Raw genomic sequence first — 144,179 nt, 5'->3', positions numbered from 1 at the left:
TCCAGGACAGCTAAGTTTTCTGGCTATTTGCAAGATGCAGGAAGAAGGAATGTGACTGTATCTGGGGACGGATGGGCTATGAAATTATTTAGTCACTTTGGTTGATGTTAATAGGCTTTACCCACTCTCTGTTTTTAGAAAGACTTCATTAAGATTTTACTAATTACACCACAGCTTCACTCTCCTTCATACCAAAGAGATTAGGATGCACTAGAGGGTATTGTTTTGACTGCAGATACTGAAGGAAGATGATAGCTCAGGGAGGTCCTTTCCTAATGGTACAAGCTGCTCCTCCAGTACTGCAATCCATGGCACAGGCTACTGTAGGCTGTAGGAGACTTTCACTCTCATCTTCCTCTGGTATCACATTTGCCTTTCCCCTTAGATGCAGTCGTCCCAGTTGTTTCTGGGTCTGATGTGGGCCAGCAATGCTCTAGCTAAAACTTAGTTCCAGGAACTGCTGCATATGCACTCAGGTACAATGCCAAGACCAAACACTTTTTGAGCTAGCAGAAAAAATATTATTATCAGAAAGGTCATGAGAATATCTGCAAGATGGAGGGAAAAAAAGACATATAGGAGGGGAAAATAAGCTATTTTTCTAATCTATCACCCAGTTTTGCAGACCTCACATTTGGGAAGTATCATCCCAATTATTACCTTAAACTGGAGAATGGTCCAGCCATACATAGTGAACTGGTCTGCTCTTGTTTACTTCTAGAAGGGCTTACACAGAATTGGTCCCACCATCTTTAATTTCAGGAACAAGAATGGACAATTTTACTATTTCCATTTCCTGTCTTTTATTAGAACCACAACGTGTTACTATCCTAAGGGCAAAAGGCAGGCAAGATAAGCCAGTATGCGACAAATGTGAATATTTCTCTTTATTGTAATGCAATACAAAGGAAGAACCCTCTTGTGACAAAGAGGTACTCAGGAAGCCTGTGTACAATTTCTTACTCCACCTGCTGACCACATGAACTGGATGATGTTACAAAGCACCATGGAGTTAAGATAACTATTTCCTTCCTTACTCAATTTCAGAAGGGATCTATTCACAAGAGGCTGTGGTTTCAGCTACTATGATAATGAAGCACACGTGGAAAGAAGTGACAATACAGCAATAATAATGATTTCAATAAAAAAGTGACAATGTACATTAGTAGCAGTTAGCTGGTGTGATGTTGAGAAAGACTCATCATTGTTACTTTTATGCTTCCACAGATTGCAATGGCAGTCTTCTCACTGGCTATGAAAAGGGAATAATTAGGGCAATGCTGAGCATTTCAGAAAACCACACCTATTATATTTTGAGATTGTAAAGATTTTTTTCAGCTTTGCTTTAAGACACAAAACAATCAGAAGCCCATTTCCCAAGCAGTTTTTATTTTGAGGGGAGCAATGAAGTATATGACTGAGATGTTTCCCAAGTATACCAATATCACATCAAACTGACCTGCTAAATACAAGGAATGACAAATCACTTAATATTACACAGCGTTGGTATGATCAGCATTATAGAACAGTCTTCCTTATACTTCATTTCCAAGAAAACTGTCTTGTCTTTTTTGAATTCCCTCAAGTGCACAAACATATGGTGAAAAAGAGGTTAAGAGTCAGATGCTTCTTCGAGGGTCAATACACTTTCAAATTTTAGGTTGTATTGATTTAACTGTCAGAAAGATATTACTTACAGTTCTTAAAGTTAAGTGAAGCATGCTAGAATTCATGGAAGTCATTATTGGAGTTTTACATTTTCTATATGAGTCTACTGTATAAGTCTTTTCTATAGCCTGAAAGGCCTAACCCATTTATAAAGTAGTTTAAATAATTATTACTTCCTAATCTCTTAAATTAGTTACTTTACATTAGATGAAATAAGTTTTTTCTATATTGTGAATTTTACATGGTTTCTTTCTGTTTTATATCAAATCATTTCATCTCTTTGTAAGAAAGGCTTATCAACTTTAGAAAATAACATTCTGGTACTTTAGAAATAATTTAGTTTTCTTCATTTTTTGTATGCAACAGGTTCAAAGAAAATTCAACTGCACTTTATTATCACTGCCAAGAAGTTGAAATTAGTAGGTGATTAAGCACTTAAAATATTTTGAGGATTTTCTATTGCCAGCAGTAGAAAATTTAACTATAAAAGATTAAAATTAAGATGGCACAATAATATAAGTAACCTAAGTTACTGAAGTTAGGTACACCACTGTYTTCAAGGCAAATGTAATTCTTACGCTTAATATAAATCTTATGTCCTATTTCAAAGGTAAAGCTGTTGTGCCTGTTGCCATCAGCATTAAGTAAAATTACATGAAATTTCTATCCTGGACCTGAGCAATCTTTCATATTCAAACTGAATCCTGTGAGAAGTTTCAGTTTGCCTGAATAAGTATTTTCCAACAAAAAAAGTTGTCTGAAAATTCCTAACCATTTTCATATAAGCACAGAATAAGGTGAAATTGTACATCTGGTATAGCCTCCCACATTGCACAGGACTTTTCTCTTGACCTACAGTCTTTTTTGATTTTGCTCATGCCTAAAGACAATCAGAAATAAGTCCAGAGCCATTGCCTGTGTTTGATCTTTCACTTCTATAACAAGCCTAACTTTTAAGAAATTGTTTTGCATGTCATCTGAAGCTACCATCTCATTTTCTCAGCAGTTTCAAATAAGTTTTCCTTTTCCTTTTCCCTATTAGAGTAGGGTACTTCATTTACAAATGTTATAGACAAATGTTATACATCTTGTATGTTAAGATATAAATGATAAATTGCAAACCCTAATCTGGATTTTGAGATCCCCCATTTCAAAGTTCAGAATGTTGCATCTTGGTCCAGCATACTGTTAAGGTAATCAGACAGTTACAAAAGGGGTATCCTTGGAGTTTAATAATCAAATCCTTTCTCTTTGTATCTTCACCACCATGCCTGAATTAAAGCACTAGCAATTTAAACCATAAACTTCAGTATGGTCAGAATGATGGACCTGTACTACACGAAATGAAGAGAAACTCAGTTGTAGTCTGTAACTTTCCACTAGTGGAGAAATGTTGTGAATGGTACTAAGAATGAGAGGCATTTAATCTGTGTTCAGAAAAAAACTGTTTAGAAATGCAAAAAATGATTAAATCTATTTTGCTTAAGTAATGGAAACCCAGGAGTCAAATTTTCATGTGATTTAATATTACCATCCAGCAGAGCTACATACACTGACACCAGTGAAGACCTTGCCCACTCACTTTTGAGAATTATAAAGAATTCTTTAGAATTCTTTAGAATTATAAAGAATAAGAATTATATGTACTACTTACATATAATCACAGACTGATCATCCATTCCATTGTTTGCAGAAACTTGAAAATAAAATGCCTCTAGTTATCGATTTGCTACTTCTTTTTCATTTAATGACTATTGATTGCTATTTATGTGTGTGTGTTTCTTGTAGAGTAGAAATTAACACTGAAAACTTCTTGGAATTCACAGTGTTCACACCTACTTGACATTCCTGAAGAATGCTTGCTACCACATTCATTGTAACTGGTTTTCAAAAATCTGTTTTGTTTTCTCCTCCAACTTCTTGTTAGRGGAAAAAGATTTATATATATATTATATATATAGGCAGTGGTTATCATGCCTACAGTACCAACATTGACCTCTTAGGGATGCAGGGCATTTTTTTCATGACTATCTGGAAGAGAAACTCTTGTGATTACTACTAAAATTGCTTGCTGTTGTGTGCATGGGAAGCCAACTCTGAAACACATACCAATCTGTAATTTGAGAAGAATATGGATTGATTAGTCCAACGAAGCCTTGGGTAGGGGCTGAATGAATGGAAATATGTGAGATAGAAATGAGCCATTTTTGACTGTAGCTATTACATCTGTACCATCTGTAAAACAGTCCTCTCAATGGTCTTATTATATCAGGATCCTCTAGTTTTCCTAGTTTTGGTGCTATCAGCTCCAAACACTGTAAAATTGCAGGCCAAATGAACATTTTTCATGAGACTGGATTATATTCCTAGGCCTTCAAATAATAATGCAAACAGATTCTTTTTATTTGCCTTCTAATTTTTCATTCTCCAGAACTCCTCTTTTCTATATATCCTCCATTAAACATTAGTGACAGACTTAAAAAAAAATCAAAATGAAAAGCAACATTTAATTCTCATGGAATTACATGATTTCAGGAACTGGATAAAAACCCCAAACACCTAACATTTCAGAATTTATGTTAATTATTACTACAGTCAGTAGCATTGTTATTACAATTAGCATTTAGATAGAGATAAGGCTTTCTCTATGACTTCTACCACAGAAGGTAAAAGGGAAGCAAATAACAGGGCAGCTTCTGAATGAGGAGTAGACTTCAGACCAACAGAAGACCTGCAGTTTACACTTACCTAGGTCTCTCTGCTTCCCTAGATCTGTTTAAAATCCAACTGAAGATGACAAACCATTGTTCTAGTAGGGCAGCTTAAAGAGGAAACTGTCTAAGAGTCCCTCTATCAGCTCTGCAGCAGGAGATAGATCTACAGACTTTAATCCTAATCTCTATGCCTTTACTTTTATATGCTTGCTTTTTAAACACTTTTGGAATTTTGGTAATAGGATTTTTTTTTCTCCTATATAGCATAATATCATGGTATTTTGTCCTTTGTTCAACATTAATATATGCTTTATTGTTCTGCTCTAATTACAGTCTCATTATTACATGGGCAATACGTTTTCTTCTGACAGATACTGCATCTCATTAGTGGATCTTGGTTATTCTGTGCCATTGTTCTTAAAAATTTGTAGCAATTGGATTGGTATCAGAATATTACTTTGCTAAATCACTTTTGCTGCTAATTAAATCACTATATGTGATATTGTTTAGCTCCAAACAGCTCCTGCTTTTCAACTTGCTACAATTACCTGAAAGTTACTCATTTCTTCTTACATAAGTCAGGTCTTTTAATCAAAACCCCTGTGAGCATTGCCGTGGTGTGAGCTACCATCAGTAGGAATGAAAGGTTCTAATGGAAAAGATGTTTATACAATGGCAAATGCACCTTTCATTTCAGACCTGGAAGTTCTCAGAAACAGAGTAATTGTACTTTATGGTTCCAAACCGTGCACATAAGAAGAAAGAGGGTTTTGAAGGAAAAGTGAAAGATTATTGAAGTAATCCAGAAGATACTATTCTACATATCAGCAAGGAAAGTCACCACATCTCTAAACTGTTGTCTTTCCCTCACAATACCCTTGTCTGTCATATTAGCATCCCAGAACTACTCAGACTGTGTTCTTGGGATAATATTTTCTCTGAATAGGAAACAACACTGCATTACTTGCCTTTCTGAGGATATTATTCATTTTTGCTCCCAAACAGAACATACACAAAGGTTATTCTTATTTCATTAGTGAAAAGTTACAGTAAACTCACAGAGGGACTTACTGATGCATAAGTCTAAAATAAGCCTGATTTCCTTTTAGTGATAGGATGTAAACATGTTACAAACAGTCTAAACTGAAGTCCTATCTCATCTACTGGAAATCCCACCCTAAGCACCTTTGTCTTCATGCCAATGCCTGCTCAAAGAGAGTGCTGATCAAGAGGCACAGACCTCCTCAAACTATCCAGGAGGAAAGAGAAAAGAGCATTCAAAAGCAATGGATTGCTCAGAAATTATATTCTGTAGCAACTTTACCTTTCTTTTATCGAAATCATGTGAATACATTTGTGGGAGATGTTCTCTTCCCTTTCCTTTCCCAGCTTTAGCAGCAGCAGCACATCTTATGGAGAAAGGCCCTCTGAGATAGGCAGATGCTAAGGCACTTGTGCATCATCAGAAAGCTTTGTTGGTTGGCAGGTTATTTTTTATGCATTGCTCTCATGTGTATGGGTATATTGTTTGCAATTGGGTTTCCTTAAAAACAGATGCAAAGCTTATTACTGTTTGGGAAAATCACCTAGGAAAATGGGAGCATGTTATAAAATCAGAAAACAAACACTGTCCATTGGAATCGGCTTCCCCTTTGTTGAATTGCTATATGATCTTGGACAGATTTTTGTTTATATTGCTTGATTGCCCCAACAGACATCCAAGCTGACATTCCTTCCAAACCGCAGCATATTCTGCATCTAATAGAATTTGCCCTGACTCACCCTGGAAAATAGCTTTGTAGTTTAGGAGGAAAATCTACGCAAACTTTGACTCATGCGGTTCAATGGGCTTCTCATCAACACAAGAATGATCTATGGAACACAATTTCTTCATCCTCTAATAATGTCACACTTCATACACTTATACCAACAGTTTTCAATGATTAATTATTTTTGTACACCTTATAAAAAATGTATACCAATAGGGACAACATAAAACAAAACTGCAAGGGTTAATCTCTGATGAAGTCTTCTCTTGTTCTGCATTGATCAGATTCTTATTTCATTCATGTTAGTGTAAACCTACTGAAATCACTGATGATATAATGCACCCTAAATCACAGCGTAACACTACACCTCCAACTACTATTGCTAATTAGATTTATTCTGCTTTACACAGTAAGTACTAGAAATAAAAGAGGAGTTTTATCTGTGTCTTTCTTGTAAACATTTGTGGTTTTGCAAAGCAAAAATAGTTTGCTTCAGGCCAGAGAATATGTAATCATTCATGCTACATTTTCTAGATATATGCTAGGTATTAAAATCCATGTTTACCTGACAAATGACCTTATCATCTATGACTTGTCATCTTCCAATTAGTGTACTTTTTCCCCACTAATTAACCCTTTCCTGAAGATAAGTTGACAGTATAGCAAATTGTATGTGATGTTGCAATTAAAATGGTGGTACCTATCTATTCTACGAATTTGCATTCAAATAAAGGTATGTCTCCTTAATATCGCATCAATCTGATTGCATATTGGAATAGATTTTATTCCCAATGTCGCCAAGGCCTACTGACCAGTCACAACACTATCTTGTCTTCAGACAATCTAAGAATAATTATGTAACATTTAAATTGTACTGTGAGATCTAGGGATGAGGAATACTTCCTTATTATTCAAAAACATTTCAAAGTACAAAAGGCAAACAACAAACCAGCTTTTTATCATTTCTCTTGGATGCTTCCTTTTATAAAAGTCCAAAATAATTTACCATAAAATCTGAATCCACATGAAGTTTATCTGGATTCCAAGTTCATTTTTGTTTTCATATATATTTTCAAGATCTACTATGACATAATGTCTAAATTCCCAAATATTGAAGGATTTATCCTCACAAAATCTCTAAGTTTGTTTTGCAGTAATATTTACCTTTTCCAAGAGCTTCCTCAATGAAAAAGCAGTAAAGAGTCATTGGCCAAAGTATGTAAAAAGCAGAGGATGAAATCCAGATCTTCCCCACCTACTCAACAGCATGAGTGTTAAAAAGACATACTTGTCATCTCTTCCCTGTTCTCTGGCAAAATGAATTTTTTCAGAAACTTTCAGACATCAGCTTCTCAGAAGGGTAGAATATTTAGGGGAGAATGGAGCTCTCATTTTCCGTATGACAAAGCAGCACTCCAACCACTGAGCTACTTCCAATTACTCATGAAGGGTAAGTTCCATGTCTCACCTGGAGCTAGTCTTGTGTTCATGTTTTGAGACTGGCATAGCTTCTCTAGGCAGGCAGAGGAAGAAATGTCTACTGGACAAATCCCAAGAGGTCTAAGCATGAATTAGAGTGCTGAGCTGGGTCACTGCTGTCAAAATTGATAATTTCTAGAGAGGTACAGAAGTACAACTTTAGGTGCTTGGTGAGCTTTCGTATAAATAACCCACATGACTAAAGCTTTTAAATACCTTCAGGACAGAGAGCAGCAGACTGAAAATTCTGAAGATTTGAAGTTTAATTCCTTCCCAAGTTAAATGCCCAAGTTTCAAACTATATAGTGTATATAACTCTTAGTACAGTGGAAGGTCAGTTGTCCCATAGGGTAAATTGATTTCTACCAGCCAAGCATTTGGTCCATAATCCTTAGCAGGAATAACAAGTGAATGCACAACCAATTGATCATTTCACTGTATGTAGATATTTACAGTGAAGGAACACTGAGACCAAAGTTTATCTACTTTTTCCATCTCAAACAGCTCATTTAAATTTTGTTTCCTTTAACCCCTAGACTGTGGTGCCTAAACACTCTTACTACAGTTGATGCATTATACAGGAGAGAGGTTTTGAGATATATGCAAAATGCCGCACTGTGGATATTATTTAACTAATTTATAAGAAAAAAAAATTCTTCTCTCAATTTTTCATCAGCCCTAAGTGGGATGTTTACTGTAGCCCTAAATAATAAAGCAATGATATTTTATAATGTACTGACATTTTAGTAAAATGTCCATGCAGTTTTAGAGACAACAGACACATGTGAAAATACAAACATGGAGAAAATAAATATATTACAACAAGATGTGTTGTAAATTCAGTTGGATGCAAATACTGAGGAAGGTAGACAGATGTAATGCTTTGGTTTATTTTCTTTAAAACTGTGCACTCTAAACCTAGCTAAATTAGAGAAGTATCTATCATTGATTATGTCATTCCACAGAAATATGTCCTTCAGACAGTTTGTCATAACTCTGGTGGTGATACTATACAGTAGACATATTAAGTATCAGTCAAGATGATACAATTTTCCAACTACTACAAGTCAAGCAATATGTTCTCAGTCTTTTGGGACAAACTTTCCTGTAGATGGATGACACCAGCCTATGATATATGGACTGAAACAAAGGAACACTTCACAGACCTTTGTGTTGCCTTTCTACTGATATTGATCAAGGCCCCAACCGTCATAGGAATGACAGGTATTTAAATGCCAAAACCCCATTGAAATCAGTGGATCAAGAGCCTGAATTCAAGTGCAACCCAGCGTTTGTGCATTGGCTTTGCATCTTGAAATTTACCATCAGCTCTAGCTCTTTCAATGGTTTTTGATAATATCATTTTTATGTTATTTAATGTTTTTGGTTTTTTGTGTTTGTAGATGAGTACATTTTATTGCTCACATTATCTCCATAATTCTAATACGATCCCATTCACCCCCCCCCAAGTTTCTCATGATGAGAAGTAGCCCTCACATTGAGTATGCTTCTTCCTTTGACACATTACAGAATGGAGCTTTTCTTTTTTAAAAATCTGCTTCAGTTTGAATTTCACCACTGGCATAGATGAGATGACTAATCCAATTTCCCTCGATGCAGAGAGTCCTCTTGCAGTTCTACTTTTCCCTGAATAGTTGTCATTTAATGCCCCGTTATCTCAGACGGCACTCATTTAGTGGTTTATTAAGCAGTAATTTAGCAGCCTGTTATCAGTTCTTACAGTAGCTAGGAAAAATATGCATTCCAAGTATGCAAGATTTCTGCTGAATTACAGCATTTTTGTGATTTTTGGATTAGAGAAAAATTACAGAAAGGTAATACATTTGAAATGTTTTCACTGCATTTCATTATGGTCCCTGTGCTAAGCACCCATCAGGCTATTCTGAATGTAGATTGCCCAATCTCTATTTCTGTTTCCAGCCCAAGCAGTGAACTTGCACAAAATTGCACAGGACTCAATGGACTAAGATAAGCATAAGGAGGACCTAAGTTTGGACTCAGTTCTTCTTCCTGTACTCTTACTATCCCTCCTGTGAAGTTTCCAGGTGGGGAGAAGGTATGTGACATAGATTAGCTTTTGTGGGCTTCTTGAAAAAACAGAGATGAGGAGAAATTTAAATGAAAGCATGGGGAAGCGTAGAACACTGAAGTGTACCCTAAGCATTAAATATAATAGCATGGAGGGATCAGAGTAAATCCCAGCTGGAAAAACTTGGTTTTGAAAAATAATATTGACAATCAAGAAAGGGCAAAGACTTGACCTGAAATTACAGCTTTCCATATAAGGATGAAAACAGAAATATTTTCATTAAAAAATTATTTTTGTTTCTTAAAATTGCCAGATCACCACAAGTAATGAAAATATAGATGAAAGGAAGCAACAATGAAGATAACAGGATGCCAGACAGCTAAACTGGCAACAATGGTGGAACAGGTACCAGAAAAGATGTGGCAGGTACCAGAAAAGATGTGGGATTTTTCATATCTGCTTATGGAAGACATTTCTGATTAGTCATTTCCCTCTAGAAACATATGCACATGAGACACAAAAGGACAAATCATACAAAGTTTCCTCAGGTGACAAATCATCCCATCCTCTACACGCTCTTTTCTGGAGTGAAAGCAAAGTTCTCTATGCTCTATGCTTTCCACTTATTTTCCTCTTCTATATGAATTACCAAAGTAACAAAGAATATTCATAGAACTATACTCTCCCTTAGTCACCTTATAAAATGAGTCTGCAGAGAAAGAATTACCTAGTCAGTTTTTCTATAATAGAATTTGCCATTCAACTGTATAACCATTTAGTTAAAGTGTTAATTTTAGCTGGAGAATAACTGTTATTGTAAAACCTTTCATGAGAAGTTTTAAAATGAGAAGTTTTTGATTTTCATCCCTTTGTTTTAAGAATGTGAGAATCAAAAGGGATGGCTGAAGTGGAACGTTCCACAGAAAGTCAGCCTCTTCTCGCTGCCATGGCACGACAGGGAAGCAGCGGACGAGCAGACGAAGGAGACAGGTTCTGATGTGAATGCCTGTGCGGACAGCTGGTGCCTCAAGAAGAATAAATAGGGACCCCTAGGAAAAACTGTATTTTAAACCACAGCTTTTTTTAACAGTATCATATTGAAATGAAGAGCATACCTATCATTTACATCAGAAGAGGAAAAGGACTGCTTTAATGATATAATGAAAGGCCTCTCCACCTTACCAATTCACCCCAGGCTGTTCAGCCTGCTGACATCACCAGTGACATTCACGCTCAAATAACTCTGGCTCACAAACTCTATAGAGGTCACATATGCCCTGTCTATTGAGTTCTTCCCTTTTGATCTCTGCTCCAAAAGAGTTCCAGTACAGCCACAATCACTTCCCTATCAGCCTGCATTTGTTTTCTCCACTCTTTTGGGGTTCTTTTTGCTATTTAGATTGTTACTCTTTTGAAAACAGATCAGAAAAAATACGATTTTTTACTTCAATGAAACAGAACAGTAATAATAATTAACAGTGAGACATTCCGAACTAGCCATATATTGGAAATGTTGATATTAGTCCCTCTAAAACAGAGAAAGAAATTGTCTGAGTAACTCAAATGCTATAACAAGTACTTTCCCAACATGGGCATATACAAAGTTATGTTTGTTGCTTCTGCTAAATTTTAGGATACCATTAGTGAAACTGCTTTAACTTCATTTGTGTTTGCTCAGAGAAAGAACATCATGAAGATATTAAATAGTCGCAAAAGATGATGGCTTCAAATAGTGTTTTTTGGCTGATCTATAATCATTTGCTTTGGAAATTTTATTCAAGAACATTAGCACTGATCGCTTATGCTGTGTTCCTAATTATTTTTGAAATATTGTGCTGCTGCTCATGCTGAAATGCATAACGAGCAAAGCGGTAGGTTAGTTCGAAATGCAATGTTCTAACTGGTTTTTAATCAATGAGTGATAATGATAGCTTGTGTTTTGACTTTTACTGTTTAATTGCCAGTAATAAAGCAGATCTTAGTTGATGATATTTAACAGAGTTCAGTTTCATTTATCTATGTTTATTCTATTTATTTTAAAAGTGCCTGGGAGCTTTCAGTGCTTGACACAATAACAAAATACATGATGCTAATTATATTTAGGTTGCCTAATATTTTCCGCAGTAAAGGATTATGATGCCCTTTCATGGGGAGCTATTGCACCTCATTGTTTTCAGCAGGCTTCTGAAATGCGATAGGTGTCTAATGGTGGGGCTATGTTCCATGAAATCCCAACCAGATTTTCTTGACATACAGACATTTTAAATTACTATTTCCCTTCTGTTACTTGTGACAGTCAGGAATTTTTTGCTAGAATGCCAAAATAATAATTAAACATAAATATTCTAAGTCTGAGCCAGATCTGCAGATGATGCTACACAAGAAAGTACATAACAGCAAAACAGCCATATTGGCTGAGATTAAAGGTTCATCGAACCTACTGCATGGCAGTCAGCCAAAAGCAGACACCTAAAGAACAGTGCAAGAGCAGAGGTGGCATATAGCTTGGGTAGTATGTTCCACATTCCTCTACTTTTATGCCATGTGCAAAACCTAACCCAGAGCTGAACTGGAATGATTTTTTGTTCAGGATAGGGGACAAGATCAAGCCAAATCCCTTTGGAGCAGAAAAGTGTTCCACACACCACATACCACGAAGCAATTCTCTATTTCCATAGTAATACAAAGGACTAAGAGAGAAAGCAAGGAGACATTTCTGTTTGTCCCTTGAGTTTCCTGACTGGCCAACAAATAATTTTGCAATCGACAGTACCTAATTTCTTGGTCAGGAAGGACCATTTTTTGGTTTAATTTTAAGTTCCAAATTTAATGTTAACATACTAAACGAGTCCGGATACTACGACGACAAGCATATGTAAATCAGTCAGTCAATACAATACATATTCCAAGAATATCCTGTTTGACTAACCTAATTTAAATCAGGACCTTCCTTGGGTTTAAAAATGTTATAAATATCTCTTGCTTTCCTCTGCAACTATATATGAGAAAATATAGACCCTTTTAATCTTGTCTGATTTGACGTTGGCTTAATTGTTTGAGATGATTTATTTTCTAAGATTTTATTCCCAAGTTATCAATTATCCACAAGCAAGAAGTGGGTGGCAGCATGAAATTTATCAGATCTTCCCAAGTCCTAAAGATTTTTGTCTTGATGTCAGTTTGGGCTACAGAAATAAATTCTCTTCACACTGTTTCCTCTTATGAGCTTCACAATCTCTATTACTTTTAGGTATTATTCCAGAATTTAAATCTTTCTATCAACATACAAAATCATTTCTGATTTCAAGTTCTTACGACCAGTTCATGACTAGTTTCATTCATGCCTGTTATTTAAGCCTCAGTTGGAAAAGCAAACATCTATGAAGCAGCCATTTTGTCCCATTTATTCAAAGTAAATAAGCAAAATTTAAATAATACGTACACAGAGCTTAAAAACCCACCTGCAATTGAAGTCCCCTATAATGGTGATCGTATCTAGCTTTCTACAAGGTCTGGGACTCATAATATTGTGAAAACCAAAATGCTACTGCGCATTACCATGTTTTCTACTGAACATGAATGGGAATTACAAATCGTGCCCTCTGGAAACAAAAGAGGAATTGTTGTTTGCTTTAGTATATTCAAACTATTTGCAAACTAGCCTTTTTCATCATCTCATTTTCATTCCAATCTGGCTGGATTTTTTCTGCTAAATATCTGCCTGAAAACAATGCAGTTGCCATCGATGTTCAATAGCTATTGTACATAGAATTGGTGTATTTTTCAAGCACCGAAGTATTTAGTAAGCCAATTATCATTTATTACACAGTATAGAGATAATATGAATAGAAGACCAAAGAGACATTCCTAGCAAATCTCCTTCCCTCTTGGACTAAACTCTGTGTGTGTATGTGTGTGTCTGTGTGTGTGTGTGTTTGCTTGTATGTTATATATTCTAAACATACATACACACACGCAAGTATAGAATAAATATATGTTATATAGCACAGTGTTTGCACATGCAGAGAAGACTAAGAAAAAATGGAGTATCAATTGCTTATATTTTTTCAGTAGGAGTTTGATCCAATGCTCACTGAAGCATTGGTTGGGGGTTGACCTGCTGGAAAGCAGCTCTGCCGAGAAGGACCTGGGAGTGCTGGTGGACACCAAGTTAAGCATGAGGCAGCAAGGTGCCCTTGTGGCCAAGAAGGCCAATGGTATCCTGGGCTGCATCAGGAAGAGTGCTGCCAGCAGGTCGAGGGAGGTGATCCTCCCCCTCTATTCAGCCCTGCTGAGGCCACATCTGCAGTACTGCATCCAGTTCTGGGCTCCCCAGTACAAGAGGGATGTGGCACTACTGGAGCAAGTCCAGCGAAGGGCCACAAAGATGATTAAGGGACTGGAGCATCTCTCTTATGAGGAAAGGCTGAGAGAGCTGGGCCTGTTTAGCTTGGAGAAGAGAAGGCTGAGAGGAGATCTTATCAACGTGTACAAGTATCTGAAGGGAGGGTGTCGAGAGGATGGGACCAGACTCTTTTTAGTGGTGCCGAGCGACAGGACGCGAGGCAATGGGCACAAACTGAAACACAGACACTTCCATCTGAACATGAGGAAAAACTTTTTCACTGTGAGGGTGACAGAGCACTGGAACAGGTTGCCCAGAGAGGTGGTGGAGTCTCCTTCTCTGGAGATATTCAAAACGCGCCTGGATGCAATCCTGTGCAATGTGCTCTAGGTGACCCTGCTTGAGCAGGGGGGTTGGACTAGATGATCTCCAGAGGTCCCTTCCAACCTCAGTGATTCTGTGATTCTGTGATTCTGTGAAGTATATGAAAGGCTTTCGCTGACTTCAAAGCACTTTGGCTCATACTCTCTACATAGGAAAAGAAAAAAATTGATGAGGCATAAAACTGTATCTAGTGCCAGCTATAAAAATGTTAGCCAAACTTAACATTCATCAGGTTTCTGAATATTTTCTATACTGAAATTATAGTCATGCTGAAAAAGAAAAAAAGAACATCCTTATGAATTCAGTTGTATTTGATTGTTACTTTTCCAACAGATTCCACAAGTCTTTCTGTTAGGGGGGCAAGAAGAGGGGTGACATGAAAGATAGTAATGATTTGTGCAAATGATTTTAGAGATTAAAAGGCTTGGTTGTCCCAAATACTTCAGGCTGGCCAAGAAAGTGGAGGGGAAGAAGGCATTTCAGTCTAACTCCTTCTTAGCACTAGTCATGTGGTTTATCCTAACACAAAAAAAGGGGGGAAAGAGAGAGACAGGGAGCTAAGGGAAGGAGGCAGTGGAGCAATTCCTCTTTGTCTCCTTCCACCTCCAGAGCCACTGGATGGAACTCTAGGCTTGCAAAGCAAGATGCTTAATTAAAAGATGATGCTGAAATGGTGCTTAAAGGTTGGAAGAATTTTTCACAAATCAATTTTTTTTCTCTTTGGGTATAAACTGAATTCTATAGCTTGCTAAGTTGTTATATAATCACTCAAGTAAAAGTTTCCCCTCTCTCTCCCTTTCTACTGAGCATCTATCGATAGTTGCAATGGAGTTCTGGAGTCATCACACAAATATCCAGAGCCGACCAACACTAGCAGCTGTAAAAATTATCTGAGCTTAATTAATCATGATCCTTTTAGGATGGCAAAGCACAGTTACATTTTACACAAAAAAAGTTATACAGGAACCAAGTGATGGATTTATTTAACTGGCAGGATATTAAATGATATAGCTGTTATCTTTTCCTGTATTGTAAATTATTGAATTAAGCCTTCAGTCAGTCTGGCAACGGTTCCAAATGAATATTACAACAGTACAATGCAGCAAACAGAATCTGTCATCGAATCTAGGTCTCACTTATAACTGAAATTACAGTGAACAAAATGGTTGTGCAGTAGATTGGAAAAGGTTCATTATTATTTATTCGTCTTGCCTAGTAACACAAAAACTAATGAAATTTCATTGAGAAGTGTGCACGTCAGGATTACTATACATCATAAAGACACATCCCTCTAACTTCATTGTGGTATTTGTCTCCATAATTAGATGTCTGTTCCACAATAGTTCTGTATCTGAAGGACACGGCCAAGTTCATGACATAAAACAAATCACCTGCACAAAGGAAAAGGCTTCCTTTATCTTGTCTACATCTCGCACAACAGCACAAAAGCCTTCAGAAAATCCTTCCATAAAACCAATTAAGTCATGCACAGTTAGTAATTCTAGCACAGGAGTAACTAGCCATTGCTACTCACAACTTTTTTATTCTTTAATAAAATATTACATTATTGTTAACGTTCACACATTGGTGTATTTGTAGCCCCTATACCTATTCAGGGTATAGTATCTTTATACATATCTCCATAATGAATTGTCCATAAATCTCTGTTCATCTGCAGCCAGAGGTATAAATTACTGAAGCTTCTTTGAATAGCATCAAGAGAACATCAATTATTAGCAATTTTCCTACTCTGTAGCTTGAACTTCTGGAAACTGGATTCTTTAGGGAATATTAGGTTTTTGTATTGAATACAGTCAATATCATGTAAATCAGAAGTTAGAGTTTGGATGTGAAATTCAGTATGATCTTATGAGCAAATATTTCATCACATTTTGAAATTTAGAGATTTACCATTACTTATTTTGAAATTAGAACATGTGTATCTGTTAGACCAAAACACAGATGGATAATATATTCACTGATATTCAATTATATTCACAGAAAGCTAGCTCAAAGTGATGAAGCAATACTGGTTATCATAATAGCACTGGCAAGAAATGTTTTAAGTGTCAGATTTTGACAATATCTTTCATTGATATGTATATTTAATTGAAAAATGCTCATAATTCAAGAATATGATGATTTTTGCATAATAGTTACTTAATTATTTCCTGTGACATATTACACCCTGATTTTATATGCTAGATTTTGGCTATCTTGACAGATGGTTATGTTAGTAACTAAAGTAACATTTTACATATTGTTTGTTTTCACAACAAAGTACTTCAGGAGAAGTTGCAGGTAGGTAGTATATAACTTGGGTGTGTTACTCAAGACACATCAGCCTCTGATCACCCTAAAAAATAAATCTAAATTTAGTGATCTACTAAAAACATCACATTTTGTTTAAATATTAGGAAAAATATTGGAGTAGTTGGATAGTTTTTCAAGGAATAAAGTTTAGGGAATACAGAATTGTTCGTGTCGAAGACATTTACATTCCTATAGCCTTTTCCCAGGCTGAAGGAGCTCTACCTATCCCAGTCTTATAAGAGATGGACTATAAAATCAAAACCAGACTGCGACTCTCAGATCCAGCCAAACCCAACCTTGGAGCACCACGGAAAGGCAGGGGAAGGATGGAGTGATGTAGGTGCTTGGGCAGATTGCTCCAAGCATGCTGCCAGTAAATCACAGGTTCATAGCTATGCCTCCTTTTATCTGGTTACACCCACTATTTTTCAAGTCTCCGAGAAAGGGGTATCGCTAGCCTACTGAGAATATATGCTGGATTAAAGGGATGCCTTGCTCTGTTGAGTGTCATTTTACAGATAGCTTTGTATATAAAATATGGGCTACAGCTCCAAGCTTCAATTCACTATGGAGAGTTTCTATGACTTCAGTAGGGCCAGTACTTCACCCTACATGTCTCCTAGATGCCTACTTTTCACACTACATCAGAGATAGCTAAGTGTCTTTCTGGTTTTGGTGTCTGATAATAGAGACAACGCAGAATTTCACCACTACTCCCAATTTGACTCTTTCAGCAGAAACTGAAACGTTAAAGGAGCCCAGTGTCTCTAAAGCTCTGTACATCAATGTCTGAAGGGAGAAAACAAATGAAAGTTGAAGACCCGCTGGGGAAATCCTACAGGTTTTAGGCTGCTTCTGCTGTTTAAACCTGTAAAATCTCTTTTTATTTCCTTTTTTCTAAATAAATCTTCTGGTTCACACTCTGATTGCAAACAGAACGTCTTTGAGATGGAGGGGAGAGAAGGCCTGTCTCCTATTGCCTATACTACTGACAAGTTTTGTCCTTTTTCTAGAATGCTTTCATGCCCCTTTTCTCCGTCTCACTTCTTCTCCCATCGTCTCTTTCAGTGACGTGTGTTAAGTTTATGCTTCCCTGCTAGCAAACCAACACTGTCTCATCCATTACCTCTCTTCTTGCCTCAATCATACTCCTTTATGTTCTTTAGCTACCTGATCCAGTTTCTGGTTGAAGAAAATAATCATTTTGTTCTGGTCCTGACAAGATTAAATCAAAAACCCTAATGTTTTTGCAGAAAAAGCCTCACTTGCATTTAAAAATCTATGGGCTGTAAAATTCCCTTTCTTCCAATTAAAACTTACTGATGTCCTACGTTGCAAAGAAAATTAAACAGATTTTAAAGTTATTTGTATTTTTCGTATTTTTTCTACTCATGATATCATCACAAGGCGGAAGTCTCTAAGTCACTTGTCTCCTACTTTTTGCCAGTAATGACAGGTGTTTTACTATCATGCTGATTTAAAAGAGGCCTCTTAATCAGGTGTCATCTTTGGCCCATAAAGTCATATTAATGTTTAGGATCGGATACAAGGCTCTAGCTCAAGCACATTAAGAAAGATTCATTAGAAACTCACTACCACCGGAATTTACAGCCTTCCTGGAACTCAATAGCCTGGATAAATTTTTCCTTATCTGGTTTACTTATGTGAATTTTAGCAGCTTTGCATTTAGAAGCTTTTTAGAATACAAGTTTTACTGTTATTCTGGTCTCTTTATTCTTATGATCTTTCAGTAAGGATATACTAATATGCTACATATTTATCTGCCTAGGCAGTAACATGACCCCTCCACGCCTTTTTCGTAATTCCGTGTGAGTAAAGAACAGCTGTAGCACATCACTTATTTGAATTCTTCACAGCAAGCTAAGCATTCTAGCTATTTGTTTGTACAGCACAAAGGACTCCTCATCTCTATTACGGCCTCAAAATATTATGGCAATACAAATAATAAATTCAGGAGTTGCCAGCAATATGCACTTTGAATCTCTCAGAACAACAGAACTCTACATTTCTAAGCCCTGAGCAATGAATCCTCTTGAGTTTGTCTATTTGGAGCTAATTCACACACACAAACTAAAAGCATAATATGGTCTTTCTCCACAAATGCAGCATGATGCTTCCTAGGCCAGTTTCAGTTTCACCCAACTGAATCTATCCAATATGGGTAATAGTAATTGCAACTCCACTTTGCAAAGAAATCATAAAAGAAAGCAGAATCTGTGATGGGAAAGGGATAAAAACAAAAGACAGCTGGTTTGCAATACTGGCCTACGAAGATATCTATACATACCTACAGATTGGGACTTTGCCACCCTAAATTCTACCCAAGTTTGTACTGCCTAGTATTTCCAGTTGAGCTAAATTCAAAGCCAGGCAAAATGAGACAAGAGGAAAGAACAGGGAATAGGATTGGGGTGGAAACTAGGTTGACTAAGTGGGGGTTACAGATTTTATTTCATTAAACTGATTCTCCCTGCTTGGATGAGGCAGCACATAAGCATTTAAATATTTACTGCGACTAACCAAGAATTCTTTGACTACATTTGACCCAACTACCATACCCCTACATAACTAACTGTTGTCTATAAAGCAATGAGAGGAAAGCACAATGAAACCCTCTGTTGATACATAATTATAAAAAAATAGGCTTCCTTTTCTTCCACTGGCATTGTGTTAATCTCCATATTGGCTGAAGACAATATCATATAATGAATAAAGGAATGTTGTTTCCTTTTGTACTTCAGATTTGAATTCAGACTACCATAATTACAGTCTTTATAGAGATCAAACTGATTGGATATCACAAAGAAATATATTTTAATTTCATATAGAACATTTCATAATGAGGGTTTATATTTACTTTCAAGCACCATGCTGAGGACTCACATCTAAGTTTTATGAATAAAAAGCAAACATTTAATCAAATATTCATATTCCAATAGATTAAAAAATTCTGAATTCTTTAAATCTTAACAAACGCAAACATCATTGGACATACGTATCTCTGGAGAAATCATGGTGAGTTGTAGTGAATCTGGAGAAGGGGGGGAAATGTATCACCATTCTCTATCAGAAATGCAAAAAGAAGCATCAAGAAGTTAGAAGTGACCGGTCTGACCTTTTGTATAAATAACAGGTGGACTCACAGTACAACACTGGCTCTAAAAGTACACACCATTTCTCACAAATTTGGTAGTATTCTCTGATACAGATCCTGCAGCAAGAAAAAGGTATTAAAGATGACAAAATGACAGCATAAATCCACCTTTACTAAAAGTCAGGGACAGTATCTTTGTGATGGGGCTGCAACATGTCTCCAATAAAGGAGACATTAGAGTACATGTAAATTCCTGTGTCCACATTTGACACAGTGCAGCATTAAGGACGCTGAAAGAGTATAAAAAGACAAGTCATAGGATCATTTGTAGCAACGGTGGAAAGAGAAGTCTCAAAATCTGGCAAGACAGTAGAAATAAATAGAAGAGCAATATGAAAAGAGATAAAAATTATTCATCTATGTTCAGCTGCAGTCTCTGACAGCGGTTTTGCCTTGCCCCATATGGTTAGCTGAACAAATTTTATTCTCCCCACCTCCACACAATGTGAAAGACTTCCATTAGAAAGAGAAAAAGGTTTGTTTTACTTTACAACCATTTGACCCATTCCAGTGGTATCTGCTTTCCTAGCTGTGCCAGGTCTGATTCCCTACCCAAAGTCACAGAAGAGGGAATATTACTGCATCCTGAAAATTTGGTTCTGCAATCTGGAAAATGTGTGTTATTTTAGCGTGAATAAAATAGAAGGCATGAAAAACAGGAAAAATAATTTTGTGTCTTGAGTCAATATTGGGAGATGTGCAATCTTTCTGATCAGACTGTTGGCACTGTAAGATATGAGCTATTTATTTTTCCTACAGCATCTTGCTCTATGACTAAAGACCCCCCAATATAAAAAAAGAAAAAAAAGAAAATGAATTTAAGCTCTAGAAAGAGCTAACAGCTGAAACACATGCTTTTTTTTAGGTATCTGAGTAACCCCACCAAAGGCAAACAGCAAGGCAATATTATGTCTTGAATATATTTGAGTTACTGCTTCTTTCATTGTTTGCTTCATATTTTCCGAGATTTTCACCTAGGTCCACTAGTTATGGATAAGTAAAGAAATATTTGAAGCCTGCTTTAAGTTTACATATAGCCTGCAAAGTTCAGTGGAATGAAAAACTTACAGAAATTGATATTTTTAATGTGATTTACTGCATTTTATTGTCCATTATGTCACTTACCACATATAATGTTCAGACAAGTTTAATATTACCTTCAAACCACTAGCTCATCTCTGCTGTTTTACTAGCCTGACTTACTTTATAACACACTAGCTTTATATCCTAAAGTGAGTGGATGCATTTTTTCATTCTAGTATAACCAATGTATATATGTCCGTTCCATTTCCCTTATAAAAGAGATAGTCTTAAAAATAAGATGTGTCTACCCAAACAGCTATTATGTTACAAAACAAATTAATCTTTTTTGACTGCTACTTTGAATTTTACTCCAATTCTCTCAAAGGCTATTTCTCACAGATACTGCTCATGAAAATATACTCACAGCTGCGCAGATTTTGTGGGTTTATGAAAGTCATGCAGCATAAAGTGTCCTAACAGATACATATTGTTCATGAGTTGATATCTCAATTAGATATGTGGAAAACATTTTTACCATTAAGTGCCATTGGTCTTGGGTCAATAAAGCTTAAGTACAAAACATTTTTATTTGATCATAACTTTTCAAATTTTGCCAACTGYTCTTTGTTTTAGACCTAAAGTAGAAAAGTGTGACTGCATTCATGAATAGAAAAAAAATCATAATCCTAGGAAGAGAGAGTTTTTAACTTTTGTGGTTTATTTGAAAATGTTCAGGGATGAAATGAAGATAAAAAATCAATTATATTTCTGAAAAATTAAGTATTATACTCATGAATTAAAATGAGTCAAATTATTCGTACAATTCCAGTTAAAACCTTCTTTCAGAAACTCTCAGAAAAACAGAAAGTCTCACAAAATCATGAGAGCTGACAACAATGCTGATCTGGCCTTTTTAAAATTTAGAGGAAATAGACTGAAGTGGTTGCAAAGTATAAAAGGACGTGTACACAATATGTACACAGCTGATATCAGATTCAGATGATCTGATTTTTCACATGCATTTTGTGTAGTTGCTTATGCCCTCTACAGGAGGAGTTTGGCTAAATGAGGTTCCAATGATTAGCACTGGAATGAGACGCGGGGAATTGTGTGGAGACAGAAGCTGAGTTAATGCGTAAGGATAGCTGACCATCTTCAGGGATACATGAAGCACTTCCAGAGTCAGTAGAGCAGGACCTGCTTGCAGCAACTGAGGAGTTATATCATCTAGGACAACATCTAGGAGCTACAAAGTTAAAGAACAAGAGGGCACTGCCTGGGGCTGATATGATGACACAAGATGCAGTGAAGCATTGGCCCTGGTATGTTCCTTCTTTCATTACTGAAGAGCAGATAAAACAGGTGAATAAAATCAGACACAATTACTGCCCACATTTACGTTATTTGCAGAATGAAGCTGTAGAGCTACTAGGTTTTTACTTTTATATCTGTTCTTTCCAGCTACCTATGTAAATGTACTCCAAACTTTCTGGGTCTGATTCATGCAAAATACCTGAAAACTGAAGGATGGTCCAGTAGCTAAGCTTTATTCAAAGATCTGGGCTCATTTCTCTGTTCTGTTGCTAATTTTAGGTTATAGCTGTGAGCAAATCACTTCATCTCCACAAAAGTTTTCATGGAGGAACCTCTAACACTCTGAGGGAATAAAAGGATCTCAGTTCACTCCACAGTTCTGTTTGTTTTTTGTGTTTACATGTTGTAATTAGACTCTCTAAATCACCAGGCATGAAAAGGTTCCAGTGATGTTGCTAAAATATATTTGATGAATAATTATTGTTAACATTTATATAATTCTACCACTGTTTTCAAAGGGACCAAATGTAAAAAAAATATTGTAAGACTGAAACCAGAGCAGAGCCAGCTAAAGTATACAATAATAGTATTAAATGAAAGGATCTAAACGATATGAGGATAAGGAAATGACTGATTCCCTTACATTGTGATGTGATTTTCCAGAATCCAGTACAAGAAACAAAGGCCATCTAAAACAGAAACAGACAGTAAAGGAGCAAAACCACACCATTATGTACCACATTGTTCAGAAGCTATTTGCTGATCTATTCTCTCACACAGTATAGTCTAACACACTACAGAGAAAGCTGAGCTGATGTCTGAATTGCCCAGAGTTGGGCCTCACTCAGTGAGCCGCCTGTCTTTCAGTGTGATATGAAGACTGACACATTAACTTTACCAGGCTAGTAAGAACCACATAAGTTCTGAACACAAAACGTCACAATTCTGTCCTTTTCTGCTTCCAGTCACAATCTAAAGCACAAGTATGGGGGGGGGGGAGGGGAGGAATTTAATAGATGGCCATATAATTTCCATGGGAGACATGCGAAGAAACTAGTCTTCATTGTCACTTGCTAAATAAATCACGAACACCTGCGGTATGTGATTTTATTATCAATCAGTCCTGAAATATTTCCTCCTTAATAATAAAATGTCTGGAGGTGGATTCTCTGCAGAACATAATAGCAGACCTTAACTTTTGACCGAAAGTAAAGGACACCAAAGGACATTTTTATATGTAAGGATACACTGTAGATGTCTAATCTTAAATTATTGTTTTTCTTTCACAGGGGAAGACACCCTACATGGTCCTATTTTTATCCAAGAGCCATATGATACCACTTATTCTATGGGCTCAGCGAATCCAGAAATACTACTGAATTGTACAGCTAAAGGATATCCTCTCCCATACTACAGGTGAAGTCAACTTTAGGAAAGTGCTGTCTCACTATAAATCTTTTAACTATGTTTTAATCAGTAGTACACAGTAAGCTACCTTAATGTGGTGAGCACACATGGCTAGAATGTTAGTAGCTATGCAATTGTGGTCCCAAAGCCAGGCTTTGTAGCCAAATTTGTTGCTTTTCCATATTACTTGTCTGTAGCAGTGCTCACATGGCCACCTCCAAACGYCTCCAGCTAATAGTCTCGGGGAGAAAAAACTCACACATCTTTAGTGCTTTGGAGCATTTATGCTAGTCAGGCCTCCATATCCTGGGGTGTCCCTAGCTGTTCTTGAGATGGCAGGCCGGCCTTTTTTTTAAGATACTAAGCTTAGCATTTCCTCAAAGTCTTTTTTTTAATGTATTGTATTATGTTCTTAAAGATCCGCTGGCTATACCAGTAACTTTTTGCAACTTCATTTCAAAATCCTGTATAACAGTCACACTAAAAATAATATAGGATTGAAATAGGCATGGGGACTAAGTAATAGAAAAGAGAGACACTAAATTCCTCTGTTGGAAGTAACAGAGAATGCAGATCTGCTTACAGGGGAAAAAAAATAAAAATAGAAATACCTATAAAATCAGTGCATGTGTTAGGAAATCTAAATAAATATCCTATTAAATGTCAATCTAATAATCTGCTACGCCTTTTTGTGTAGTCAAAACTGCGTAGAATATCAGGCCTATTATTTTAACTGTTTATGTGATATTGGTGGTAAATAAGCACGACCTTCCAAGTTATGTTTCTAATTCTTTTCACTTAAGCATTGTTGTTGCAGTTGATTGAGTGATTACCATCAACTAACTTAAGTCATGAATTCTGCTTCTTTTTCTACTTACAGGCTATCCATGAACATATCACAGTTCCACAGTTTCCTTTCATTAAATCATTCAGTTTAACACAGCTGCCCTTCCTCCATGCTGAAAAAAAAAAAGTCGTCACCTATAGCTTGCCAACCAAGTGCTTTCTGCAGTATTTAGACATTTCCTGTTTGGTCTAAGGTGCTCAGTTCTAACTTATCACTCATCACATTTCTACTTCTGCTCTTATATTACATGATTACTCCAAATTCTGAATTTAACATTTTCATGTGAGTTTGAAATTGAGGKTTTTTTTCTAATAATCTATACAAAGAACAGTCAATTGAACAAATAAGTAAGAATTCCAAGGGCAGCATAAGCATTATTCATTGTAGAATAATAATATTTTAGTATTTCAGCATAACTTAGAATGATACAGTAAAATAAGATATTCAAATTCAGCCCAAATCAAAGTAACACAGAAAATAACTGTAACAGACAAATGAAAGCGAAGGGAACAGAAGGATAAAGTCTAGGATGATTGCCAATGGCATGAAACGTTCATAATCATTGCACACTAATGACTTGAAATGGAATAAGACAGGGCAACAAGAAGAAAAGTATAGGTCAAGAATGAGGAGCAAACAAAAGGAAAGAAAGGAAGAGGAAAGGGCACTGGGTATCTGATCTCTGCACTCTATAACATCTGTTGGTAAAAGCTGACATTTCAGTGGTGTGTGTAAACTGGGGCAGCCTTCAGCTCATCTTGATTAAGATGAAAGTTGGTTGTATTAGCACCTCACCAACTCTCACAGGGGAAGATTGTGATTCCAAGTAACTCCAAAAATATATTTGTCTTATTCATAGTCTTGAAAAACCAATGACAAAACTTGTATAGTGTACTTACTAAAATGCTGTCCCTTGACTCACTGCAGATTCTACTTCAAAAGGGAAGTAGAATTAAAATGTCATTCAGCCTTTGTTGTCTTGTTAATAATCACTGATTTTGAAGAATTAATTAAGACTTAAAACATATATATTCTATTTTAGCTACAATCCCTGAAAGAATAAGTCACAGGATCATATGTGAACACATCCATGTTGTACATCTGGGGTTTTTTTACATGATTTTATGCAAACTAAGATTTACTTTTAAATGTCAAGACTTAACTGATTATACAAGTTCTCTAAGGTACACAACTAAGAAATGCACATAAAATCCAGTGGGTAATGAGTTGTGCACTATCAGGGAGAGGCACAATTCCAAGAGAATTCTTCCAAAAGAATTCTAAGAGAACTCTTCCAAGAGGGATAAGGGAGAAGTCCTAAATACCTTTTTGACTCTTGGGGAAGATGCTGCTAAGGTCTATGGATAAGCAAAGATTAAAGTAGATGGAGTAGGACAGAAGATAAGGAAAGGGAGCTCGCAACCTTACCCAAAGCTCATTGAAATAAAGTACTACAATTCTAGAATTCAGATATTTTGGTATTCTGTAAGAAAACAGGGAGGTTTAAGTGGGACATTCAGCCTGGAGATTGGCTTCTGTCTCATTTCACATATTCCTTTCTAGGACAGGAGACTGGTACTACTGGAACCCTAGATGTGCTTGTTTATTCTAGAAATTCCCTCAGTTAGAAAATGAAGGAAAACAGAGTTTTTAAGCCCACACAGAGGAATTTTTCCTTATTAAATACTACTCTCAGTGATCTTTCTTGACTTCCAAAAGCCCCTGCTGTGCTTGTCTCTCCCTTATTTTTACCAGAGAGAATTCTGCTCGAAAGGATCAGGTTGGAAATGATTTTTTCACTGTTCATAGGAAGAGAATAAGTTGTGCCTCTCAAGTGTCAATCAGCCATAGGTAAACATTTCTTCTACCAAGCAGAGCTCCACTAGGCATTAAAATAATAATTTGAGTGATCAGACTTAACAATGCCCATGGAGATTACTCTATCAAAGGAAGATTTTCCCCTCAATGTATGTCTGATTTAGATGCCTGCTGTTATGGATCTGTACAAAGCAACCATGCAGATTTAACAGTCAGAAGAAACTGATGGAGTGGTACAAACTGATCACACATTTTTCTTTTTAGATGAAAACTCAACATCTCTTGCTTCCAATGATTACATTTGTTGGGAGAAAGTGAGAAAGCGAAAACTCCTTTCATCTGTATCATACAGAAAGTAGTTCACATTAGGGAAAGATATATAAAAGAAGTTTTACCTAAAACGACTTTGTAACAAAACCATGACACAGACATGTGTGTTTTGTAATACTTTCAGGATTTTACATGTAGAGGTGGAAAACAAATGAAAGAGCATGTCTGTTTCTTCAGGAAATTCTAATACTCCTAAATGTGTCTTTTTTAAGACAAGTAAAACAGATTAATAAAATATTATGTCTGACTTTATCAAAATATTTGCACATTATCTAAGTGGTTTCTTTTACTAGTTCCTTAATTCTTTTAACTTTCTTATGTTACTAGTTTCACCAAAATTGATAAACTCTGACATTTAATTTCCACCAAAAGCACATCTTCTGAAAGAAAATTCTTTCTTTTTCTAAACAGTTTCTATGGGACACTACTGTATTCCAGATTCACTAATCATAGGAATGGGACTGATTTAATTATTACTATTTAACTGCTATATAGTATTGTCCTTAGAGATGTGATCAGAAATCTGCTGGCGAACTATCTATTTATCAGAAAACACAACTTTGTATCAAAAGTTAAAATTTCCCCTACTGAAAGTTTATAGGTGACCAAACAGCTGTTTTAGCGCATCAAAACAAGTTTCTGATTCTGAATTTCTCTATAATGTGGTGTTCCAGGCTAAAGGCTCTGTCTCCTCAGCTGTGATACATTTACTTTAACATGGATATGGGTGTAGGAGGGATCACTGGTATCAGCAAATACATGGTCTAGAAGAAAGTCTACTCAGGCTGGACAATGGAAGTTTAAGTATCAGAGAAGCTTATAAGTACAGTTTAGCACTGGACACAAGTAAAATGAAACATATTTACATTTCTCAAACAAGTCCTAAGATTATCTGTATTCTGCAAAGATGTCTAATATTTCCATATTTCTATTAGTTTTATGTGCTTCTGTTTTACTTTTAACATTTTGAGCTAGATCAGTATTTTTTCAATGTGGAAAGATGACAGAAGTTCATTATATTTTTCCACAATTGTTTCATAAGATATTACCCAAAACACAGATTCTGTACTTGCACTGGGATTGTAAATACACATTACTCACATATTTTTATTCATTAATAAATCCTACTCCTCCTCTTTTTTAGCTGCTTGGAGAACAGTATTTTATTTTAACATTAATTGAATGAATTATTTGAACACTAAATCACAAGTATTGATTAAGTAATACAAATATGAAGAAATCATCATCTATTATAAGTTTATCCTTCTAATAAATGGAGCTGAAATGATTTAATTGCAGTCTACGTAAAAAGGAAGTGCCCAGTAAGTCCAACATCAAAGACTTAACACGATTCAGTGACTTGAAAGAAAACTGGTAAATTTGAATGCAAGTACAGATGGGCAATAAAACCATTTCAGAAGAAATAACAAGAGATGGAATATACTACCTATCACCTGAGATCTTTACATCAAGATGGGGGGCACTAAAATATGCTCTCAAAGTCCTTAACCTAATAAAGAATTTACAGGGGAAATGTTATAACCAGTGTTCTATAAAAAGTTGGATTTTAAAGCAAAAGGAACATGAAACTGTCTATGAATTCATAAAACACATAGTTGCTTAAAGTCTGGACACATCAGTATTATTTGAGAAGTCTTACTTTTTTAGAGAACTACAGAATTCAGCATCAGAATACAGGCTTTTTTAAAGTTTAGATTATGAAATGATCAATCCAGGATGTATTTTCTATAATTGATGAAAACTATCTTCCAATGGTTGTATGAAAAATTTCAAGAAAATACATAGGCTATCCCTGCCTTAAATTTTGTTAAAATAATCCTTCCAAGATTCTTGTGTATTAGATGGTAGAACACTGCAGAACACAGGAAGTCATTAAATCATTGTCTATCACATGAATTCATTAATTCTCTTTCTTCACTGATGTAAACGTATTAATTAGGAAAAAGCCCACACCAGGAGATGAACCCCTGATCTATATGCACAGTTTAATAATCACTGTACCATGGTGATTAGAATGATTATGGGGATACTGTGAAGAATTCATTTGCGGCAACTAAGCCAACAACTTTGCATTTGTTTTGAAAAACAATTATAGAGCTTAATTGGGAGCCATGTAATGATGACAGCAGTTATTTCAGTGATTGATTCTGAAATTAAAGAGAACTGGCAAACTAAATACCAGAATATCGTATATTAAAAAACTGAAAGGTACAGAGAGCATGCACTGTATGTAAATTATGAAGTATGGCAAAATCCTGACTCTGTTACAGACCACTGCTTCATAAAAAAGGCTCATGGATGGGCAGCAGCTAAAATGCTGCTTGTCTTGGCAAAAAACAACAGCGAAACAAAACAAAACAAAACAAAACCCAAAAACTTTGACCAACCAAAGGAAAATATAAAAAATGAACAGTGCAGAGGTACTCAAAGGTAAAAAATCAGCTGCAATTGGTAGCAAGAAAATACTGGTAGTCCATAGTTGCCTCTAAATTTCTTAATGTAAATTTCTTAATGTAAAGGAGGCAATGATTGGCAGACCCAGATAAATCATTTAATGCTACTAGAGTTTGTTTACAGAATTCAACTGATTTCATATTTTAATCAATCGTTCCTTATCTTTAAAAACAAGCGCCCACTTAAAAGGTCAGGATCTTATCTTCCTTTGTACATATTTGTCAAGATTCCCCTTGGAACACAGAATTGTATTTCACATCAGTTTGAAAAACCTCCTCCAAAAGAACAGCTATCTGTACAGTCTGACTGTATAGAGAAAGGTCTCTCAGGTGTTAGGAGTAAAGCACTGCTACACATAGCAAGGTCAGATCCTCAGATCCTCCTATGGAAATTAGTCTGGTTACATAGGCTACAGTAAAATTGTGATACCTGATATCAACTGGCAATTTAGCTTCCACCAAGTTTACATCAGTTTACACTGATGTAAATTAAAGAGCAACATTTTATAGGATTATAGTTATAGTGCAAGTTTGCTTCAAGGTGTTAACTCTGGAAAGTAGTCTGCTACACTGCTGCCACTGTCAGTAAGTTCATCTCTGCAAACAACAAGAAATTTTATTTTATATTATGATCCTTCAGATAATTACAAGGAGAAAAACTCTTCTTGTTTAGAGGACTCCCATAAACCCTTCTGCAAAGCCAAAGCGAGGCACGAGTAATTCTTTTGTGGTCTTTGCGCTCTGTGGATGGGGTCTACCATCACGCTCATGTAGGTCACCACAGATGACACAGGCTGAAGAGATCATCGTGGTATAATATTAGTAGAAGAAAATACTTGGTCATGTACTGCTAGGATTATTAACAGCCTGAAGTATGGCATCAACAAGCCCAATGACAGCAGACTTCAGTGACTGAGGACCTTTATGCTTTCTTTGGGTTTCATGTGGGCAATGTAAATTCAACCCTTATGAGACTAACGTTAAAGCCACAAGAATCTGCCTTCTTAAAAGAGATAATATTTATTTTCTTTGAAATATAGATTTTATTTTGACATTTATAAATAGCTGTGAAATGTTGCAGACACAATCCATTTTCTACTTAATGGACTAACAGAGACAAATAATGCTTTAAAATAGCAGCATTCTCATCATTACATTATCAATCTCAAACTTGCTATATAAAAACTTCTCTCTCTGATTTCTTCTGTCCTTTGAAGTGTAATCCTTCCTGGCTTATATCTTCAAATCATTTCTGTAACCAAATTTATGACATCATTTGCAAGGACTGTAAAACACATTCAGGTACTATTTGTATTATAAAAAACAGGGTAGCTAAAGTCAAGACATATACCATACTCCCAACTGGACGGATAACTCAGTTTGTATGAATAAGTTATAATTACTTTTTGTAGACATTTGGATGAACAGTGGTGACTAGCATAAAAGCAGTAAAGATTTTTCAAAGAACAGAATTAYTGATATCATTAAGATTGACATAAGAAGCAGTCTTGTGTGAAGAATGGTATGATTTAGTGATATTTAACTACACTTTCATTGTTACAGGTATGCTACAGTACGCTATTTAAGATAAATATGAATAGGATCTGTAAATTATAAGCATAATTTGATTTTTTTCCCCTCAAAGGTGGAAGCAAAATGGCACAGATATTGATCTTACCATGAGTTATCACTACAGGTTGGTTGGAGGCAGCTTGGCAATCAATAACCCACATAAAAACCAGGATATTGGAACATACCAGTGTTTGGCCACAAATTCATTTGGAACAATTCTGAGCAGGAAGGCAAAGCTTCAATTTGCATGTAAGTTGGGAAGATCATATTTATTGCAGCATTATTTTCTGATTAATTCTGCACATGAACTATAATATATCAGATAATTAATATATCATTGATGATTCTGTTCAAAAGGTTTGTCTTACTTCAGCAGTACTTATTCTTAAAAAATCTTTCCTAGTAAATATTAGTAATAAAAACAGACATCTGATACTTGCTAGCCCTCAGGAACAAGAATAACTTTCAGAAAACTGAAAGGTCAAAGAAGATGAATGCAATTATTTTCATTTAATAAAGGTGTTTCCACTTTTTAAGACAGTGCTTTCTTTGCTATATTGCACATAGTTATGAGTGCGGGTGGGGACTGTTGCAAAAAGTTAGGCTTTCCATTTTCTATAGCATAATGAGGTCCAGAGGAGTCATAGAAATATTGTAACTCTAATTACCACACTGACATTTTGTTACAGTAGCAGAGTAAGAAACACACTCCTTCCTTACCTAGCAAAATATCTGTAGAACGTTTCATATTTCAGCTAGATTGGATAGATTGGATGTATGTTGTTTTGAACCAGTTTAAAACTTAATTTAGCCTTCCCATTTTTCTCCTCTTTCTAAAAAAAATCTTCCTCACATCATTTATATGTGGTTACTGAGCTCTGTTAATGTCCTGGGGGAAAAAAAAACACAAAAAAAACAAAAGAGAAAAGAGAAAAAAAAAGCTCCCACAACATTTTACCTCCACTTCTTTTTTCACAGTACAAAGGTCTGAGCTGTCTGTTGCTTGGAGAAAGCAATTGTTTTCAAACCTCATTAATAAAACATGTGTCTTAAGCCAACCTTGTGTCGCTATTTCAGACACCAGCAAATGTATTAATTATTAATCTTGTTCCATTTCTCATAGCAAATCTCATGTCACTGGGGTTATACAAAGGAGACATTAGAGGTCATGGTGGTTCACAGACTCTCTTTTAGTAAAACTGATCAAACTGTGTATCGCTAGTATCACATTTAATAACTTTTTACCCTGAATTTCTGAGATATTTTGATTCCCAAGAGCCGGTCAAATGGAAGCTAAAATTTTGATTCATTATTTTTCCACTTTTTCTGAAACAACCTTGCAAGCCACCTTTTATACATGGGAAATCATTACAAGACCCAGAGATGAAAACTGTTCCGTTTCAGAACAAATCTCATTTCAGACAGAAGCAGCAGGAATAGATGGCCTTCTCAAAATTATCCATGGAATCTATAATCCACAAGAAAACAGCACAGGCTAGGAAGGGAGATCAGACAAGACTTAAAAAGAATTTCCTCAAATGAAGGCATGAAGAAGGTGTAAAAAAGAACAAGGAATATCTGGGAAATACACATAAAAGATGGAAAGGCTCCAGTGATTGTTCAGCATATGCAAATTTCACAATTATTTCCTATTTTTCTTGAAAAGTCTGTTGCTGATTTAAATTACAGAATATGCTGGAAGCAGATTTGGTTAATGTTTGCTTGCTGTCCCAGCCAAGAGGGAATCATATTGGCTTGATACACTGGCTTCAGGTGCGATAAACAACTGTTCTACCCACTGGTCCTTTGAATAATATCTAATTACACTTCCTTCCTGTGGTTTTCAATGTTTTCTTTTGCCTCTAGCCAGTTTGTAGCCATAGGGAGGTTGGAGACAGAAAGATAGCTCTGGAAAATCTTCTTAACTCTTTGTAAGGAGAAGGGTTTGGAGAAAGTTAAAAGAGTGAAAGGGAAGGAAAACTTACAGAGGAAGGTCTCACTGGTAAGGAAGAGAGAAAAGAAATGTCTTTGTGAAGTCAGTCCATGTTTTGCCTATACAACTGTCAATGAATCACCAATAGTCATCAATAGAATAAAAGAAGTTCACTGGGACAGAGGCATCCTGTCTTCAAGCTCTTGTGGGAAGTATGATTCATCAGAAGCTTTCCCTGGTACCGAAAAGAAATTTAAATTGACAGGAAAAGCCAACACTTGGCCTAAGAGCTTAAAATCTCAACTTAAAACAGAGAGGCACATGCTCAAGCAGAATTTTTTGCGTGCATTTGGTTGGGCTAAAACAACTGCCCTTAACAGCTTATACTTCAACACACAATTTTCTTTGCAAGGCAGTTTATTAAGGATCTAAACATAGGGTTTATTTATATTTATATATTTTTATTTTATTTTTATTTTTATTTTTATTTATTTTATTTATATTTTGAACACCTTTCAACAGAAGGCAAGGATGCTCTACTGTATCCTCTTGCAATTACTCCTTTCTTTGTCTGGCTGCTGGGCAGAGACAAATGCAAGCCTGAAGGGAAATATCACATATAATTTCTGGAAAATCTGAGGAGGAAGCATATTCCAGTATTATTCAGTTGGCGCCACTTAGCAAGTAGAGGACCTCTGTGGATGGTATTAAGTATTTTCAGCTGTTAAACATTAGTTCTTTGATACTCCGTGTTTGTGAAGCATGCCATCTGAAGCACGTAACTCACTAACTGCTGAAAGTCACATGCCAATATACTGTAAGCTAAATGGGCTAAATATCAAGTAGATCATTTACTCAGGCTTCAAACTCCCACCAAGATACTTCCCAAAGTTACTTCAGGGTGCAATTCAGAACAAAGTAAAATTTCATTTGTCCACAGCAGCAGACAAACCTATAGTTACCATCCCACACTAATTCTCTAGTTCTTAAAAACAACCATAGAAGCCATTTTCAAGAAGTGGGCTACTTTTTGATTGGCAGTGACAGAAATGTACATCCTTTCCCATACAAAAGAGAAAGGACAGGTAAATTGAAGCTTGTCATCTACACATGCAAATGAAAACACCCAGAAAAACGCTTATATTCAGAGATATCACTGTGAAACTATGAGTCTTAATTTGTCTTACTAGAGAAAAAAGTCACAGTACATGGAAAATACTCTAATGACCTGATGAGAATAGTGGAACAAATTACCTTGAAACAGTTATTTCACAGTTAACATTTTCTTATTTCATATTTTCATGTTGCTCTCCAATTTATTTATTTCACCCAATAGCTCAAACTATATCTTAAAATCTAGGCAGGCAGGTACGTTGATATTGTAACACTCATTCAACACCTAACAAAATGGGACTCTTCCCTGAATGGCATTGCCTGGCATGTAATTGCAATCACCACGATAAAAAATTGAACATGGCCTACTATCCAAGTAGCAGAGTTTATGCATATTTGTCTTTTTACTACAAGGTAAATAATTTGAGCTTGAATTTGAACTAATGATACTCATGGAAACTTGGGATCTTCTTCCCCTCACACTTATGGGGCATGGATTTATTATACATCTCAACTTAATTTGCAAAATATGTTTCTTCCTCAGTTCAAAATAGTAAGCTCTTTGAGTAACAAAACAAATGTTGCATGAGATGAGAAATATGTCTTCAGATTCAGCCAGAGTATCATGCTTATCCTCTATTAAAAACAGAGCTGTCAAATGAAAGCTGCAGGAGGAATATGGTACAGAAGGAAATGGCATAGATTATTAAAGCTACAAGCTGAAAATATGAGTATCAGAGAGAGTGAGCAGAAAAAGAGCACAAAAATGCATTAGCAGGATACATAGGATGGCAGTCCTACGTTATTCGTACTTCCTGGTGATCGATTGTTTTGTCCTAAGTAGAATTTGAAGTTCCCTATAAATCCTATGGGAATCCTATGCTTCTTTGCCTCCCCAGCAAGCAATGCGCTTTCAAAAGCTAATGCACGTTTTGCAAGAACTGGAGCTGTTGATCTGGATCTTTCAGCCTGGTTAAAGATTGTTGGTTTCAGATCCAGCTTGTGTAGCCAGAGCATGTCACAAAAAAGGGATCCTCACCCAGATTTGAGTTTTGAGCTCTGCTCTCAAGTCATAACGCACTTATTACTTCTTTTTTTTCTCCCACATCAGTAAATTAAGTATTGATGTCCAACAACAGAACACCACTAATGATGAAATTCTAAGTAAAGGGAACCTCAAAGAGAACTCTCTCTATTATCTTTGTAAACTATGCAAGAGAGAAGGCTGGAAGAAAGGGATGGGGACATACAAGGTTTTACTTCAGGTTTTACATAGTTTAGTTTCTAAATTGAAATGTAGTTGCTTGGGCACAAGCTTCCCAGACGTCAGTTTTTGTTTGTCCTGCATGAAGGTAGGACTAGAAATGAAAGCATTTGCCTTGAGCCCTGCTACACTAGGAGAAATGCCTTAGTACTGCTGCCACCAGAAAGCCATGCTCCTGAAACTGCTACAGAGTCCATTTGGGCAGAAATGCAGCATCTATAATTTCTGTGCCGGAGATAGAGATAGCAAAACAACAACCATGTCCGAAACTCACAAAAGGGAAAAGCATCTAGGTTTAAAGAAGTATTTTGATAAGTAAAACTGGAGTTTCTCTTATTCTGTGGATCCAAGATGCATTTGCATGCATATTAATGAGGTGTTTTGCATAAAACTATTTTTATTAATGAAGACCATCTAAACTGCATTTCATGCCTTAAAAGAAAATCAAAGCAAAAAGCCTGTTGCAGAAAACTGCTTTAATACTGCTTCAACTAGGTCTCTATCCATGGCACACAGGGGATTTGTTTTAATTATTTCATCAGTTTTAAGTAAAAGTAACTGCATGTAAACAACTGGTCTTGAGGGAAATACCCATAACTAGCTGCAGCAAAACAGTCTACCCAGGACTGTTACTAATTCTTTTAGTTGTCATGCATGCCTATAATAGAGACACTAACAGATACACAACAGAAATAAATTCAATAAAGCAAACAAAAAAAAATTACTCCACTATGAAAAAAACCTATATATAAACCTAATTCATAACTATTCAGGGCATAAACCCAGAAAATTAATTTAAAACTTCTGGTTGGCTTAGGATCTCAAATGAGATTCTCAGTCAAATTGTTCTGTGATCACTGATAGACAGTCATGATGATTGCCGCTTTTTCAGACCTCAGGCCTTACAAAGATTTTAATCATCATTTCTGAGAAACAATGACGATAATTTAAATTCACAAATAGGATTAGTCAGTTTGTACTGAAACACACACTAGGGCACAGTGGAGGTATTAGACCATCTATTTAAAAGTTTTTCCCAGTGCTACAGACTAAACATATTAAAAAAAAACTTGGCATCTTTGGACCACTACTTTGGATCTCATGGATTTTAAAGGGGTGGTCAGGGGTTTTGCTTGGAAATGGGTCCTTATTCTCAGTAGCATTTTTCTGAATATGTATATCTGCCCTCTTGTTGGCTAGTGATAAGGTGCACTGCTGGCTGAGCTGCTCAGAGAAGCCTGGATGAGCATGCTAGCACTAGAGCCCCTGGAAGAAACCTAGAGCTCACAAGTGCTCTCACATGTGGTTTGTCTGTTAACTGCAGGATAGAAGACAGTTTTGCTGAAATAAATTAAGAGGCAACAATTCCTCCTGGACAGTTTTTCCATTAGGCAATAGGAAAACAGTAATACAATAATTATTCACATTTAACCATTTTAGGGGAAAGACATTAAAAACATTCTAGTCCATTTAGTCTTTGCTAGATCATGACAGTCTGAGGTATTCACAAAGCCCTATTAGAGTGACTGTGAGATGCTCAGCTAGCATGAAAAACCCACTTTTCATCTGATTACTTCATCATGTTATTTACCTTTGACTGCACACAAATTACACAAACATCACAAAGCAATACAGCAAGCCTCAAAATGTCATAACCCTTTCTACTTGTAGCATATGCTTTGAAACAGAAAATAGAAAAATCAATACAGTTAAATCAGATCAGATAGTCTGAATTTATGAAGTCTGGACATGCATGAATTTTAGTCTAAATGTCACATCCACTTCTGGATTGGTGGTTACTGTGGTACTGTGTGTGTCCAGAAATCCCCATGTAACAATTGTATTCGATTAAAAGGTGTACTATATGTTGCAACTTCCACCTTGAGTAAAGCCTTCTCGGTCTTTAAATTGATTGCAAATTCATCACTGCATACAAGGGCTGGCATACTGATCAGCCCATCTATCAGCTACCAAAAGAATGAACATTGCAACTTCTTTATTTTTCGAAAGGGGGTATATGCTTGTTAATTTAGTTTTCAGAAGTAACTCAAGGATAGCCAATAACTGCTAAGTTAAGAGTGATCAAGAGAAAGAGCTGAGATTTCCACTGACAGAAGCAGGTCACCATCAGACACATATCCAAGAGTTTTCCCAATGTACTACATTCCCATAACCTCTATAGGGGCACTTCAGGTATAATCATAAACTTGACTACATTTCACATCATTTTATAACCTACAAATGCAAAGCAATATATTAAACCTACTTCCCTGGCTTGAAAGTTCTAGCTTATATACATAATATATAAAACTATATATATATATATAAATACAAAATATAAATATATATAAATATATATATATATATATATATATATATGTAGAAGCACATTTAAACTTGCAAATGTACTGAAAACCAGATAAAATAGACCAGGCTTCTCAGGCTCGGCACAAACCCTCCCAATGATCTTGACAGCATCTTACAATCCCCTGAGCAGGCAAGAATAAAATGGAAGTTGCAATAGCAACACTCATCATTCAAGCTGATTCTATTTGGAGGATGGAAATGCTATTTTCATCTCTCCTTATGTCACAAAATAGGCTTACAACCCAAAATTGTCTTTTGGACTCTTAACTATGACTGAACAGTCAAAATAGCTACAGCAGCAGTACGTACCTCTCCCTGCATACAACCAGGTGCAGCACAAGCTTCTGAATAGAAAGAATTATAACAAATATACCAAGAATTCACTCTATTACTTGGAAATCAAGCCCGTATTTTGGAATATCTCTGCCTGGACTGAACTGAAATAGAACTTCCATTTATCAGCTCCGATTACTATGGGCATTTTGTGCCAATGCTCCAACACTCTGCAGTGGTTCCCCATGATGCGAGTCTACATCAGGGTCTTTGCCTTAATGGATGTTCCCCATGGAGCAGACCAAGCAGCCTCAGGCATACTTTTTTCTTTTTCATAATTCTGCTGCACAAAGGTAGGGAAAAAACATTGTGAGAACCTGATACACATTTACTTTAAGGGGTCTGTACATTGTTCTAGCCACCTTTAAGTGCTGCATTGCATTTCCTTTAAGGCTGCTTTAAGAATATTCACAGGGAACTGACGCCATAAATGGTGCAGCTTACTTACACAAAGACCAAAAATGATGCAAGACCTCACTACCTTCAACTCATCTGTTTGTATTTATTTCTTCACACAAGTCTGTGTACACACAGACTGTCACAGGCTTAAAGAAAAGCAGAAACCATCAGCCAGCATTCAACAGTAACTAAAAAACCACTGGAACTGTTTCACCTGCTAGCTGACAGGAAGAGACAAAGTGCTAATAGTGTTTCTATTTTAAAGCTCAGATATTACAGAAATAGGATTATGTAAATATCCAGACATCATGGAGACAGAAAGAGCAGCCTGAAAATCTTAAAAATCAGAATATATGGATATGTCTACATAATACATGGGTTTTGCTCTCTCCACTGTTCCCTAAAGGTTTCCGTCTGATCTGGGTTCTCAGAGCCCATTTAATGCACATTAACACCACATGTAGTCATGGCCTCCACTTTCTTGTTAAACACAAGAACTGGAGCTGATGGCAGTGACATTCCCCTTTTATTTAATGTCATGCTAGACAGAGCACTATCAGAGATCCAAGTTGCATTTTTATTTCTCCTGAATGGATTTAATCTCATATCCCTCATAGTTTCTAACCACCATGTTCAAGGCTATTCTTTACCAGAACACTTTGTTAAAGTTATTTCATTCCATTAGGATGAATTGTTGTCTAATTTCTGGTTGCCAAAACCATTATTACATTGCCTCTCACTTCTTTTGTACACAAATTCTTTATCTATAAAATGGAGGTATACATTACAGAGGTGTTGTAAGGAGTGTTACAGGCAGTGAGATAGTCAGATAAAGCAGTAACAGGGAATGTAGAAGTATCTGAAGATTATCTTTCAGTTACGTATTACTTACTATTCTGTAATTCCTATAAAAGTGTTTATCCTAAATCAGCCCATTGCAAGTTGTATTGGAAAAGCAATATATATGACTGAGATATGGTAGGTAACAAAGCATCTACAGGTTCCAGAGATGTTAGATTCTGACTGATAAAATGTAATATTTTTGAAGGGTAAAACCAGTCTTTATTTGAAGTATGGGTGATTTTCTTTTTATCTGCCCTACTTTCATTGCAGACTATATGACTTAGATTCCAATAAACTACTGAATGCAGTATCTATAATGTCCACATGAGCTTCTTCATCCTTCAGTTTGACAAAAAATAAAAATTTATAGATGAAGGTTTGGAATAAAGAAAAACTGAATTAAATTCTTTGGAATAAAAGAGTGGCTTCTTTGAATAAGAAGTAATGAAATTAATGTACTACTTATTTTTGTAGCAAAGGCTGATCCTGTCTAATACAAAGGTTCTAAGATATAAGAGAAACCTCTTTATTCTACCTCTTATGTTCCAGGAGGAAGAACAGTCTTCAGCACTTTACATGATGTGAATGGGTAAGGCCACAGGCATAGCTTTTATCAATAGGCAAGCCAGATCTGGTATGGAGAATGCACAAAGCTGTAAATCTTCATTTCTAAACATTACTGAAAGAACAACTAATAACATATACCATAGCTGAAATCCCACATTGAAGATTTGCATTGAAAAATCCTTTACATCAGTCACTCAGGTGAATTTCAGAATTCCCATTAGAAGGAAATCTTTGATGGCATTGCAGCTGCAATGTGTGAGATAAAGCGGTAGTGTCTGGAGATATTTCAAAGTAATACTGCAAGAAATAATTCCGTACTGGACTGAGATCTCCCAAGGGCTGGACAAGAATTTGGAAAGGGCTGAAATTTGCATACGTTTGTTACATTCTTGCAACAATGCATGACATCCATCTCTTCCTTACCATTTTTCTTATTGCATTTATTAATGCATTATACCGCATTATAAAAAAAACCCTAATAGCCTGAACTCAATGTGCGGTACTTATCAGGAGGTATTCAGTGGCTTATGGGACCCCTAACTTGGAAGTAAATAGGGCTCTCTGCAGGACCTGGTATATGTCTGCTCAGTGCCAATGAGAAGGTCAGAGCCCAAGTGAAYGAGCCTGAGTTAATTAAACCTCTACACACAGACTGAGAAACCAGGTCTGCGTGGAAGGGTGTGCAAATATAAGTAAAAGAAGCTGATTTGGGATAAAAGTTAATACCTGGGCCAAGAGGCATTCTGACACAGGGAGCCAGGGCAATCTCCATCATAAGTCAGTCAAACGAGCACAGTTCTATTATGGATAAATTTGGCCCACGAGATTTAGATTGGGGAGAAAAATCTGTCTTTAAGAACACTCCAATCTGGAGAAAACACATGCAGAAGGCAAAGCGATTCTGTGATGACAGGTGACAAATGAACTCTGCCATGACAAGTGAGAAAACTGTTCAGGAATATAAAATATTAAAAATATATTTCTTACTTTCCCCTCCTTTTGAGCGGGTCAGATCCTCAGATATGCCTCTGGCCTGCAGATGGAGTTTAGAGTAAAAGCCCTAAGGCTCCATCAATACTTACTGCTCAGTACAATTCATGTGTTCAGTTCAAAAGAGAGCTTTAATATTTTATGCTGCTAACTCTGTAAAAGGAGAAAAATAACAAAAAGCAGATGTAGACCAGCACTACAGCTTTACAGCATATGTTTCTTTGCACTTGGTTTCTTGGTGCACAAACAAAAATAAAGTCAGCTAAGGACTTTTTTCCCCTCACTCTCCCTGTTTAATTTAATTGTGACCTTCCATTTTTTCCTCTAGAGGAGCTTGATATTACTTTGTAAAGGGCATTTTCACTCTTTAATTGAAAAAGACAATCAGGCTGTGGCAGAAATTATTGTTCCCCACCTTTAAAATTAGTGCCTGGATTGGCTATTCATATCATTTAACTTGAATTGAAGACAAGGGACCTGTGTGGATCCTAATGTGTAAATTACAATTCCACTCCCCTTAGAAGTTCCAAAGCCATTTAAATAAATATAGGAGCCCCGATAAAGTTCCTTGGTTGATTATGCAGCTTTGGAAAAGGACAAGACTTCATGATTGTGCTTTTCCCTCTTGGTTTGGCAAACTACTCTGATAGGGCAATCAGTGCTAGATGTGACAAGCAAGGCTTTAAACAACAAGAGAAATGGCACGTGATTGTTCTGGTGGCTTCCTTGAGGGGGGAATAAGAAGGGAAGTTTTTCTTTTAACTGAGATGTGATGCATCTGTGTTTATCTCAGACAGAAAACTAGAACAAAAGTAGGAATTACAGCCATTTTTCACCTGTCCTGGTCAAAGGAGACATTCAGGTGCTAAGCAGCTTTCAAACACCTTATTTAGAGATAACACTGCCCTTAATCTTAAATTGAATTCATAGAAAATCAATCAGAACATTTAAAAAATTAAGATTAGATGGTAAAGGGAAATAGATTGATACTATTGACACTATTATCAAGACAAAGGAACTGTTAGGGGATTTGTTTAGTAAGTTTACTACTCTTCTGAAAGCTGAAAAAGAGAGTTTACTTTCCAGTAAAAGCTGTAAGAAATGAAATTAGCCATGCCTTTGGGACATATCTGAAGAGAGTGAGTGAGTCTCCTTTTTTTTGCTTGATTTCTGAGTGCATGGCCTTCACAGAACCAACTCTAGGAGTAAGCTACCAACAATGACCAAATCAACTTGAGAGGTTTAGTGGTTAATTCCAAGATTCTATGAAAGTCACCATTTGCACCTCCTAGAAACTACCAGTTCTCAAAYGGTTTTTACAGACAGTAAGAGGTGCAGTTTGGCAGCGGAAACTTTAAGACAAAGTATATGATAAATGGTTTCTTTCATAACACTGTCTCTGGATCACATCACATGAATTTAAAAGGAAAGACTGATGTATTTAAATGCACGCTATGATTCTAACATTTTCCATTCTGAATCACCATATACATAACTGAGATGAGTTGCATCCTATTGTCTAACTATGACAGGACAGGAATCAGGTCCAACTTTACCTCAGGGTATTTAAACTCACAGATTTGAACAGGTCCTGAAACAGCACATTTATTATTTGCCTTTGAATTTGGCAACTCACAATGAACACAAATTAATGTTCAAAGTGTTTTATTTTTACAAGAGAAGTTGAGGGTTACCTTTATTGAAACTAAATTCATTAATTCTCATCCTGAGAGAGTTATCTTTGCTGTCAATTTTCTGTGGTGTTGAAAAGTCTCTTTTATAACAGAATGCTAAAGATTTTTATCCGAAAGCTTTTTAATAAGGAATTGGATTTCATTAGATTACTTCATGATGTCCTAAATTATATATTGGATTTACTTCCATTTTATTTCAAATGTTGAAACATGAAGTTACAAGTATTTTTACTAAACTGCAGAGTGTGGTATGCATTATTATATTATTGACTAGCTTCTGTCTAAACAAGTCATATTGAGGCAGTTAAGAGGGATTACTTAAACTGACAGTTATCCATTCCTTTCCATTATTAGTTCATTGAGGGCTTTGAATGCAGTCCTACTGTACTGTTTTAAGTAGTATTTTTCATGTGATTTAATATAGCAGCATTAGATATTATTCTGCACCAAATCCTGAAAACCTAAGCAAAAGGCCCTGCTGAGGTCAATTAAACCCACCCAGGATTAAGCTGAGCAGCATATAATATAATGTTTAACTTCCTACTTTAGAATATTTTTAAAACATTAAAAATTCTAGAGATGAAAAAATATTTCAGTAACACCCCTTATTAGTAACCAAACTGCAAGAGATTTTTACTGATCTGTCTGAAAGGTTATTCAATATAACAATACCAAGTAGAAACAAGAAGCAAGGCTATATATACTTGGAGGTCTTCTGGAGCAATCTGAAACAGATAATCATGACCTTTTGTCAATGTGCACAGTCTGAATCTAAAAGTGTTATAGCCCAATGAAAGTGCTTAAGACTTCACATATATCAAAGAGCAAAACAAACCCCAAATCTACCCATAGAGGAGACCTCCTAGAATTTGAGATACGATAGCCCAGTTTTTCAATTTGGGTCTCTAACAGACTTGACTCCTCTGAATCAATCATGGAATTTAAACCTACAGTTACCAGTGGACCACATAATTCATTACAGTCACAGAAAAATCAAGGTAAATAATAGTCAGCCCATAATCATAGATGCTAAAAACGCTTATAGCAAATCATAACAATGAGCTTCTCTTAAGAACTGCTGAGTTTATAATTTTTATCACCTTCCCCTGCAAGGTAAGTTGTATTGTGATTCGTCATATCCAGTAATACAAATCATATTGTAATATATCATACCCAATAAAATAAACAGAAGAAACTGGAACAGGTATGATTTATCACAAATAGACATATCTCAATGGAAACGTGAAAAAGTTTATTAATTTATCCTCAGGAACATTGCTAATTTGTAAACTGTTCTTACTTCTAATGTCTTCGCACTCATTGTCTATTTCAATAATAAGTAATTACAGCTATAATACTTGGGATTATGTAATGACAAAATATTTATGAAAAAATCAAAAGCTCATGAAAGCATGAAATTGCATTAATTCAGATGATCTATTAGTAATTATGCAGGGTGATAAATTGGACCTTTTCTAATTGTCTGTAACAATTTCATACAGTAAAATGCTCGTTTCCTTGTTTGCTACTTAGTAATACAGAAATGTCCTATGTTCATTCTTCAAATAGAATATGTTTTTCTATTTTTGTATCTACAGTATTTTTGCATTATAAAAAGAATATGTAACAATGAGCATTATTTGGTTAAAAGTCAAGCTACTGACCCTCATGCATGTCTTAATCATCACCATATAAATACTATCAGTGAAGCCTTGCATGGAACTGGAAACATTCTGTGCCATCAAATTCTACCTTGTTATTGCCCTGTACTGTCACCTAAAGACTGATAAAAGGCAAAAATTCTGACTTAAGAGAATCAAAAAGTTCTCCTGAAAATTGGTAGAGATTATAGTTAGTTCTGAGTTACCTCTGTAATCCAGAAGTATGGTCATTGCAAGAATGCAGTTTGGTCTTTTGAGGGAACTGGTTAAATTGGGCTATCTCAAGCATAGTGATGTTTCTCTGAAACAGTGTTCTGATTTGGCTTACTGTTCAAGGACCTACTGCTAAGTTGGTTTTATCTTTTTCTCTCATATCCAAACCACTGAACCTTCATTCTAACAAATATTTTCTTTTTGATGCAAATGGAAGACATTAAAAAAATCATCTGTGTCTATCTTTAAATTTAGAATGAACTGTGCTGTGTAAATCTGGGGCCTACCTTGTAAAAATGCAACGGTAACTCTACTTTACCCAGAATTTCAAAAATTCCATAACTGCTTCAATGATATATTCAAACAGTCTCCACATTTTAAAAAGTAATAGAAATCCCAAGGTCTATACCTTTCTCCCCTAGAAGTGTTATTATTTCTCAACCCTGCCACAGACAGCAGAAGAAATGCAGCCACAAGAAATGCAGAAATATGATGAAGACAACTTTTCTCATGTTTTCAGCTTCAGACGAGAGCAAAATGGATGGAAATATCTGAAAATATCATGAAATAGCCACTAGGGCATTTCCATTCCATAATTCAGAACACTGTGACATTTCTGATGGAGTTATTAGAAACAGGGCAGTTGAATACAGATGTTAAGACTTTTAGTGCTCATCCCTCACTACTTAAATCCTATCCTATCCTCCTATCACTGGACCACTCAGGCAGGCTTCTCTTTATTTCAGTGTCAGCTGTGTAACACTTCAGAGCCACGTAGCTCTTCTCTACTCCATACATTGTCAATGCCATAGTGACATGAGATACATATCTTTCAAGAAATAAATAGATTTTTTTACCTTCATTTGCAGTTAGCTACTTAAATGAATCTTTTTTTTTTTAGAATTTTAGTTATTAGTATTGTGATTGTGATACTAATACAGTTGGAAAGGCCCAAGAAAACAATCAGTGCAATTTGGTTGAGCAAAAAAAAAAATCAAATAAGTAGGCTTATAAGAACAGCACAAGTTAGAAAAGATTTTAATCTGACACAAAAAGAATCTCTTTTGTCCTATTTTCTTTTGACATTTTTTATTTCCTTGAATTAATTCTCTTATCTTGCCTGCTAAATTACATCTTGAAAAGGAAATATTTCTCTCAACCTACTTTAAACTACATATGAAGTGAGAACGACAAACATTCTGCAAGTTTTCAAAGGTGTCCTTGATCAGTATGTTGTTTGGAAGTGATATAACTACACCTGCACAGTTTAAGGAATTCGAAACACATGGTCAGGAGGTCAAAACAAATCAGTTGCTACTTGTGATGAGTTGCTGCTTAGATTTTTGCTCTTGCTGTATGTATTTAAAAAATAACTCCCTAATCGCAGGATAATCTATCAAGTTTTCAGACACAGTGTTGTACAAGTTAAACCTACCACTCTAACACTTATAAAGTAGTTTTATATTAAGAAAAAAGGTCTGATATGTAGGTAATGGAGGGAGGGGTGAAGGAAGTAGATGAGATATATATGCACAATGCAATCAGCAATTATGTCAGTGTTTGGCATTAAAACACTGAAGAATCATACTGCCATACTGTGTGACTGATCATCAAGCCTATTAATTCAGTAACACGAGTACTTTAGCAGGAAATATTTGTGTATATCAATTCCATTTGTACCTACCTCCATATATCATCATCCATCACTTCAACTAAACAACTCACTGATCACTGTGGGTTTGCTTGCCTTCTTTTAATTGCAGCTCAGTATTTAGTAAAGCTACCCTGATGCCCATTCTCATCTGAAAAAGCCATTCTATGACCTTTCGTTTTTATGATAACTGGATATCTAAATTGAAGACTTGCAGGCCATGCCCTCTGCTGGCATAAATCAGCATAATTTTGTTGACTTTCACGGAGTAATAATGACTTATACCAGCTAGAGATCTGTCCCATTATTCCATCCCCATTCTGGTATTTATACCTGGTGAGGAACTGAGCCTCCTTCATCTCAAATACTTCAACTTGTATCAGAAAAAGTCCTGTCATTCTCTAATTCAGTTTCCACAGAATAACACGTTTTGCTTGCTCTAAGCACATAACTTTCTTGCTTAGGTCTGCAAATGTTCCCAGCTGAAGATGATGACTTGCTGCCACACAACTGAGTCCACATATCTACACACTTCACTTTGAAGAATCACGTGTTCACCTGAGCATTTTGCTTATTCTACATGACCTCATTATCACATTTGACTGATTAATTGTGCTATACCGATAGTAATCTGCCAACGTGCACAGGGCTGAAAAAAGTTGTTTTTTTTCCTTAAAACTCACAGCTGATAGAGCAATGCAGTGTGAGGCAACTCATTGTTCACAAAGTGAGATAAATATGGGCAAAGAAGGGAAGGAATTATGTAGGAACTAGGTGATAATTTATTTATAGATCTCTGCAGAAACACTGAAGTTAGCAAATATACCATCTGTTAAATAGTCATACTATTCCTAAGTGCGTGTTAGCAATCTAAATGCATGCCAAACACCTGATCTTAGCTATCTTATTTGATACTCTTTTTGACAAGCAACATTATGCTTTATTAGGTTATGTCTTGTTATGTTACAAAGTTACACTAGGTAACACAATAACAGGGAAGATAGAGCGTTTGTGCTGCTGTTGGTGTAAATGCACACTGAGGGCTGCACATTCCAGCAACATTGGATTATAAGAAGTGGCCAGATTTTCAGAATAACAAGAGCCAAACATAATATCTACATTTATATTCATCTTCAGGTTATTTTTTTATATTTAAAACATTTTAGATTGCAATTAATCATTGAAAATCCACATACATACACACACACACACAAACAGGGAAAAGAAAAAAGATGCATAATGTTTCGGGCAGAAAGACTGCTTCCAGCAAAAAGAAACATTATTCCTGATGGTCCGCCTCATTCCTCTGTTATCACCCTGGGCCACATCTCAAAGACAGACAGTTTCATAATTCATCACTGTATCACATCTGAATGAGGTGTCATAGTACTTCTTGGGAGATAAGAGTCTGCCTGGAAAAAAAGTCCAACAAAGATAAAGAGGGAAATAAAACTACGACTCCCATAATGAGTTATTTTTATTCATTTTGCTTTGTTTTGCTCTTTCATTTTTTTAATATGTAATGATTCTTTATTGCAGAGAGAGACATTTAATAAATTGATTTTGTACAATAGCTATCAAAATCAGCTTCAGATAGAGAAAACATTGATCATTCCTGATTAGGTCTACCAAATTTCTGGGATTTTTTGGTAGAAGATGCAGTGTGACGAAGACCTTTGAAAGTCAAGCACTGGAATAGAATAAAGAAAATCTCTGTCCTTAGAGGTCTAAAAATGGTTTAGAAAAGTATCTGTTAGGAAGGACATACATACACTTGCATCTATCTTGGGCCAAAGGAATAGGTTAAATGATCATTTATGTGCCTCCATATTTACTTTCTATAGCTGTGGTAAGCATAATGGGATGAAAATTTCTCCAGCACTGAGAAGAACTGAGCTGCTTTGTAAAACTGACCTATAAACATGCTATGAGAGGTAGGATTCCTGCATATAGATTTTGATACTCAATTTAAGGTTGAATAGTGTAGATTAAAAAGGCAAGGCCAACTTTCTCCCCATACACTCTCCCCATAGAACACCTAGTACTACTGCTTTTTCAGTATTTAAATCGGGGAYACTTATCAATTTTTTAAAATGAAGAACCTGGACAGGTGATGTAGTTTCCTAAATGACAGTAAAATCATACCATGACATATTGTGTCATTGAACTAAGACACTAGCAACTTATTACTTTCCCAAATCTATTCCAATTTCAGAGTAAAGTATTACGCAGTTAATTCTGGATTGTCTTGAAAGCCTTCTGCTTAATTCTGCATTACTCTTACTTTCCTTGTTCTCTGATCTCTCATTACCAGTGAAATTTTGTGCTCTGCAAAAATTTACCACAAGGGAGAGCACTGGAAATCACTGGTTATACTACATGTATTTTCCATACTGCCCAAAAGGGTTTTTGTTGTTTTTTAATCCATTTTTTCTTTAGAAACTGCACAGTTTGTGTGTATTAACAATTAAAAGAATGCGCTAGCAAAGGGAAATGTGACTGTTTTTGCTGCTAAGGCCTGAATATATAGGCTGCAATCCAGAGATCTAGCAGGCAGGCAATTAAAAGAACATCACAGTTTAAAACACTTCCCCTGTGTATTGACAGATACCATCTATTGTGACTATGACAGTGTGAGGAGGTGCTACAGCTGCCTAATTCAATTCAGTCACCTCTGAGTAGACAATGTCTTCATAGGAGACCAATATACAGGAGATGAAGAGGAGGAAAAGAAAAATTAACTGTGTAAAGTTCAAGTAAGAGGGAGCAAATTGATATATCGACATAAATAGCTGAGCCTGTACAGGTAGTAATCATTATTGCTTTGACCAACTAGAATTCTTTCTCTCTGCTGAACGCTGGATCAGGTAGTTATTCAGCTGATGAAAAAAAGGAACAATTGTTTGAAACAAAAAGCTATAGCAAGGTAAATAAAACAAGCTTAAGGCAAATAGTATATAAGACTATGATATAAAGAGCTTTAAGGAGAAGTTGATATTATTTATTAAAACAGATTTTGAATGTAAGTATTTCAAGCAATCATTTCCCAAAATACTCTGCCAAAAGTAGTAAGTCTTCTCACTAGGATGAGAGCTGGATCAAAAAGTAAATAATCAATTTTGAAAGTAGATCAATTGTGTCATCTCTTGTAATTTAAGTTTTATTATTTAAAGGGAATGAGACTGAGAAAATTACTTCCAGATCTTAGTAAGATATGAAAAAGCAGAAAAGATAGAGATGTTGTGGTAGACTCAGTAAAAAAATAAGAAATAACTGACAGTTGACCGTGAAAATCAAGAATGGTAGATAAGACACAGACATGTTTATACAGGAGATTTCCCTAAACCATCACATTATTTCCTACTGAAAGTATCCTCACTCTCCCCTGTAAAGCCAAAGCTAAAGTTCATTCAGGTCAATTAAAACATGCCCAAATACTGTAGACAGCTTTAGGACAGAAGAGACTCTTAAAAATATGATGTACTTTTATAGTCATTTAAACACATACACTGTGGGAGTCCTAACGCTGTTTAGTTATCATCTGCATATATAAAAGGGCACACCTGCTTTTTATTGCTAAAATAAGGAAACAAACCAAAATGTCTTTTTCCTACTTATGAGGATTTTTAAGAGTCTAATAATAAGTTCCAAAAAATGATGCTAGAGAAAGTCATGAAATAATACAATAGCTTTGCAATTAGGAATTGTAATATAAACTCACTGGGTTAGGGAATAACTACTTTAGGAATAGGTATTTTATAAGTTCTGAAAGACTAGATTCTAGTTTGGACAAGCTATTTTTTCTTATGGTATATCAACTCTTATACTGATATTCTTGTACTATATTATGCTATTGAATATTTGAGTATGTTCCCCTGTTGATTTTAACTGTGTAAGCATTGCACAGCTTAGACTACAGTTAGGAATAAATCGGATAGATAATAACCGGGATTTTTTTCTCCCTCTCTCTAATAGACCTTGAAAATTTTGAAACCAAAACAAGAAGCACGGTGTCAGTCAGAGAAGGACAAGGAGTGGTTCTGCTTTGTGGTCCTCCACCTCATCATGGAGGTATGAGAATAGTTCTAAGTTGTAGGCAGTCTGAATAAAGATTAATTCCTATAGCTCAAGAGAAGTAGCCTATGCAGTTCACAAGCTGATTGGCCCTAGAATTTGTGCAGCCTATCTGAAGTTTTAAAGAAAAAGAAATTCATATTGTCCTAAAGCAGTATTTTCAAAGAAAGATCTGGACAACAGGTATATTTACCTGGTGTAAGTCATCATTCATTGGGCACACACCCCTGAAGTCTTCTTTACAATGTCAGTTATGGTGCACTGATTTTCAGCATCAAGTACTCTCATTAGACTATTCATGATAATAAATTTATATGTCTTTTTAACTATTGACTGAACTGGACCCCACATCTACCACAGAATTAGCCATTTTCACAGGGAAGCAATACCAAACTTCATTCAAGCCAAACTGAGCCTTAGCTTTAGGAAGTTGTTGGAAGAAACCAGAAATTTTTCTCAGCTATTATTCTGATGATTCTCTACATCTCAGTCTCAACCTCAGGTTAACCAGCTTCTAGATCTGGTGTAATCAACACAAGGTATTCAAGAACTGGAAAAATTGTTTGCTTAAAAGAACAAGACTTCTTTTTGATACCGGTGGAAGGAGGTGCTAACAAGACTAAATAATGTTAGGGAGCTGCTGGAGACAGTAATAGGTCAAAAAAGTGTAATTAAATGGTCTCAATGTATTTACAAATTGACTGAAGCAAAAATTAATGGAAGCTTGTTCAGCACAGCACTGAAGACTTAGGAAGTTGGTCATGAGTTTTTCATTTATACATTCTTCATGGTGTTTTTAAAGATAAAATCATAAAGTGCACAGTTTACAACAAATTTGGATTTCATTTCTTTAAAATATGTTGGGGTTTCCACTTCTTACAGGGCCCCTTTTATTGTTCTATGGTTACTTGAGGACTAAAACATTGCTCTTTGCATGTGATACACAAGCAAAGAAAGTATGAAGGTCTAAAAGAGTATTTCCTGTCTATGCCTGGTTATCTCAGCTCCTTACTCAAGTGGAATGGCAGAATAGCACCCACCAACAGCAATTCTTTCTACATTAAAATCTGAGTGAAGAGACTATTTTGCCTTTCAGCACTTGCTATTTCAATGTTACAGTTTGAATTCTGAATTCTATACATTAGATTTGTCATGAAAATTTGTTTGCTGTTCTTGATTTTCTCCTTTCTGATAATCATAAAATCACAGAATAATTTAGGTTGGAAGGGACCTCTAGAGGTCATCTAGTCCAATCTCCTGATCAAAGAAGGTCTAATTAGATCAGGCTGCTTGGTAATCCTGGACGTTGTGACTTTGGGTGACAGTAAAATGAGTTTTCCAGAGACTTGATTTGGGGTTGCCTTGCTTCTACTGTCATTGCCTACTACAGCTTCTTAACCATATGGCTGTTGAATTACATGTATTTGAGGACTTCCTTTCTGGATAAGGTAAAGTCCAGATAATGAACCAGTAGTGCAGTGCATTTAGCACAATATTTCAGACTCCTTTTTTCATCTACAGCATCCCTAAACATAGGGTACAATGTTCTTTTTTACCCTTTTTATAGCTGTATTACTGCTTCCAACATCAGTATTTATAGAGCAATATAAAGGTTTGAATATGTATGTGCACTGCTGGAGCAGTGTGTCTATTTTCTTAACCCCATTTGTGTACCTACTGGAAGTGAGCAGGTCTTGAGCAAGTGATCTTTTGTGATTTTTTTGCAATACCTACTCTTGAAAGTTGGGAGCAACAGACATTTCCAAGTCTACACTAGGGGTGTTAGAACCATATCAAAACTGCTTCAGCTCCTTTGAGGTCTGGAGTAAAAGTATGGTTTCCTAGCAAAACTAACTAAAGATGACTGAAATTTTTACTCTGGAAAAGAGATTATATATTAAAAAATGAAAATATCAACAGACTAATTAACAAATTGGCTTGTTCGAGACTGAAAGAATCAGCAGTTCTTGGATCACTCATACCCAGCTTCCCAGGGAAGTGATCATATATACATAGGAACTTCAGTTTACTATGTGCTAGTGCTGACGCCTTGCTCTCAGGAATGCTTCCTCAATTCTTCTTAAAGAAACTGTTATAAGACAAATTCTCATGAAAAGAAGGTAAACAGTGATCTATAAAGAGGATGCAGTATATTGGAGATATAGAGAAACCCATCAATCAATTTAAACCCAGCAAGTCTTGAACAGAAAAGAAATGTCAGTTCACTTAGTGTTTACAGCAGTATGAAAGAGGTATATAATCAAGAAAACGAAGCGTAACCCAGTCCTTAAGGGCAGAAAAAGCTTGAAAGAGTTCCTGAGATGTATCAATGGGACAGACAGAAAGACAACACATCCATCCTTGAGTCAGTAAGCTATATGTTTTACTCTTGCTGTAGGGTAAAATTATGATTTGACCAATAGGAGTGAGTAGAAAAAAACATTCAGAACAAATAAATAGTTTAAAATTGAGTTTAACCCAGATTAACTGAACCRACAAAATGGTATTCATGAACAAACTCTCTGCCACAGTGTTCCTTAAGCTGGAAATGTGAGTTGCTGACCAACAGGCATGAAAAACAACATTACCTGAAATAACAAGTCTCTAGAGAACAGAAACTTTGTCATCCATAAACACTGTATTTGTGATCCAAAATTATATGCCATAGGGATTAAGTACATGGCGTGAACTATGATAGGTTGTATACTATTTCAGGATGCTTAGGAAGTTGTTTCTATAGAAAAGGATTGTATTTTTTTTAAAGAAACCCTTTCTTCTGACTCATAATACCCAAAGGAGAAAGGACTGCTAGCTTTACACATAGATTCCATTGAATTAACTGAAAGTGTTCTTAAGACATTTTAAATAGGATGAAAATTAGTTAGATATTAAAGACTTTGGAAGATATACCATACCAACAGGAAAAGAGTTGTAAACATACTAAGACAATACAAGTCATATAATGTGTTCTACACAGTACCGAACAAGATTGCCCTTAGAATTACCCATCCAATTTAATAGATACAATCCATAACTAGTGTGGACCTTTGCTAGTACAAGTGTTTAGAGAGAAACTGAGGTTAGCTGTTCAGGTAGAAAATGCTGACTACACTATTAGAAGGAAATTATCCATGTAACTGAAAGCACAGATGCCAAGGAACAACAGCAGATGGGCGCAGCCCTTCACCCACACCTCCCTATGGACAGCCAATTCATTCCCCTTGAATGAGTCACTTGACAAACCTGGCCCTACACATACAGTTGCACAGAGGGAAGAGGAATATGATTCCAATGGTTACTGCAGTTTTTTTTTTTTCCTCCCCCTGATTTTAAACAAGACAGAAGAAACCTAATAGCTCTGTGCTATTAGATAAACTAGTAGTTAGTTGAAGCAACTATCATTACACTACTGATGTGGGACTAAGGGGCACTAGCTAAAGCCTCCTGCCTTCCTGATAACCTAGGAAGTCTATGCATGCTTCTTCTAGTGATAGAAGAAGAGACAGAAAGGGGAAGATGACCTAAGAAAACAAGGAGTTGTCATGACCTTAAATCCCTTCCCATTTTAAATCCAGAACTAGGAATAGGTAGATAGAAAGAGAATGAGAGCTCAAGAGATACTTCCATTATCAAGGGTATCTATACAAGAATGGTTCACCTTCCTTCCTTTCTTTCACTGCCAAGACTGACAGATTGTCAAATTTATGTAGCCCTCTTTCACAAACAGTCTAAAGTTAGACTTTCTGCTAGATTCACAGGGAGGTAAATTTGGTAGATGTCATTTAATCACTCAGGTGTGCCTGTGGTATGCTGTAAATGCTTTTTCACATTCACAACATTTAAAACATTCAAAGTTTACATTTTAACAAAACTGATTTTCAAATAAGTTTAGTTTTTTGATATATTGGACAAGAACATATTCACTTCTGCTTTTGTATGCATGTATATGCTTCTTTACTCAGGGTGTATGAAAAAACTATTTCTGTTTCTACAGGAGAAGCAACTGATTTCATTCTAATAGAAGAAAGATACAGTGTATTAGGCAATTAGGTGGTAAGAAGCAAGAACCTGTAGGTTTAGAACAGTTACGCCAAAAGCTTTCACAATAGCTTCAGACCTTAAACTGACTCTCAGAAAATAAAAGCCTCCCACAATTGCTATTATAGCCGTACTGAAGCTTCTAACTCTAAGAGTCAATCTACTCTAAATTTCTATTAAGAAATATTAGTAATGTTAGTAAAGCTAAATACAAGACTCAAAGAAAAATTTTACATTTTAAAGGCATACTCTACACCTTAGACCCAGTAAGATATCAGAAAAGTTGTTGCTACTGCTAATGAACAAAAAAAAAAATCAGCAACCTTCTTTTCAAAGAAAAGCCAAACCAACTGACCCACACTAGACCCTTTATTTCTTCACCCCCCCTGCCTATTTATGCACCAGCCTCTCTTCAGATTCAGCTGCTGTTATTTATGAGGCTCATTAACACACCTTATGAAGTTGAGCATCTAAATTTCTTCTGCTTGTTAGTAAAGCTCTAGAGTGCTGGGTGGGAAAGCTGTATTTCTTTCTCTGGGAAAAATCTTCTCTCTAGACTATGCTCTTCAGGTCAGTTGTTTTTCCATATGTGATTAAAACATAGTATTGTTTTATTCATAAAACAATATGAAGGTCTTATGTAGATGTAAGAGGTACAAAAAAGTACATAGGGAATGAAGGCAGTCTGAAGATACTTTGATTTCTATAGCTGTGTATGAGTTTGAACTGACCGTGTGATTAACAAGCTGCTGACTAAATGATAATACTTGAATATGGGCTGGGATATTATTTATTCTCTTAGCACTGAAGTCTGATATAAGGCCTGTTTTCTTCAAACTAGGCCCCCATGAAGCTTTAAGAATGTTAGTATATTAGGAGTAGCAGGATCACTCATACGCTTGCATTTAATCATGCATAAGAACTTCCAAGATCTGAAGCTTTACAGTATAGGCTTTTCTCTGTAGTACAATTGGTATAGCAGGGTTAGCTAAAAAACTTCTCAAAGTGAGAGACCTATAGACCTGCTTGGTGGAGGAATACGCCAAATTCTCAGCCAGAAGAGCAGGCGAAGGAGGAGTACATGAAACCAGTGAACAGAAAACCTGGATGTGCAGGAAGGAGTGTGGAGTATATGATGGGAAAAGCAGTAGGACTTCTAGGTAAAAAGGGTCTTGGAGTCCATGCCCCAGGTTGTTTCCATGTTTTATATTAAACAGTCATTTGATAAAATACATAATCTTAAAATGAGGTTGAAATGTATCTCCCTTTACAAAGCCGAGTGCCTTAATCATAAGTTTAGAGTCATTTTCTCTCTGCTTTTATTGCTCAATGCTTCTATGAATCTTTAATTCATTTCTGTCAGCTTCAACAGGAGGGGTAGAAAGTCTCCTCTGTAAGACTAGCCTTTAGCTGCTCTCCTGCAGAATGAGCAATATTGATTTGAATTTGCTCAGGCTGAGGAAAGCACTGAAACGTTTTATTCCCTAGACTAGTGTATCAAAAGTGATTATCAGCTGCTCTTCTCCCAGCTGTGCTCTGAAAGAAATAGTTCACAACTGACTGGGTTAGGCAATACTCTCCTCTTGCTTGACCAAGCTCACAACTTGCCTATCAGATAGTTCTTGTCCAGAAAGTAAGGTTAACCTACTTCTGAGAGGCTTCTGGGATAAGGAGGGAGATTGACACCACTTGGGCACATGGCTCCTAAGCAGGGACAGCTAACGAACATTCAGCACAACCATTGCAACGTCTAGTGACTTCAGATACACTATGCGATTCAGCAGCAGGTTTTATTTGGATTTAGTTGCCTTATCCTGCTCTAGGTTCTTTATTGGCTCTAAAAAAAAAACAACAGAAGAACCTAGGATTACATCTCTAATAAAATAGCCTATGCTCTGGCATATGCATAATTAACTCTATATTGCTGTAATTATCTCTCCCTTGACATGCAGCCCCTTTGAAGTAAATGCAGTTCTGTACACTCCAAGGCATCTCCTCACACAGTCAGTAACAGCATCAGGATCATTGTCTTTTGAGAGCAAATAACATTTTCCAGTGTTCAGTGCTCAAATATGTTGATTTGGGCTGAGACCATTCAGCAGTACATGCTAACAGGAGCTGTACACAGATATTTATTACGCAATAGCTGAACAGAATTAAAAAATTAATTAGCTGAAGGTGATTAATGTTTTCTAAGCCTGCCTGTGAGGCTGACACATAGACATTAAATTAAAATATTGAGGGCAAAAATTGTATGAATAACACTACTCCATTTCACTGTAGATGTTTCTGTAAACCAAATCCTGAAACTTTCACACTGCTCTGAATTTTATTTTCTGTCATTATTTGCATGTAGAGGTAGCAGGGGGATTCTCCCCAAATGTAAAATTGCCAAAAGGTTAGCAGATTTTTTCTGTAACCTAAGGGTAAATCACACTCTATTCTTTCTTTCTGTCTTTAGAATGAGTCCAACTTTATGAAATTTACTCCAAAAGTTTACAAAATAAAACCCAAAATCTAGGACCAAATTCTGCTTGCTTGCCACTTTTCTAAAACACCACTGAGCAGGGACTGACCCTATATCATCTCAGCTTGTATCTCACTGTACACAGTGGCACCCCTTGCTCAGTGAAAACTTTTACCAGTTTCAGTATAATTCTAGCACAGGGGCCAAAGCAGGAAGAATGATGTTTGTCAACTGTTAATAGCATAATTCTGTCATCTGACACATACTTTGGAGGATATGTATTCTTTTCAGGACAGCAAAAGATGTTTCCAAAGACACTTCAGTCAAGGATGAATGATGCTGTATTACCTAATTTTTAATCCTTGTAAATACAGTGGGCTAAAGGTGGGTATATTTATGTAGGCTTAACACTATGAGGAAAGAACTACACAGTTTTACTTCACACATTTATTTTTGTACATGATACTAACTATAATGAGAAGAACAATACAGAATTGGACTAATAGGTCTAATGTGGAAAATTCTCCATTCCCTTACTTCAAACACATTGTTTCATTTTCAGTATCATGTGAGAAGTGGTTACTCCTGAAGGGAATTTACAGATATATAGGGCTATAAAGAAAAAAAATGAAATAGAAAAAAAATATATAAAAATCCTTGGTGCTTGATGGCTAAGATTTGTATAAGACCTCTTATGCTGAAGTCCTTTCACAGCTGCATCTGAAGTTTAATAATTCTGAGACTATCACAGGTATGCTGAAGTGTGATCTCTACAACTCTGCTTTTCAGAAATCTTGTGATTAAATGGAAAAAAAAATAAATCAAGTAAAAGATAACTGTAACTTTTTCTTTTTCAGTAAAGCAGCTTGCAGTAACAATTTTCAAGTGTTCATTTTAGCTAGACTTCATTAGACAATTACTATTTTTTGTAATTTCCCCTCTATGCCTCTACTATTTTCTCTTCGGTATTATTTTTACAGACTCTGCTCAGCCACTGATTTACTCATGCAAATGAATGTAACCCTAAAAGTGATGGCATGGGCTTTTTACTCCTTTCTTTTGCTCATTTAATGGGTCTGCTAAAAATCTGATTTATTCCAACTGACCCAAAATTGAAATGGTTAAGTAATAGTAGCTTCTTTTATAATGCAACATTAGATTTTCTAATCAATTACATCTTTTAATATTTTAGCTTAATGTAACTTTCTAAGAAAATATACCTTATAAGGGAGTAGGCTGCTAGTGTTATGCCATAGAAGAGACCAAGGTTTGAGCTCCAAAGTTTGGTTTTTCCTCTCTCTCTCTCTCTCCCCCCCCCCCTCTGGATTTCATCTAATTCCCATTGAAGTCAATTAAAATTAGGGCTTCTACAGAATTTAGTGGATCTGAATTAGACTCTAGGCAAGTAAGGCCCAGGGGCTGGTGATGATGAATCTGCAGTTAGAAGAGTGGTAGTGTTTATATCCCTTATACTGGGAGAAAAGGATTTAAATATGAAAAGGAAGGGCTTGCACTTGTTCCCAGTTAATGGAAAAATTCATCAACAGGCCCTAAGGCAGTAGTGCAGTACGGACAGACGGAGAGAGTAATGGAAACGTTGGAAGCTAAAGTCAACTGGAAACTGCCAAGAACTGAAATCAGGAGAGACAAGAACTGGCTCTTTTGCTAATTCAGGAGCTCAGTTTGTAGACTGACCTCATGAAGAAGCTCTCTCTAGCATAAAGTTTTAACAGATTTTATTAGGATTCATGCAGTCTGTCCTGCACAGAGAATTTAGCTTCTTTTAATTCAAGCTTTATCACCAGTTCCTATAGCAGGAATATGTCTTTTGATTACAGAATCACAGAATAGTTGGACTTCAAAGGAAGCTTTGGAGATCATCTGGTCCAACCCCCCTTGCTCAAGCAGGGGCAGCTACAGAAGGTTGCCCAGGACTGTGTCCAGTTGGGTTCTGAGTATCTCCAAGGATGGAGACTCCACAACCTCTCTGGGCAACCTGCTCCAATGCCCATAAAGGACTTTTAAACCATCCTATGGAAYGTAATACATGCATAGTAGTACACTACTTCAGGAATTGTTGCATCCTCTGGGTTAACTGTACATCAAAAAAGCCTAGTACAATGGCTATAGTAAAAGCAGCCTACTGCAGAATTTAGCCAAGTACAGAAGGAGTCACTGACTGTTCCCTGGAAACACGTCATTTCTAATGATAGTCTTATAGTGTTAGAGGATGGCAACATAAAACTCCACAAAACTATCAGAGTTTGCAGACAGATTACCACACAGTAGCAATGTCATAACTGGGGGGGGGGGACATAAATAATTTTTTTCAAATGGGATTGTTGATGGGGGAAATGTGTAAAAATGAAGCTGTCGGCAGAACACTTAGCTTATGAATTATACATTCAGTTAAGAAAAACTAAACTTGAAACTGCTGATTTACTGTGTTTTATTAAAAAAAGAGTTTCAGTATTACTTGTGCCACTGCTGGAATATGACCAAATGCTGCAGTCAGCTGTCAAATGCCAGGCAACTAGAAGGAGCAGCAGCTGTGCTAGGGGCTGACAGAAAACTGAGGGTTTTCATTCTACATTGCAGTGCAAAGTTTTATAAGCCACAAATTAGTTTGCTAAGATACCAATAGCAGCATAGCAGGGGTTGTCCAAAAAGCGCTTCTGAGAACCAAGGTCCTCAGATGACTAACCCACTCAGAGTTCTGTCCTGCCAAGGTGGACTATTCAAAGGTATGTATTATGAAAGACGATATGAAAGAAGGTGGTAGAAAAGGGTTAAGAAAGGAATCCAAAACAGGACAGGAAACACAACACACAAATATGGAAAGTGATGAGAAAGCTAGAGATGATCAGAAGGGTCAAATGTGCAATAGGAGTGAATATTAAATAAACCTCTCTGAAACAGTTGTGTGAGACTGAGTTCTTCCTCTTCCTGAGAATCTGATGATAAAGCTCCAGGTCACCTGCTTCTTTTCTCCACAGTCTGAGTGAAGAGAGCCATAATGTTGTGCGACCAGCAATTGGACCTCTGATGTTCAAAGTGAAAGTGCTATAAATAGAAATTATTTACTAAAACAGCTTTCTCATGGCATTCCAGCACTGCCATTCCTACTTAAAAATACACTGATGTAGGAAAATGAAAAGTATCAGGGGACAAAAACTTTTGTGATCTTCTGAAGTAGCTTGAAATGAGTTTAAGACTAAAGCAATGCTTATCTTGCCTAAACTAATTTCTTCATCCCAAATGGTCTGCCTTGTAACTGACTGGTTCTTTCAACTGGCTATCTTGGACTTAGGCACTAATATGAAGTAGACTATAATGAAAAGGATACATGATAAGTATTTGGTGTTTTTTAGGCTTGTCCTATGCATGGATCTTCAACAATAATACTTTATATGTTCAGGAAGACAGCCGTCGCTTTGTTTCACAAGAAACAGGAAATCTGTACATCGCCAAAGTAGAGCCATCTGATGTGGGCAATTATACTTGTGTTGTAACTAACTCTAAAGCTGAACAAAGTGTACAAGGGCCACCTACTCCTCTCATTCTCCGCAGTGATGGTAAGTTATCTTAGCATGCTTATCTAAAAAAAACCCAGAACAAAACACTAACTAGTCATTCATCAATTATTTGAAATTGATACCGCTATAAATCCTGGTGGACGTAAAGAACTCAGTAAAAAGCTGTTCAGTGGGCACAATTCCACTTTTTCCATTGGATTGAAATGCGATTTGAACTGCTAAGACAGGAACAGCAAGATAATGCACATGTACAAGAAGATAATGTTCAATGTCACTGGAAAATACCAAGAGAATGCCAAATATTATGTTAATATTTTTAATCCCATGGTTACCTGTGTTCAGATTTTAAACTGGCAAAGCTTCCTAAATTTAATAATCTAGATATAGCTCAAATATCTAATCTAGAAAACTGTTTCAAGTGAGTCACTGAAGTAAAACTCACACACACTAAAATTTTTTCGCAACGCTTTTAATTAAATGTTCCCAGTGAGAGATACATACCTGAGAATTTTTACACAAACTTTATTTTATAAATTTGCTCACCTAAATTTCAATATACTGATACAGTTTTCAAAGCAGTCTTGATGAATAGTAACAAAAATCTGTAGAGGGTTATGCTTTTAGAATAAATAAAAATCTACTATATATTATAGGTAATACTTCTGCCAGAGACTGTGTTGTTTTATGACATATTCAATCAGACCAAAATAAAGTTATAGTTCCAAAGCTCAAAAGTTAATTTGCTACAAACTGAGTATAAATGCTTAAGATCTTCCTTTCTCCTTATTTTATTCCTTTCCATCTACCACACCTTTATTCCTTTTGTCCAGGTCTCATCCTATCAATCTCTCCCAATCTCTTCTTTTTATCTCCACCCATTCACCTCAGTGGCCTCTGGATTGGGTCCTAAACAAGTAGTGTCTAAAGCAACTGCACAAAATAGTACACATTATATTAGTCAGATCCTTGTCAAATATGAAACAAGTATCCACTCATTTTCAGTGTGGGATATGGGCAAAAACACTAAGTGAGGGAGAATATCTGATTCATACTCATCATTCCTATTGCAATGAATTACACTGAAAGATGAATGCACATTTAAGAAGTTCAGCTAAACGTTTAGTTTGCTGAAGCAATCCCTAACCTGTTGCAAAATTAAATATCCTAACCTGATACTGGATTATCTATGGTTTATCAGATGTTCAGCCAGATTTTCAAATGTGATCATTACATGTAGTTACATCAGCTATTCTGGAGCCTGGAGCTCACATTTGGATATTTTAAAGAAGTTCTAAATTTTTTAGAAGCATTTCAGACAGAGTTCCATTATTCTCACTTGCATCCATAACCTGTCAGGTATCCTGAGAAGCAGCCATTCATGAAAGTGACCAGTATTAAGGTCACGAGAGATGTGAGCCCTGAATTCTCCCTAAATAATGTGTTAGTAAAACATACCTGTATATACAGAACTCGGTTATGCATTTTAGTCTCAGATGCAAAGAACTTACAGATTTAACATAAATTTTCAGCATAGGTTTGGATTTCACCCAGAAGCCCAAGCCCGCTCCATGGAAATCACTTGTTGATTCTCATGTGTGGAACATAAGGCTCTAATGCTATTAATACCATTCTTTCTTTTACACTGAAATTCTGTTGTACTAGACAAGCCTGAGACGCAACTGGAGTGCTAGCTGTTTTGATGTTCAACAGGTGTGATGGGGGAGTATGAACCAAAGATTGAAGTACRTTTTCCAGAAACAACATATGCAGCGAAGGGCTCATCTGTTAAACTGGAATGCTTTGCCCTCGGAAAGTAAGATTTTTGGGTTTTATAAAAATGCGGGTTCTAACACTGTTCTACAGTGAAAAATAATGTTTCTTTCTAAATGGCAGAGTAGAATTTTTTTGTCAGAATGTGAATTTGTGAAACTTTTTTTTTTTTATCTTGGTTTATGATTGGTTCTGTGCAACATGCTCCCAATGTAATGAGAAAGAAAATCTCAAAACTGAAGCTCGCTTAGTTGCAGTTTGAATTAAGAAAAAACAAACAAACACACACAGATTATAATCCTGAAGAGTTTACTTTGGACTAAGAATAGACTGAGTTTTCAGCATTCCATGGTCTAACTGCAGATTCACATCAAATCTGTGTGGATGTGCATCAAAATATGAGTATGTTTTCTGTGTGACATCATTGTTAAGAATGAAACTTGGAGAAATGGGCTGAAATTCAAGAGCACATAGTAATGGACTGTCTAGAATGAATTCAGCAGAGCTTCATATAGCTCTTATCATTCTCTTCTCCACAAAGATGCTGTAGAGTCCTAAGCAGTCTTAGCAGTAGCCCTTCCTGCTAAAATCTTTTGGACTTGCAGTAGCCTATATTTTGCCCATTCTATTTATGCTGTAGTGTTCATTTACATAAGTAGTAGTGCATTTAAACAGCAAGGGGTGCTCTGTATTCAGAGAGCAATGGTTAACTGAATAAATGTAACCAGTCTAAGAAAACTAGTCTTTCCAATGAGCGTACACTTTCTTTAGAAAAGCTAAAATAACCTTAGATTGTTGACCTCTATTTAATTTAAGTTCACTTTGACAATCCTTTTTAAGGCTGTAAGCTTTTAAAGTGTTTAGAGCTTTCCCAGAGGTTAAAAGCCCGACTTGCAGACAGCACAAATTAATCAAATGTTCCTGTGGAAGCTACATTGAGAAGTAGAGAAATAAAGCAAATCAGAAGTTAATAAGAGGAGAAATGGCCTTTCCTTTCAGATGAGATTTTTATATAAACTAATCTTAGGACTAATTTTTATTTAAGGAGGAAGAAGAATACTTCTACAGAGCCATATTCAGAGGTATATGCAGGGATATATTTTTTTTTTATTGGGGGGGGGGGGAAGACCAAAACAAGTACCAGACTGGAACACTTCTGCTAAAGCTTATTTTCCCTTCCAAATACTGTCAAGCTACTTCTCTTTAAATACTTCTTTAATTGTGTGTGAGTCACTGCAGGCTTTACATTTCAAGTTGTCATTTCATATTTCCATCTGTTGCATGGAATGCATGTAATAAAGATACACTGACTACATTAAAGCATTTCAAAAACAGAGTAAATGATACATACAAAACAGTGCCTTCTTACTGAAGGGTGAAGACGAGTCATGCTAATGCGGCACACAGGATTTGCCATTTTAAGCACTTTTTTAGGAGAAAAAAAAAAGTGGACTAAAAGGACATATGGATAATGAAATCCCTCAGCAAGTACAGTACCTTTTATCCTGTGCATAGAAAATGGAATGACTGAGAAGGTTAATGCATCTTTAATATACATTTACTTCTTATACACAGGACTGCAGCTGAAACCAGTGCTGCTATACTTCCCCCAGGTTCCAATGAGTAAACACCAGTGATCCATGTGCACTAACCCTTTTTCCACACAATTTTTTGATATCATACTAATAATGTGCATATAGTGGATTTTATGTAGAGTGGATAGGTGCTGTTTATGACTAAAGACTCCTTAATGGAGCATCTGGAAAATTTTTTCCTTATAGATTTTTGGAATAGAAGTACTGTTGTTTTCAGCGTGCTTCTTCTCCTCTCTGATTGAGCAGAGCCTTGTACCAAATTTTTCACTAACATGACAATCAATGGAAAAGCATTCTTTCATAACTAGCATTTATATATGAATAAAGCAGGAACGAAAAAAAGATTGCAGGTGAAATAATCTTAACTTACTAGATAAGGCTGGATATTTAGAGGTGCGTAGGTGATTAGTGGTACTGCTAAAAGCTCTGAGGAGCCTACCTCCAGCTGTTTACAATTGTGGTTAGGCCCATATAAATGCAGCAGTGTGGCCATCTGTACCTTTAGATGACTAAATTCCACTAAAACTCTAGTTCCTACTATTCTCCGTTTATGTTAAAATCAGTTCAGCTCGACATTTGTTGAGCTACACCTCTGATCTGCCACAAGCACTAATGGTTATTATCTCTCTTGGATTTCAGAACTACATTCCCATTATCCATAATTTTCTATATTCATACTGTTAGTCCACTGGTTCAGACAATGCTGTCAGCTGCTACTACCTCTGTGCTATGAATAACAGATCCCTCACATCTAAGGCAGATTATAGGCATCCTGCTGCAGCTTTGGTCTCCAAAAGTCTTAAATGGAAGTACTTTCACAGTATTTAGAGAAGCAGCATCTCTTCTCTATATGGAACAGCAAATCATACCTATCAGACATTGCTCAAAAAGCACTTCCACATTTTAAGCACAAACACAGGAAAAGAGAATTACAACTGAGTTTTAAGACTTTTTATCTGGCAGAACTCAAAACCATATAATTAAGAAGTACTCCTTCAACAAGACTATAGGACCCCTAGAAACAGATACATTCCACATACCTCACATTGTAGGTTTTCGAGAGCTTGAGAACTATTAGAGCTCAGGAAGCTCTCCATGAAGAAGTATTCTTAGTGCAGTCCCTGTTGCAAAACTCTTTTCATGCATCTTACATTAAAACATCGTGGTTAAGACATGTAAATGCTCTTCAAGTCCAGCTATAAACCCCAATTTGTTTTGAAGAAAACAAACATGGGGAAGCCAAAGAGTCGGTATTTATTCTCAGGAACAGAGCTCAAAACCACTCATACCTGAAACAGCAAGGTTTCAGTTGCAGGGCGCCGCAGGGGGCCCTACACGCCAGGAGACCACAGACCGCCCTGTACCGGTCACAACCGGTTCCAACCGGTTCTAACGGTTGGAACAGCGCACCGCGCGCCCAAACGGCAACCAATCAGAGGAGCGCGTAGCGCCCCTGGGCGCCAAAACGGCAACCAATCAGAGGAGGGCGCGGCGCGGCGCGGCTGCCCGGGCGCTTTTAGGAAGGGGCGGTGGCCGCGCAGGGAGGGGTTGCGGAGAGGCGCTGGTGGGGCCGCGCCCTGGGGAGGCGGCGCTCCTGGTGGCGGGGCCGCGGCTGTGCGGGAGCTGCGCCCGGCGGAGCGGAGCGGAGGCGGCGAGTGAGGAGGCCGGAGCARTCGGAGGTGAGGAGCGGCGGGCGGAAGCCGTTGCGCGCCGCCTCGGTGGCCGTCGCCTCCCCGAGGGGTTCGGGGGGGGGGGGATGAGCCCCCAACGGCCCCTTCGCGGGAGCGGGACGCGAGAGCTGCGGGGCGGCTGGCACGGTTACTGGTGCCCCCCTGGTGCCCGCCGGTGCGATGTCCTGTTGGTCAAGGAGGGACCTGTGCGCGCTGTGCCAGGCTGGGAGGCAGGTGCGAGGTGAGCAGCGTGGCCAGGGGCGAGGCTGAGGATGTCGGCTTCGAGAAGGGCGTCAAGAAGGACTAAAACAGTGTTCAGTGCTCCCGCCCTGCTTGCTGGGGCGGCTGGATGTTCCTGAAGGAAAAGGGGGAGGATATGATGAAATGGTCCCTAAAGCCCTTCGGAGATCTGAGGAATTACGAGACTGGGGGAAGGCGGGTGATCAGTTACGCTAGAGCAGTTGAGACTGTTTTGCCTGTGATGAACCCAAATGGTCAAAAGCGCTTCGGTCAGCTTTGACTGTGAATCCTGTTCTGTAGAACAGCAGCAATGAGTAGAAGGGAGACTTTTAGTAGGTGAATCAGTCTTCACTGTTGGAAATACGATGGGGGGTGGAAGGAATTTAGGTAGTGTGCATCCATATGATGATTGGTGCAGAGAACTTGGACCAAAATGTGTGTTGCATGTTATTTAATTCTTTAACTGGACAGTAAACTGAGGTAGGAAATAGYTGTCTGGCTACTTGAAATACTGTAGTCTATGGCAGTTAATTAGAAGAAATGAGACTGTGTTCTACAGTAATATGCATTATGTTGGCAGTGTTTAATACTATGCCAGTACTTAGTCATGGTTTGGATCAAGCTATGTTAATCATAGCGTGTATATAAATCGTTCATTCTGTCTTTGAGGAGACTTTGTGTCATGGGAAGGGAGTTGCTTACAATTATGTTTAGTTCAGTTACTATGCTTTTTTCTGTAGGCCTTCAAAACTTTCTCTTGTGGAAGCAAGAGTAGGATCTGGAGCAAAAACAATAGTTTCCATGTCTGATGTGTACATGAATTCAACTGCATCTGTTTTATTTATGTAAATATATATATTCATCTTCTTCTCCAAGATGGAGAAGCAGTAATTTGTTCAGAATCTCTGCAGTTGGGTCATTGTCAGCTGAGGTTAAGTGCATGTGAATCATGTAACAGGATTTCTTTTAACTAGAATAAGCTGCTGCTTGTTGGAAGATGCCACATCTTCCTCTAAATGTATTTAGAGTGTTGGGGGTTTTTTTTCCTACTGATTGTTAGTATAACGAAGATAATTGAGTAGTCACAAGTGGATTCCAGATGTGATCAACTTCACTCAATTTGCATAAAAATACCAGGGCTGACTTCTTGACTAAATGGCTACTCTAGTATATCCTCGAGGGCTTTGTATAAGCTGCTATAGAAGGATCAGTTGGAAGGTCTGAAAAATATATATGCATGAGAGTCAGTTTTGCCTCAAGTGAAGCTTGCTGTTTTTAACCCATGCTCCTGATAATTGTTAGGATTTGTACCTTAAGTGGTAAACTGGAACCTCTGGAAGATCCTCTCTCAAATGAGTTTTGGTGAGCATCTTGATTCCAATGACATTCAGACCTCAGGCTGCTGCCTCAGAATGAGTAGCAATATCAGGTTTCAGATAACTTTGCTTCTTTGTTGCTTCCCAAATAATATAGCAAGATGGTTAGAAGCCTGTGTATTTTAATTACTATACATGCCCCTTGAATTATAATTCTTCTGTGTGTCAGAAGTTGATGCAGACATGATAGCAGCTTTCAAATCTCAGCTTTGTCTCACCTGTTTAACTAGGCATGGTCTTCATTATCTAAGCTGCAGATTTAATTTTATTATGAAGAGCCCTCAGATGCATAGCATGAAAGACGAGGCACAAATGCAATGCATCAGCTGGCTTTGGAGACTTTGTTGGAAAAAGATGGAACTTTCATTTTGGTGCAGGGTGTAATGCAGCAGACAAATTAATTTCTTGTTCAGTGTGACAAGTCTTGTCGCAACCAAAAATATCTTCCATCTCCTTTTCTGTCCGAGTTGGTAACTTATGGATTTGTGATTCTGCCATCTGTATGGTAGAACATAAATAAAAATTAGTATCTGTGCCCAGTATTTCTAGATGCTCTGAAGCTTTCAAATAAACTACAGATTTATGTACAAAGACACTAGTATTTATGCACTATTTTCTTATTTACTCAGGTGAAAGTAAGGCTTTGCTGTTTATTAAGTGTAATAAATTTGAAGAGAGTATTTGTTGCTTTTCAGATATTGTGAAAATTTGCAGCCTCAAACAATTACCTATTATAATCTGGTTATTGGCATTGACGAAATGAAAAGGAAGGTGTTTGTTGTTGTTGCAGGACCACCCCAAGTCTGTTGCATTGGAAGGTACTAGTCTGTAACAATGTCAGATGCTGGCCTTTGATACACTGCGCTTATGCAGTAAAATCCTACAAGAATTCACAAGGCTGTATCTATTAAACTAAGTTTTGTATATGTTTACTATACTTAAAGGACAGTTTCACTTCTTAAAATATCAACTTGAAAATAAAAATAGCATGTAACAAAATAATTCCTCTTCGTTAAAATGAATTTTAAATTCACTCTTTTCAAAGCCATTTAGATTTTTATCTTAATGTTTCATATGGTCTGCACTAATAGGTTGCTGCTTAGGGCTTCTGTTGTAAAAATGTAAATAACATAGGAAGAAGGTGAAACCAGGCAAAAGCCTGCCTTCTGCAAAATATAGTGATTGAAGACGCTGGAAAGCCTAAGATCATGGAGTATCAGAAAAACCAATGAAGAAGTGCAGACCTTCTCAAACTACCTTGATAATGAAGGTTCTTTTTATGGGTGATAGTCACACAGCTGAAATACTGATCCTCCTGCAGTCTGCAACATTCAACCTGAATTACAGGTTAAATGAAGAGGAGCTGCTGTCCTAACAAATGAATTCTCTCTTCTGATAAAACTAGGCCACTTAGTGCAGTCTCCTCAACAGGAGAACAAAATGCTGTTAAGTATTTATTGCAATTACATATTTAAATAGAGCTATGCTGATGAACCAAACTCTTGAGTTTTATATCTGTCATCCTGCTATCGTTAACATCAGAGAATGTAAATTTGAAACACCCTTGTTATGAAGGATAGGGCCAAAAATGAGAAGAGTTTGCCTTGAAACATCCCTAAGGAAGTCATTATAACTATCTGGTACCAATAAGGAAAACAGGACAGCATCTTCAGCTCAAACCTTGGTAAACTTGACTTGACAAGTTGACAGAAGAGACCTTTTTCTAGAGTCCTGCCTGTGGCCTTGGTGTCAGCTGCAGACTTTCCTTATTCATGAATAGTCTGTACTAAGGTGAAATAGGCTACAGAATAGGAAATATTTAGATGAAGCACTTCCAGGTAGTGGAGCATGAATGAATGCATCGAATTGTTGTTTTTCTCACACATTGTTGTTGGGTTTCTTTTATCTGTTTGTTCCCCAAAAAAGAAAAATCCAGAAGTAGCTTTGAAGAAAGTAGTTAAGTGCTTCTGGCATTCAGTGCACTGCATGATTCTATTGTACTATTCATCTATTGTTTAATATGCAATAGCACTTTAAAAACTGGCCATGCTCTCCTTTGTCATCAACAGTCTCTATCAATCTATTTCAGGACTGCAAATACCTCTAGTTATCTTCTTGACTTGATCATGGCGATAGTGGGACAGCCATGTTCTGTACAATAGCTGCGTTTTTTTTAAATGGTTAAAAAGTAATCTGGCTTACAGAAATTCTGCATGAATGATACCATACAAGATTTATGGGGAAATAGCACCTTTTAATAGACCAACTACTGCATTTGACAAAAAATGGGCAAGACCTCCTGAGGTTCCTAGTAAGGGATAATATTAAACAGATTTGCACCTGAAAGAATAGGTTTTTGTCTCGTAGTGAAGGACAAATAATAAAGGTGGTGATGGCAGCTACTGTTGTCTGAAGAGTTTGGGGATTTAAGTAACTGTTTAGGTTTTGTACCAAGATAGTAAATAGAAGAATAAAATCTCAGTTGTTCTTTCCAGTTCTTTCCCTGGTTTATGAAGTCTGGCATATCCCAGGCTCTCTTGTTAACAGTAGATTGCTCAGCTGTATTGGAGGGGTCATGTGCAAGTCAGAACTTTGTATAAATACAAATAGTGTGTGTGTATGAGTATATTTATCATACAGGGCTAACTTCAAAATCTGGAACAGATTGTGTGTAGTTACAAACCACTTCCACAGGCAGCTCAGTTATCATGATGAAAAAGGTTAGCTAGCCAAACTATTATGTTCCTTAAGTAGCTCTTGGAGATCCCTTGGTTAAATTTGTTGTCTACAGTTATGTTTTATAGAGCAGGGGGAGGGATAGCTTAGAGGTGCTGTTGCCTAGCTTATTAACTTCCACCTGCATTCAGCAAATGCTTAACTTCCAGTGTACCTGCTCTGTTTTGCGTTTATAATGCAATGCAKAAATAAGCAGATATTAAATGTTACTCATCATATTTCAGAGTGGTCTAGCTCTAAATTGTCTTTTATGTAGTCTTTCCTTTGCTTATGCACCCGTACTTACACTGTTAACATCTGGCCAGTTGTTCAATCCACGTAATTGGACCAGCACTCACACTATTTACAGGTCCTGATTCTTGCTATCTGTGAGTCATCTCATGAACGCCGTGGCCAAACAGACTCAAGATGCAGTGTTTAGGCCTAAGTTTGCCAGTGTTAGGTTAATTTTTTCCAGTGTGTATTAGTCACTTAGTTTCTCTGGTCAATAAACAAGGATTTGAACCAGAGACCTAAATAATTTGAAGTGTGAGCAGTTACGGCCTCAGCTAACAAGCAGTAAATGCTTTGTAAGTTGGAATGCAAAGCCAGAGATACTGGGGAGTATCAGAGAAGGACAATACGTGCTTCTAATTTACATGAAAGTTATTTTAAAGTTTAGTGCTGAGTGTTTGCTTGTTGACATTGCTTCCAAGGGAAAAGTAGTCAGCATTTAGTCAAAGCTTCTATAAAAAGCTATTCAAAATGTAACTGTTCTTCTGCTTAGGAAAAAGCAGCTTTAGTTTTCAGTAATAGAAAAGCAACTGTGAAATCCAAAACTATTAATATTTCAAAGTGTTCTGGTGACATAATAGATCTGAAAGTGAGGTTTGTATGGTTTGTGATATTACCAGAAATCCAAGAAGTATTTATAGCTTTCTTCCCACTTGACTATTTTTTATTGCATAGAATACATTGATCCAAATATAAATGAAAATGATAAAAAGCTACAAAAACATGAAACAAGAAATATTCTCCTTTGTCTCTATCTCCTTTCAAACTCAATGTCTGATGCTTTCCCACCTCCTTGCTCAACTGTCTGTCTGCCTCCTCCACTCTGACTCCTTTTTTTATGTATACCTAGGTTTACTGGTCTTTAGCTCCTTCTCAATTCTTGTCCAATGCTTCATATTTTGAGGTGTGAAAATACCTCTAATGCTACAGAGAACTTGTTTGCTCTGAAAACCAGTCAATATTTCTGTGCTTCTGTAGTTTGTTTTCACTTCCAAAGTCTTTCCTTCAATCTGTTATTGGTGTTTAAGGGTGGGATGTGGCCCTAAGTAAGAGTTACTGTGGCAAAATCAAAATTGGGCTATCAATCAATCATACAGCTGATTGAGGGATGAAGTCCCATTGTAGAACTTGTTTTCCAAAACAAGTTAGGTGAGTTATAAAACCACACTCTTATTAACCTCTGTATGTCACTTGTAGAAACATAAGTCATTTCTTTTTATTATTTTAAGGCCTTTGACCACTCCTCCCTCAAGCTACAAGGAAAGGATTTCACATTATCTCTGCTGCTATAATAAATGCTTTTTCTTTTTCTGTAATGAAATATAATTATTTAGTCCAGTCCCTAGTATTAGTTGGAAGAGGTCTGATGGAAACTCATTGATGAAGAAAATCAAACATGACAAAACCAAAGGAGTACTTGAAATCCCAGATGTTCAGCAAGAAGATGAAGGCTCTTATGAGTGTATTGCAGGAAACATTCGAGGAAGAAACATTGCAAGAGGTCAATTATTTGTCTATGGTAAGCAGATTAATTTTTTTCATTTATTTTAGAATATGGTAGTGTGCAGATGTGTTTTGTAGATGATGTCTATTAGCCCCTTACTGAAGATATGAAATGTAGCTCAGGTTAAGCTGATTAAAAAATGATTGGAGGTCTGCAGTGACCTTCACTGAATTAAATCTTCAGCAAATGAAGATATTTTGCATTAAAACTCGGATTAGAAATGCGGGCTGTGCCATGATGAAGTTGTAAAGGTTAATATGAGACATAAAATCCCTAGTATGCTTAAACAAAGCAGTAAGGGCAGACAAAAAGGTTTACTCTCAGTACCTCACAGTTGCATAAAGCTGTGCTGCCCCAGAAGCAGATCAGGGAAAGATTCATGAGCTTCTGGTTTGAGAGGAACACTGTTTCACCTTCTATTCTAGTTGAACCATATTGCTTGATAGACTGACAGGCAGGGCATAGCAGAGGAAGCTCATCCTGCTCCCACAGTGATTCTTCCTTGTCTAAAAGTGGGGAATAATGTTTCTGTGAAACTGATCTCTTCTACCTTCCTTCCTGTGCTCATTAATTGCCTGTGGTCCAAGTCGTGTGATGCTTCATTATAGGCAAAGTGCGTTATATGCTCTTTATTACCATTCCTAATACATAGGGAGAAAATGAACATATTTTGACATGAATAAGAATTTATAGAGATCTTCTCTTTAGCTCAAATCTTTAAAAAGAAGGGGAAAAATAAAACAATGAAGAAAAACTATAGAAAGCTAAATTATGAGCCTATGATTAATATCTGGTGAGAAGACAGTGGCAAGTATTCCTTCTTTTAAGGAAGTCCCTGCTAATGAAGAGATGCAGACTTCACTGATAAGCTGCCAGTCTCCTGCAGCCATGGTTAATATCAAGATTTATGCCAGGAACAGAGCAGTCTGCTGCTGTTTTGAATATTTAATTATTTCTGTGCGTTAGGAAGTTATTTTTGTTCTCATTGCCCACTAACTTTCACAGAATATCAATCAAGCAGTATCATTAAAATTAAGTTCAGAAGATTACCTGGACATGAGTAGTAACAGCAAAGTAATTACAAAATTATGATTGGCTAATACAGTTTAAAACAATGTGCTTATTAATTGTGCTTTGTAAATTAATTAATACCTGTTGGTAGTGAAATATCTCAACAGCATTCATGAAGCATTTGCACAAGAGTTTCCTTATCATATTAGGAGTGGTCTGGTATATTATCTACATAATTGACTTCCTCTTGCTTAATTTCTGTACGGCTCTGTCTTTATTCACTCTGGATATAGCTTGTTTCTTTGGGAAATAAGCTTTCTGATCCAGGCACTGTCTGTTCTTTTGTGTAGGATATCTATATCCAGTATCTTAGGCTCTGAGAATAAAAAAGATAAGTAATTAGAATTAATTTTAAGCATGGTGACCTTTGCCAACTTCTTTATCCCAGATACTTTCACATTTTGTAAACTGGGTTGCTGGAGTTGTGTGAACCTGATGTTGCATGATCTAGGGGTACTTTGTCAGGACGTGATTTACAGCTATCTGCCAGCCTCGTAGCTCTGGAGAGACTTTCAGCAGCTTGTTCTGCTTGTCTCAATGGATGACAATTCCATTCCTAAAATGGAACTGTCCTTTATAAGGACTAAATATGGAGTGTATAGAGTTATACTTATAACCCAGCCAAGAATCTTCTACAGGACATTAAGAAGGTATCCATTTATTCTAGAGGCTGGAGTTGGAGGGATCTGACCTAGTACCTTGCTAAGCATGTGGTTTGGTCTTATCCCAAAGCTGAAGTTAGTCGTATTCTAAATGTCAGCCTCCCTCAAGTTAATTCCTGCTCAGTTCAGTCCTTAAGTGTTTAGTTGGATGTGTATGAAGCTCAGACATGATTCTTGCAGATTCTCCTTTTACATAGCAATAAACTTGTGGCAATGGGCTGTTCTCTTGCAAATATTCTGAACATGTTAGTCTAATCTGAATAGCTTTATTTTCTTCATGTTTTATTTGTGTTGTAAATTACATTTGAAGAATCCATGGACTCAGATAAGAGTGATGTCATTTACGATCCATCATTTTTATTAGCTACTGATTAATGATTCTGATGCTTCTATTTTTGGTCTACAGACTGAAATACCTCAAGAGGAAGGCTGATTTTTTCAGAATGTCAGTGTCCTAGCCCTTTCAGATAGGACATCTAGAATTTGGGGCATCTAAAAATCACTGCTTGTTCCTGAATTTAGGATGTAGAAATGAATACTATCTAGACTGAAATTCCTGATCACTAGCCACTTGATTGCTAACATTTTCCCAAGCTGGTCCTCAAGTTTAATGCCAGAGAACTGCTGTTTAGAATACACTTGCAATACAGTATGAATGCATTGGTCAAATACTAATCAGCATTATTCAGTTCATTAATTGTAGCATACCTCCAGCAAAACCACCATTTTCCTACTTAAAATGGTTTGTGTGTTCTTTTCAGCACTCCCTGAATGGGATAAAAAAATCCAAAATGCCTTTCTGCCTCTCTATGACAGTTTATTTTGGGAATGTAAGGCAAAAGGAAAACCAAGCCCTTCCTACAGCTGGTTAAAAAATGGCCAGCCTCTTATGTCAGAGGTAAGGTTCTTATCTTGCTGTTTGCTTTCTTATATGTCTCTGTGTTTTCACAGTTTAGTCATGGTGTTCATTTTACATTCCATCAGTTTTTTCAGAAGTTTATTATTAAATTTTTATGAAAATGTAATAGCATAAACTCTTTGCAACACTAAGCCTCAATAACTGGACACTAAAAACATGTACAGTATCAACGAGGGTTTTTTGTATGTATACACACCCGTACCATCTCTGTACAATATATCTTGCAGACCATCTAATTGCTACAAGATATGGCAGTAAGTATGCACAGGTTCAAAAGTAAGAAGTACAATTAGTGAAAGAAAGGCCTGTCTAGAATTACTAAACGCATGCTTGTAGATGCAGTCTCTAATTTGGGAAACCTGTAGGATGACAATTGCTTGTCTGTGGGAAAAGTATGTCAGCTAGTATTACAGACTGATCAGCCTGTTAACATACACTTTTTTGTTTCTGCTTTTAATCTGTAGGCTAGATGGACCTTTGGTCTGATCCAGTATGGCCATTCTTATGCTGTATTAATCAGTTAACCGAGTTAGTCAGCTATGAAAATCAGTTAACTTTGAGTATAATACTTATCTGACACCATGTAGAAGAATAGTAAACCAAAGGAAGCCATATGATGTGATAAGCAAAAGGTGAGTAGGTGGTTCACTTCAAGGACAAAGACCAAAGCAGAAAGGGAAACAGTTGAGTGGTAGGAATGGATGAGGAAAGGGGAAATCAATTGGACCTCAAACACTTAAGAAATCTGATCAGATGCTTATGTGGGCAAGTCTTTGAGAACTTGACTTTGGCTTTTTTTTTAAGACAGTATAATTTTTTTCCTCCTATGTTGGTCAAGCTTTGGATCATCCATCTTCCAGTGTTAAGTTGTTGGCTACCTTATGGAAAACAACTTCTGTGGCAACAGATTCTTTGCTGCCTGTGTTCTACTGAGGCCAAGTTTTCCCTAATCTGTTAAGCATCCTTCAGGCATAAAATGGCATGGCTCATCTGTAATGCAGTTTTTATTTAGTAGGGGGAAAAATAATACCGTGATTAATTTCTGTCTAGCAAGAACAGATACAGAAGCATTTCCAAAACATATGGAGTAAATCAGCACCTGCTAAGTCACAGCACCAGCACTTGTTTGACTTACTAGTGCTTATTTGAACAAATTGGAGGGAGGTCTGATCTTCCATGTGATTTTCTACTGGATTAGTCCTAAACAGAACCCAACTAGCATCTGAGAAGGCTAGCCAGAATTTACTTGAATAGTAATTTCTCAGAACCTGGTAATTTTACTCATATTGTTGCTTCCTCCTAAGCAAGATTTTGTTTTCCTCCTTCCCTCCCTCTCTTTCTCTTTGAAGACAGTGATATTTAGAGTCTGTCACTCTTCAATTGCATCCTGTCAATAAAAAAGGATAAAACACTACAGATATTTTCAACCAACACTTTCACAGTACTTAGTGTATTGTAAATGGAGTACTTCAGGCAACAAAATACTGATTGTTATTGCTCAATGGACAAAATGGATAGTTTGGAGGTGAAAGTACAAGGGAGGTATAATATATTCTCTGTCACAGCATCCCTCTTGTTGGAAATATCATACAAGAAATACATTCCGTATGCTTTCCACCTTAGAGCTGATTTTGAGCATATTGTCTACTTTGTCAAACCTTTCTCTCTGGCCACCTAGCTGGTCATTTCTACATTATTTCTGTTTGTGTACATGTTGTGCTGTATTCTTCTTTGTCTGCATAGCTCAAAAGAGCTATCTGAGAATGATGGAGAATTCAGCATGTGTATGAAATGCTAGTGTTACTTCACAAGGCATTTTTATATTCAAAGGATGTTTGTAAAAATAGAATGCATTGAGAGGATAGCAAACAGCCTGAAGGTAAAACTAAGTATGCAGAAGATATCTGTAGCGAGAGGCTCAAAAATTAGCAGTGGATAAGTAATGTAGTGTTGTTAATTAGTTTGCAATATACCAGCCATACAACCGCAGGCTGTGCTCTCATCAAATTTCCAAGCTAAACAAGGTTGGACTGGGTCAGTTCTTGGTTGGGAGACCTCCAAGGAAAATCCTGGGAGTGAGGAAGGAAATAGTTTGGCTCAATAGGTGGTGCTCTCCCCTCTGGATGTACACAGCAAGAGATGTCCACTGAAGAGCCTGTGAAACTGGCTTCTCTCTGACAATTAACAAGTTATTTGTGAACTGCTGAATGTATATAGTCTATTCTAGATGCTTATAGTTCAGCAAAGGACTGTATTGTATACTCTAACAATGTATGGTCCCCTTAAATTCTTCAGAGGCAGTAATGTCAGACTAAAGCATAGTAATACTTGCAGTTTTAGACTTGCATTTATGGTGATGGAATTATGTTCCCTGTTGTGGGTTTCTTGCATACTGATCCATTTTGGAGAATATACTCTCTCTTCCTCTTCAGTTTTCTACTTTGTGATGGAGTTGTTATTGTCTGTGAAGGCTGGTAATAGTTAAATCTTGAAATATTTGAGTCCAAGTTATGCTTGTAGCACAAAACAGACTTTACTATTTGCTGAAATAAGGCAAATAAAATTCCTTTTAATATACAAACCAAGCACTGGCCCACATTTACCTATTGTGCAGTTGCCTGTGTTTTGGCAGAATCACTCTAAAGTTCAGAGCAACTTGGTGTGAATAGAAATTCAAGCCATAAGGAGCTTATTCTCAGTCTGATCTGAACAGCTTTCCTGTAGGTTTCCAATAGGAATTTAAGTGTTGACTTTGAGTGGAACTTTTTCAGCACATTTTCCTTCAGTAAAATGCAGATCTGATGAAACTTTCTTTATATTTGAGCTCTCCCATGGAGTTTTTCTGTTCTCTAGATTCATATAATCAGATAAGAAGGGTAGACTCTGCTTTCTCATATCCTCAGAGGGCTGCATGCATTCAGTTCTTGGGAGTTGTATGGAAGACATTTAAGGCTTCCTGAGTGGTGCAGCCATACCTGTCCTGCGACGTCTGCTTCCTGGGAAAGCAAAACCACAAACTCACAACTCACCAAGTAGTTAAACACATGCTACAGCTGGAACAGGTGGAGAAACCTCCCAAAGGAGTGACTCTTCAATGTGTGCTTAGTGGTCCTATAAGATAATGACCCTTGTATAATCTCTACTCTGATGTATTTGTCCATGTTGCTTAAAGAACCATCTCTATTTCTGAATCATGAGCAGGTACATTAGTATGGTACCAGAAAACCTTGGGATTGTTCACTCACTGATTCTGTCAATGTTTTTGCCTTTTTTCTTCCATTTATCAGGAGAGAATTCAAATAGAAAATGGAACTCTTATCATAACTATGCTGAATATGTCAGACTCTGGCCTCTATCAGTGTGTTGCAGAAAACAAATATGATGCTATTTATGCCAATGCTGAGTTGCGGGTCATAGGTGAGTAAATGTTAAAATGATTGGATACTGAGTAGATACCTGGCAGTTCAAGTCTGTGCATACTTCTTTACTAGTTACTCTTCATGAATCATGTTCTTGATTTCATGGTTACTTGGGGAAAGGGTGTTTTGGGGGAAAACTCTGTTCATGTGTGTGTAACTCCTCACATACATGCAAGTTTAATGAATATTGTTTCTCACTATTTTGAGTTACTATTAGTTATTCTGCAATTTGAAAGAGTCATTTCAGAGAGCATGAAGAAGTTTTGATATTAAACAGAACATATGACAAATACATATATAAACACAACATAGTAAATCTCAGTAACAATTACTAGAGATGCCCATAAAATGGGATTTGTTCATATAGGAAACATATCCTTGCATAGATATCCAAATACAAAGGCTGTTCAACACTCACACCAGTGAAGCCATCGAAATGCAGACTTTAACAACACCTAAGCGTTATATAGGACTTCTGTTTTCCCCTTCTCCAAGAGTGGGTTTCCCCATAAAGTAACGGACAAATCCTTGTGCATAACAAATATATGTTCAGAAATCGGAGTCAGTTCATGAACAAAGTCGCAACAAAATTGTATTTATGGCTGAATACTCTTAAATTCTCTGCAAGGAAACACCTCTGGGCTAGAATCAGAAGAAATATCTTTATTCTGCTAACATAGTTGTACTCATGAATCTCATCTTTTGTCTAAGATGAACCCTTTCTTCCAATCTTCAGATTATTCTAAGCAAAGACTGTCAGAGCTACAAAATGCTGTATCACTAGTATTTTTCCAAGTAGACAGTTTAGAAATGGTAAGATAAATAGGACACAATGAATTTCCTTCTTTGATACTTAAACATTTTTGATTTATCTACTTTTGCAGAAACTATGAAAGCAAAGCAATTATTGGATTCCCCTACTATGTTATTCAGAGAGAAAAATTTAGCAAGTTCATTTAACCTCTAAGCTGCATATATTCTGCTCTTTATTCTTACTTCCTTTTTTTTAGCTGCAGCCCCTGATTTTTCCAAAAATCCTGTGAAAAAAATGTCTGTTGTTCAAGTTGGAGGTGAAGTTACAATTGGATGTAAACCAAGCGCTTCTCCCAGAGCGGTTATTAAGTGGAAAAAGGGCTCGGAGGTTTTGCGCCAGAACAAAAGGTACTGTAATAAACTAGTTTCTGGATTGTTGGGTGTTCTCTGCTTTAACATTATTTAAACATCACTGAAACATAGCTGACTTAGTATTGCTTTTGACAGCTCATTGATGGAAAACTTTGATGCCAGAGGCCTATTTGTCTTTAGCAGTGGCCATACAATTCTGCAGATATAAAACTGATTGAGAACAAAGCTAAATCAAATACATGTGGGTAATCATATGATACATATGTTTGTGTTCATCGGCAGTTAATTCACTGCAGTGCTACCAGAATTGACTGTTTACCACATGCAAAGCCTAAGTGAATCAGCTTCATGTAGGAGACATCAGTGGAGGCTTTAGGGAAGTGGAATATACCCCCAGGCTGCAGCATAATTGCTCAGCATCTGTACAGCTTGTCTAATAACCCATAGGCTATATCAAGCCTCCATATTCTGTCTTTATTGTTTAGACAAGATTTTGCCAGTGGACCAGGTTAACTTTATGTTCCCTAGCCATTACAGTGAGTTTTTTCCATTTTTATTTCCTCCAAACCACCATCAAACTTTCTTACCCAATGACATGAATGAGAATTGGAAGAAACTTTGTGCCACCTTCTGATAAAGTTTATAAAGTAGGACTACTGTGGTTTCCTGCCCACCATGGGCAAGAGCACTTGTGATAGGCACTATACAAATGGATGGGGAGAACGGACTTGACTGTTTGGCATTCTTAGAATGGTGCCTGTATACATAAGGTCTCTCAGGTAGTTCTTTGAGTTTTTTGGGGTGTGTGTGTATGGAGTTTGGGGGGGKTTTGTTTTTTTTTAATATGGTGTGCTACAAAAATGTTGGGGGTAGTGAGACCAAAGTAGAAAGAGGGATGAGTTAAGCCTGATGCTGTGAGATAGAGGATAACTTGACTTGGTAACTTTCTCTAGCCTTCTAAAACTTTGCAAGGAAAAGCAATTGCAAAATATTGTATACTCCTTGATGCTTTACCTTGAAAAATTGTCATAAATAACTTTTTAACATTTTTCCTTTTCCATTTTACATTTACATGGCAAAAGTATTCAAGAAGCTAATTCCCACAAGTTAATAATCTTGTATTAACAATATTACTTAAATGTCTTAATCTTTGAAATAACAGCAAATCTATAATATTTAGCAGCATGGTCTTGGCAGAGCTTTTCTGATGTTTTGTCTGTGAAGACTAATCACTTATTTGAGGGTTAACTACATTATCACAAGTTAATGTTAATTAAATGGGAAGACATTAAAATCAAAAGCTACTCACTGACTTAAGTGAGTTCTGAACAGTATACGCTATATATTCTACATTTTTATATAGAGAAAGCATCTAATGACAGAAGGATGAAATGGGTAACAGTGTCCAAGAATCGTAATCTTTCTCAGCCAGTCTTTCAGTGCAGAAGTAACAGCAATGCTGTTTTATCACATTGTTTTCACAGACTAAGTCTGGAATTAGTTATTCATGAAGCTCTGGAGATCAAATGCAAGATAGTGCATACAGTACTAGTTGCTCAGGGAAGTTGGTTCAGATCACATAAGACTTAAAACGATTATAATTCATTGAAACAACATGATATCCAAAACTGTGACACAATGAAATATCTTTCTATTTCATACTGCAGCAACATACAATGCTGATAAAAGTAAAGTAAAGGTCTATCTGCTGCTTTACACAGGGCTTTAATCTGAAGGGTGTATGTGAGAGTGCAAATCTGTTGAGAGGTATTTTGCATAGGTACTCACAGCAAAACTTGGATCAGCAATCTATGCCAGCATCTCTAGAATCTTTTGAAAAGAGCTGTCCAATGATTTTTCCATCTTTTCAATAATGCCAGTTTTATTCTGTTTAACTGCTCAATTATTAACCAAATGTATTTTTCTAATTAGTGCTTAGTCAAATCTTTTACTTACTTGCATTTTGATTGTGCAGTCTATTCAGTGAAAATGCCTATTCATTCCTACTGAATGCAGTCTACTCCTATAGTATGTAGAAGCACATTCAGTATGCATAACTTGCCAAGGGTAATATCTAGATTTTTCTGGTGTTCATGAGTATGGCAGCAGGGAGATCAGCACTGTCTAAGATGTACAACACATAACTAAGCCTGGATTTTGAGGCTCCAGCATCATGATATTCCCATCTGATTTGCTTATAACAAAACAATATTTACATACTGCATATGGTATTTACTTGTACTTTGGTATTAATTTACTAACAATAATTATCAACATGCATTGATTTCTGAGTATCCCATAAGACCTTCTGCTGCTTAGCAAAAGTAAACAAAAAGCAGAATTTACATTGAGGCAAAGGAGGAAGGAGTTTAAACTCCATGTGCAAAACATTATACCAGTGTGTCCACTGGTGCAAAGTAGTATTTATGGGGCTTGTCAATTATTAAATGACAAAATACATAATACCACAGTTTTAAAGAAGACAAATAATCTATACCATATTTCTTCCAGGGATCTTTGGGATGGAAAAAAGAAAATGAAATAAGGATTTGTATGGCTGTCATTTTAGTACTTTAATTAGGTGAGAAGAAAAATCACATGTATCTTTGCTCATAAAGAGAAAAAACCTGCTCTGCCTCTCTGTGTATATATGATTAAATCCTGACATGTCACATATAGATGAACTATTTTAACTAAAGCTTTTGTCATTTCTGCTCCTATTTTATTGTGCAGCATTTAGAATCTCTATGGACTACTAGCCCCTTTTTTCTTTTCTTATCTTTTTGGGATATATATGCGGGGGGGGTGGGTGGGAAACAATCCCTCAGCTCTGACAGCAATATTGTGATGGACATATTGCTATATAAGTCAAACCACATAACTTCTTTAGAATGACTTGGACCAATTCAATCTTTTGGTACAGAAATAGTGCAACTAGACCTTTGGGGAATATTTCACCCTAAAGGAAAAAGGATATTCTTTTTCACCTTCTTACTCATGGTGATGGTCATGCATGGTAACTGCTCTCACTGGTCCTCTGAGCTCTTGATATCGCAAGATAACACTGCTGGTATATTTATGTCAGTTTGCAGGTATGTAAATAAATGTGCTAACTAGAAAAAGCTAATTAAGCTGTTAATAAAAGCACCAAGAAATATTTCTAGCTTATTTACTTTGTTTTTTATCAAGCTCTTTTATGTTTATCAAGAGGCAATATTTGGGCCTCTATTTGATCAGTATCTTTAGATTTTTCTGAATCTGAAGGGCCTTCCTTTGACTCTCCTGCCCCAGTCTAATGGTGAAGGTCCTCAGTCCTTAATCCCCTTTTCAGGGCAGAGACAGCTTCGTCTGTCCCCTCTTGTCTCTCCCACCTCAGTAGTTCAAACACATCTCTGCCTGGATCTTCAACTACTTGGATGCTCTGACTCACAGAACATACTTTGACGTGTGACAGTTGAAGCATGCATACATGTCAATCTTTACATTAGAGGGTAAAACAAGCCTAAACATACCTGAATAAGGTCTGCTTACTGTTTCCCATCTTAATGACCTTTCTACAGTTCAGTATTCTCTTTCAAAATTATCCAAAATAGCTAAAATCCACCCTCACTTGTACTGCTTGGCCTTTGAGTAGTTGGGTTTATTTTTGTTTCACACAGATGGCCATTTTATAGAGGGAATTCAAGATTATCAGCCACAGGAATCAAAAAGGAATTTCACAATTGTCTAATCATAAATCCTTCTGTTTATAACTGTTTTCTTCAGATGGTCTCCTGCCCTCAATGTCCCCCAGTTAGCTTCTCTGGATCATCTAATACAGCTTCAGGTTTTCTTTTACGCAATTAACCTCCTTTGAATTCAGAAATGGTCTTTCAGGAGCAGTACCACTTGCCCAATGGGCAACTGTTGAAGTTTAAAGAGGTTTTGTCTGCCCTTTGCTAAATGCAAGATTTTTTTTCCTGGCATGTAGTATGGATTTTAGCTCAATGCAGAGATGAGACAAAAAGGAAAAATTCATGCTCTGAATGCCTAGGCTGTGATGTTTGACATAGATGTGAATTATGTCCATATATGTTATATATATTCTCAATAAGAAGCACAAAGTTTCTTCAGGTTATCATTTCATGTGTCCCCACTGAGGAGAAGGGAGAAAGAAACAGCAGAAGCTTCAATATACAAATTGTTCCCAAATTTGCAAGTCTAAACACTCTTCTCCTCGGAGAGGTATGTTTTGCCATTGCTTTCAGTGGGTTCAGGATCCTCATGGAAAACTTACTGTTTTTGAAAAATTCTTTTTCATTGAAGCATTTTAATAAATGGGAGTTTGAATCCCATTTGCTTACCAGAGAGCAGTGCTATTCCCTCATCACAAGTCAAGGATCCCCAAACGCTGTAGTGACTGCATGTAAACATGGGATTTGTTTCCCTCAACTATCATTTACATTCTGGGTGAAGCGTAGAAGTGAGGTAGGCTGAAACAGTGCATTGTCATATACAGCATTTTTATGCATTAATAATTAGTAATAAGCAAATATTCATAATGTCTTTTTTAGGGAGTGGACAAAGTATGTCTAGAAGTCAATAAAATGTTCAATATTTGTTGACTCCTAGTCTTTCTTGTAGGACAGTTAAATTCTGTCTCTGTGAAGGATGAGAACTGATTCTGTGCTATAAACAAGCCTCCTATACATGGTTAGATATTTCTCCCATGCCACACTTGGTTTTGTTGTTTTGCATACAAGTTATTGCCATTTATCGAAGGAAACATGGGAGAATGATTGAACACTGAAATGAAAAGTGGTCTTTCAACAACCTTATGCAAAGAAACTTTAATAGGTGTAATTGTAGACTTCTTTTGGGGGAGGGGGGAATTACCTGGTAATTGCTGAGGTCTTGCAGCTTTGGAGCATCAAACTCTGAGGAATTCTCCTGTTCCCATGTAAAATGCAATGACCCGATAGGTTCTATTAACTGAAGGGGTCTGATCTGCTTGCAGCTGTATGCTGCATCTGAACTACCCTATTCATCTCCCAAGCAGGACTGTTCTTCTGCAGCTTTCTTAGTATGTGTAGCTATGACCTACTTCTTCACTTCCGTTACACTATTTGGAGTCAGAAATTTTATCACATTTTAAATTTTTATTATTTGGGGGGAAGTGTGTATTTATGTCAATGACTGTTGGATTTAGAAAAAGAAAATTAAAAGCAAGCCAATTAGTTGGTAAATGTTTAAAGCCCTCAGTCCACTGATTAAAAATATACCAAATATATTGTACTGTGAAGTAGCATTTTGACTTGACTTCTTTGCAAAGAAATGTGTCAGGGCAGTTCAACAAACTGCAATGAAACATTTCAATTACCAGAATGTCAACAGTGTTTGTTAAGCTTGTGCTGAAGCCTTCCAGAATATCCATTTTAAAAAACAACAACAAAAAAAACCTGCTTGGGGAGGAATCATAGCAAAATGGATTGAAAATTCCAAATTTTGCACTACTGTACTAACAAAAGAGGATTGATGTCACAACTTTCATTTAGCTGAAGTCAATATGCAGTTTAAGGCAGTTGTTTACATTTTATTGGCAGGCACCTCCATCTTAAATGAAGTGCCTAACTTTTAGATGAACAAAGCTGGGTGAATGAAACCTATGCCCAGTGTTTGGGGGGGAAAACACCTATATTGAACTCACACCAGATCAGTAGTAGAGCCAGAGAGAAGCCTTGTTTTGTCATCCCTCTTAATACCAGAAACCACCCTTCTTTAAGCAGTCACTGTTTGCAGATAAAGGTAGTATAGGCATTTGTATGCTGGTAGCTAGTTTTATGTACAGTGTATTTTCTCACACTATTCCAATACTTACCCTTCTATTCCCAGCTTTCTACAGCAATGTGGTTAAGTAAATAGGAATATGATATTAATATACCTATTATTTTTGAAGACCAGTTTTTGAAGCCTGGATTAAGTGTATCTCCATTTTATCCTTCTTGCTTTTCTATCACAAGAAGCTTTGCGTAGCACTAATGATATGCCTTAACCCTTCTATCTTATCAGTGTCTGTGTGCTTGTAAAGTAGTTCATTTCCTATTCTAGTTTTTAACTAGAACACTTAAATTGTGGGCATTGGCAATCAGAGCAATTCCAGATATCTTGGACAGCATCACTGTAAGCCAACATGAATGCAAATTAAGTGCATCTCTTGATGAAATTCTGATTTTACTTAGGGAACCAATGGAATTGATTCCACATCTGCTAAATTTGATTAATCATTTCAGTTCTATTCCTTGCTAACAACTAAATAGACAGAAATCAAAGACATGGATTTGTGTGCCTGCTTTCAATGCTTGGTCTGAAGTTACACATTAAGATATGAAAACGCCTGCAAAATCTGAGATTGCTTTGCAGAATTGCTATGGCTTTTCATCTCCCAGGCCACACTGCTACTACATATTCGACACTAACAAGACAAAACCCATCATTACGCCTTTCCCAAGGGAATGCTGAGAGTCACAAGGATATTCTAAAAGAAGTATCTTCTGCTCAGAGTAGCGGCCTCTATTTTTTTGTGAAAGGTAGCAGAAAAGATGATACTACAAAAGACAGTAGAGGCAGGAATATATTCACATATGTTTGATTGCTAACCGCAGTGGTATTTTCCTGTTCTCAGCATTGGGTGTAGGCATGCATAAACATGCAAACATTTGTCTATGCTTACTTCTCAATAGTGTCATTGAATCTAGCAGGACCATAAACATAGCAATACTCACTTTAAGTGAGTAAGCATGAGCAGAAATGTTTGGCGATCCAACAAAACTGATGATATTGGCATAAGAAAAGTTCTACAATCAAAGAAATGCCAGGAAGTGTCTCTGACTGACCTGAAGTACCTTCAGTCTTCCCTTTTTTTTTTTTTTTTTTTAAATGTATTCTCCATGTTTCCAGTTATTTCTGTCTGCTCCCCAAAGATGAGAAGGAAGGCAGGGGAGTGGAAGCTATGTAAGTGAAAGATGAGGGAGATGCAGGGAGAAGGAAGAATGAGCACAGATGAGGGGAAGAAAAAGACAATATTTTATTTTTCTTAATCTTACTTTTGCTTTGTTTTTCCTCTTCCTTCTTTGTTATCTTTCCATTTGAAGTCAATTCACTGCAAAGTAATGAGAAGGCAGAAGGGGACCCCTGTTGCTATTTGACCCAATGAAATGCTGGCAGGCAGTAGACAGAAAATAATAGTGCAGTAGAAGACATAAGAAAAGGGCTTTTCCTTTCCTTTCTCTCCCCTTAGGGAGTTTCATAATGGAACAAGCCAATAAACCTAATTTCATCATGTATTACTGACTACTTAATGCAATAGTGTTTAGCACATCAGATAGTATGAGCATCAAATAAGCAAATGAACCATATGTTCTCATGTTTAAAGTAGAATGACAACCTGCATGATACTGGATTTATTACAATTCCCCTTCTGTAGGACGTCTTTGTAATAGAATTTTAAATTGTTCCTACTCAACTCCTGGGAACCTTGTTAAGGTGAACCTTTCTGAGGGGCTATACTACGTGCTGAAGATGTCCCAAGCAATCTGTCACTCTTCCATGTCATATGGAGTTGTAATAAACTGAAGCCCAGTGAGTGTCAGTGTTGTGCTCTGTTGCTCTTTCAGGTTCATGTTCTGTTCCTGCTTCATGCACATAATCTGATTGATGTTTAGGATTTGATCCAAAGCCAGCTACTCTCACTGGAGTTTTTCCATTGACTTCAACAGGCTTTGAATCAGGGTTCCTAATTAGGAATGTGCACAAAAAATAATGATAGAATGCAACCTTCTGTGTTTCTCTTCTAGTCCAAGTTGTGCTGTCATGCACATCATTGCCATTGTATTTATTATTATGTTTATTGCCGTAGCATGCGGGAATACTAGTAATGGATGAAAAGCATGCTGTGCTATACTGTACAAACACCGAATAAAAGATAGTTCCTGATCCAAGAAGTGTTCAAATTAAGAGTAAAATGAGAGGTAAGAGATAGGGCTGGATATGTTGGGGAGGTGATATTAAAGGAAGCAGTAAGACATTGATTAGCATGACACACAGTTATGCTAAAACAGTTTTCAGTTATGCTATAGGCATGATGAACAAAGAGACTTCTGGGGAGGAGTTTTTTGGGATCCCTCTGAGTGTGAAGGGTTGCATGAGAGACAGCATAGGAACAGCACCTTGAAAAAGTGGCTAGTGCTTGATCAACATGGAAGGTTTGTAGGAGGATGCTAACGCTTCTGTTTTAGCCATGTGCTGGAGCTAGTGGCTGAATATCTATGAGGAGATGGTGGAGAATAGAAATTTTATTAGAGAAAGATACTTTTTTTTTCCTCTTCTATAAGAACTAACACAAATATTTTAAAGCTTTCAGTGAAAGGCAGAATAAAACACCCCTTAATGGACCTATACAAGTGATAGAATATTACTCATACACTCAAAAAGACATAGTGTGTCTGTGCTCTGTCTAATTTTAAACAAGGATGTGGATCTAAGGCTTCAGTGAACAACATACAGTTCCTATTACTATAGTACAAATTAAGCACAAATTCTATAGCCTAATGAGGATTTCTCTTGGGTTTCCTACAAACAAACAGATAGCCAAACCAGTGGGCAGGCAGCTAGAGGTGATGATGAGCTAAAGATGTGAGAGCAAGGACATATGCGTAAAGTGATAAGAGTCATCAGTATGGAAGTTGAAATCACCAAAGATGAATGTTATAAGACTGAGGAGAAGAATAGAGGGAATCAGGCTGAGCTCAGAAAGGTGGTTGATGGCAAAGTAGCAGTGAGAGTTCCTCAGGGGAGGAAAATGGAAATTTTGGTCTCTCTTTTTCACTGTATTAAAATTTATTTGTTTGAGTTAGGGAAATTGAACTATTCATCCCAAAAAACCTTTCCTGATTTGATTGATAAAAATTAATGACTCCAGCATTAGAACCTATCTACTGCATGAGCATCTCCAGTATTGCATATCTAGTATGTGCCTGTGCATGCACGTGCATGTGCTTATGAACATGCTGTCCAGGGTTTCTGAAAACCAAGCCAGTACCACCCTGGCTACCTTCTGTCACTTGCTTGTTGTATATATAGAATACTTTAAAGGCAACAGCAGGTTGTATCATACTTTTACTTTTAAAATATGTTCTGACAAGCAGATAGGGAAGAATGTTTCTGTAAGTGAATTAAACTCCTACACAGAGGGTAATTCAGGGCCTTATGCACTGCTTAAATTCTACTAAAGTCCCATATTAAGGGCTTAGTTTTACATCTGGAATGAATGTGGTTGTATGAATGGCTGCATCTCAACTCCTAATGATGTCTGAATCATCATAAAAAATAACGATTACTAGTGCAATTAGATTGAATAATGGTAGTGTGGGCATACCATCCTTTGCTGGAAGAACTTTTCTCTGAAGTACCAGGGTTGTTAAGATCTTATAAAAACAGCACTTCTTGGCAAATAGAAAAAATAGCAACCTTTTTGTCTGGCAATTATGTTTATTTTCCACTTGGATTCTCACCATAGGATTTTGCAATCTCTGATTCCCAATTCCTTCCTTCTCAGTATACTACTATATCATAGCTTTTTCTCCTGTGAATATTCAGACTGATCAGAGTAATGGCTAAATAAATTCTGTGTTTCATTGTGCCCTGTCCACAGGGTTGACCTATAAACCAAGAAATCTTTCTTTTTGGCTGGATATGCTACAGTTCTAGTGTGTGGCTCATGTCTCAGTCAGGAACTATACTAGATACGTCACGTCATGACATCTACTGTTTAGATGCAGATTTAAAATAGGACAAGGATAGACACAGGGAAGAGAAGAGCCATAAACAGGGCATATCTTGTAAATATGACATTAGGCTAAGTTATCTACATGGGAAAAGGCCAGAACTGTGGGGGGGTGTTTGGAGCTGCAGACTAGGGGTGAGTAGACCCATGAGCAGCTTAAAATTATTGCAATGATTTAGAAAAATGAAAGGATTTAAACATGATGAACAACATTTGGGGGGGGGTGCTTATTTGTTTTGTTTCATTACTAAACTAATTACTGATTTGGCATGTCTTTCTTTCCTGTACACAGAGAGGTGCTGTTGCCCAGTATTGCCTAGTTGCAAGATTTGAGACATATTACTGCAATGGATGTACACCTATGTCTACAGACATGGTGTTTTTGTCAATTTTTTTCTTTGGTCATTGCATGAGGACCTCTGCCTTACATTTAGTACTTGAGTATGTGAAAGAAAAGGCTTTACAAACATCTCCATTTTGTATTAATGGGATTACCATCTCCTCAACACACTGCATTTTGTCTGGAAGCTTTACAGTGCACTAAAACAGTGCAGTTCAGATGTCTGTCTGTAATTGCATAAAATAAATATTTGTGTTCACAAATTGTGCAGAGACTCTACTCCCTAAGTTATCTAGAAAAATGGCAAAAATAATGTTCCTTTTCAACTAGCAAGGAACAGTGTTTTATTGTCACCTTCTACTATTGCTAATAGTATTTTTTTCTAAAATATTTTAATAACACCAGCTAGATACTGTAACTTTGATCCAAATAGTTAACACAGAGTATAATGGCATTTATTTTATTTCCAGTTAATTATCAGTCATTTCTGAAGCTCATTTATATCATCATGCAGATAAGCAAAATCTTCTGTTAAACATAGTTTATTAAATGGCAATACTATTAGCATACAAATTGCACTCAGAATAGGATAAACAGGTACAAAGATCATTAACATATAATACAGACAGTTGGATCTCAGATGGGACTCAGTGGGACCTTTTCAAAAATACCAGAGCTGTCATCATCAAGTAAATTCATTCACTCGGTCAAACTTTACTTACATTTCCATCTGCATAAATCACTACTAATTCTGAGACTCTTGAGAATTGTGCTCACTTTTCTGCCCCTTGCTTACTTCCCCTTGTACTTTTAAATTTAGCTTCTCTCATGCTTACCAATCTCTGTAAAATTAGAAAAGTTGATTTAATGTCTTAGTGTCTGCTAGCATACCTGAAGAAATGTATAAACGATACATCTTTTCATAACCTATGAAAGCAAGAGTGGTTTTGTTCTTGAGCAGTAAACTGAGACTGAGAAGACCTGGTTTTGAAGAGGATATCTTATGTGAACTCAGCTAATAAAAATTCCTTTGCCTCTGATTTCATCAGATCCAGAATACTCCCTTTTTATCTGTACAGTACTGTGATGATGACTTCAGTAACATTATGAGGTGTCAGACACTTGATGTTAGAGGCAGGCAGGAGAAGAGTGAATCTTTAAATTAAATATTAGGGTTACTTTATTTTGAAAGGCATTATTTTATGCCCTTAAAGAGATAACTGTCCTATTGGCAGTGCTGAAACCTGCGAAATAGGTTTGATTCACCTCCAGTTTTACACCAATGTAACTCAATTGATTTTGATGGGGATTTCAGAGATATTTGCTGTATTGAATTAATGCAGTTCACATACATGAATTAAAATTGTTCCTCTCTCTAAAACAGATTGGCTGAACAATACAGCAGTGCACAAAATTACCTTCACTGCACTTTAAAATCTAATGAGTTGACACCTCCTTCTTTTCTCAGATTTTTCTGTCATCCTTGTTAAATACATATTATTCTTTCATGCTCTTAAGATCAAAGCAAATAGCCATCAACAATCTTTTGTTCACATGAGACAACACTTTCAGAGACGATTTGTTTGGCCTGGTTAATTAAAAGCTTTACCTATCATCSCTGCTTGATTTCTCAAGTTCTTTACTTAAAAAGTATGTGTGACAATTTTAATGAGCTCTCACTTCTTCCCAGTCTCATGTCTCCCGCACAAACATTGCAGACTCTTCTTTTTGAGCACTATACAGAATTTTGACTTGAGTAGATCTTGGGTTGGTTGGTTGTTTTGCCTTTCCTTATATAATGCTTATCTTGTATATTAATAGAGTCACTCAGGGAACGATTTCTCAGCTGGATTGTCTAAACGCATGGCCCCATCCATGTGTTAACGTGCACGTCTGTGTTACCTAAGCTGAAAAGTAAAATACAAATCACAAGTTGAGAGACTGTGGTGGGATATGATAACACCTGGTAAACTGCAAGAGGCTCAGAGTTCAGGAGGGAGCCACTGTTTGCTGCCCCTTGCTCTACAACGATGTGGATCAGTCAAATGAAATTAGTAGGTTAAAAACAAAAGAAGATAGGTTACACTATGCTTAAATAAACTGGGGAAAGACTTCTCACAAACTGTTGTTGGACAAAATGTTTACAGAGGTTCAAAGAGCTTTGGACTCATTCCTGAAGGCAGAATTAGTCCTATTTAAGAAGATGCTATCTCTGATCAAAAACCCTGAGTCACAGATCACTTGGTGCTGGGAAAGGATGCTGGGAACTGCCACTGCTTCCTCGCCCTGCCCTTGCCCTCGTCCAGTGGCACCCATTGCTGGCTACTGTCCAAGACAGAAAGTTGGCTAGACGTATCTCTGAACTGGTCTTCAGTAGGGTTATCTTATATTATGGTTTCTATGAAGTGAATTTCATCCACTGTATCATTTCTTTGTGGGGGCAAGTTCCCATGCTTCTTACATATGGAATGATATTTCTAGGCATTTCCAGTTAGCCCTTGTGTGGAGGAACTTCTTATGGCTTCATATAACTGGGTCGTCATCTCCTCTTTTGCTTATAGCATCTTTGTTTAATTGAGCTGTTCACCCAGAGGTCGCACCCAGCATAACTCAGGCAGCAGCACAGGCATCAAACATTAGTCCGGTAAGTATTTAAGCATCTCTTAAGTCAGAGGTGTCAGTTCATAGTTAGGCTTACGCTTAAACAGTCTCTTGCTGAAACAGGGCTTTATGAACAGCTGTGTCCCAAGTAGCTCATTCCATTCTTGCTGCTGCTTCTTTAGCAAGGATGCATTTAACAGGTCAGCTCCAAATCTTTTGCCTTTTGCCCTTTGACAGATGCTGGTTTACTTACTGACAAAAGTCCAGTTTTCCTGACAGAGGAAATATTCTTCTTGTATTATATCAGAAATGTTAAACTTCTCTTTTTCGTTGAAGTGCCTGGAATTACCTTGTCTTTTGATGCAAATGCTAAGAATTATTATTCACACAATCTAAAATGTTGTGAAAAGTAACAGTTTTCAGCAAGCCTTTGAGCAGGTGAGACGCGTGTTTCACAGCTTCTTTTTAATCATTTTTTAAAGAGCTTATCTAAAGTCCATTAAAGAAAATATTCCCATTGCCTGCCATTATTTGAAAGACAAGTGGAAGAGTATAAAATGCAATCCAGCTGAATCTACCCACAGCATAAAATCTTGGCTCCGCTGAAGACTATGGGAACTTTGCTGTTCATTCCAGCTGGGTTGGTATTTCACACCTCTTTCTTCTTGCATTTGAAATGCGTCATCTTGATTTTCTGCTCTGCTCTGCAATCTCATCCCTCTCCTGAAGCAGATCTCAGTACATCTGGAAATTGCTCACATTCTTTTCTTTAACTCCCTTTCCGGGTAACTAATTACTCAAGAGTCCCTTGTGTTTTTACATAAATTCTGCCAGAGTATCTTATTTACTGCTAGCTTCCTAATGTTCTTTAGGTAACGTGACTTCTGTTTCAAACAGCTCAAACTTTATTAGCTCACATCATGACTTTTTCTTCATTAAGCTGTGTTTTGATCAGTTGGAAGAGCCACGTCATTCTTAGCTTGCCTAATCACTGAAATATTATTTCATAACAACATTTCTTCAGGCCAAAGATTACCTAATCAGCACTTGAGTGGGTACAAAGCCCTCTTAGTGGATAAACCAGGATGTCATGAATTATTCAAGTCTCAATTCCTAGTAAAGAATATAGGAAGGCATCACAAGCCTTCAGCATCACAGCCGAAGCATCAGCTAGGCATCACAGAACTTCAGCAAAAGAGCCATAACCGTGACCCATCTCTGAGCTGGCTTAACTTCACAATTGGAAGGTTTTTTTCTTAGAGTGAGTTTCAGACTTGATTTATTTGGCAAAATAAGACACTAAGCATTTTGGTAGTATAATTTTCCTTCATATCTCAGGGGGAAAGTTTCCGTTTAATTGGCTGAAGCATTTCTTCATTAGAATAAGTTGAGGTAAGAACAGAGCATGCCGTGCTTCACAGGTTTTTGAGTGTGAAACCCACCTTTCCTGTTGCTGTATTGAGCGAGCCCATCAGTAATTTCACGGTGCCTTCCAACATCAGTTTCCATCATTTGTCAGTGTGAAGTGTACCGGGTGAATGCTTGGCACAGGACACGCTTGCCTGAAGGTGGCATGGCTGGATCTCTCACACACTCATATTCCCTGCTCAGCATTACAAGCATTTGCACAGCATTTTCATTGCTTCAGTGCTGCTTCCTCTAATAATGGCTTCTAGCACCTACTGCAAACTGGTATGAACTGGAGAAGACTGGGAATGGTGCTGGCCCACAGCTGACCTGCAACTCAGGGAGAGGAAAAGACCCTGTGGTTTTCTAGTCCCTGATATAKAGAGAGAGAGCTAAACACAGAGCCTGTACATTCAAAGATATTTCCCTATATTATTCTGTCTTTACAGACTGTTTTTCCTGTATATTTACCTAGATTGGAAGTTTTGGGGGAGCAGGATCATCTTCTTGCTTTGCCCCATGCCCATTTCAATACTCCAGTTTGTTGCTAGGACTTTTAGGTACAACTGCAATAAAAATAACAAGGCCTTAAAATTTGATGGTGAGAAACTCACTAAATTGGCTCATTAGAGCTCAGGAATCCCATTTATGAAAATATGCTGATCGACACATGAATATCTTTTGATACTGACCGGTAAAGCCAACACATATTAGCTAACTAGTCAATTGAATCAACTATTTTATCACCAGCAGTTTCTAATGGCAGCGTTTTCTTGCAGGTGACACAAACTGATTTTAAATCCCAAAACATTGCAGAGGCAGGAGTGAAACACTTGCACATGTTTCTTCATATTTAAAGCCACCCTTAAAGTACTTACTGTCTTCAGGTATCTCTCCACACTGAAAAGGAGAGGCATCTGTAGCCTCTTGTTTTGATGTGCAGCATAGTGGTGTCAGTTGAAAAGTGCAGTTCTTCCTTGCTTATTCATCCTTCCTTATCTCAAAATGTCATTTGGCTGATACATCATTATATTGAAGAGCGTACTTCACTGTTTCATATTTTGCTCCCCTCCAGTTTAATACGGGTCTAAGTCCCTTCCCTTTTCAGTTACGCGCTCCAGTGACAAAAGCTGCCGTCAGCAGGGAGCGTGGCACGCTGCAAGGGCTGGGTTGCCACCGCGCGCCGTGCCTGCCCGTGCTAGGCCATCCTCCCGCCGGGGGCTAAGCACCAGCCCCGCATTATTAAAAAGTTAGTGAAAGCAACCTTTGCCTTTGCACGGTACGACACGGTGGGAGATCTACAACTCGCACGTTTCTCATTCCTAAATCCACCCCTATTCAGGGCCAGATCTTTCAACCGGGTAGAATTTGATGACAGTGTGAGATGTGAAATTGGAGCGGTGTAAGTGAAAAGAGCTGAGACAATCGAACGCACAAATTATGGAAAGCACCCTAACGAACAGGGAATAAAAATTTGGCTTCAGAGAACCCCCTGAATAGATTTGCATCGCAAAACACAGGATTGAAAATATGTCCTGTGTAGCAGAGGTCAAGAATTCATTCACAACCAACAGCCCTGGCTGCGCAGGGGGTTTCCTTCTACTGTGTCCTGTTGCAGGATGATGCTGGCGGCATAAGGCCCCGGTCCTTGTGTAAGGGGGCGACGCGCAGGACAGGGGCGAGGGACGCACGACTGCCGGGGCGCGTGTGAAAGGGAGAGGAAAATAACACAGTGCCCTGGAAGACCGGTCTCACGGGCAGGCGCCGAGTGCTGGGAGGACCTTTCCCCGAGAGCCACCTGGCAGCGCAGCTGCGCTTCAGTCGGCTGTGTCAGGGCAGGACTAATGACCACGCTTACACTGGTTACTTCTCATGAGTCTTATATACAAATTAGCCACGCACATCCCTTTGGATTTAAGTTGTTCAGTTCAGACTGTGGAGCTTCAGCTGCCTGAAGTTGCTCCATAGGGAATCACTTATTGATATGTCCTTTTAAACATCTTCGTGACATAGCAGCAAGACTCCTATTTTTAAAACCCATTTTCTTTTGCCTTCACTGAAGCGGCGCTAATTTACACCATGAAAGGGGTTGGTCATCTCCTTCCAAACCTGGTATCTTTTAAGGAGAGAAATGAGGGGAAGAAGCAGCATGAATCACAGCTGGTGAAAAATGTAGATTTGAAGGTGAATTTAATCAGCTCTGAGGCACATTAGAGCATCCTGCTGATTCAGCAGTGGGAGCAACAAAGGGGAAAAAAATCAAACCCTTACAAACAACCCCCAGACTAGCTTCTCTCCAACATCTGATCACTTGGCACATGAAGCACAGGTGTGAGCACTCCTCTTCATTTGACAGTTAGCTGGACACAGCCTGTGATGATTAACTCCAAATCATGCATCTGCCTCCACTGGAGTCAGAGCTGCTTCTTGCTCTCGCAGGCTCCGTGGCAGGGCTACAAGGTGGATCGTTACTTGTATTTCAAAGCAGGCGCCAGAAATCAGAGTCTAGCTCTTCGCTCAAGCAGTTGAGAGGTTGAGAACATGTAACTGGAAGCAGAACAAGGCCTAATGTGTGTTATGCATATAACTACAAGCATATAAATACAAAAGTGGAATATAGCAAGGTACTATGATGGTTTTTGTATGTTTAATGGCTATGCTCTTACTGTCAGCTTCAACTTCTGCTCTTGTTATTGTTCATTTCCTTTAATAATTCATTACATTATCCAATCTTATGTTGTTAGTAATAAATATTAAATACCCAAGCTGTGATGCATGAATTAATTTTTTTTTATATGAAAGGATTCCTGTATTTGATTTAAATGTCAATTAAAAGAGGAATATAAAAAAATTGCAGTGTTTCTGCTAGCACTGGAATGAATGAAGCCTGGTTTTCTGTAGATGTATGACTTACGGTTGAATTTTGTTAGATCTAGGAAGGTGTCTCATTTGAATGCAGCTTTTCCACAGTAAGGCAATTTGTGACAGCTCTGTCCTGTGCAGATTCTCTGATGCCTACTAAGGACTGTGCTCCTACAGTAGCATAACATTCCTGGCTGTAGGGGCTATAAATAGAAACTCTAACCCCCTTTTCATGAAGCTTCTAGGAACTTAATATCTTTGAGCTCATTATCCTTCTTCTAAACTCAGAAAAAATTGGCCAAGAACGTCAACATCTGTTAGCTGGAATGAGTAGATGGAAGAATTGACACAAAATGAGCACAGCACAACAGGATAATATTATTTTCTCTGCTAAAGTTCATTCTAATTCAGTTTTCAGTCTAATTTCTCTATCTTTGTATAGCTAAGTGCTCTATATATTTGTGAAGAAAATCCCCAAACCTTAAAGTGGTGCCTTTATATGTATAAGCACAAAGGTGCCAAGTACAGTGAAAGCTTATAAAAAAAACCCACGTAGTCTAAACTCTTATATCCTAAAGTACCTCACTGACATGAAGAGGTATATAAATAAGCTCGGAAATTAATTTCATCCATAAAACCCAGGAGTGATTCTGAAATTACTGTTAAATGCAATCTAGCGAATACTCTGCAAACTGATGTAAACAACATAGTCACTAACAAGGTGCTTTGGGGGCCCTATGAGACAGTGGTGTATTTGATTTGGTTCCTTGGTTTGTGAGATGACATTTCAGCTAGTCTGCTAATATCTTTTAATAATCCTGACAAAATTGCACAGGCATTTGGCCCTCAGACATAACATCAAGATAGCAGAAAAACATTGGGATCTGAAAAGAAAAATGCATCCCACGGTGAAATGAGCACAATTAGATAGCAAGCTGGGTCTTAATTCTTTCTCGCGAGACTCCAAACCTACCACGAGAAAGCGAGCTCGATCAGTCACTGGTCAGCTGCAGTATGGCAATATAATATTCCCAATATAGAAATCAGTAATAAGTAGAGGTGAAAAAAGTTGATATATATTCAGCTTGCTGTAGCAGAGAAGAAGCATAACAAAAGCATTTAAATGCGAAAAGTAGCACTGCATTTTTATTACAGCTCCTGTAATAGAAGTATTTTTTTCTTTTCTTCCAGGGTCTCCTTACTAGAGGATGGCAGTCTTAAGCTCTACAACATTACCAAATCAGACGCAGGAGTGTACACTTGTATAGCAACAAATCAATTTGGAGTTGCCAGAAATTCAGGGAACCTGGTTGTGAAAGGTATTTTAGTATCTTCATTTGTTCTTTACGAATGTTAGAAAGTATGTGCTTTTTTGCTGAACACGCTGGGATGCCCAAGACTGTGCCAGTCAGTATTGACAAGTTTTTACTTGTGGTTTGAAGCTTTTGCTTGCAGCAAAGAAAATCTCATGACCACACCACTCCGATGATCAATTTGTTTATCAGGCAGGCCTCCTAAGATACCAACAGAAATGCGTGGTAACATTAACAATAATATTTGCACTCCAGTAACATTTAGAAGTTGCAGGCATGGGCTACACTATTGCAGCCATTGGGCAGACAGAGTTTTAAAAGATGCAGAGGCAGTTTGGAGGTTCAGTGGACTTTTTGCAGTGTGCTTGGATAAGTTTATTCACCTCATTTATAATTTATATCACATCTCAGACTACAGAAGAGTCTTCAAAGCTGTGCTGGCAAAAAGAAATAAGATGTTCTGAATTAATCTGAAGTTCAGGTGGTTCTGTTTTCTTCAGCATGGTGCATATATGTTACATATGCTCTGTTCCTGATCATGAAGCCACCCACTTCTTATCTGTGTCCCAGCTGCTGTGCGCTGCTTAGGTAAATAACTCCAAAACAATGCAGAGCCAAGCAAAAACTATTCTTTGGTCCTTCACATGACTTTTGATTCTGAATATTAAAACGGCCGTCCTCAACAAAGCTCCCCCAATCTAATAATTCCATTACTAATAAATCAAGGGACTGGTTAGGGTATCTTCTATACTTTCAGACTATTTTGTTTTCCTGGATATTAATACCTTAAGGTGTCTCATTTCACATGACATTCCATTATCTGAAAACAATTGTTTTTTTGCCTATATTTCCTTAAATATGATTTTTGTTTGATCTAAACCAATTTGACAATCAAGTTCAAATGTTCATGTAACTAGGCAGATCTTTTTTCTGAAGGAAGAGTGACGAACATCCTCCTCTCACATTACCATTATTTTCTTCTCCATAATGTATATGAACTAAAATTTTAATTCCCTCCCGTAAAGAGAAAGTGCCTTGTCTCTTCGGGAGTCATCACTATGAACTTGTGCGAGTCAGCTTTCATTATTAGAAGTCAAATCCTAAGCCCAAGTGACTGATGTGACCTGACGAGATGTGCCAGAGTGCAGCGACCAAATTAGTACATGATGTTTCCCAAACTTTGCATGGATGTCAGCAAAAATTGTTCCGACTGCGTAACACTACCAGTTCCAATCAAGTCATGTCTGGTTCCTGCTCCCCCCCCTTTTTTTTAGTAAATCACTAAATGCAGGTAATTGTCTACCTGTCCCATTCTATAGTACTTGGATATAAAACAGAAATAACCTTTAAGATTGGAAAGCGTGGTTTCTTTCTTTGCTGTTATCCCCCCTTTATCCTCATTGCATGCCCTCACTCAGGGAACGGAATGAGTTGCCCCTTAGACAACTGCTTTCTCTGTTCACAGCTCTTCTTCAGGTGGAGCAGACTTGTACAAAGTCATGGCTAAGAGAAACAGGAGATGCAGAGTTTAGTTCCCTATACTGGGAAGAATTTGACCCCAGATCTCCTCTTCTCTGCACGAGCGCTGTAACGGTGGGACTGCAGCCATTTGTGAAAAAGGTGGATAGCCACAGGATCAGTATCGCTTTGAAGAGTGTGAAGATTGCCCAAGTAGGCGTACACTCTCAGAAAAGGACTTTTTGTGCCTAGTCCCCCTTGGATGACAGCCCTTACTGGCCGTCAGTCTAAGCTGCAGCAGGAAAAACAAGCCTTCAGATGCACTGCCATCCTTAGCTTTTCCTGCTGGTAACTTCTAGGTAATTTACTGAGCGCTCTCTTTTGTTTTTTGATAATCTTTTCAGGGGTCTAACTCCTCCCAGTGAAAACATTAGGGATCTTCAATGCCTAATTCAACATTTCCGATCACCTTGCTGAGGCCAGGAGTCTAATTTGTACATGTTGTGATACTTTAGTTAGAGATACGTAAGTAACTTCCCTAACAGGCATCCTGTGACTATCGGTTTAAACATCCAGCAAATCATATTACTGGCTAGGAGACGCATCATGTCAAATGGTCATGTCTGCTGTAATTCTCCTTCCCTCCAAAGCTACAGCTTTGTCTGCAGCGGGGCTGAGCTACAGGCGTAACTTCACATTCTGACTGTAGTGCCAGTACAGTGATGCTTTACAGAGGCGTATCTTACCACCAGTGTTTCTCACCTTTCTTTGAAACACAGTTAAGTATATTGTGGGATTCATCAAATTATATTATGTCAGAAATAGTCCTTCAYTTCAAGTTTTTGCTATGGTGCTGGATGGTCTATCTCCATTAGTAAAAGGCATTAGTACAGTCCTATCCCTTAGGTGGTTTGGTCCAGAGCTGAAGGACATAAAAAGAGATATTGTTTGCACAGATACTCCTGTGAGCAATATATGAAATGGMTATGTTCTATATCCTCTGGTCTTTGAGAACTTAGAGAAGAAAAGAAGAAAAACTGGGCAAACTTGGTATGTTTTCTTCCTCCTGTCTCCTGCACGATCTTTTCAATACAGGTATTTTCTTATACAAGTATTCATATTTGTTGATCTGAAATGAGGAGAACAAGTTAAAATTTATAACTTGTCAGATAATAGGAAACGTTTATCAGTTATGTATAACATAACAATAATAATTGCAGTTACAAGAAGAACACATTATTAGACATAATTTGTAGCTCTATTTTTTTTCTTAATATACTTATTTTCAGTGATTTCAAAATAATTACTCTAGCCTGCAGGGGCGACTTCCTTCTTAACCTACTGCAGGGGGCTAAAATAGTTTTCATGTTCGTATTATGAAAGAGCAGTTAGCGTTGTGCAACGCGATGTGTGATCTGAGACAATGTTACAGCACAGCTAGCAGTGAATAAAACCAGAAGTGTAGGGTTTAGGCAGCTCTGACTTCATTAGGGTTATATACCATTTCACATCTCACATGTATACATCCGAATGGAGCAGTATGGGAAAATCACATTAAAAAAATGAGAAAAAAAATTATTTGGCATTTACAAAGTTTATTAAAACACTGAGTAACAACATGGTATAAAAATGATCTTGTTTGCAGGGAACATTTGTTTTTGTTTCCCCTCTGGAGAAGTTTTGGCTGTTCAATTATAGGCCTCATTGCTTCAGCATTATTTTCAACTGAAATGTCAGAACTTGGAAAAGCATATCTAATGTGCAAATTAAGTTTATTGCTGCTCATTGAGTTGTTTATTCGTTGTGTGAGAAGTCTTTATTATACCTCAAGCACTCACAACATCTTATCTGTTTTCTCCTCTGGAATGGGATTTGCTATATAATACATATCTGCAGTTGCTAAGCAAGATAGATAGATAATGTACAACCAAGAGMTTTTAAGAAGCTTTTAAAAGTATTTGAGGTGAGAGTCAAACACAACTCCATAAAAGAAGCAGAAAATATAGCCCAAGTGAACAACTGCGTCAGTGGTGTCACTGGATATAAGCAGGCTACAACAGGCGACACAACAGGATGATAATCTCATAAGATGGATTTTTTGCTAACACTGCTAAAAACATACACCACACAAAGCCAGTATAATTCATTATAGGACAGTTCTGAACATTTATTTGGCAGAGGCAAACAGGTTCCTGCTAATAAGAAAGCAGAGTTCTTATAAAACAGCATGTAATTATTGAGATTTGTCATTATAAAAAGAAACCTTTATGTTCTGATATTCCAAAATGCAATTTCAGTAGTGGATTGCATAGCACATATTTTTTTCACATTATTTATCTGTCCCTTAAGGTGGCATCCTGCAGGCTTTAACAGAGTGATAAATGGTCTCTAGAATTTTTAATCCAACTAATACATTCTGTAACAGGCCTGCAGTTGTCTTATTTCTGATCTGTTTGGATGTGTGATCAAATAATGGTACAAGAAGTAATATAATATGACTGACCTTACGGGCAACTATAATATTACTGGCACTTTCTGATGTAGCAAGGTTTCAAAAAACTCACAGACGGTTTCATCACAGCCAGCTGGAGCTAATGGCCCCTTTCTGTAAAAGAGAACAGTGGCCTTGACAGAGGCTTGAAGATTTTACAAAAAGGACATCATTTTCTATTTGTATGCTATGGGTTTGGGAATGTAACTATTGAACCTGATCACAAATTCTAAGCAATCCTGTTTGTATAGTTCTTGCTTAGCTTTACTTCAACTTTTCCAGAAAAAAAATTTGATTTGACTTATAATATTTTACTTATCTATAGAATGCTGTAATTTCACACCATACATTGCAAAAGGGCCAAAACACACTTACGCAAACTATCCAATACAGAGAAGCAAGAGTTACAGAATGAAGTAGTATTAAGTCTTCTGGCAGTAGAGGTGACATGGGTCTTGTGAAGAACAGATACTTTAAAGAGAAATCTGAAGGACAGGGAGTACATGGCACATGGAAAATTCCATAGTGGTGCAAAGCTTTATTAAAGCTTAATGAACCAGAGCATAAAAGGTGAATTTCATCCCCAGTGTAAGTGAATTGCTTTGGAGTTTCACTGGGGTAAACCAATTCAGAGGATATCTCCAGGCTGTAGTCAAAGCGGTGCAGAGAATAAAGCAGGGACTGCAGTGCAAAACAGACATATCCAAGTTAGCTTAAAGCTAGACAGATAAAATACTAGCAGCAGTTTACACCTGGCATCAGGAAGTTCATCTTGGGCTTTGCAGCCTGCCTGAGAGGCCTGGGAAGTTGAACCAGGTAACCACCATTTAGTCATATCCTGATACTGAGCAAGGATATACTCCAACRTAATGCTCGGAAAACAGGCTGTTGCCAGTCTAATTGAGTGATACTGTGAATGAGCCTTGTTAGAGACAGCCCTGTCCATTCCCGGTGGCATTTCGCACGCTAAAGGAGACGGGAGCTGTGGAGACAGGGCGCTTTGCAGGGATTTCAAAGAAGCCAGTCCCCCGTCGCCGTCTCTCTCCAACRCCGCTGCTCAGAACGTATCCAGTGGCCGCACGAGGCTGGAGGGCAGGACAGACTGTGCACCCAGGCCCCTTCTGCAGCCTTCTTTAAATCTGTCAGTTTTGAGCAAAGATGCGTGAAGGCATCTCTCCTGCACAGGTAAAGGCAGAACAGACAAAACACAGGCGGAGTTTGGGAGAAAGCACGTCACAGGCGTTCAGAGCGATACAGAATTTACGCTTGGTCTGAGTGGGCTGAGGAAGGATTCTGTTTCTTCGCTGGCCTGCTTAGTTGGCTTTAATAGCTTACTATAGAGATGCGCGCGGTAATAAGCAGGGAGATAGTCCTATAGGATGGCCTTGAAGGAAGAGAGGAGGGGGTTTGGAGAACCGTATCGGGCTAGTAGCTAATGCTTCTTGACCTGCTAGCAGCAAAAAGAAGTTCCAGGTGTCCCAAAAGAGATTTTCCAGTTTTTGGCATACACTTGCATATTGTTTCTTCTTCTTTTAACATATACAGCATTATTACAAGTAACAGAAGAATACTTCACGGAGAGAAATTCTACTTCAGCTGTGAGAAATATAAAGTAGAGGAGCAAAATAGCGAGAAAAGAAAATCTTTGTGGAGGTTCTCTGCGGTTCCCAGATACTTTTCAACATTACTCTGTAAAGTTACCTGTGCTTCCCAGTGGAATTCGTTTGAGATTTATGGAGCCATGTTCTTTGCCAGTGTATGCTGAAATCAGTGGAGTTGTGCCAACAAAGAATATGGCCCTTGAGTTATCTGGAACTTATTGCTGACACTCTGCTTCCAGGGAAGGGAAGAAATTTCTCTTAATAATGATCAAGTATCTTCAAGACTGTCATCTGAGGCCTTCACATTTCGGCAGTTCTTGACACCAAACTGGTGAAACTGCCATGATGATAGTTTTAAATAGTTGAGAAGAGCAATCAGACTATGCAGAAAAAATTGAGAAAGTGTGTTCCAGGTCTTAACTCCCTATGGGAATACTTTCTCTAGACTGTAAGCTTCTTAATGATACCAGGAGAAAATCCTCTAATTTGYTTATAACAATACAAGACAGACAGGCTCTTTCTTTATGTTCCTTGGAAAATATAACTTKATACCTGCATCAGGTGTATCACTGGAACTAGTGAGATCCAAGTTTTATTTTAAAAGGCTAGCAAAAAATGCAGTATTCCACCTCATTGCTACTTGACCACTGTTTTAACAGTCACTAAGTGTAGCTCTGTGAAGAAGTCATTCAAATTTCAGCCTGTATTGCCCGTTTCTGCTTAAATATTAATCACTTCCTGCAATGACTCTGGCAGTCTGAATGCAAATGTGTTTGAAGGTAACGTGTTGGATGTCCTATCATGCGTCAACCCTTTGGAACCAAGGCCTTGGTAAAAACAAATCCTGAATTTTCAAATACCTTTCTAACACATAGGGTTAAGCCAGAATGAATGCTGAACTAATACAGCTCCTGCAAATTTTCTTCTCCTCTCACATTATTTTCAGAACATATTAATATTGTTGAATAGATTCTGCTCTCATTTTATTCATGTGCTTCTGAATTCTCACCATTTTATAACACTTTCATGCACAAAAGCTTTATTCAAGAGAATTGCTTACAACAAAGTGGTTGTTATCTTTAATCTATCTGCCAGTCATGTCAACAAAAGTGAAGTCATATAAACCCATTTCTCTTCCCTTCAACAAACTCCTACTTCCCTTATTAAGAGCAACTTTGTTTCTCAGTGTAAAGAGTTAAAAAAATTACATAGCTAGTTATTCTGTCTTTTGAGAGATCTCCTTTGAAAATGTAATGTAAGCAACACTATGCAGTAAACTACCACGAACGTTAATATAAATTAAAAAGCAGAGGAATTTCGATGTATAAAGTACAGGAAGACAGACACCAATTTTGCTTTTGCTGTAGTTTCCTGTAAGAAAAGCGTTTCAAAGTTTGAACAACCATGGGCTTATTTGTAAGTTTTAATGAGGAATTCTGCGCTTTCTGAGCTGAAATCGTATCTATTGACTATGGGCTTTACAAAGTAACATAGGGCTAATTTAGTATGTTGCCTCTGACGTCCGCAAACTCTCGGAGGCACACAGTGTACTCATTGTATTGCTACTGGAAAAGTAATAGGCTGTGCATGGGTAAGAGTCTTCTGAAATCATCACCATAGTAGAGATAATTTTCTTCATTATGGAACATTCGGGCCAATTTTAAACCATTTCACAAATGGTACAAAACTCATTCAAGATCTGCTATTTTTATAAGCATTTTAATAAAAGGGAAATTTTTTGTCTCCACAGAAAGGACTGTAATTACTATTCCACCCTCTAATATGGATGTTACAGTTGGAGAAAGCATAGTCCTTCCCTGCCAGGTGTCTCATGACCCCTCTGTCGATGTGGTGTTCACATGGTCCTTCAATGGCAATATAATTGATTTTAAAAGAGGAATACATCATTTTGAAAGAATTGGAGGAGTAAGTTTTTTAAATTCCATAGTGCTTAATGAAGCTATTTGCCACAGTCTTTAGACCACATAAACATTTATCATAATTCTTCCATCATTATTGATATGCATGGTAAATAACTGTTTCTTTATAAGGGCTGCAGCCATTTATTTTTCTTTCTTAAATTTCATAAAGATGCTTGAGTTATTTGTGAAGCCATAATAAAAATGTCCACATGAAAGAAACTGATGATAGCTATGAATATTTTAATTTAAAAGCTGGATTTTTTATTAATATTGAGCAATTTATAAAAGTGTCTAGGATGGAAAGCATGTTGTGAGTAATTAGTTTATTTTCCTTGTATCTCCAGGAATCTGTTGGGGATTTGATGGTAAGAAATATTCAGCTGCATCATTCAGGGAAGTATGTCTGCACAGTACAAACAACTATAGACAGTCAATCTGCAACAGGAGATATAATTGTTAGAGGTATGTCCATTAAATGTAGATGTCCCTCTCATATCTTCTGAAAGAATTAGAAATTCTCAACATCAGCTGTTGTTTAAGAAGTCCTAGGTTGTTGATTTAACATTTCACTAATGCAGCGGTATATATCGTGTACCCTTGGGTCTAAGTTTCAGTCGAGATGCTGGCCAAAAGGATCCAGGTGTGCAGTCAATCCAAGGAGATCCGTGCAGTTGTGTTCTGGCCTTTTGGGAAGGCAGATTTCTCTTGCCTTGCACAGGCAAGTCCTCTTCCATCAGACTGGTGTCACCTGCTCCTCGATGGGTATCTTTGCGGCACTGTGTGGGCTGGCTAAAGGACGCAAAAAACAAAAGACCTGTCTTCCTTCCAGTATCTGGAGATTGTATGAAAGATGATTTTCTATGGTCAACTAAGTGACAAGATTGAAGATTTAGCTAACCTTTTAGTGTCAGCAGCAAGAGAAATGCTGTGATGGGCGCAGATCCACTTTATCCTTACCAGAAATTAGAAGTCTGTATGGTGTGCAATCTTGCATTCTTCCTAACCCTCAGCTTTCGTTAATTTCAGAAGAAATTCTGTGAGTGTTCTATGGTTCAACAAAAGACACGCTGGGTAATTTTCTTTGCCAGACAGAACTCATACCCTGCTCATGTTTTTCTTATTAGTAGCATAAAGATATTTATTTTCCTGACTTAGAAATCCCTCATGAATTTAAAATTTAATGCAGACATTACCTTGGTTTACATTTAAAACATCATTTGGAGATTGTGCTGCTATTATGAAGCTGCATCTTCCTGAGTAATTCCACCACCTTAAGTAAGAGTTGCCCACCCAGTCCAGCAATGAATTTTCTCTTTTAAATACCTTTATCTTAAAATATATATTCATGTTAGGCCCCCCAGGTCCACCAGAAGATGTTAAAGTTGAACATATTTCAAGCACTACTGCTCTGTTGTCGTGGAAATCTGGAACAGATAATAATAGTCCAGTCCAGATCTACAATATTCAGACAAGGACTCCTTTCTCAGTTGGATGGCAGGCAGCTTCAACAGGTGAGCAATTTGAGAGCTCCTTTGTATTTTTTGCATGTACCATTACTTACTGCAAAAAAACATTTTCATTTACATGTCTGTCTTGTCTTTAGTTCCTGAAGTCCTTAATGGTAGGACTCACACGGCAACAGTGGTTGACTTAAGCCCTTGGGTCGAATATGAGTTTCGTGTGGTTGCCAGCAATAGCGTTGGAATTGGGGAGCCAAGCAGATCATCAGCACTATTGAAAACTAAAGCAGCAAGTAAGTTCCTGGTTTCTGCCAGTCTTTTTTAGAAAGTCAGTACCTCACGCTGGCATGTTGCTAGCTCTAGGTTCTTAGCAGTTTGGTACAGCAGAGCCACTCCGTCCTACAGGATACTTACACACCTATCTGCCATTTAGCTTGCAGCACTGAGAGTCTTTTGTGGAGAGACTTGGTGCCTGACAGCACGGAGCATGGACAGACTTGGCTTAGGCACAACATGCTTCGCCCCTGCAGTCACTTCACTTGGGCCACCAATAAAGGCTGGGGCTAGCCCATGTTTCCTCCCCTTGACGTTTCCCAAAATACACCTAATGCCCAACCCGAAGACAGGCTTTCAGTCAAGCAATTGGAAACACCATTTTGTTTTCTTCCACGTATAACTGTTTACATCCTGTTCTGTTACTTGAATAGAAAGGGATAATGCCCACTCTGATAAATCGTACTACAAACAAGTAGTGCCTTTGTTGCAGAGGGTATTTGATACTTGAGCATCAGTGGGGACAGGATATTGGCTTTAACTAGAGCAAATAACCTGTAACGTCCAAAGCCCRGTGAAGCTAATAGCTTCCAGTGACTCCAACGTGGGATCCTTCCTATCAGTCTGTCTAACCTTCACACATTTATCTTCCTGGGACTTGGAACCTCATGGGAAGAAGATTCATTCTTGGTTGACCGACACTGTCAGTCCTTTGACCTACTCTGTTAGGTACAATTTATTTGAAGCCCAAGTCTTTGGTCTGTTTTATGTTTCTCCCAGCCCTGTGCCTATCAACTCTCTCCCACCTATAAAATCAGTATTTATAGGAAGGAAAGCAGTGAAATGGAAGCAGGTCTTATGATACATTCTCTGTTTATCATCTCATTTGCCATGATCTGAACTTTGGCAAGTTGCATTTCAGGACTGAACTCAAAATACAGTATTGTAGATTATATAGTGGAAAATACACATAGCCTCAGAAAGAGGCCATCCACTTGCTCCTCAGAATATTTACAGGCTGTGTTTGTCCCAAGGTACTTCAAAATGTATTATATTAATTGTATTGATTTAAATTTGGTAAGATTTTTTTTCTATTATTGAAGCAGAAGTTTCTCCTGAGTGTCAATAACAGAAAAAAGTATTTGATCATTAGAACAGCAGTTTCAATAGCAGAAATTGTCAGACTGCCAGATACAGAAAGATCAAATGAGGCATATTAGCAGTCTAGAACTCCGGACCGGAACGGCAGTGAAAGAGACTGCGCGGCTGAACAGACGGGCTGCACACWCAGGGAAGGGCAAGAGCTGAGAGCCTCCAGCGCGAGTACAGGGAGCAACTCTGCCCGGGCTTAGATAGCTGGCGGGGGGGAATCTATGCCACAAGGTGGTRCATGACTCCTTCCTGCTGCCGGAGGACCACAAGGTTTCTGTGCAAGTAGTAAGGGTCAGTGTGAAAAGGGAAGGTTACAGAAAAGCTGCAGACAAGAAGAAGCCAGATTTTCCAGTCCCCATTAGAGTATCACAGATGCGTGCTCTGCATTACATGACTGATCATGAAGTCAAAAGTAATCTAGAGAGGGTCCTTCTTGCTGCCACCTTGGGGGCTTTCAAAGTGTGATATTCAAAACCACCTGTACGATCAGTAAAAGCTTCCTTCAGTTTTATTAGAGAGATTCACAAGGGTAGGTCTAGAAAGAAAAAAAGGCAATAAAATGAACATTATTTATCATGGCAATAGCATAAGGAATAGTTTTCTCACAGTGTAGCCTAATCAGAAACTCAGCAAAATGAATGGAAAGACTCACTCCAGGTTTTAGTTACTTAACCCGCTCACTGCTGTAAATCATTCTGTCTCAATACATTACATAAAGGTGAGGCACAGCTTATCTTTAATTTCTTAGCAGAAGAAACTGAAAGCAGAATCACAGTGTAGCAGTGAAAGGGTGAATTTGAATTTCCCTGTTATAATAGCTGTTTTAMGAGCTAAATTCTGATTGAGCATTAGTACATTTGTGGATGCAAATAAGCCACTGTTCATTTCATTAAAATGGAGCTGAGAATTAATTGAGCCTCTGTCGGTGCACTCAACTGCAGATTTTCAACTGTTTCTCAACTGTGACCCAGTTGAGGCTCTGTTAGGCAGTAGTATACATTTTTTCCCCATGCAAATGTAGTGAGTACTGAACACATTTAACACATGCACTAATTAAGCATCAACTGGTTCATGAAACAGTGAAATACTAGTTGAGCCAAGCTTGGAAGTCTGTTTCTTCATTTTTTTCTTTTAATGCTGTTCTTTTCAGTCTTAAATTGTTTACCTCTGATGTGCACAAAGACATTGATTGTGAGTGACAAAATTGAATATCTGTGCTAAATTCTTCAAAAGAGTTTAGTCCATTTGTACTTGCAATCACTTTTATGGCTGCAGAACAAAATAATCTTGAAATTTTTACATTTCTAGAGAGAATGAAATCAGGTATAGATGTAGGCTTGAATGTAGTAGTGAAAGTGTGTTCACATATTTATTTAATAGCAACATAAATCACCATGAACTTAAAGGGCTATTGCCTTTTTTATGAATGAGATTCACTTCAACTACCTTAAACTATCTAAAAACTAGTTATTTAATCTAAGCAAGTTGTTTATAGTCAGTGGAGAGTCGAAGACTTTTTCAAAGTGTCATTGTTCCTACCTGTTTCAGACACCTATTACAGGAGACAAAGCATAAGCCCAGGGGAGGTACGTATATCTCAGGAAAACAAGATGATTAACTTAAACTGGGTATCTTGTAGAAGTTTACATTTAGGTGACACGAGCACTCTTTTGATACTAGTTTCATCAAAGATTTCCATAAGAATGTAACAGAGACCAAATATGATCTAAAAGATTATTTCCAGATACCTAATTCTGACGCAGCAGTAGCTTATTCCTTACATAGTCCCAGGTGTAATTTTGCCCAGTGCCCTTGTTCTGAAGGSAGGCAGCTATGGGTAAGATGGAGCAGCCCCTCCGTAGCCGTAGCCGTGGTAGCACGGGAGAACGACTGCTGCAGAARGGCCAGAGTTCATCTGTGCAAATCTCTGTAAAAGCTTCTGAGATGCAGCTGTCCTTTCTATTGCTGACCCTGTCTTCAGCCCAGTCTTGACACACTTGATTTTTAGATGGTGAAAGCTGAATGAAGTGTGCAACACAACAATCCTGAAATTACTAAAAGTAATACCAAGGGCTTGAAGGTGGCAAACAGTACAAAATACCTCTGAAAAACCTCTTATGGAGGTTTCTGTCTTGGCCAGTTTCCGAGTTGTCTTTTTTTATATTTCAACAGCAGAAAATAAACAYGGTATCATCCTTGTCAGTAAATCTATAGCGAGGTAAGTAATAGGAAGCTGGCCTGCCGAAATCCCATCCATCGCATCACAATCCAATTTACAAAACCCAGTAGTATTTATATGTTAATGTGGTGGACACGTTAATGGAAGAAAGGAGCAAGAGGCAAGAAATACCAGTGTTTTCCTTGCCTCTTTGTATAGTCATTTAAGTGGTGAGAAGCCCCTTTAGCTGGGGACACCAGCATGTTACCTGATGTTGAGAATGGACCTATGGGGGTATAAACCTTAACCAACACTGGGTACATCAACCTCTAATACATACACCATTGGCCACGTGTAGCCTGGCGAGAAAGGAGAAAAGCACATTACAAGTCTTGAATTTCCTAAGAAAAGCATATAGGCTAATTAAAAAAAATTAATATATTGCTCCAACAACATGTTTACTGAACAAATGCATAATTAGTAAATCAGTAGTGTTGCAGCTACAGTCTGAATGGAACATCATTTTGCCAATTAGCTGATGAGGCATAATAATGTCAGATACTTGATGTTACTAGCTTCTTTAATTAATTTTTTGAACCAGGGTGCTCATGTATCAAATACATCTGTGGCTTCAGCCTTAGAAACTTGAAAATGTGTAAACATAATTTCAGTTCATTTAAAAAGTGCTGTTTATATAATATAGTCCCTGTTTTACATGTTGAAAGGCAGAATAGCTGCATAGAAGAACAGTTGAGAGGAAAAGCTCTAATCTTTCAGTTGACRAGAGTCCTGGCAATAGCAGTGACTAACTGCAAGCACCAATATCCCTTTTTTCTCCAGTTCCTGTAGTGGCACCAACAAATGTAAGCGGAGGTGGAGGAAGTCGTTCCGAGCTTGTCATCACATGGGAGGTAATTTTAAAATCAGTTAACTTAAGCTGTCTAATGGGGAAAAGTATATGGGTGAAATCAGGGCCCTACCARAATCCACTGGAATTTGGTCATTGGCTTTGTCTGAGCCTGGATTTCATCCTGCATCTTGAGAGGAAATATTTTGTAAGTTATACAGCAACTTTTCTGTGTCATAGTGAACAATTTATAAAAAACACAGTTTTAAGAGGCATGTTATAAAGATATTTAAAAGTCCGTATAACTGTCTTATCTCCATTGTGCAGAAGGTGTTTAACACACTAATCTGCTTGGCCATTTTCTGCATTAACATTTTTCATAGTTTGTTTACGTGTTTTTCATTCTGGAATACTGTGCTGACAAGACATATCCTATTATGCGTTAAAGGAGATGAGGCCTTTAATTCTCTAGCGCTCCAGCAAGAATATATACATTTTCCAAACTGTTAAAACACACACTACAAATTGCAGTGTGCGCACACAGGTCATTACAGAGCACAGAAAGTAAGCGCAGTGAGAAGTAGCCCTCCCTCTCCCACCACCTGCCAGGCTCCCTGCATGTGCTGAGCAGCTGAGGGAGGAGCTGCCTCCCGGAGCGGGTGCAGGTGGCAAGGCAGGCCCCTGGTCAGGGCTCCATTCTCTATGGAAAAACTGACCAAAGCATCTCCTGCCCTCAGGATTCCTCATTACGGGTGAGAAATGCAGTTCAGATGTAGGAGGTTAATGAGAATTATGCAGGTAGATAACCTCACCTAGCTCTGAGGACATCTACTTGGTCAGGAGCTATCCCAGCCCAGCAGAAGCATCCAAACTGGAGGGCAGGGGCCAGGCAGGCTTGCCATATGTCTTAGTGGCAGGAGAGATGTATGTAAGAGGCTGATCGAAATGACCTCTGTTGAGCTCTTAACTTAGGTCAGGGTCTCCAAAACCACAGTGCTTCTTTATGTCACAGATTTCCTGCTCATTAAAAAAAATAAATATGCTAGTTCAGGTTAAGCAAGGAAAGTAGTCTACTCTTTCCCTTGACTTTACTCTTTTTCCAAAGGTAGAAATAACCTAGCACTTACATATGGTTTAAAGCAAACCAAAGGAATTAAATTGATGTTATTCATCAACTAAATGAAATTTACCTGTGTTTTGCTGTATGCTGAAAACTGCCATTTAACCAGCCTTTTGGGGGAGGAAGGGAAGTGACAGGAAAAAAATGAGACTGAAAGAAAAAAAAACTAACACAAGATAAATAATACTGCCAGTCTTTTTCCCTTTGCAGGCTCCAAATGGATTGAAATTTCACTTTTACTGAATTTTCCTCTGTATCTATCTTTCACTGTTTTGCTTCATTTTCTCCTATACTGATCTACTCTTTGGGAGAGGGAGAACATGAAAATTGAAAAACCACCTGAGAGATCTCAATCAAATTATCCTGTTGGACTCCATAGTGTGTCCTSAAAAATAGTCAGAAGAAATACTAATTATGCCAAGCCAACAACACTGAACAGAACTCTTCAGCTTTCTGTGATGAACTGACTAAACATCTTGATTAAATCTCAGGTCACAGAAGCCTCAAAAAACAAATTAAATGCTCTAGAAAGTAGCTTGAACTCCTRTAACCCCCCACCGCACCATTATCCTTCACAGTTAACTCTCTCAGGACTGGCCAAGATGTAAGGGAGCAGTTTCAAGAATTAATGATTGTAAAACACTTAAGAGACAGATTTGTTATATATGCCAGATCAGGGTTATTATTTGACAAATAGCTTATCATAGAGTTASAAGGAACTTAAGGAGAAAAGAAAATAGCCCTGAAATCTTCTCCATATACTCTTTTCTCTCCCATCTTCTCACATCACTACTGCTTATGGTAGTTGCTCTACTGAAGAGGAACTTGGAGCTCCAAGTTACGAGTCATTGAAAGGGCTGCAGTTCTGTCCCACTGTTTTTCTCCCTTGCATTCCTGCTATTTTGCRGGCTGCTTTCCAGTGGACTTTTCTTTGCTGTGAACATCTAAATAAACACCACTTCGCTGAGGAATGCTTCCTCCGTGTTATGATCTTGTTTCACAAATGTTCTTTTGCTTTGAGAAGCCAACATAGAAGTTATTTTTATCCCAAGAAAATAAAAAAGTTCATGCTGGATGCAGTGTTGATGAAATTGGCCTGTTCAGTACGAGTCATTAATACATATCTTGACAGGAAATTTTATTAATAGAAGCATTAATTTTACCATGTTGACTTGCAGTAACATTTCTGTTCTAAACAGACTTAAGTAAGAGTATGTTCATGAAGCTGTTATTTCACTTGTGCTAAAAAAAGTACTGTACTCATATGCAGGCAATTATATAGCTGATGTGCACTTTTGTATACATTTGCTCCTTTCCCAACTCTCYTTTCTTTAAAAATCATGTAAAACTAGCACTCCTGTGCCCCTTGGGAAAAAAGAAATTCAAATGCAACCTAAGCTGAGTGAGATGCTTTTAATTTTGAAAACTTCATGCCTGAAAGAGAGTACTCTTAACAGAGCTGATCAGATCTTTTGTTTCTAAATTGATTGCTTCAATAGATTTATTATTTTGATTTTTATTTCAATATTACGTTGACTGATGGAGCAAACATTATTATCCTCTCTAAGGCACAGTCAACTAAATCAATACTACTAAAATACACTAAGAGAATAAAGATTCAATTAAAAGAGTGTATAGCTGCAAATGCTTATTGACCGATTCCCTTGTCGCTACAGCCAGTTCCTGAAGAACTACAAAGCGGGGAAGGTTTCGGCTATATCATCATGTTTCGACCTCTTGGCTCAACAACGTGGACAAAGGCAGTGGTGGCTTCAGTAGAAGCAAGCAAATACGTTTACAGAAATGAAAGCATCACACCTCTCTCTCCTTTTGAAGTGAAAGTGGGTGTCTACAACAACGAAGGAGAAGGGACCCTGAGCTCTATATCCATTGTCTACTCGGGAGAAGACGGTAAACTGCTTTACTGTTGTTAGTGGTAGCGGTTGAGCAGCATCAGTAGGCCCCAGATATGATCAGACACATCTCACAGGGGTATTAAACAGACTGCTTAAAGATTGACAAGAGAGGCAAAACGAGACAGAAGATGGGAAAATGAAGTAAAACAAGAGCAAGGCACAGATTTTCAGAATTTAAGTAGAAGACATATTTCAAAATAATCAGCCCCAAGGAGCTCCCCAACTGAGTAGACTGGGAAAAATTAGGACTTTCGAAACAGTTCCACACTCAAAAGGCCCAGCTTTCCTCATCACTCCATTCAGTGTAGCTGATCTCCTCTCAAAATCTGGCCCAGCTTGTGGGTAATGATCAGTTCTGAGAAATTAGTTTTGCTCATGTTCACAGTAAATCAGCAGCAAAGCTAGGGATTCATACAGGCTTCCTGAGCCTTTGCCTGCTGCTTCAGCCAAAAAACCCTTGCTCTTTTCATCAATCTTTCTGAATTTCTGATGTAACAACCTTTTAACTATACAAATGTTCTACCAGCTGCATTTACTATAGGCCTATGTTTTTTCTCCTGACCCCAGAGCCACAGATAGCACCAGCAAGGACTTTGGCGCAGAGCGTTTCAGCAGCAGAGGTGGAAGTATCCTGGAAGGCCATTGCATGGAACAGGCACACCGGAAGGGTGCTGGGCTACGAGGTGAGGCGCAGAGTACGTGTATTTGGAGCAGCGCTGGTTTCTGAGATATTCAAACATCTCATTTTCCAGATGCATTCGTATTCTGGTTTCTCCTCCCTTGCTTCCAAGTTAATAGATAATAGAGCTCTTCATCCAACTCTCATTAGCAACACATCACCTGAAATAATCACAAGCATTTACAGTTCAGGACTTGAGTCCTGTCTAAGCCTTTCTGTAATGTAAACTAAAACCTCAGAAATAATCATTTGTCATGAGTATTATAAAAGGACTCATGCTTGATTCCATAAAACAAAGCTAATCATCCCTTCTCTTACACAAATACAAAGCTATCTAAACATTAGGGGGTACTACTACGTGGTTCTGGGGCATATACATGACCTACAAGGAAGCATTTTAACCTTGCTAACCAGAAGAAACTGGGATAAATGCAAGTCATTACCATCAAAACCTTGTGCTATCGCATATTTGTAAACCTTTGGGCTTCTCACGCCTGTTCTCAGTGAACAGCTGCTCGTTTAATAATAACTGACAGTCTGTTTGTCCCTACTTAGCACCCTGATTCAGTTGCAAGCAGGGGTGCATTGCCAAAGTAATAGCAGTGAGTTCTGGGGCCAGAGCCAGGGAAAGGCATTTCAGGGTCTGAGCCGGAGGGGAAGCTGCAAGGAGAACAGATAATGCCAAAACTCTGCTGTACACATCTGGCCATACTGCTTCCTGCGTAGTTCTGGTCTCAAGCGCTCAGTGGGGATGGAAACCAGTGTGAACTGCCTCTGATATCCACAGGGAAGAATGGAGGTGCCTCCAGGATAGGGTTAGATGGAGTTTTATATATTAATACCTGAGATACTTCAAAGTAATCTGAAATATGATTTCTGTTCAGGGTCTTAATGCACTTTACTCACCTGGTGAAAGATCTTTTTTTTTTTAGATAAAAGTAAACCCAGTGCAGGCATCAGAAATGCATTCATAATGACAGGACAGAATTTAAAGTATAGATCAAGATAACAGGTATGTACAAACCTGCCTAAATCAAACACTCATTGGAGAAGAAAAAAAAAAAAGGCTGTCACTGAATCAGAACTAGAGACAGGATACATAATAATTAAAATCCACTTAGATGATTGAGATAAATGTTTGTGTCTTCTTCAGATGTCTTCAAACCATAAAAACAGCCAAGCTTTTATAATTTCTCACCTTATCAAAGTTTCCCTTTTGGACATCTATAAAGCTAAGGATTTCATTTGCTTTCCTAATCAGTATTCAGTCTCTCAAATTTTATTTTATTCTCTGTAAGCATTCATGTTTAGTTTTATTTCCTGATAGTTTTGAAAACACAAAATCCAGTATTTCTTGAAATCTTAGTTGTCAGCATGTCTGCTTTCCAGCCAAATTTGTAACTGAGAGAAAACAATTAGTTGCCAGTTCTTTGTTCTTACTTTTCAGGTTTTATATTGGACAGATGATCCCAAGGAAAGCACAGCTGGCAAAGTCAGAGTCAAGGGAAATGTAACAGCCAAAAACATCACAGGACTAAAAGCTAACASAGTGTATTTTGTAACCGTTCGGGCTTACAACACTGCAGGGACAGGGCCCTCTAGCACCCCAGTAAATGTCACTACTAAGAAGTCACGTGAGTATTCAATTTCCTACAACAAATTGTGCTGACATTGTGACATTTCAACTTACTATGATCCATCTCTGCTAAGTGTGGAAATGCCAAATAAAACTTGATTCTAAATTTCTTCATAAAATTAAATGATGAAATTATTGACTAAGAAACTTACTTCTTCCTTGATAATAATCTTGTAGTCACCATGAAATTTACTCAAACTCCAGTATGTAAGATGTCAATTTATTACTTAACCATAGGAGATTCTTGGGATTAAATTCTGACTCAATGGAAKCCAAATTTCTCTTTGACTTAAATCAAACCTGTGAAGGTTACTTCATTTACCCTATACTATTTATATGCTAAAGTAATTCTGAACATAAAAATASTATTGTTTAAAAAACAATTGTTTAAATTTCCTGCAATTATAGAAGCAAAAAATATGCTATTCTGTTTTTGAGAAACTACTTCATGAAACCAATGCTTTTATGGGCCCATCCTCCAAGATAATAAGGAAGCGCTGAGCACCATCCTATGGGCTTGAACCCACAAAATAATGTTCAGCAAGGCCAACATAGCCGTAAAGGAGAAACACCCCCAAACTGAAGATTTCAGACTTAGGCTCTCAAGAAAACTTGGAGGTTCAGGCTTTTTTTGATTTGTGTGAAAGGGCTGCCACTTAAAAGACAATTCTGTCAGCTATGTTTATGTTGTAACATAATGGAACATTGGACTTGCGTTTTTCTTGCAACTCCCCCCTTCTTGCTATTAGGGGAATGAAAAAAACATCTTGGAAAGACAGTTTGTATGTTCTAACTTCTAGTTTTTCTAACTTTATCAGAGAAACAAGTACTTCCTATTCTTCCATAAGTGCATTAAAGAGCTGAATAAACAAGTTATGATTTGTTTGCTGAACCAAATCATCCATCTTGTTTGAATTAGCTGCAAAGATAATGTAAATGTCCTCACTACACAACAATATCTTGTCGTCATAATATGTTGGTATTTTGTAGGGAAATTACTAGTCTCTGACTTGCTTGTGAACTTTCCAAAACATACATCACTTGAAGTAGCTGATGTTTATGATTGGACAGTGAAGAAGTGTGGTTAGTTTTTTAAGCACAGAATCAGCCAATATAAAATGATTATAATAGGCAGAATTTAGCCCTTAAGGTGTTCGGGTGCTTTGCAAGCTACAAATACTTGTAATTTTATTGAAGCCCTCCATTGTTTAATTTGGAACACTAGATACAGTATGATAAAGAGTTACAGGATAAACATTAGGCTAAGCCATGCAACATTTTGACTGAGAGCCAAAAGGTGTTTTGCATCTGTTTTCTGTTTCAGACTCTTTGAAGGCTAATCACTTATCCTTGTGAATTCATTGCCATCACCATCAGGCAATAACCACCCCTCTCTTTGTTGCAACACCAAAATACTTCCGGTGGTTTAAGTTAACATTTTGTCATTTCTCTTCATTGTCATGGCATTATGGATGATAAAGCATAATTGCATCTTTCTACCAGAATATTTAAGAAGTTAGGTTTCTTCTTGGAGAGGACTGGGTATGTAAAGACTTGTTATTTACCTGGTTGGTTACTTTACCTTAGTAGGAAGTTGTGCATATTATTTTAACTTTAAACATAAGAACCTTATGTCYAGCTAATTAGCCCTCTGCATAGTATCAGTGTGAGGCGAATTAAGATAACTCAGGAGGGGTCAATTTATCCTCCAAAGTTACCTGCAGCAGCCTTAAGACCATTCCAGTTTAGAGAGGCAAACACTTGCACTCTGTTCCATCAGCATATAATTTGCAGTTATATAACAGGCAGGTTCCATAGAAAGTTCAATGCTAAAATGAAAAGTATGTTGACTAACACACACAGAGAATTTGTTTAGAAATCTTACATACCCAAGTGCCTGGAATTTTAATACTGTTGAAGTGCTCTGATTTTTTATACCTTCCTTATGATTCCCCCCTCCCCCTCCCACCAGTAAACACTTGCTCATACTTTTGCACAAAAAGGGAGATATTTCTCCTGTCTTTCATCATCTGYCCTCTTGTCCACACGCTATTCAGTGGTATTATTTGAAGTGCAAGGTAAGAACCCACTTCTGAATAAGTCCATGAAAAAAGCTACTATTTAATGTAAATAATAAAACAAAATAGAGCCAGAGAAGACATTTTCAAGGACCMCAAGATGACTCCTTTTCCAAGGCCATTCCTTGATGGAAAATGGGACYGCGGAAATCATTCTCTGCATTTGTTCATGTGTACATATATGAAAGGCAGAGGTTAAGACATGGCAGTCAAGTGACAGGACACAGTAAATTTTCTGTTGCTGTACATTGACTTCGTCTTCTGTCAGACTGAGGTTTGTAYTAATGGTTCATTTAAAAACTAAAGTCAAAATAACCCATTCAATATTTAAAAAATGTTAAATTTTTAAGCTGTAGTCTCTTGAAAGATGTAGGCGCTTTCAGTATGAGATTGTACGTCAAGAGAATATGAACATACACCTACAGTGGGAACTGTAACTTCAAGCTAATAGCTTTATGTCTTACTCGCTGCCATGACTTCTAGAATGTTCTGTGCATGCCATTAGTATATAGACTGAGCAAAAATAAGACAGCCCTCCTTCCAAACAGGTGCAATTCTGCTTGAAATCTACTTATCTAAGATCAATTTAAGGCCTAAGTACATATTCTGGGGTCTAAGTGTAAACTACTTAAGAAAGCTGAAATGATCTTTGTACATACTGCTTCATTAGGAACTGTGTAAAGTTCAGTTCTGTTTTTGTTTTTTTTTAACATAGATATGACACAGATTTCAGACTTTTTTTTTTCTTCTCTTTACAACAACATACCTCAACAAATGTTAGAAATATGCTGCAAGGTTAAACCTTAACTTGGTACAGCAACAAAGACAAATATTAGGCAAAACATGCAACAACATTAACTTGAACATATATTTAGGACTTAAGTATTCRTAGTGTTTTTTGCTTAGTTATTACTGTAGATTACTGTAAGTGCTATTCATGACCTATTCTGGTGCCTCACTGTATAGCAAAACCAGGTAATTTTGGTTTGAAAGACCATCCTGTAATGGCTTTCCGGGCCAAAGCCTATGAATTGAGATAGTTTAAGTATTACAATAAAAATCTTTAGATAGGGTGACACTGACCCATTTCTGAGTGCTTCCAAAACTTCCAAGAAGTCAGCTGGTTGAGTATTTGAGATACTTTGCCTTTGAATATCTTGTGACCAAATTGCTGGTACAAAACATGCACTGAAAGCAACAAAGGGGTTACTAACAACAATGAAGTTTTCCGTTTTTATACAGGTGAGTTATGCAAATCGTTCACAAAGAAAATGAGTATTTATCCAGATCTCACATTACTGCTTATGGAAGGATCACATCTGCTTAGATTCACCTTTCCCTGCCAGTGGGATGGATTAAATTTCTCCACAATTACAAAACAGACAATGCTGGGTTTTTTGCACAATGCACCCAGTTTATTTTATCTCTGTAGGAAACAAGATATTAGAGCATTATCAAATTAACAGTACCTTCTGCTTTACATATGTTCATCATCAATATACAGGAACTGTAGGGAGAAGAGAAGGATCCCAGAAGTTTAGCATTTTAAGTTCTGATCTGGGGTATTCATGACCTAGAAGTCCTGTTGCTCCAAATCTTTCTTCTCTTTTCTTAGTTCTGTTCAAATCCTTATTTCCTCTTATATTCTCAGTGCTGTCCTCCCAAGCAGGGAGGACCACAGAGGAAATAATGTGCCATTCTAAATCTGAGATGTATTTCAAAGGCACAGTTTCAGCTTCACATGTTCACATAGGATTCAGTTTCAGTCACTTGTAGGCAAATTTTCAAAGTCCTGGCACTTAGGCATAAAAAGCCTTTGAAAAAAATCTATTCTCAACCTGTTGTGCTGAGAATTTATAAAATCCTACCATGTTTCATGATGGCTCACATACAGATGTAATGTGTAACTATTCATAACCTGTCTTCATAGTTCATGAAAATCTAGTCGTGTGGTCCAGTCTTAGTATTTTCTGAAGAACATACAGCAAAAAAATTCTACAGTATATTAAAATACAGATAGGAACAACACAGTACTTAAAAACTATCAAATGTAATGAACTGTCAGGCTTTGCCTAAATTCCAAAATGAACTCACAGTAAGTGATTTCATGCTATGAATAATCTTTTATTCTGACTAATATGARAGCAATGATGGACTGGAAAATACTTTTTACTCTCAGATTTCAGTCACACATGCATTTGTTACTTTCATGTCAGCAGCTCATTCAATCACACTATGCAGATTAATATCCAATTGTATCTTGATCACAATTTTTTTTTAAGCACCAAGTCAACCACCAGCAAACATCGCATGGAAACTGACAGATTCAAAAATCTGCCTGAACTGGGAACATGTAAAAACAATGGAGAATGAATCAGAAGTGTTAGGCTACAAAGTAAGTAATTTCTGTATTTCATTTTGTTAATCAGACACATTGTTTATAGCAGAAGCATAAAAAAATGACTTGTTGAAAGGCTTTCCTTGAGACTTCATTAACTCAAGAGAAGTCACTATGTTGCAGGTATTGGGATGGCTGGCTGACATTTATACAAAAATGTATGGAAGACTGGCTGTTGTTCAGATTAGGATCTCCTTATCCCAACACAGGGATGGATATTCTGTCTTGAATACTGGATCTCTCTTGTCCAGTTTCCCTTGCTCATGTAAGGTTCTTACATTCCCATCTTTTGGGATGGAGTTCCACATATCTGTGAAAAAGAACAGTCTCTTAAGCATTATGTCTTATGCAGACAGGCATAAAACACATGGAAGTCCTAGCACCATGAATATTCATAACTGTATATTTGATCTGTGTGAATGTATGTATTTTCAATAAGTGAAATAAAAAGCCCTTCTGTAAATCCACCTCTTAAGAAAAGAAAAATTAAGTGTAAAGTCTGTTTGCAGTGGCTCTGGCCACAAGACAACATATGTGTGTGTTTGTTTTTTATACTCCTGATTAATTTCAAAAACAGAGGTGAAGAACACTTATATGAAGAAATGTTCTCAGGACCAAGTGTTCTCAGGATCAAAATCTTTTTTGCTACTCTAAAGTTTAGTCTCCCTAAGTTTGTAGGAGTTATTTATGCCTCAAGGGGAAAGAGACAAAAAAMCACCCTTSCAATCTTTCAGATTTTTCATACCTTAGTGATGTGTGTTTGAATACTCTAAGGGTAAAGTTAAAACTAGACTATTGAGCTCTTCTAACCTACTTGCATCTGAGGCTATACTTGTCTATTACATTTTGATGTTTTTAAGAGTGCTTTAAGTACTCACTGCATACTTACTGTACAATTCCTGTTAACTCTATTTCTCCTTCTGCTTTGCTCTTCAGTTGTTCTTTTTAGCATAAATATGTCAAAAGATTGTCAAGAGAGAGGAGTCAAATACAGTCATTGCTGTGCTAGCAAGGAAGAAAAGCTTGTTAGATGGAGAAAAGCTTACTGCAGTCTGCAGGATYCCCATCTAGACTTACCAATGCACTCATGCACAAGGGACCTGGGCAGCTGGCCTGTACATTGGCACAAGGATACATTAGCAGAAAGACCCAAGTACAAACAGGCACTGAATCCATCATATTTATTTCTTGGTGTGTGCTTACTAAGAGGAATCCCAGATGCCACTATGCAAATTTGTCCCTGAACTCTAAAACATACTGCTATGAAGTGTTTCATGTTTTAACATGTGGCAACTTTACAATGGAGTCAGTGTGACTATTTTTATTTGACTACGCATTGTGACAAACAGGCCAATTAAAAAAAAAAAACCTAAAACCTCAGTACCCACAGTGGAGACATGATTTTCAGTAGATTTCATGATACAGCCAAAAGATATTGCATACYAAAGTCCTTCAAAAATGTGTGCATTTTTTATTTACAGAACAAAACTGTATTGAATAAGCATTTTTATAGCCTTATTTTCAAGGTTTGTTGTAGTTCTAGTAGACAAGGGATCACATGTAGAATATAAGCAATGTAAATTGAGCTATGTCTATTGTCCATCCACAAAATTCCATAGAATTTGTTTCAGATGAAGTCCCTTTTTCTGTTTAATACTCAGCAGGTGCTGAAAATACTCTGAAAAGTTCAGGAGATAGTTAAAAAACATACTCTGCAAAAGAAAATCCATTAGAATGTAAAAACCCACAAAAAATCCAGTAACTTATTTTCTAAATCCTTTTTGTTTAGATTTTGTACAGACAAAACAGGCAGAGCAAAACTCATGTACTGGAGACGAACAACACTTCAGCTGAACTTCTGGTACCATTTGAAGAGGATTATCTCATAGAAATAAGAACAGTCAGTGACAGTGGGGATGGCAGCAGTAGTGAGGAAATTAGAATTCCGAAAATATCAAGTATGTTTTTTTGCTTTCTTTCTCTAAATATTACTGTTTAATAAGAAATCCATGTTTCTCTAAGAGGTACCATAGATGAACAGACTTTCCATTACCATAAGTGACCTCCCATTGCTTTGTAATGATGGGTAAGTATAAATTGGTCTCTAGCACTCTTGCATTCTTTAGCAGGGAAAGTATGTTGTAGAACATGTAGAAATGACCTAATTTTTAGTGAATGTCACCATATGTCCTGGCCTGCAACACTTCAGCAAGGACGGAGAAATAAGCTTTCTTACTAAAGACAAAGCTACAGCTCACACATGCAGTATAGCTCTTAATCTGCTAGGTGCCTTTAACATTCTAGTTAGAGGCATTTGAAGTACAGACTAGAAAGACCCTGAAGTTCTAAATCGCCCCAAATTCCATTTTTTGGGTTGTCACTGAAGTTAGGACTAGTTGAAGTGTTTCAACAAAACATTTCATTTTCCCCTTTTGCTGATCACTTTAGCTTTGCAGCAACCTACTTGATTCTGTAAATCTTGTGCTCACTCAGGATACAGTCTCTAGTGAAAACTGAGAAAGCATCCAGCAGTGAAGAGCTGTTTGTGGAGACAGTAAACAGAGTCAGATCTCTGGCCTGAATCAAGCTGGACAGGGTCTTACAGTTGCGTTCCTACAACTTCAGGATGTTGAAACAGAAGGGCTACTGGGTGCTCTGGAGTCAAGTGCTTCTTACATAGAGAGGGGGGGAAAAAAATGACCCTATAATCTCATCACTTCATCACAGCTGGAATGTGGGTGTTGAGGTTYAAGTCTCTCATAAATACTTTTTCCATGCAAAATGGAGCAGTTTCAAAACAGACTGGCTAAGACACTCCTGAAAGCAGATATTCATGTGGAGTGTGGTAAGCTCATTAAAGTCCATACTTTATCACAATACTGCTACAATTTAAAAAAAATACAAATTACATTTGTGGATGATGTTTTATTTCTAAAATTAGAACAAGGACTATTATCACAGACTATACAGAAAAACAGTTTGGGATATAATTGTTAGATTTATGTTTGTTTTTTACAGGTTTAAGCTCTGGAGGAATAAAGTCTTCCCAGCAGGTAAACCATATATTGACATCTGGGATTCTGCTACTGAGTTTTGTCCTCACACTCTCCTTTCCTTGAGGATTGAAACAATGTTCAGCCATGGACCTCTAAAAGTAAACCATCTGTAAATCTTAATACTTCATCACAACCACCATTCCCGATAAAGATAGTGGGGATAGGGAAGGGAGACAAATAGAACATTAAGAAAATTTAACTATCAGCATTACATTAAAGAAATAAGCTTTAAATTTCATAGATAAGTGTATATGCATTAATTAAATGGAGTGGTGCCAAACATAGCTGTGAGCTTGTAAGGGGAATGGTCTCATTTTACAACTAGTAATTCTTACTGAAACTCCATTGTAGTTGTATGGCAAATGTGAAAGACCTGTGCCAAACTACTGCAACTAAGAGACTGGCAATTATTTGTGAAGTGGCTATTATTTATTTCATGTTCTTCACTGTAACCTGTAAAAAACACTTTCAGTGAATAAAAGTTATTTACTTTTTGCACATTGTTTGTATTACCAGAAGTTATGTCACACAATGTATTGTATTAAGTGTACAATATTATTTTCTTCTGAAGAGAGAAGCAGATGAATAAAAAGCAATCATATGGACCAGTCTAAAGCCCACTGAATTCAATAGCCTTCCACTGGCATCAGAAAGCTCTGAACCACACCTGAATGAAACTACTTTTTGTATTATAAAGATACCCTAGATATTCCCAAACATTTTATAAGACTGTTCTATCTAAAGACTATTCAGATGAACAAAGCTAGCAGAGACGTCAAACACCTTTCTTAAACATAGACTGAAACGAATGTTTTCTAGCAGATTCTGTTATTCAAAATCAGCTGGTATTGTTATTCTTTTGCTGCAGTTTGAAGTCATAGGTCATCTCTGGGCTGGCTATGAAGGTAAATAAGAACACTGATTTTCATCATCTTGACATATAGTAAAAATCACCTAATTAAGTCCTTAATCTAATTATTAGAATGATAAACACCAGAATGAACATGGCTTTCAAGTCATTGCATATGGCTTAAAATGTGTAGTCACAATGGTGTCAACTTTACAAGCACCCAGTAAAAGGTATGTATCTCATATCACTGCTGGGGACCTGTAATTCCTTGTCACTTTACTCTCAAGTATATTTTCTTTTCACCACAGTCAAGTATCTGTGTTGTGTCATCTTTATAACCACAAATGAATCAAGTGCTCCCTTCCCCCCAAATACTTCAGCATTCACAGTAGTCCTACTGATAATTATAGGCCTATTTTCCTTGAAAGAATCATCAAATCAGCTGTAACAGGTCAGACCAAAGGCCCATTTCCTCTGGTATTTTGCCTTAAAAACAGGCATACCTCAGAGATATTGCAGGTTYGGTTCCAGATCACTGCAATAAAGTGAATATAGCAATAAAGCGAGCCACACATTTTTGGTCTCCCCATGCATATAAAAGTTATGCTTACACTATATTGTAGTCTATCAAGTGTGCAATAGTATTATGTCTAAAAAAACCAATGTACATACCTTAATACTTTATTGCTAAAAAATGCTAACCATCTCCTGACCCTTCAGCAAGTCGTAATCTTTTTGCTGATGGAAGGTCTTGCCTCAGTGTTGATGGCTGCTGACTGATCAGGGTGGTGCTTGCTGAAGGCTGGGGAGGCTGTGGCAATTTCTTTAAAATAAGACAACAGTGAATTTTGCTGCATCCATTGACTCTTCCTTTCACAAAGGATTTCTCTGTAGCATGCAATGCTGTTTGATAGAACTTCTTTCAAAAGTGGAGTCAGTCCTCTCAAACCCTGCTGCTGCTTTATCAACTAAGTTTGTCATATTCTAAACCCTTTGTTGTCATTTCAACAATGTTCACAGCATCTTCACCAGGAGTAGATTCCRTCTCAAGAAACCACTTTCTTTGCTCCTCCATAAGAAGCAACTCCTCATCTGTTTAAGTTTTATTGTGAGATTGCAGCAAYTCAGTCATATCTKCAGGCTCCACTTCTAGTTCTAGGTCTCTTGCTGTCAGCCTGTCCATTGAAGCTTTGAAGCCAGGCATCGACTTCTCCTCTCTAGCTATCAAAGTCCTAGATGGCATCTTCTTCCAATAGAATAGAAGGCTGTTTCGTCTCCATTGAAAATCTGCTGTTTAGCATAGCCACCTGCATCAATTCTCTTAGCTGCATCTTCTGGATAACTTGCTGCAGCTTCTACATCAGAACTTGCTGCTTCATCTTGCACTTTTATGTTATGGAGATGGCTTTGTTCCTTAAACCTCATCAATCAACTTCTGACAGCTTCAAACTTTTCTCCTGCAGCTTCCTCACCTCTCTCAGCCTTCACAGAATGGAAGAGAGTTAGGGCCTTGCTCTGCATTAGGCTTTGGCTTAAGGGACTGTTGTGCCTGGTTTGATCTTCTATCCAGACCAYTCAAACTTTCTCCATACCAGCAATAAGACCGTTTCGCTTTCTTATCATTTGTGCGTTCACTGGAGAAGCACTCTGAATTTCCTTCAAGAGCTTTCCCTTTGCATTCACAACTTGGCTGTTTGGCACAAGAGGCCTCGCTTTCGGCCTGTCTCGGCTTCGACATGCCTTCCTCACCAAGCTTCATCATTTCTAGCTTTTGATTTAAAGTGAGAGACGTCCGACTCTGCCTTTCACTTGAACACAGAGGCCATTGTAGGGTTATTAATTGCCCTAATTTCAATATTGTTGTCTCAGGGAATAGGGAGGCCCAAGGAGAGGGAGAGACACAGGGGAGCGGCTGACCGGTGGAGCAGTCAGAGCACACACAACATTTATCGACTAAGTTCACTGTCCTACATGGGCGCAGTTTGTGGCGCCCCAAAACAATTAGAATAGTAACAAAGATCACTGATCATGGATCACCATAACAGATATAATAATGAAAAAGTTTTAAATATTGCAAGAATTACCAAAAYGTGACAGAGACATGAAGCAAGCACATGCTGTTGGAAAAATAGTGCTGATAGACTTGCTCGACGCGGGGTTGCCACAAACCTTCAAATTTGTAAAAAACGTGATATTTGCAAAGCGCAATAAAACAAGGTATGCTTGTAATGGCTAAGAGATTGTGACAATACTAGAACAGGGCAAACAAAATGACACTTTCCAGAATATTTTTCCATGCTCTCATGATTTCTTTCAGGTTCTCCCTGAAACAGACATTTTAGTATTAAGGATAGTAAATAACTGTTTCCAGTAATTTGACCAGCTATTTTTCAAGCATGAGGAAACTTCTTACATTCCTGTGATCCACAGCAAAGTTCCTCAGGAAAAGGAAGCAGCACTGTGGAGATGGCAATGCATAAGCCTACTAACAAGCATAAGTCTAGAGACTCATCTGTGCATGCTGATAATCCTCCAAGCAACATAATAAAAAGTGCTTCTCATCCATGGCTATGGGAAGCCAAACTGGTAGCAAAAAAAGTCTTAAAGCATGAATTTATATAGCCTGGAGATTGTTCTTTCGCAGAATAGTAATAGTAAAGAATGACAAATTGAARAATACACAGCCATTTTGTAGGTGAAACTATTAAAAACTTCAGTGCTGAAATTACTCATAGGCTCATTAATATGCAATCCTGGGCAAGCTATCAAGGAATATCATGTATTTGGCTTATCTTAATAAAACAAAGAGCTGCTAAATTTCCTCTCTTCTCTGTACCAAATAAGAGCTTTGTCAACACTAATGACTACTATGGCTTCAATACTATTTTGCTTTTTTTTTTTTCCTCCACATAGCTGAAAAAAGTTCTAGCCTGCTCTACAAGAAATTGATAAACCAGGAAATTCAGCTGGCATATCCATTCAGAGACAAAGTATCAGAAGTAATTCCATGGCAGTCAGAGTAGCAGACAAGAGTCAAGTCATGATGATTTGAAGAGTAAGATGAATTTTAAAAATACCATTTTGATGTTGTCAAGACATACCCATTCACAAAAGCACTTCAAAATCTTAACAGTTTTGGTTATTCAACTTAAAAAGGAAGAGACTGTCTCATTAATTTCCATCTGTATTAACCTTGCATTCATATGATGAACTGCTGTCTCTGATGCTTCTGTGAGCACACGTTTGGCACAGGCTTATACAGCAGATATCTCAGGGCATGCATATCCCCACAGTTCTTCTGAACACACTTTAAAGTGAGTTAATATTTTTATGATAGATGACATTTAAAAGTAGAGATCCACTGACTATTTAAATTAGTTGTAAATACTTCAGTGTAAATCCTATGTCTGTTAAAATTCATGTGACATTTCCACATTAATAATAATTTCAGATTTCTTTAATCTTAATTTGCTATTTTCACAGAAGAACTAATGTAGTGGTGGAGAGGAAAATGGTTGAACATACTTCTATTCTAGTCTTTTCTTAGGTTTTAGTCCTAAACACCTAGATAAAACATGTCTCTACTCTAGAAAGACACTTAAGTACAGTATTGCAATTTTTCATATTAGACCAATTTTCCTCACATCACCAACGTAGTTCTATTATTTCTACAAATTCTCCAGGGAACTAAAAGTTAAGTTCAATTCTTTCCTGTTTATATTCCATCATTGCCCATAAAGATGTAGCTTCTACACTGGTCAAGATGATCACAACACTAAGCGCATATTTCATTTTGTTCACTGAAGTTCACAGGAGTAGATCTGTACTGGAATGGCAAATTATTATTCTGTATATGGCATGTGTCACATTGCATTATATACATTCTTTGTACCACTATCATGGAATCTGTCACTGTAGCATTATTGAGGGCAAAACAGGTTTGCCTGGTGGAATTTCTCTTGATTTAGTGCCAATTAACAAAAGCTTTTAGTTTCTGATATGRGTATTGAGAAACAAAGACAACGATTAAACACTTCAGGAAATGCCTTTCCGCTCCCCTTTCCCAGGCTCAACTTTGGTCTTCCCCCCATCCGGTCTCCACTGCCCTTGATTTTTTTTTTGGCACACTCACTCCCCCCAGTGAGGCAAGGGGCAGCTCCTAATGGCCTCAGCTGCTCTGCGGCAGGGCTCGCAGGAGCCCCTACCCCCCCATGGATCCCCCCCAGGGCCGCTGTCCCCTCCTCCTGCCCCCCCCCCCGCCAGGTCTCCCCTCCCACCTAACACCTCACCACACGCTCCTCTGATTGGCTGCTGTTTCAGCACCCGAGGGGGGGGCGCCACGCGCTCTCCTCTGATTGGCTGCCATTTCAGCACCGGGGGGGGGGGGCGCCACGCGCTCTCCTCTGATTGGCTGCCGTTTCAGCACCGGGGGGGGCGCCACGCGCTCTCCTCTGATTGGCTGCCGTTTCAGCACCCGGGGGGGGGGGGCGCCACGCGCTCTCCTCTGATTGGCTGCCGTTTCAGCACCCGGGGGGGGGCGCCACGCGCTCTCCTCTGATTGGCTGCCGTTTCAGCACCCRGGGCATAGTTCCAACCCTTAGAGCCGGCTGGAACCGGCTGTGACCAGMACAGGGCAGACTGCCACCTCCTCCCACASCGGGCACCCTATTAGAACTGCAACTCTTGCTAGCGCCGAACAAAACCAAGGAAGTCACAACAGCGTGAAAATCCATCCATTACAAACTCCACCACTTATCTCTACAGGTTATTAGGTTTAACACCRTAAGAACCTGAACTGCTATCACAAGCTTCAGGCCTTGTCCCTGCAAAACACACCACCAAGAACATTACAGCACTTTGAATATCCCCTACACTTCAGCACGCAAGCTAATGATTAACATAGTACAAACAGCAGCACTGTTGGAGGTACCTATAGGTACCTGACTCCAGTCACCGCAGGGTTTCATCCATACCCAAAATGGGTGGTGAGCAGCCTTCACTTGAGGCAGTGGGGGAACCTCCATCCTGGGGGAGGAAAGCAATGAACCTAATGGYTTTGACCTCCTAGAACTTGCTCCACATCCCGCAACAGCGTAACTGAGCTCCAGTCTTCCCCCTGCCTTTGCCATTGCTTAATCTACAGCTCTAGATCTCCGAAGGGCTTTAGGGACCACTTTGTCATATCCTCCCCCTTTTCCTTCAGGAACATCCAGACATCCCAGCAAGCAGGGCGGGAGCACTGAACACTGTTTTAGCCCTTCGTGAGTTCTTTTCCAAAGTTAACCACGCTACTGGACTCTGCCTCACCCTTGGCCACACTGCTCATCTCGCACCYGCCTCCCAGCATGCTCCCCCCCCCCCGGCACAGCACAAGCTCCCACCAGCTCTGCTTTCCCAGCAGCAGCACAGCCTCCACAGGAGCATCTCCCCGCAGAGGCAGATGGCAGTGCCCCACAGCTCTCRAGTCCCACTCTCAGGAAGGGGCCGTTGAGGGCTCACACTCGGGGCAGTGATGATCCCCCAGCTCTGCTTCACCGCTGCAGCCGCAGGGGCCAGCAAAGGCTCCGCCATCYGTATCCCCGAAGTTCCCTTGCCCCAGCCCAGCTGGCAGCATCCCCCAGCACCGGCCGCTCACAGCTGAGCCAAGACCTCCCTGCAGCACCYAGCACTCCTGCACACTGCCCTCAGTAGCCTTAGACTCTGACAGAGGCCACCAGCTCCTCTCCCCACCGCGCTCAGCAGCCCCCGACCCAGCAGCACACTTCCCCTGCAGGGGCCTCAGCTCCTCCGCCTCCCCCGGGCTGCCRCTCTCGCAGCCTCCCCGCAGAGCCGGCCCCAGGCCACCACCGCAGTCACCTGGAGCACGACCCGGGCACCTCTCCCCCATCGCCTTCCCATCCACCAAAAGCTCACTCGGCTCCCTTCGGGCTCTCCCTTTCCCATCTCTTTACATGTGCCTCGCACCTACCCCCTGACACACACACCGGGTGCACCACCACAAACTCCCTCCTCCCAGAGTCTCTGAGCCACTACYGCTAGCCCAGACCCAGGCCATGCCCGCTCCTGCACACGGTTTCCACCCGTTATGCCGCGGGCAGAACGGCCTCGACCCTGCCATTGCCCTCCGCTTCCCTCACAGTCAACCAGCCTGAGCTTTGCTGAGTCGAGCATAGAGAAACCCAAACCAACTACTAAACAAGCACCAGAAGAAGCTCCTTCCCTCCCCTTCCCGCAGGCTCAGCTTCAGGCCAACACCTCCCCCCTCCCCGCCCGGGGTTTCCGCCCGTTACACCCGGGCCCTCCGGAAGCCCTCGGGGAGGCGAGGGCCACCGAGGCGGCGCGCAACGGCTCCCGCCCGCCGCTCCTCACCTCCGATTGCTCCGGCCTCCTCACTCGCCGCCTCCGCTCCGCYCCGCCGGGCGCAGCTCCCGCACAGCCGCGGCCCCGCCACCAGGAGCGCCGCCTCCCCAGGGCGCGGCCCCACCAGCGCCTCTCCGCAACCCCTCCCTGCGCGGCCACCGCCCCTTCCTAAAAGCGCCCGGGCAGCCGCGCCGCGCCGCGCCCTCCTCTGATTGGTTGCCGTTTTGGCGCCCAGGGGCGCTACGCGCTCCTCTGATTGGTTGCCGTTTGGGCGCGCGGTGCGCTGTTCCAACCGTTAGAACCGGTTGGAACCGGTTGTGACCGGTACAGGGCGGTCTGTGGTCTCCTGGCGTGTAGGGCCCCCTGCGGCGCCCTGCAACTGAAACCTTGCTGTTTATGGCCAGTACAAACTTTTCCTGTACGAATATATCAAAACTTGGCTCCTTCCTTGAAGAGTTTGAAAGCAGCTGTTGTGCTAGGTTTGTATTACACAAGAGGCGAAGTTTAGGCTTAGGTGTCAATAGTAAGGATAGTCATTTAGCTTATGCAAGTGTAGATGGTAAAGCTTCTAATTGCTTGTGTTCAGATTCACAAAGTTTAGAGCAAGGCTATTTGGTCATCTAACTATTTCCTGTATACCACACCAAATGAAGTCATCCAGAAATGCCTATCCTGTGTTCAATAAGTGGGTTTAAACTATAAAAGAGATTCCAGTCAAAACACCAAAGTGGAAAGACTAAGTCCACCCCAAAACATGATAATTTACTTTTAAAAAAATTGTGCTCTTATTTGCCTTTTTGTACTGGGCTTTGGGGAGTTCATGTTTTCAAGTTTTTTTCTCGCTCTTGTGGAGACACATTTCTTAAAATCAGAACTGTAATTATCCTATTTTTCTAGGGCCTGTGTGCTGGACTTCAAGAAGTCCACACACTGAGATAAAATCATAAATGATAAAAACATTGCTAGAGCATACATTACAGAAAGATGCCCAGTTTGGATTTAAAGATTGCAGATGATGAAAAGTATATTAAAATCCTAGACAAGATGTTTTGCTTGTACTCACTGTTAAAGATTTGTTTTCTGTGTTGACATTATCAAAGCCGAAAGAGAATATGTTTCATGTTCTCATGGATATAGAGCTGCAGTGTTACTAGGAAGAAATTATCATAAAAACTTGTTTTTATTCTTTACTGTGGGTGAGCAAATATTACAACTAGTGATGTTTAATAATACTCGTACTGAATGTAACAAAATGTTYCACACAGGTGACCACTATTTGGTGGAGGTCTGACAACTTTTTTTAACATGCCTTTCCAGCAGGTTTCTACCAGGAGCCTGGCTTATGTCCTGCCAGCTCACTTGCAGACCTTCTTGGCACTCCATACCGCTGCTGGCTGGGAGACCTGAGCAGTCAGATGACTAATTCTTCAGCAGCCTGTTTAGTGGCTCAGTAGGGAGCCAACATCCTTCAGTGCTGGGTTTGAAGTTCAGGTTGAAGACTTATGTGTGTACAAGTGCACCAGGACTCCAGGCTACACACCTGCTTYGGCAAAAGAAGAACTGAGATCTGATCTTCGGACCTGGCTTTTCCATCCTTGCATCCAGTAAGCAATAGTTACATTTTTTTCAGTTAAACTGAATCTAAATTTCTTATAATATTTTATAATATAAATGCAGTGCTTTTGCTAAGTTTAAACAAAACAGCTCTTCTTTTTATCCAAGCAAAGAGAGATTTTATGCTGAACAGTTATACAGTACTGAATAGAAGGCCTGATAGATGCTTAATTACAGGGATGCTCTAGAAATATAATGCCACTTTTAGAAGCCTGTCCTCTGGGATTTCTACAAAGATGCTATTCACAGGAGTTATTAGGAAGCTGTTTAACATAGCTTTCAATAGAAGAGAACATTTTAGAAAGAAGTGGATATGTTATTAAAAAATCTTCATAATAGCCTAATGAAGTAAAAACATTTTTCTTTGCAGGGAAACTAAACAATGAATCATTTCTTCAGGTTTATTTTCATTTCTATATACATTACTGATGTTCTTTGCAAGATGCTTTTTTCACTGTAGAAGATGCTTTTCAAAATTAGGCTTTTTATTTCCCCAGTATTTAACCTCATAATTTCTGCATTAGTCATGTTTTGTCATTCCCAGGTGAGTGGCCCTTATTAAAGTATGGAACAACCTTAAGAATAGTAAGACCACTAGTAAAGCTACTCCCATGCTAAACTCCCTTAGATCTGGTGCACAAACAGATTTCCAAGTGAGTATTCTGTCATGGGATTGTTATTGGAGCAATCTATATGTATGCACACTTACATGGACCCTAGCAAAATCACAGTTACATTCAACAGTCATTACAACTTTTCTTTTCTACCAGAACCCCTGCCAAGTGCTACCAGGTGAACAGAACCCATCCAACCTCATTCCACTACCATAGCAAAGTGTTATCCCCTTACATTGCATGTAGGAGTCAGAAGTTTGATAACAAAACTGATAAAACCAAATGAGACATGCTACTCTAGCAAGCAATATTTTAATTCTTTCCCTTAGGAAATGTTTATTTGAGCAAACAAACTTAAATTAATCTAATTCACTATTTTATTCTGCTTTGTAGTTCCTAAAGCCTAACAATGAAAAATTTAAGAAGTAGAATGCCTTAGAACACAACTGACTTTTAAGCAGTCTTAAGGAGAATAGCTTTAAATAATTAATTAATAATAGCCCCCCACTCTCCATGACTAAATGTAGCTCTCCAAATTGTGAAGGCCCATCTTCTGCAGTTTGGCTCCYCCATTCTTGTTCAGTATTTCACTTCAAAGAGGAACCAAGTTCCCTTCTGGTCTGGCCTGTCCAAAGAAATGAAAGTTCAGCTCTCCCTTTTATTTGAAATTGTTTATCACATTTAGCTAGCCTGGAAGAAACTGGACTAATCAAACTAAAGAACAATGTGAAAAATGCCAAGTGTCCAACTCTGATGATTTTATCTTACATCTTTTAAAAACATTATTAAAGTACTTGATGCTGAAATAGAAAGAGTTCAGATGACTGGCAGCTTTCATTACAAGAAAAAAGGAAAAAAATAGTTTTGTCACTCATAGTTGCAGAAAAAAATTGAAAATATGAACAGTATAAAACCCCTAAAACAAGAAGTCAAAATGAAAGCAATGGAAAAGGAAAAACAAAATGTTCATGATTTTTAATAAGTAGGAAGCTGAACCACTTAAAGGTTCCAAATAGTGGGAACCTTGKTTCCAATCTTACCAGATTTTAGAGCACTATATCAGATCACAGACAGGTCTAAGTTTTGAAACAGCTGAAGAGTACTGCCTATTTTATTTTGATGACCTAAGCAAAGTACTAAATAGAAGGAGGGTGTCACACTGAGTGATTTTTATTTTAAATCTAATACATCAACAAAATCTCTCTTCCTGAAAAAAGCAATTTTGAGTCTATCCAAATGTTTCAATTCACTTTAAACTCAATGTTTCACTGTGATTTAAGATTATTTAAACTTTTTTAATGCCTTTCCCCTTCTTTATAGGGCAATTTTTGAATATGAATGCCAAGAAACCAAATAAAATACCCCATGTGTATCTCATGCTATTGTACCAGCCCCTAAATCAATATTATCCTGAAGTGTGAAGTGCAGAAACACCCTATGTTTCTGCTGGTTATTGGAAGGCAGCACTAGTGATAACTTGACACAAAACTCTAAATCACACTTATATATAAACCTGTTGTAAAAGCAAAGAAAGATTTTATTAATATCTGACTGTACTGCAGTCGCAAAGAATTTCCTACAATGATTTGCAGAGCCTATGTGTGGAAGCTATGTTGCAGCAAGAAGTGAGTGTTTTGCATGACTTAGATTGTGGGCTGCAGCATCGGACTGGGCTGCCTTGGTCTGATGTCTGTGGATTCTGCTTCCCTTCCTCTACCATTTGCCGGTGACAGAAAATAATACTCAGCTCACACCAGTCCCTTCTCCAAGGCCCCTTCTGTAATTTTCCAGTATCTGTACAGAAAGTCAGTGAGGAAAGCTGTATCTTGCATTGCCATTGTGAGTTTCAGCTACAGCAGTTCTTTGTGCTGATATATCCTGTGCTATTAAAAACATGTGTGGGATACATATGCCCATTTATCCTGCTGCAAATATAGCTGTGCCACTTGGCTGCCTTCCTCGTATGTTGCTTGCTTTTCTTCTGTCAGTGCGATGTGCCACAGAGTTTCCTCTAGCATCTTTTGCTGTTGGCATCTCTCAGCATGTGCTACACACTTGCTTTCCTGGGGGGCTGGCTGGCGCAAGGTTTGCTTGGGCAGCTGCCAGGCCTGGGGGCAGCAGCTTGCGCTGCCTGGCTGGGTGTTACGTGCTGGGGGAGAGCTGGCTATGCACAGTGGCAGACGACTTCCCAGGCTGGCTGGCGGTCCCCTCATCCCCACAGCTCTTATGGTAACCCATTTTCTCAATGGATGCCGAATGCAGGCCTGGCTCAGACTCAGGGCAGCAATGCTCCCCCCGCTCTGCTTCACCGCTGCAACCGGGGCAGCCCTCAAGGGCTCTGCCATCTGTGCCCCTGAGGTTCCCTTGCCCCAGCCCAGGTGGCAAAGAAGCATCAGTAAAACCTTCCTGAAATGATGGCTGGAGCTGGTACCCTYGTGCTGTGCCTGCCTTTGTGTTTCACAGAGCACCTGACAGATTTTGTTTATTTAGTCTTAAAAGGGAGCACATTTCTAACTGTTCTTTGCCTTTTTCTGGGTGAAAGTTAGGGCAGAATTTGCCCTACTCTGTATACCCTTTGTGCATCCTTACTTAAGCCAGCCCTTCCTCCTGTCCGGGACCTAGTTTTCTGAGGCACCATCCCCCACAATTTCTCTCAAAGTAATGGAAAATTTGTCACGTCCCACTCTTCCTGACTGTTAGTTACCTTGAAGCTTGGATAGGTTTCAAGGGCCTGCGTGGATGCAGCCRCAATACGGCTTTTGGGTAAATGTGGATTGATAACCAATGGTATTAGCAGTGGACTATTGAAATATTGCTACAAGGGTATAGATGAGATCTTCAAAGCACAGGTAGAGTGGAAATATATGTTGCATCTCAGTCTTTGCATTATTTATCTTAATGATTCAACCAAACCCAGTCATTGAACTGAGATAATGTCTATATGCTACCTTCTGTTACTCAATGTGAATTAATGGAGTGCTGCCACTTATGGAAGGATAGTCATGGACTAAAAATGTGAAAGAATGGCAAATGATGCATTTAATAATATCTATCTAAAGATTTAAACAAGGTTGCAGAGACTTAGTATATAATTCAGATATGCTCCTGGTCATCTTCAGAGTATGTATAAGGATTTGGCATTTCTTTTGCTCTCACCATTATCTAATCCAAAAACTACGAGGCAAAAAAAGCAGTGCTGTTAAAATGGCTTGTATAAAATCTTTCTTGGAGAAACTTACCATGTAGAAAAGGTCACTTGGACATTTTTGACAGTATGGTACAATAAAGGCCTCTAAATGGCCTCCATCATTCAGGTTCTTTAATATGAACTTCTTCTTTTTATCAGTTCCTAGCACTTAGCACTTGAAAATATGCCTAATGTAGCAATTAGAATGTCATATTAATAATACTGTTATGTATCATTTCTTTACTTAACCTATCCTCTGTATGCCAATATATTTCAGTACTGAAAAAATGGCTACAAATATTTCCCATTCTTAGAGAATGAATCAGAATAATTCTGAAATACAGAGGGATACCAGAAGACCCTCTRTAATATGCGGATTTTTCACAAGATTCATTCAAGTCTCTAGAATCTTTGCACTTGAGAAAATACAGTTTTATATGGATGGTGTGGAAGACTGGGTCAGTATAATTAAAGCACTGGTTTGTACGTTGGGGTGTCTGGCTTCAGTTTCTGCTCTGCCAGAAACAGCTGGTATGACCATAGCGTGGTCATTTAGTGTAGCACTATTAATTATTCTGCTAAAGCTTGAAATGTCCGTTCAGCCCATACTCATCAACTCTGTAAATCCCTTATTGCATTCCTACTAATGTTATATACAAGTTCATGGTATGAGGTTGAACTGATACCAATCATCTCCTAACAATTTCCTTTTCCACAACACATTCAGACCCATGGTGAAAAGCCCAGTACAATTTTTCACAAATTATATTCCTGTTTGTTTCCTTCAGCTTCTTCATCAGCCATGCAYGTGGTGCAATGCAGGCTAAGCAGATGGAAACCACAATGCAAGCTAAGCTGACAGCAGATCCTTCACTGATTGCAGTGTCTTTAGGAGTAACCCATTTTTTCCCTCACAAGCAATGAGAGTCCATGGTCTCTGCCAGCATTCTCTCGCAGGACTGCTATTATGACAACGAGTAAAATAAAAACTGTGAGATGCTTAGTTACTGGCTTTTATAAAAAAGGCCTAGAGGAGCAAAACTTCCTGCAGCTGTTGTGGCTGTAGAATAACCAGATTGCAATTCAGCCTTCTCTGTGCACTCCTTCGCATTCAATGTGGCCTTTCTTCCTGATATATTGCCCTATGAGAAATTCCTTTTTGCTGGCAGGTTTAAATTAAAGAGTATTTTCTGATGCTTTCAATGTGCCATGAAGTAGGCTTTGTGTGTGAGAGTGTGTGAGTATTGCTAGCATGATTTAATTACATTATTCTGCAACTCTGCTATCCCTGAGATTTAAAAAAAAAAAAACAGCACAAATCTTTCACGTGTCCCACTACCCTTAGTAGATTTAAAGCCTATGCAGTTTGAGTGGGTTTAGAATTTATTTGAAAGCCTTCTTACACCCGTACAATTTATCCACAGCGATCAGCAGTTTACATCGTATTGATTAATGTGGTTATTGATTTATTCTGCGATTATACTGGCCTGGTATATACAGTACTGAAAAGTGCTGTTTTCCAAGAGTGATTGACTTCTTTCTTTATTGACTAAAATGAGCTGATAAAAATCCTTCTAGTGGAGCTAGAACAACTTTTTGGTATTCCTGCTTCTAGCAGAGAAAAGTATGAGACAAATGCTGATGCAGGGTGGAGGAAAGAAGTTGCAAGGTTTAACTCCTACTACTTTAATCAGGGTGAGCTGAAATCTAGCCCATAATCTTAGCAAGGTAACAAGCTAGAAGACTTAGATTTTAAAAAGATGGGCAGGCATTTGAACTTTGAAGAAGATTACACTGCTGTTCATTCTGCTAACTTCAACTAATGAATGCATTTTTCAGAGTTTATTACTGTCTGCTTATGCTAATAATTTCTGTCGCCTTCATCCAGCAAAAGGCTGGGAGCTTCAGCTGGGCTCCCGATGAAAACCTTGAGGCATCCCAAAATCCCCCTAAAAGGGCAAAATGTTGCTCTTTAAGACCTTTCCTGCTGTACTAGCAAAATATGCAAAGTTAGAGCATCTAAGAGCTACTCCTAGGACAGCTACTAGCAGGCCCTGGGATATAGATGTTGCCTTACAGTGCCATAAAATGGATATAATGCCCATTTATCGTGATTGTTTTTAAGTTTTCCCAATTTGAGGTAAGAAGAATCCCATGACTCTGAAACATTTGATTGTCTATAATGCATTAGCTTTATGCTGTTCTCCTGGTGGAACTGTTCTTTCAGCCACACTATCTAAGAAAAATCACACATGGACACCCTTGAATGAATACTGGATCACAACACAGGATCCACCTCACTACCTGTGCAAAATATCATGGTTTCCTGTAACTTCTGTATGTAATGAGTAGCTTGGAAAACTGAATTAACTTCATATGCCGATATTCTCATGGGTAAATTCTCTCTACTCTGAGGCTCTTCCCAGGTCTCAAACCTACTCTGCACATGCAGTTGTATTTTTCTAAGAAATAAAAAAAACAACAAACAAAGCAAAACTATACACCAAATATTGAACCTTTTTTTTTCTACTGAGAATTCAGTGCTCCTTTTATGATGACAGATTTCAAATGGAATTAACATTCCTAGACAATCTTGCATAACTGCACAAGAACCATAATGGAGGAGGGGGAAAAAAAGCTCAAATAAAGTGTTGGATGAAAAAATATGGACAAAAATAAGAAAAGAGAAGGAGAAACCTTTATCTCGAAGTCCACAGTGAAAGCCTGAATTTTGTCAACTTCTTTCCTCCCATGTCAGCCACCAAGCAATGCTGATGTGAGTTCCTGTCTGATTTTAAATAAGCCCACAAAGCCAGAAGCTACTTCAAATAATGATGTGCATATATAGATAAATTACAGCAAACATATAGAAACATCAGTGAGACAGATCAATTGTTAAAGCCCTAGGAAATGAGAAAAAGAGTAAGGTGGGCAGCTGCAGAGAAGTTCTGGTTTAGCTGGCAGTCTTCGGTGTTTTTTCCTGCTTGTTGAAAAAAGAATAAAATAAAATGAGAAAGCAATTATCAGTCCTGAACAGCCAGAAATTTGGCTGTTCAATCATTATTTGATTTTATGAGCTTGTCTGAAAAAAACAGTTTTACTGAGTGGTATTTCATAGCGACATTTTTGCTTACTCAAGGTCAAGAGAGGTAAAAAGAAATATCAGGGGCTATTGTCCTATTAGCTACAGTGTTCCTCACAACCAGTCCTCTGACTCAGAGACTTCTATTAAAGAGGCCACCTTCCTATACACTATGGGAATTGAAGCTAAAATAAAATATATTCTTCACTTTCCCACACAGTGACAATTGGCAATATTTGTGCTAGAGCTTGTTGGAATATGTTTTGTGAAACAGTTTCCCATCAGAAAACGTTGTTTCATCAGAGCAAAACATTAAGAGGAACATGTTGATTTTTGATATTTTCAGGAGAGAGATTTCCCAGTGACTCAGAATTAAATTGAGTATTTCATTTCAATGCCTCTGCTTCTCTGACGTTTTTTTCTTTTGATGCATGCACTGTTTTGTTTTATGCAAATGTTTTTACTTACTAGTTTTGTTGGTTTTATAATGAGTGATGTATTTGGTTTATTATACTCCCTCCCACTCCGGCATGCACAAATGTGCACAAACACAAACACACACTGTTTTTTGTTGTATTAGAATATAATAACATTTCTTCAGCATTGCTGGAATTTATGAAAACTTTCTGATATTTTCAAATAGAATAGTTCAAAATGAATTTTTGAATGTTTCTAGTTTCTGTTCTCATTTACAGTGGTAAAAAGTTTCAGAATTATCTACAGGGTGGAACACTTGTACTTTTAATTCCATATAATCTGTGTTGTACTAGGTTTACAAGGTAGTAGTGTTATTTTTTTATATATATATGTATACATATGCATTCATGTATGTAGTGAAATGTGTAAAGTAAAATAATTATAGATCAAAAAACAGCTTCTTTAGAGAACTTCTATACCTACACTGTGCCAATTCAGAGATAATCTGTAACAGAGATGTTCTTGCAGGCTACTGAATCACACAAGGCTTTTGAAATTTTTTCCTAAAGTCTAAACCATAAAAAATCCTTTTTGCTTCTGTTTAGTATATATACCTTTCTCCTAGTATTTCAGTTATCTGTTAGAGAGATGCTGTGCCTATTGTATTGGTTGGCAAAAGATGAAGTTTTCCCATTAAGAAATGGATTTAGTGCATAGAAGAGTTTGGTTTTAAGGATTAACATTAAGTTCACTTTTTTTCTGAGATTTTTTTCCTCCAGTTTCTTTTTCCTCTAACTGATAGCCTTAAAACAGCAGGTTAGGTCCCAGTCAAACACGGAGATCAGATGCCTAGGTAGCTCAGAAAGGAATATTCAACAGGATTTTATAACACTCAGGTTTGAAATATCTCACACACTTCAGGCACTGCTGTGTGGCATACATACACATACCTTGATACAGCTTTTGGGTAGTCAGCTCAGGTGGCCATAGCAGGCAGCRTGGCAGAGGTCGGCTGACCTCCAGCGCCCACCCAAGCACAGCAGCACCCTGCAGAGCGGCRGCACTGAACTCTGTCCTGCCGCAGCGCCAAAATCTGCAGGCTCAGCTGCTTCCATGGGCTGTACTGCAGCTGGCACACATGGAGCGTAAATATGTCCTGCATCAACATATGTCCACTGTCAGCATTCACAGGGGAATTGAGCGTACTTAGTAAAAATAAAATCAAAGATAAAGCTTAGTAATTAAGTGGGTTTTTTTTTTAATTAGGAGCAGAAAATAAAGATACGTGTAATGAAAAGGGTAATATGTTTTTCATTTTCCCTGTCTCCCTGAGAAGGAAAATCAAAAGAGTGATTTTGAAATCGTAAGTAGTGTATAGCAGCAGACATTTGCATCTAAGGCCTATAATAATTTATCTAATCTAGTAATGGCACTACATAAATGCTCATAAGTATGAGCTCCCAATCGTTTCTCCACATTAGGGGATGTATGTGTCTCTCCCACTCCCCCCACATTTGCTGGAAGATTTCTTTTATATATACATCCCTCTATAAATAGATCATAGGTCTCTGACTTATTAGTTGTTCCAAGGAAATAAAATGATAACAGGCCTTGCACTTTAAAACTTTGTTTATAAAATATCTTAATAAAAGCAGTAAAAAGCGCATATGAAATAAAATTTTGGCTATTGCTTATCATCATGCCAGCCCCCCCCCAAATTTTTTTTTTTTAATTAAAGACATCAACTATAGTATGGTCACTTTGTGGCAGTTCACATCTTGAAATAAAATAAGCCTGCTGACACTTATTGATTCATAGGTGCTCCAAGCTATGCTGGTACATATCTTGGCATTTAATAAAATTAAATATCCCAGGACAAATTATGCCATCGGTTTCTAATCAGTATGATCTCCAGTGCTTAATAGGGCTTTTGTTATTGTTCACAGTGGCCAGAATGCTACCCTCGTATCTGTATGCCTCTCTCCCAACCTGGTGGATACTGGAATAAAGACATCTGCTCTCTTTGGAAGGAAAATTTCAGTCTGGGAAACAAGTCATATAGTGCTTCATCAGAGATACTTGATTTTTATGACATTTCTTTTGAGATCTAAATACACTAAAATTCCCACATATTTTCCAAGCAAAATCTTCATTAAAGGAATTTGCTGGTAACCAAAGAACTACAAGCAGTTTACAGAAACTCTCACACAGAATTGCAGATGCCTTCATGTTTATACAGAGCTGTCAAAAATRTAGGTCCCTTTTGGTGCTGCGAAGAAACATTTCTTACTGCATTTCAGTTTTCAAAATTTGTTTTTTATCCTGATTAGGAACAAAACTTAAACTTTTCTAAGTTCCTTTAAGAATAATGTTTGTTTTAATGTTTTAACATTTACTTAATGCTTTAACATTATATTTTGCATTTAAAAATGCAAGCCAAAATAGACTGTTTAAATAAAACATAATTTTAAAAGGAAAAATGGGAACATTTCTTTGGTTGGGTGCTAAAATATGATTTTTTGTATCAGTAAAACATTTTCCTCTGCTGCTTTATTCTTGTGCTAGAACTATATTTTTGTGTGGCAAAGGCATAGCCAGATTTTCGTAGATCTGGGTTCACTATAGTAGTTTAAACCAAAAGAGGCAGCAAAATTCTCTCTGTGTTATTTTGCAGCCCTTCCTTTTGGAAGATGATGGAGCTTTGCATTTTGGGACTTGTAGTCTCTCTCAGTATTTTAAGGAGGAAAAGGGAGCCAGGCCTGTTCCAAAACAACATTTGTTCTATGAGCTGTACTTTGGCTGCTTACACTGAGTTTTTGTTTCTACCATCTACATGACAACTGTTAAGTGGAAATAGTTTTAAATTAGAGAATAAATTTACCAAAACATAGTTAGAAAAATATCCACAAATAGCTCCTACATATTTTTTATTTTGCAAAGATTACAGTATGAAAAGAAGTGATTAATTCAAGCTTTACTTTACAGATGATATCTCAGGCCTAACAGGCTACATGCATAGTCAATATTCTGCAAATGTTTGATTAATAAATCTTTATATAGCCCACTGCAACTTTATAGCTTTGCAGTGATGTTTATTCAAAAAGCATACTGATTTTCCCTGCATGTTTTCTTGACTCAGGATTGTTAACGCAAAGTAAAGAAAACACGTTAGTGAACGTTTACTTTCACCACAGAAACACTTTGAAGTAAAAATGTTTAGAGGTGTGACTAGGTGAGAATCTGAAGAAACTGCTGTCACCATTTCAGACCGTGATCCTCCCTCTCCTCTCAAATAGTAGGTTGAGGCTTTTCTAATCCAAAATTGTGGCTGGGCTGGAGCAGGGTCTCTCATTCCTTGGAGCAGTTGCCCTTCTTTGTCTGCTAGTTTGCATTTCCACTTTATCTTCACCATGTGCATCTGAACCCCAAAGGTCAAACTCTCACTTCCTGAAGCTTAACTGAGCATGACTGAGTGATTCCCACCACCTCTTCCTGCCTGCAGAAATACTACTGTCCCCCAAATTCCTGGAAAGCTTGACCTCTCCCAGCACACCACCAGCTACATTTTATTTGTATAGTGCTTCTACTGTTCACAAACTAAATGCATCTGTAAATGCCCGGCACTTGAAACATTATTCACTTTCATTTTTTTCTCACCATATTTAGCCCTTGCACTTCATGAAAAAATAAAAAAAATCCAAGAACTAACAGCCTTCCAATATCAGCCTGAGTTAACTGGCTGGCTCAGGGAAGGAGGACAGCCTTTTCTGAAGAAAAATATACCCACTGATCTAGCAAAGATGCATTCAGTACATCGGTGTTTTAAATAACTTTTTTCCACTTGCTGGTTTTCACAAATTCACAGAAAAATAGTTTCACAATGATGTGACAAATTTCTCTGCAAGCTCACAAACTGAAGATGTTCATCTTTAATGCTGGAGAATAAGTTCTTTCTTGCTTTGCTATTTGCTTTGACTTTTGTTTAATGCCAGAAGTACAGACTGAGTCACCTCCTGTTTGTAAAAATTTTTCAGATAACTTTTGAGCACAAGGGGCGTTGAAACACAGGTTGACCTGCATTCTTTATGGAGCCTGGGTATGAGGCACAGGTCTACCTACCTAGTCTGTTCTGATGGGCTTTGCACAGGGGTTAAGACCATCTGACTGCACTTGTACACTTCTGTTGAATGCAGCCGTCATAGCTATGTTTTGACCAACACCATTATAAACTGGCTATTCCTGGAAAACTCATTCATTAATAAACTTTGTCTGAGCAAGTCAAGTGAGGGTCAAAGTCCTGAGGTTTGCTTCTGTTAAAGAAAGAAATCAATAACTGAGTGATACTTTTCTTTGGGGGGRTAAAAAAAGCAGTATTGCTTTCTGAAGCACAACATGATCAAACATTGGAAGATAAATTTTTTCATGGCTCCATACGTACTTCCCATCACACTGAACCTCAGATCTTCTTTTAACTTTTTTCTTGGTGATTTTTTCAGTTCTCCTCATATACTCCTTCTGGCCACTTCTTATCTGTTCTCTTGCCACTTCTGCAAACATACATATGCATGCATACAAATCCTCAGTCAATACTGATGAAACTTCTACTCTGGAACCTGATGGCTCTTGAAGAGCATTGTATTTTCAGTGTTCATTCCTATTGTTTCCACTGTTTATGATTACAAGAAGAGTTTAGCAACTTCTTCCATTTATCTAGAACTGAAGATTGTCTGTCACATCCAATGACTTTTCTAAGGTTTCACAGCTGAGGTTGTTCATCTTGATTATACTAATATGACAGGTACTATCATTTTACTTTTAATGCATTCCCATAAGAATACTTAGGCTATACTGATACCACAGAAGGTATCATTTCTTGTAAAGAAATCACTAGAAAAGCACTCAGGTGCCAGATAGAAAACTCAGTATTATTTTTTAATATTAACAGAATATATTAATGAGAAAAAGTTGGTCTCCAACATTGTAACTCTTCTAGTTGATATTATTGTTATGTGCATATCACTGATTTTGTATTCAGCATAACAAGTCCATTAATTCACATTTAGTCTACAGCTGACTTAGCTAGATCACTTAAGAAAATAAACATTTTTATTACTTTTTAGAGTGTTGAAATTAATTTGCAGTTCCAGATTGTGATAACTAAAATTGAGAATTAAAACTGTGTTTGCTACCTGAGATTTCCCAGAGATTAGCATTCACAAGATTGTAAAAATATTAACTACTTTAAATAATGTCTGCAATATTTCTAGGGTTATAAAATATCT

General features: G+C 37.8%; 1 protein-coding gene across 1 annotated transcript; it reads left to right on the top strand.

Moving 5' to 3' along the window:
- Positions 1-30,774: 30,774 nt before the first annotated feature.
- Positions 30,775-122,836, top strand: CNTN6 (contactin 6). Its single transcript, XM_026074917.1, has 20 exons — positions 30,775-30,931; positions 49,686-49,781; positions 59,661-59,864; positions 61,536-61,638; positions 70,820-71,004; positions 73,484-73,620; positions 76,929-77,058; positions 78,071-78,221; positions 96,407-96,534; positions 103,829-104,004; positions 104,345-104,462; positions 105,353-105,511; positions 105,604-105,753; positions 109,884-109,954; positions 112,687-112,921; positions 113,494-113,609; positions 115,053-115,239; positions 119,602-119,714; positions 121,507-121,675; positions 122,736-122,836. Exons 1-20 carry the CDS (start codon positions 30,790-30,792, stop codon positions 122,834-122,836), a joined length of 2,871 nt encoding a protein of 956 aa, XP_025930702.1. The 5' UTR covers positions 30,775-30,789.
- The last annotated feature ends 21,343 nt before the right edge of the window (positions 122,837-144,179 follow it).

This window comes from Apteryx rowi, unplaced genomic scaffold (assembly GCF_003343035.1).
Source record: "Apteryx rowi isolate R43461 unplaced genomic scaffold, aptRow1 scaffold_4, whole genome shotgun sequence".
Lineage (NCBI taxonomy): Eukaryota > Metazoa > Chordata > Aves > Apterygiformes > Apterygidae > Apteryx > Apteryx rowi.
Note: the sequence above shows the minus strand (reverse complement) of the source record. Positions and strands in the feature narration are given on the sequence as shown.